Below are 121,896 nucleotides of genomic sequence, written 5' to 3'. Positions count from 1 at the left end.
AAGCTTCACCTGCTAAAATGTTTATCCCCTAAATGACGAATATAAGCAGAAAAAACAAGCACAATCACAAAACCTTTCAGACAAATCTGGATATCTACCAACACTTTGGTAATCTTAGGTAAGACGTCTTCCTGATAGACATAACATTAATAGGCAACAACACACCCGCCCCTCTACAAGCAAGCAGTCTCATAGCACTTGTCAACCAAACCTGACACTAAATTAATTTGTAAACTCTATCATGTCAGGCCACTCCTCAGCCAATGGGAAGCTCTGATTTAATTATATCTGTCATCAAGGAGTATTTAACTCTTCCTCCAGGTCTTGTAACACTTGTTCCTGAACCAAGTGAGGTAATAAGTTGCATAAATATTTATTTTCTAAGATTACCCAGCATCCTCATTTGACAGGCATAATTGTGTTTAGCTGATAAAGGCACCAGTTGTCGGTGTGAGTAGAAGCAACTGTGATGATTGGCTGGGAGAAGATCCCAGAGGAATCGCCACACACAAGAACAATCTGTGGTCTTATCTTTGGTCACAGTGCAGTTTAAATCAACTGGGAGGAACAGGTACAAAACCTGATGTACAGACAGGATATGTATCACACTTCAATAATTACAGCCATCAGTTCTCCAAAAACATTTTACAAACCCAATTAACTAGATTATTTGGACACTGTCGATAAGATTCTTCTTTTAGACCAGCCATAATAGATGTTGCTGATTTCAAGACTGGGGTTTTGATAAGTAAATGAGCTTTTAATGAATTGTCGAAATTTTCACTGATGTGAGTCACGACAAGGGTATTTACATCGAAATAACAATGGAGAACTTTTGTCAAAATAAGGACACTAATGTAGCTGCTTCCTCTCTTTATGAAAACATAAAACATTTTTCTGCATTATTTTCTAAAATGAAAATATTTTTCCATTTCAATGAAATGTCTAATATCAGAGTAAACACAATGGGATTCATCCAGAGGCCAACACTTGACACAATCTCATTAAAATCAGATCTTAGTTTTCGCTACCGCTAAACAAAGATCTGAGGACATCCCATTACGGGTCACGTCAGAACGACCTTTCGCGAACATTGACCGACCAATGAAATGACTGACAAGATATCGACATTAGCCAATCAGAAGGCTGCTTTCTCGAGCACTAGTTTCAAATTGGCGACTACGCTTCGAAACATATTTTGACGTATTCTCGATAAGATAAAAACTGATAAGAACTTCCTAGAATGGTATATAGATGGCCTAGATTGTATGGATATAATCATAAAACCCATAACTGTCGCTCGGAATACCCCATGTTAAATATTTCGTGGTTGCATGATTAGAAAACACATTCCGACTGTCACTTTCATCATCTGGTAAGCGACGTTCTGATTGGTTGGATGAACGGTCGTTCTGACTCGACCCATACTGGGATGTCCTCAGATCTTTGTTTAGAGATAGCGAGAACTAAGATCTGATTTTAATGAGATTGACACTTGACACAATAGCTGTTCGGTTATGAATTTATAAACCTATAGTGACATCATCCTATTTTTCTTGAGATTTCTTCAAATAGTGGAAAGCCTGCAAAATGAGTTGCTGGGATCTATGCCCAGGGCATTCTGAGAGAATTAGGTCATAAATGTATAAAACCTCATACCTAAAGTATACCACCTTATATTTCCTTGGTACCTCATCTTTCAATTTGTCAGAGTTTAAAAAATTCATTTTCCCAAACATAACAGGAACTGTTTTTATGTACAAAGAACAATACAAAACAAAACAGACAAAACAAGGTATCCATAGCAACACCTGTAAGACATAGTGGTAACTATGACAATAACTGACAAGACTTTGGTATCCATGGCGGTAACGGACAAAACATGGTATCCATGACGATAACTGACAAGACATGGTTACCATGACAAAAACTGACAAGACATGGTCTCCATGATGATAAACTGACAAGGCATGGAAACCATGACGATATCCTTTCTGCAAAATAGCATACAATCTAGAACAATCACAGATAATTTCTCTCACAACCATCTCTCTTCTCTCTGAAAGCTTGGGTATCCTGATTGTCATACTGCTTACAGATTCCTACTATCATACAAGTCGGCACAGGTGGCCCAGTTGTCTAAGGCGCTGCAAGTTCACTGTGCAGAGTTGTGTCCCTTGAGCATGCCAGAAACCTACACTTTCAAATCTTACAGTTTAAAAACCAGGGACTTAAAACAGTCTTTTTCAACAAAGGTAAGAAAAGAATATAAACAACATACTAATCAGCTCAGAAAGCAGAAACCATGATGACACTGGCACCAGGAATGGCAGCATTTCATAACATCCTCATCATCAGCTGTGGAATCAAAATCCACATGCCATGGTGACATTGGCGCCAAGAATGGCTGCATTCATAACATCTACATCATCAGCTGAGGAAGCAGAAATCGAATGCCATGGTGACACTGGCGCCAGGAATGGCAGCATTCCATAACATCCAAGTAATCAACTGAGGAAGCAGAAAACACATGCCATGGTGTACACTGGCGCCAAGAATGACAGAATTTCAGAACATCTACATCATCAGCTGAGGAAGCAGAAACCATGATGACACTGGCGCCAAGAATGGCAGAATTTCAGAACATCCACATCATCAGCTGAGGAAGCAGAAACTACATGCCATGGGGTCCTTAACTTCTTTTGAATAGTATATGATGATCATGAATCCTAGCAGTTAATGATTATCTACATTACAGAGAGGCATGTCTTGGTTTCACTCAACGCACTGACTACATTGTCTGGACCTGTACTGAAACTGTGCACCAGACCTTGGATCACAGTTCCTCTTTAAGCAAACCATGCATCACTTGTATACCTCTCAGTGACATATGCTCAATGATCAGAATGGAATTCAACTTTGGTATCAGGTACATCTACTGGCACAGCAGCTGAATGGAAAATTGATGACAACTTGGTGCAATCAGTGTCATTAACCACACATTGTCATCATATTCTAAAACATATGTCAGACTCAGATCAAAGGTAAGATCAATGGCAGTATCTAAGATCTATGGAATATATCTCATGGTATTTCTACTCTGGGTAAGCATCTAGTCTTTGACATAATAAGCGCCCTGCTCTAATAAGCTCCCACTGCGATATTTGCCAATATATTGGCTCGTGAACAATCTCAATTAGCACACTTCCGACTGATCAATGTACACACGACTTATTTATTTGTGTATAATACGCACTTGTGTGTTGTATGCACCCTTAATTACGGGCAATTAAATTCTGGAAAAACATATCTGTCGTGTATGATATGCACTGACTTTTCTTGTGTATCATTTCAGGCTGTCAGCATAAACCATGGAATTGATCTTTCAACTCTTTCACCAAAATTATATTCTAATAAGAGGCCCCTATTTCTATTCTTGAGAGCGTCCTGGGCACTTATTACATCGAATACAGTATTTAATAAAGTGTTCCTCCAAATTCAATTTGCACCCTTCATCCCATCCATCTCTTGCAGTCTGTACTCTTCCTACCTAAAGAGACTTCTGGGTTCCTTATTACTTGAGGGTGCCCTTTTGAAATTACTTTTATTAAGCCTTACTGATAAACTTACTTTAAGGACAATTATAGTCAATACATGCATCCCATGGCAATAAGACTGATAATGTCTTAAGCCACTTCTTCTTCCTGAGGTAAGGGAGTTAAATGTCCATAACAGTCCAGTTTCCACCCTTGCTGAAGTGTGTAATGATATCAACATCCGGTTCATAAACATTGTGACTGTCGTGCAGATTTCGGTAGATTGCAGGATTTGCGGAGCATGTATACCATTAACTGGGCGTCAAGAGATATTTTCAAACTCTTTTCATGTTTTTAATCAATGTGCCCATGTGATTTAAAGCACTTCGCGAGGCAAGAGCCATTTTATTTTACAATTTAGATCATGATTATTGATCAGATTGTCTTGACTGGGCGCCGCCAAACCGGTGAAGCAAATGCATGTGATAATAGAGGAGGAATCTGATTGGTCAATAGCAGGGACATCAAAGAGCCATAACTCGTCATAACCACTGGTGGCACTATGAACGAGTCACAAAATTCAAGCTTATGTCGGCAAGGGTGAAAACTGGATTTATACTACCTTGCCTGGGGAAGATGAAACTACATAGACAATCTGCCACAGATAACTCGATCTGAGTCCGACTTATATCGGACAGGATACGGTGGATCATACAAAGAAAGTCAAATAACTTATCTCAATATATTTGGCAGCTAATATGTTTAACTATATTACAATTACAATAGCATTATGTACCACTTTCCCTGTGACTTCCTCAGTCTGGAATTCAACAACAATAAAGTCTTTATCACATATACACATCTCCAACCAATCACAGAGATTCTGGTGTTCACATGATCCCATCTCACCAATCATAGCTCATCACATGATCCAATTGATCAGCCAGAGCTTCCAGTCTGACCAATCACAATTCTTCTCCAATCACTTAATGTATTATTGTCCAATCAGAGTCCTTTTTCTCATTTCTGCAGCACAAGATTGTCACATGACTAATGTTGACCAATCATATGTTGGTGTAGCCTATCATTATTGCCAAGCACAGTAACAAGGCTGTAGAGTGGATGCTTCCAGCTCCACTTTTGTAAAAGGAATACTTGTTGACAGGAGGAAATGTGGTCTGTCGGTGCTTAGGAGGAGTCTCAGCCTCTTGAAGGTAATCGGGCCTGGAACAAAAATTCACAGGGTTGTCAAAGATGAACATTCCCTCTCATATGTTAACAAAACAACAACTGTTTTGTCACAAATGCAATATCACTTTTTATCATTATTTTATGTTGATTGAAACTGTGACAGACATTGATTTTAATGTTCAATTTATACCCAAAGCAGGAGCTGAGCTATCTATTGGCTAAACTAACTCGTCATTTAAACAAATTATTTTGACTTTTGACTAGCATTTTCATGAAACCTACTCAATGCCAGCTCCTCAGCTATCAGCAAGGATGATGTTGGTGCTGCACATTCGCTATCTACTTACCCATCTCCTTCCATCCTGACCCACAGATCATTGAAGGTTTTTCTGCCACCACTATTTTTCTTCCTTTTTCGTTTTCCTCTGTGGTCAAAAGGCAAACTGCAAATAGATAAGTCACAAATAACCAAAGAAATCTTGGAGGCTGAAATTCCCTTGTTACTCAGTTATGATAAGACTGATGCACAAGATATTAGGAGGTCCTAATTAACACCTGAGCACATCTGACCCATTCTTACCTGTCCTTAGTAATACCTGTGTACATCTGACACCCTCCTACCTTTTCTAATTAACACCTGGCCACCTTCTATCTGTCCTAATTAACACCTATGACCATCTGAACCCTTCCTAACTGTCCTAGTTAACACCTGACCACCTTCTACCAGTCCTAATTAACACTTATGACCCCTTCCTACCTGTCCAAATTAACACATGTGAACATCTGACCCCTTCCTACCTGTCCTAATTAGCACCTATGAACATCTGACCCCTTCCTACCTGTCCTAATTAGCACCTATGAACATCTGACCCCTTCCTACCTGTCCTAATTAGCACCTATGAACATCAGACCCCTTCCTACCTGCCCTAGTTAACACCTGACCACCTTCTACCAGTCCTAATTAACACTTATGACCCCTTCCTACCTGTCCAAATTAACACATGTGAACATCTGACCCCTTCCTACCTGTCCTAATTAGCACCTATGAACATCTGACCCCTTCCTACCTGTCCTAATTAGCACCTATGAACATCTGACCCCTTCCTACCTGCCCTAGTTAACACCTGACCACCTTCTACCAGTCCTAATTAACACTTATGACCCCTTCCTACCTGTCCAAATTAACACATGTGAACATCTGACCCCTTCCTACCTGTCCCAATTAGCACCTATGAACATCTGACCCCTTCCTACCTGTCCTAATTAGCACCTATGAACATCTGACCCCTTCCTACCTGTCCTAATTAGCACCTGTGAACATCTGACCCCTTCCTACCTGTCCCAGTTAACACCTGTGAACATCTGACCACAACCTACCTGTCAACATCAAGACTACTCCACAGGGCATCCAGCTGTTTCTGTCTCTGCCTCGCCTTCATCTGTTTCCGCCGTTGTTTGCGGCGCCGTTGCTCATGTCTGATCCTGAATCATACAAGTCTCATATTAACACCGAGAAAACATCTCTAAGTAGATATAAAGAATGTACATAAAATGATGACACACAGATGATAAATGCAAATTTAATTATTTTTTTCTGATTCTGAATTGTGAACAAATTGAGCATAAGGATGATGAAATAATTTAACTTCTACCTCTTAACAAACTAGGAGCAACATAATTGATTTTCATTTCATTTTCATGGCTCTATGATTTTCATTTAAGATTGAGACAATCATAGAGCCAAGAATCTTGCAGCTCACCTGACTGAAAATGCATTGTTTTGGAGTGAGAAAAGATCCATTTTTGTAAAATAGACCTGTTTCAGCACATATCATGTTTGCTTTTCCAAAACACTAACCACACACCACATCTCAAGCATGATCAGATAAACATCATTAAGGAAGTATGGTACAGTTAAATTGATATCAAAAGGAACTTCAAAGACAACATGAGAAGATAAGTACCAATAACAATGCCTTAGACAAATTTGGAAATATTAATGGCAATTTAATTTATACAATGTTTCATTTGTCTGGTCTTTGCGGTCTCTGAGCACAAGGGCTTGTAACTAAAATTAAAATTGAATGATTCTTTTTCCAATTTTATCTCCCAAATAAATTAATGTTGAACACTTGAACAAATTTGAGCCCTTCTACACTTAGAAATTCCTATAAAAATGTTTCAATTAAATTGATCCGGCGAAATGTGAAATGTCTACAGACAACAACCCTGGATGATGTTCCATGGCAAAAGCTCAAATGTTCTTTTGGGGCAGATGAAACATTCCTTCACCAAATTGTGATGGTTAGTAGCTAGTTATTTAATCTAATTTAGTTTCTACCAAGCTTTTTATGCCTGTAAAACATGCAAGGCAAATGTCGATAAGAGGAAAAGAAAAAGCATCAGAAAGAAAGCCTTGACTGACCATACCCTGGAATTACCGTCAGTTTTTTGTTGCATGCACAGCAATAGGCAACAACATCATCAACATTTATTTCTTTTTAAGTTAATAAACTAAAGAAAACACCCATTTATCATCCACCAGTATGCATGCAGATTGTTACTTGATCCAATCTAAGTCCAAATCATCTGGGAATTTCAGCATAAGGACTTATTAAAAGCTTCGAAATTAAACAATCTCTTTATAAGTGAAATTGAACAAATCCATTCTATCATGATTTTGTTAAGCATTCTTTGCTATATACCACAATTCCTATAAAATCTTAAACACTTTAAGAAAATACAAAACATTTTCCTTTTAGTTTTGTTTGCAGCAAGAGTCATGGAAAGGAATTTAATATGAAACAATTTTGAAGTTGATTAGTGGCTACTTTGGTCTCAGTAGCTTTTGAGTAACATCAATCATGAAATCCAAAGAATCAGCAATTGACAGTAAAGGGGAGAGCGCAAAGAAACATTTTTTAATTAATACAAAATTGTTGTCACCCCATGTCTGATAAGCCAATATAGATGTATTGATTATGTATCATATCGTAGACATTAGGTCCTGTTTATTAACAAACAAAAAAGGACCAATTGAAATGAATAAAGTAAAATTTGTGACAGAAAATAACTGCTACAGCATCACCAAAAGATATTTCAAGGATAAACATTTCCTTTGGGCTATTGTAAGATATGTGTAGTAAATTTGAATGATTTAATGGGGATTTTGCTTGGTTGAATTGGCAGTCTGAAACAATTGATACAAACACCACTTCGCTTGATGCTAGCTAGAATTGTATGATGTATAGTAATCAAAGAGTAAACAGTTACTCAAATAACCTAGAGTCAAAGCTCCATACATCTAGACCAGAGATTTCTCCAGGATTCTAAACTACCGGTAAATGACCTTGGCAGGCAGTTTCGGGGATGAAATCATTATTTTACTCAAATTTGTCAGTGAAATAAAAGACACCTCTACAAAGGGGTAACATTAAGTATTACTATATAACATGAATTGGGAAATTTGAAATTTGGGAATTTGGACAGTCATTTTCTGCAGACTTTGGGCCGAATATTGGCCTCTGAGAAGGTCTAGACAAATCCCTGGACTGAAAACAGGCAATTGACAATCCAGCATGGTTCCTCAATAATATTTAAATTCTCATAGGAATTGTGGTATCACTTCAGTTAAAAAACTTCACAAGAAAAGTCTGCCATGCTACTTCTAGTTCCAAAGGATATACCTTTTCTTGAATAGATACTGTATATCTCCGTAGAGCACATCAGAGGGGAGGGGAAACTCAGAGGTCATGTCTGCCAAAAAGTGTCTCCGAGGTTTATTGGATTTCTTAGAATTATGTGACTCGGGCAATCTAGAAATAGACACATATGTGTTTGAGTGAGTGAGATGATCGGACACCACTTTTAGCGATATTCCAGCCATTTCCCAGAGGGGACGAAGAATGCGCTTCACACATTGTACACACCCTGGGAATCAAACCCAGGTGATGGCGAGCCAACGCTGGCACTACATGGCTATCCTACCCTACTGCCACATCGATCTACAACCTTGTAACTTAATGCATTATCATTAATCTTTCTTTTAGAAGATAATATGAAGAATTTGAACAATGCAAATAAAATATTGCAGGCACTTATTTATTGTATTTGGATGAAACACAAATTAAAACTGTTTAATTATATTTTGTATAAAAAAGTATTATAATCAGGATAACATAAAGTAACAATGAAAAGAAACTATTATCCTTCAATACAATTTGTATAAGGGGTATACATATTTTGTTCATTCTTTTTTATTTAGTTTCACATTTAATGTTTGCACCCTCAAACTGTTTGTTGGCGAATGACAGTATCATTCATTTCTTATTTGTTACAAGATGGATTGTTTTAATACTGAAGATAATATCTATACAGTTGATTACAGAACAGTAAATTCTGAATGAAGAACTTGAGAAAAAAAGTCTTGACATATACTGCTCAAAAAAAGTTAAAGAACACCCATACTTGGAAGGCTGTGCTATACCAACCAGCCATGACAGATTTTTTTTAAAAAAATTAAAAAATCAGTGCTCTTTAACTTCTTTTGAGTAATATATTTCTTGAATCATGGTACACATAAATATGCTTTGGAAAAATAGATTTGAACAGGTTTCATTTTGTTGTTTCATGCATTAGGAAGATATCTTACATAATTTACAATATAACGCAGCAGATCACAATAACCTTCCGTGCCATAAATGTCATGTAGAACGCATTTGCAATAAATTTATGTTTAAAAAAAATATCAGTTTAATAACAAAAATATGACATTTATTACCTAACTATGTCCCCACTCAATACAATTTCAAAATATAATATCACTCAAAACACTTGCTTAGGGGTTTATTTCCATACACTTAATAGTCCCTTAAAGTGATAAACATAAATTCCCACTTTAATGGCGCTATTCATCAAATGTTCATTGACATGTTCGTGACACGTTTCCAGATACCAGAGAAAAGCGTAGTGGCCACACTTTACCACCTTCTGCCAACGTCTGAAAACCCATAAAGCTATATCATATCAAAGGCATTCAATCGGGAATAGTTGTAAAATACGTCAAATAACTCTCTCACTTCATAAACGATGATAAACACTAGATAAACAAACATATGGCTCTTCTATTTGTGTGATCGTGCCAGGCAAACAGTACACTCTTTTTAGTCATCATATTTGAAAAAAAAAATGGTATAAGTATAGATTTCAATTTTATTTCCTTCTTTCGGAAAATTTCTCAACTCAGTGTGTCACTTCAAAGTTTCTCTTATCTGGGGGTCAAACATTTTATGTGGGAGATAGCTTAGAAATGCATTTATTTCCTCAAACGAATTCTGTTGTGTCTTTTCTGGTCCATCACCTGATTGTATGGTTGCACTTACCTGCTGTTACATGGCAGGTGTACTGCTGTGCAGTGTCGGGGCAACAAGGACATATGTCTTTATGCAAACTGTGAGTGGCAGGCGCTATCAGTAGGGCAGGACATGGCTACCCTTTGGGTGAAAACCAGTCTTCATTTGTGATTATAGCTATGGCTTTCTTTAATTATGGCTGATCTGATTGAAGATTAATGCTAGCTTTCTTTACCTATGACTGATCTGATAGAAAATTATAGCTATGGCTTTCTTGAACTATGGCTGATCTGATTGAAGATTACAGCTAGGATTCTTTAACTATGGCTGATCTGATAGAAGATTATAGCTAGGATTCTTTACCTATGGCTGATCTGATAGAAGATTATAGCTAGGACTCTGTAACTATGGCTGATCTGATAGAAGATTAAAGCTAGCTTTCTTTAACTATGGCTGATGTGATAGAGGATTATAGCTAGGATTCTTTACCTATGGCTGATCTGATAGAAGATTATAGCTAGCTTTCTTTAACTAAGGTTGATCTGATTGAAGATTATAGCTAGCTTTCTTTAACTATGGCTCATCTGATAGAGGATTATAGCTAGCTTTCTTTAACTATGACTGATCTGATAGAAGATTATAGCTAGGACTCTGTAACTATGGCTGATCTGATAGAGGATTATAGCTAGGATTCTTCAACTAAGGCTCATTTGATAGAAGGTTATAGCTAGCTTTCTTTAACTATGGCTGATCTGGTAGAAGATTATAGCTAGCTATGACTGATCTGGATGAAGATTATAGCTAGCTTTCTTTAACTACGGATGATCTGGTAGAGGATTATAGCTAGAATTCTTTAACTATGGCTGATCTGGATGAAGATTATCTCTGTGGCTTTCTCTTACTACATAGCTACACTTGCTTCCAGGAACAACGGCAAATAGATAGTCATAGATCGACGCACAAGCACAACGGCTCGTAATTAGCCAAAAGTCAATTCACAAAATGTCATGGTTGATATATTTCACACCAACTTGATCACACAAGTCGACCAACTGAAGAGACAGGTGTCCTCCAAGGATGACTCTCTGCATACACATTGATGGAAGTAGAAGTACTTACATGGGGATTTCTTCATCCGAGGCAGTATGGGTGACATTGAATCCTGCTTCTTGTAAATGGTTGATTATGGTATTGTTGCCAAGAAAATGCCCTAGAATGCAAAACAACAACTTTTAATGTCATGAATTTGGGAAGAAAAACATGCAAGTATTTATCTCTGACATTAAATCAATACACAAGGAACATAATATCAGTCTCATGAAATTATTTATGAATCAGATTTTACCATACTGCTCTCATTAGGACATGAAATGGCTGCGGAGGTTGACAAGATCACCAAGAAGTATCCAGCCATGCAGCCACTGATGCTTGATACATGGATTTCTGATGTTTTTAAAGTAATTATGGCCAAATGTTGCAGACGGTGATTTCCTCTATTGGATTTGATTGACATTTTGTCCTTAAAGCAACACAATCATTTGGACAAGGAATCTGAATATGGATTCATAATATAATATTCTGACTATCATGTATAATCAAGAATATGGCATGACAGTTGTATCTAAAATACGGAACCCCCAAATCCTATATTTATCAAATTATTCCATGTGCCCAATAAAACAAGTTGCAATTTGAAGCCAAAGTTCTTATTACTCATGGCTGTTCGTGTATGAATTTTCCTATACTGGACATGAATGTGAATTTACTTTACATCAGATATCCATATCATCTAAGCCAATAGCATCAGTCAAAAATCAATATAAAAAGCTATCTTTTCATTTTGATTCATCGATGAAGTTAATGAACAGTGGGCCACGCGTTCTGGGGTTTATTAATCAGCCGGGTCGGTCCAGTGGATAAAGCGTTAGCTTGTCATGCTGAAGACACAGGTTTGATGCCAAGAAAGGTTCACCCCGATTATCTAGGTTTGTCTGCACCATGTCAATGCTTGTGTGTTTCACCAAAGTGGAAATTATGTCTAAGACCTGCATCACTTTGGGGAATATTTGAATATGAACCAAATATGAACCTATTACAATAACAGTGTTCAGTAAAAGTTGTTCATTTGAACATAAACAATCTTATAAATAATTCTTAAAAACAATCAAACGTATTTGGCTAATTTGTAAATGTTTTAATGGAAATGTGGTCCAATTAAAAATGTTGTTTGTACATAAAAACAAACAAACAAACAAACAAGAAACCTGAGACATAGAGGAGAGATTGCAATACGTATGATCATTATTCATCTAATTTCCGATCCAAGTTTTCAACATCACCGGAAACATGGGATATTTTGCCCAGATGTAGAAACATTTACTCTTGTCGGTTGTTGTAGAAAAGCATGTGGTGGGTGATATATGTAATTGTGTGGTGGTGATGTTTGAGTGGAATAAAAACTTGAATGAAACTTCCACCAACATCAAGCTGACATGCCGTTATGTAACTGGAATGCTGTTTAACTCATTTATTCACTCACTCACTCACTCAGGGACACTGTGTACAGACAATTTTCTGTTGTCCCTTGACTAACATTTAATCCCTGAAATAGTTATCTTATTAAATCATATATATCTACACAATACAAAATAAAATCTAAATAGGAGCCCAGAACAATGCTAATGGCTTAGGCAATCTAGACTTGCCAAATCATTCTAAACTTGAGTTGGATTTATATACTGTCTGGGAGACAGACCAGATGTCGTCCTACTTACACTGTGATATGACTGTGATTTGCTAACAGGAGCAAAAACACCCAACTCATTCATTGAATGCAGGTAGAGTGAGTGAGAGAGTTGTGTTTAACGCCGCTTTTAACAGTATTCCAGTCATATCACATCGTGTCAGCTTAAAGACGGAGGAAAGCCCGAAGTGATGCAGGTCTCAGACGTTTACCACTTCGGTGAAACCCACGAGCATGGGTATGGTGCTGACAAACCTAGAAACATAATCGGGGCGAACCGTGATTCGAACCCACAATCATAGGTTTCTGGCGTGCCCAGAATGCAGGTAGAAATCATGAATGGCTGAATGATCAACACAGAAAATGATAGCTTGTACCAAGGATACTCTGATACATTTCAAGACCCGATGAAGCATGATTGGCTTGTTTACACAGCCATCAGAACCTGGTGAAATAAACATGACATTTGTACTGCTTCTGAACTTGAGAGTACATCCCAATCCTACTTGGGTGAGACAGTGCGAGGCGATACATCAAAAGTTTCCAGAATCAGTTTTTTCATATCAAAGCTGTATTTCCTTTGATTTTAACCTCTGCTACCCCGATAAGGCGGAAAATGTTGTGAGAGTCTGGTGTGGTTCTCAACGACATCCGGTATACTACAGGTACATGATGTAAATGATGTCATGGAACTATCGGTGCCCTGCCCTGCTATATGTTACCCCCTTCCTCGGGTCAAGTAGGATTCAGACATTACCGCTTAACTGTCATAATTTAAATGAATCCCACTTAGAAACATCTTCATAATGACGACACTTGGAATATTGCATTCTGGGTAAAGCTGATTTCTCAAGATTTGTTTTCGATGATGATGATGATGATGATGATGATGATGATGATGATGATGATCTTCAGAATGTGATAATTGTATAATACTATTATTTTAGATTTTGCAAAAGTGGTTTGCACCTGTGATGATCCGGGTTAGAATTTGTCTTCATAAGAGGTGACAAAAGAGATCAGGTGGTCAGACTTGCTGACTTGGTTGATGCACGTCATTGTATGCCAATTGTATAGACTGGGTTTAATTAAGCCATCTGAGTTAGAGCCGTAAAAATTTACTGCAGCTTAAACAACTATTTTCTTTTCCTTTTATTTCAAATTTCTGTTCTTCACAAAATACTTATGACGCATATCATCAAAAGACGAAATAAAATCCTTTGAAAAGTTGTTTTGAACAACATCCTTGGGATTGAGCAATTTATCTCTTTTAACTCAACTCCAAACTGTTGCTTTCTATTGAAATGTATAGTTTTTTTCAGAAAAAGAAATTAACTTTGTCTGTTTAAACCTGTCTGGAGACGTTAGTAGTAAATTGTGTACAACTGCTAAGTGCTTCCTATCACTGCAGAGGAATTAACATTGACACTGATATAAATGGATTTGAAGTGAGCAGGAGAACGTGGAAGTACTTTTTAGCTTTCATGGGCCCCGTTCCTCAAAGCAATCTTAGCACTAAGGTGATCGTAAGTCCAATACTTTAACATAGGCTTACGATCATTTAGCGCTCGCTTTGAGGAATGAGGCCCTGGTCAACATATCAAGCCTGTTGAACATGTAGATGTAAAGTCCCTTGTTTCTCTCACAGCTTGTCTTTACTTACTACTGAAGTCTTTACTTACTATTGAAGTATAATATCGGTCATTTAATTGTTTGATAAGCCATAACAGGCATCTGTATGGATGATAAACGTCCATATTTACAGAGTTACGGTAACACTTTGTTATAACTATTGTTGTCATGAACTGAAACTGTTTGAAAGACACATATTTTCTTTTTAAACATATTGACTATTTGGCCTTAATACCCTGATTCTACATTGTATATGTCATACAGTTCAGACACTACAGCTTTAAGATGGTACAGTTGAGACAATTCTCCTTTGATATGCTACAATTAAGGCACACACCTTTAAGATGCTACAGTTAAGATACTACACCTTTAAGATGCTACAGTCAAGACACTACACCTTTAATATGCTACAGTTCAGGCACTGCACCTTTAAGATGCTACAGTTCAGGCACTACACCTTTAAGATGCTACAACTCACATTACACCTTTAATATGCTACAGTTAAGACACTAAAACACCTTTCATATGCTACAATTAAGACACTGTACCTTTAACATGCTACAGTTAAGGCACTAAACCTTTAATATGCCACAACCTTACACTACACCTTTTATATGCTAGTTAAGACACTAAAACACCTTTTACATGCTACAGTTAAGACACTAAAACACCTTTGATATGCTACAGTTCAGTCACTACAGCTTTAAGATGGTACAGTTCAGGCAATGCACCTTTAAGATGCTACAGTTGAACACAAGCCCTTTATGATGCTAAACTCTGACGCTATCACTTTAAGAGATTCATATTTTGGATCTGTACTTCAAAGAAATTCTGTGTTGAGATTATGTCTCTCTTGATCACCTCTCCGCCCCCGGTGTAGCACGTAACTACCTTGCACCGAGATTTACAATGGGTGTGACTGGGCTCTTGCTCATATAAATGATGCATATTTGAGAAGAGATAATTATTCTCTTTGCTTTAATGACTTCCTAAGGTCTTGACACGACCTTATTATTGTGAACTAATAATCTTTTACAACCGTGCATGTGAAATATTACTTACTGGTTTTATGAGAGCTTATAGTGTCTTTTTACACGTCAGGTATGTTCTGAAATATCTCACAGTAAGAAATAGTGAAGCATAACAATACGACCCTGATATAATATTTCTTTCCCTCAAAACATGTGTATATAAATGACATGGATATTTACATGTCAATATCATTCCACATTTGATAAAGAAATGGTTTGAGCTGCATGACATTTCATAGCTGCCGAGGGTACATCTGGGATATGTCATAACGAATATATGTTCACTTGAATGCCTTAATGTAAGACATACCCTCCAACATTTATACTACATTTTTATTGAATTTTTCTTAAAATATTTAGTACAGTTCTTATATTTCAGTTTGGTATTTGGTATTTTATGGGGAGGAAAGAACAATAATTTACAGCACCAATATCTCATTCCTTATGGGGGCGGTCGGGTAACGTAGGATGAATATAGATGATGGATGATGGATGGATGATATGGACGAATATAGATGATGGATGGATGGATGATATTGATGTGGGTGATGAATGGACATTGATGATAGGTGGATGGATGAATATAGATGATGGATGGATATGGATGAATATAGATGATGGATGATGGATGGATGATATGGATGAATATAGAAGATGGATGATGGATGGATGGATGGATGAATCTAGATGATGGATGATATGGATGAATATAGATGATGGATGATGGATGGATGATATGGATGAATATAGAAGATGGATGATGGATGGATTGATGGATAATATGGATGAATATAGATGATGGATGATGGATGCATGATATGGATGAATATAGAAGATGGATGATGGATGGATGGATGGAATGATGGATGATATGGATGAATATAGATGATGGATGGATGGATGGAATGATGGATGATATGGATGAATATAGAAGATGGATGGATGGATGGAATGATGGATGATATGGATGAATATAGATGATGGATGAATTATGGGGGAATGGCCAGGTAAGTGGATATCAGAACGTTGGATGACAATAAATGTGACAGATGGGCAATTGTACACATGATGAGACTTTTTTCTAATACCTTTTTATATGGTATCTACTGACAAATTATTTCAAAAATATAAAACAGTTTACACCTCTTAATAAACAAACACGATCTTTAAAATGAGAAATTCCACACCAACAGCATGCAAACGTAAATCACCTGCACCAGAAACAAACCACCTGCCCACGTGCTCGCAGCATGACTAGGAGTACATGACACTAGCACACAGACTCCTATGCTACCCTGTAAGGAGTATCGGATGTAATAAACTGGGTTTATACCTGAGTGCAGCACACATCGACAGCACGACTCTAATACTTAGAGGTGAACAGATAAGCTATTGCGTATTTTCTTTCAGTGGCGAGGGAAGGGTAGCCTTCAAGTGGGAGAAACTCTTTAATGTGGCCACAACACGCGTCTTCAGCGTTAGGAGGGCAATAGGGTTGGGAGCACATCAATGTTGATTTTGTAAATGATCTCCGAAATTATTTTCGCTTGACTGTAATTTCAGGGAAGGGTGGCATCAGTCGAGTGCCACACATGCTAGTCAAACACACAGAGCTCAGCTATACAAAGAAAATAATCAGTTTTTTCATTCATGATTTTGATTTAGAATTGTCAGTCTCGTTATAGCTCATGGTGAATATCATCCCTGGCATGTCTGCTGCTTGCCAGACGTTCTTGCCATGATGTACTTAAGAGGCTTCACATGCTTCTGAGTGAGTGAGTGAGTGAGTGAGTGAGTGAGTGAGTTGGGTTTAACGCTGCTTTTAACAGTATTCCAGTTATATTGTGGCGTGTCAGCTTAATGTGGGAGGAAAGCCCGAAGTGATGCAGGTCTCAGACATTTACCACTTTGGTGAAACCCACAAGCATGGATATGGTGCTGACAAACCTAGAAACATAATCGGTCCATTTGAGTTTGTTATAACAGTAGTTTACTTTATTGTAATATGAAGGAATTGGGTGTCTTTAACTTTTTGTGAGTAGTATATGTGCCAAATAATTATTATAATGTACTCTGTGGGCTCTGTGTTGCATAAAATATATTTTCTTCTATTGTATGCTATTACATGCTTTAAAGATACAAAAGATACTCTTCAAAAGAGTAATATCCTTTCTATGGGTTTATAAACAATGATTGTGACACGAGATGGATCAACATTCTGGTTTTAAAAAAGATGGGCGGCATTGCTGGATGTATTTATTTTGTCAGAGACTGATCTTGAAAACCTCCCAGCCTTTAAGATCTGTTTAGTTTCTAAACGTAACTGAAACGCTTAGAAATAGATTAAAACAAGCCATAATTGTTCTATATATTTGTAAGGTTTATCAAATTACTAAAAACAACAGCAAAGAACAAACTATTTATTATTTCACAATAATATTGAATTTCAGTGATGTGTTTTGAGAAAGAAAATTAACCGGGTCAAAATTAACATTTACATTTTATCATCTGATACAGGGGAATTTAGTTTTATTTCACAAAAACAACATTCAGATAGCTGACACTTGATGATGTGGTACATGATTATTTTCATTGGCTATTGAAAATAAACGTATCTTTATCCAATGATATATAACAAAGTAATCTGACAAGCTGGGCGATCCTTTGGGGCAGAGGACTCCTGGAGGGGATATGGGCGTAGCATCACAGTGAGTGTGAGTGAGTGAGTGGGTGAGTCAGTGAGCGAGTGAGTGAGTGAGTGGGTGAGCCGAGGAAGTCAGTGAGTAGGTGAGTGAGTGAGTGGGTGAGTGAGTGAGTGGGTGAGTGAGTGAGTGGGTGAGTGAGTGAGTGAGTGGGTGAGTGAGTGAGTGAGTGAGTGGGTGAGTGAGTGAGTGGGTGAGTGAGTGAGTGGGTGAGTGAGTGAGTGAGTGAGTGAGTGAGTGGGTGAGTGAGTGAGTGGGTGAGTGAGTGAGTGGGTGAGTGAGTGAGTGGGTGAGTGAGTGAGTGAGTGAGTGAGTGAGTGGGTGAGTGAGTGAGTGGGTGAGTCAGTGAGTGAGTGGGTGAGTGGGTGAGTCAGTGAGTGAGTGAGTGAGTGGGTGAGTGAGTGAGTGGGTGAGTGAGTGAGTGGGTGAGTGAGTGAGTGAGTGAGTGAGTGAGTGGGTGAGTGAGTGAGTGGGTGAGTCAGTGAGTGAGTGAGTGAGTGAGTGGGTGAGTCAGTGAGTGAGTGAGTGAGTGAGTGGGTGAGTCAGTGAGTGAGTGAGTGAGTGAGTGGGTGAGGCGAGGAAGTCAGTGAGTGAGTGAGTGAGTGAGTGAGTGAGGCGAGGAAGTGAGTGAGTGAGTGAGTGAGTGGGGGAGTCAGTGAGTGAGTGAGTGGGTGAGTAAGGCAAGGAAGTGAGTGAGTGAGAGAGTGAGGCGAGGAAGTGAGTTAGTGAGTGAGTGAGTGAGTGAGTGGGTGGGTGGGTGGGTGCGTGGGTGAGTGAGTGAGTGAGTGAGTGAGTGGGTGGGTGGGTGGGTGGGTGAGTGAGTGAGTGGGTGGGTGGGTGAGTGAGTGAGTGAGTGAGTGGGTGGGTTGGAGTGAATGGGTGGGTTTGAGTGAGTGAGTGAGTGAGTGAGTGAGTGAGTGAGTCATTTTATGCCACTTTCCATCAATATCACAGCAGTGTCATCTTACCTGACAGTCAGAATATATTCCAGCTACATTACGACAGACTTGGCAAGGCAGATTAAAAATTGATGGTTGATAGCACGATCAATGAGTCCAGGGCATGATGCCACAAAATCATGAAGGTTTCCATCATTGTGACCACTCAATCCTCCATAGTCTGCTCTGATTACAGACAGGAGGTACTGGGTGTAACCCATCCTGGCGACACCACGGGGGTCACAGTTATAGAAGTATCATAGGGGACTGGCCATTTGCTATTGTGGTCGGGGGGGGGGGGGGGGGGGGGGGGGGCTGGAATATTGTTTGAGACAAATATTTCAGTAAGCCCTCACTGAAAAGAAGGGCTAAACAATTGTTTTTACCCACAACACTTTGACCCATGAATATCCGGGGTAGAATACCTCTTCAGCAACCCATGCTTGCCGTACAAGGCGACTATGCTTTCGTAAGAGGCAATTTAGGGGATCGGGTGGTCAGGCTCGCTGACTTGGTTGATACATGTCATCATATCCAAATTGCGTAGATCGTTAGATCATGATATCAATCACTTGATTGTCTGGTTCAGAGTCAATTATTTACAGATCGCCTTCATATAGCTGAAATATTGCTGAGTGTGGTGTTAAACAAACAAAACAAACAAACAAAACAACAACACATCATCATCCAGCATATCCAGTGAATTTTTTTTGTCTTTTTGTTAAACCTGAGGACAAAAGATTTTTATCCATAATTTTCAGGAATAAATGTATTTTCCAAACAGATATCCCATGCACACCTACATTATTAAATGGTCTGTCCCATAATTAGTGAGTGAGTTGGGTTTACGTCGCTTTTAACAGTATTCCAGTTATATCATGGCGTGTCAGTTTAATGTAGGAGGAAAGCCTGATGCAGGTCTCACATGTTTACCACTTTGGTGAAACCCACAAGCACGGATATGGTGATGACAAACCTAGAAACATAATCGGGGCGAACCAGGATTCGAACCCACAATCATAGGTTTCTGGCGTGCCCAAGGGCCACCAGTGACCCCCTGTCCCATAATGCATCAACACCCATGGTCCTTGAAGTACTTTGAACATGAAAGGCATTTGAACTGTGGCGCTGCAAGTACAGCGCCATTGCCAGTGTTATTGTCATGCAGGGGAGGCCAGCATCTATCAATAGCAACACCAGCAGGTGTCTGTAGGAACTAATTTAAGGCCACAAACATAAATATACTACACCTGATTTCATTTCCCCCCCGAGGCCTCTGGTGTTAATTAGAAACATTTATGGGTTCAACTTCTATAAACTTGACATTTGCATGCTTATTTGTACCAAATTTGTGTTATTTAGAACTTAATTAATTTCCACTGACAGTCTTGTTAAAATCCAACTGTGATAACCAGTTTGAATTATTTTGTTGTTAGTCAAGGTGCAAGTATATCTCCAAACTTTACTCAGCAACTTGTGTTGCTACAGATTCTGATATGCATCTGTAAAGATCTATGACTGAAACCAAAAAACAACAAGTGCAAAAGTGAGCATGGCTCATTAATACCCCTGACCCGCCTAGTGGGTCAGTAGTTACAAATTAAATAGCTAGGATAGGGTTAGGGTTTGAAAAATTCATAAAAAAATGGAAAATTGATAAAAACAATTTTTTCTCTTGACTGCACCCCTTCATATGACACAGATTATATGTACTAAGTCTGAGATGAATCCACTGAATGGTTTAAGAGAAATCGCGCGGACAAAGTTTTCTGATGAACGGATGGAACCTTGGTATAACTAACTATATACCAAACAGTTCTATGTTGCTGTGCTATTGTTTTGGCTCAGGGCCATCAGCCATTGCCATTACATGAAGGATTGAACAGACTAAACAAATTGTTATTTTCATCATCACCAAACCACGATGATGATTATGATCACTTCATTTATCATCACATCATCATCATCATCTTCACTTTAGACATCATCACTTTAATCATCATCATCATCATCATCACTTTAATCATCATCATCATCATCATCATCACTTAAGCCATGATATCACATCAGACATCATCACCATTTATATCATCATCATCATATATCATCATCATCAGTTAAGACATCATCCCCATCACATTATCATCATCATCATCATCATCATCATCATCATCATCACTTAAGACATTATCACATCAGACATCATATCATCATCATCATAAAACATCATCGCTATCATCACCACCATCATCGTATATATTCAACATACATATCCTGCTCCTGCAACTCAACTCAAATCAATGACAACTAATTATGTAATTTCCCCACCACGCCGCGTCTTACTGAAGGAACCCCAGAAAGGAAATTTGCCCCTTGTGAATGAACCACAAATTACAAGGCATTGACGAGAAATCATAGGAACGCCACCCAGACACAACACAGTGGCCACCAATCAATGAGGTAAATACATGCCGGAACGTGAGAGATTTGTAAAACTCAATCCTACTGCCACTGTTAACCCAAATTGGCTTAGTTACTTGGTAATTCTGTTAATTTTGTCTGATTTTTCACATATGATTGAGCTGAATAACATTGCAAATAGTCTTCATCGAAAAGTAAGCTGCTTGCATTGCGGTAAATGAGTTGGTATATATTTAATGACATCTTTGCATCATGATATTGATAAGTCTCCAGTTAGATTGATGGGACAAGAAGATGAATTGACAAGAATTCAATGGCTTTTGACAATCACTGTCCTTGGCAGGAACATGATGGACATGTATTTAATAGTGGCGTTGCCACAGTGCAGAACAAATGGCTCATCAAACTCTCGTAAGACAGAGAAGAACATACTTGGCTACACTTGTGGGATGCTTATGATGTTAGAAATTAGGGTAATTAATATGTCTTCTCTGTGGATGATTGTGTGTCATGCATCGAAAACAAAATATAGTTTTTACCTATTTTATAAATACTTAATGGCACATTATAGGCCAGGCCAATTATTACTTGTTTCACAGATTATTGAGGGTAATATAGCCAATATTATTACTTGTTTCACAGATTAATGAGGGTAATATGGCCAATATTATTACTTGTTTCACAGATTAATGAGGGTAATATGGCCAATATTATTACTTGTTTCACAGATAATCAAGGGTAATATGGCAAAAATCATTGTTTCACGGATTATCGAGGGTAATATGGCCATTATTACTTGTTTCACAGATCATCTCGGGTAATAATATAATATGAACATTATAACTTGTTTCATAGATTATTGAGGGTATTATGGCCATTATTATACTTGTTTCACAGATTATTGCGGGTAATACGCCAAGTTAATAACTCATCTATAACAAAGGAAATAATCTATTCCTAGTGTATGCCCCCCAAAAGGTATGTAAAGAGTGTGTTTGAGTCCTGGGTTCACAGGTGGCCCATGCAACTGCCCAATAGCTTCCAGGCATGCTGGTTATAGGTTCAAGCCCCGACTCTCCTCATGCTATTCACAGTCTGTCCTGTGGGGCAGTGGGGTAGCTAACATGGGTACAATGTCTGAAGCCCATTTCTGGTATCCCTGCCTTGATATTGCTGGAATATTGCAAAAGCAGCATAAAACTCAACTCACTCACTCATGACCTGTTCAGTGTTTTCTCCCCTCTCAATTTCCTGACCTTACTTTCCTTCTAATTTTCTCTCACACCCTCTTTTCTCCTTCCTGTACTTTGTCTTTCTAATTTCTCTCCCCCCTCTCATATATATAAGTAACTTGCTAAGCATAGCCCCATTAACCAGATACAGCTTCATTTTAAATCAATACCATTCCAGATTCCACATTTCATCAATAAAAAATTAGAAAGCTTCCAATATCTTCCTAACATCCAAAATCTTTTCAGTAATAAAATGTATAGCATAAAACCAGCGAAGCAATCAGTAAAACCTTGTTCAGTTTATCTTGACAAGCACTCTTCAGTGTCATCCCAAGGAGGTGGGAAAGGTTCTAATTAATCACCTCCGACAGACGATCTGGTCTAATAATCAAGAGATGTCGGGGAAATCAAATATTCCTCTCAGAATGAATCAGGATGATTCTTGATCGTCTTCGATGTACCCATCCCGCGTACAAAACATGAAAATATCTTTTGATCCCAATGGGGCCTCCCTAATCAAGGATTCAGCTCCGAAATGATTTCAACCAGCTCCGTGAGTGTCATATCCGACATATGAGTGAGGAGGGGGTTCCGCTAGTGGAGAAATCTTGCATTCCACAACCTTACATTCCATTGATTGTGATTCTCCATGAGGCACTGGCCTTCAGTTTTGACTAATATCAAAGTTGAATGTCTTGATGCTTTCAACTGTGAGTGGTCTGGAGAGTTTTGACAGACAAACATACACCTCCTCACTGTCCCTCATGGAAAACCTTCCATGCATGTGACCTTTGCTTCTAAAACCTTGTCAATCAGTTGACATATTTTCTTGAGTTGATAGGACCTGCAGGGATTCACGTCTCTCAGAGAATATACCATAGGCCGTACAGTGGTCCTAGCATGATGTCTGACTGTGACAGTCGGCTGTACAGTGGTCCTAGCATGATGTCAGACTGTGACAGTCGGCTGTACAGTGGTCCTAGCATGATGTCTGACTGTGACAGTCTGCTGTGCAGTGGTCCTAGCATGATGTCAGACTGTGACAGTCGGCTGTGCAGTGGTCCTAGCATGATGTCAGACTGTGACAGTCGGCTGTACAGTGGTCCTAGCATGATGTCAGACTGTGACAGTCGGCTGTACAGTGGTCCTAGCATGATGTCAGACTGACAGTCGTCTGTGCAGTGGTCCTAGCATGATGTCAGACTGTGACAGTCGGCTGTACAGTGGTCCTAGCATGATGTCTGACTGTGACAGTCGGCTGTACAGTGGCCCTAGCATGATGTCAGACTGTGACAGTCGGCTGTACAGTGGTCCTAGTATGATGTCTGACTGTGACAGTCGGCTGTGCAGTGGTCCTAGCATGATGTCTGACTGTGACAGTCGGCTGTGCAGTGGTCCTAGCATGATGTCAGACTGTGACAGTCGGCTGTACAGTGGTCCTAGCATGATGTCAGACTGACAGTCGTCTGTGCAGTGGTCCTAGCATGATGTCAGACTGTGACAGTCGGCTGTACAGTGATCCTAGCATGATGTCTGACTGTGACAGTCGGCTGTACAGTGGCCCTAGCATGATGTCAGACTGTGACAGTCGGCTGTACAGTGGTCCTAGTATGATGTCTGACTGTGACAGTCGGCTGTGCAGTGGTCCTAGCATGATGTCTGACTGTGACAGTCGGCTGTGCAGTGGTCCTAGCATGATGTCAGACTGTGACAGTCGGCTGTACAGTGGTCCTAGCATGATGTCAGACTGTGACAGTCGGCTGTACAGTGGTCCTAGCATGATGTCTGACTGTGACAGTCGGCTGTACAGTGGTCCTAGCATGATGTCTGACTGTGACAGTCGGCTGTACAGTGGTCCTAGTATGATGTCTGACTGTGACAGTCGGCTGTGCAGTGGTCCTAGCATGATGTCTGACTGTGACAGTCGGCTGTGCAGTGGTCCTAGCATGATGTCAGACTGTGACAGTCGGCTGTACAGTGGTCCTAGCATGATGTCAGACTGTGACAGTCGGCTGTACAGTGGTCCTAGCATGATGTCTGACTGTGACAGTCGGCTGTACAGTGGTCCTAGCATGATGTCTGACTGTGACAGTCGGCTGTACAGTGGTCCTAGTATGATGTCTGACTGTGACAGTCGGCTGTACAGTGGTCCTAGCATGATGTCAGACTGTGACAGTCGGCTGTGCAGTGGTCCTAGCATGATGTCTGACTGTGACAGTCGGCTGTACAGTGGTCCTAGCATGATGTCTGACTGTGACAGTCGGCTGTACAGTGGTCCTAGCATGATGTCTGACTGTGACAGTCGGCTGTACAGTGGTCCTAGTATGATGTCTGACTGTGACAGTCGGCTGTGCAGTGGTCCTAGCATGATGTCTGACTGTGACAGTCGGCTGTGCAGTGGTCCTAGCATGATGTCAGACTGTGACAGTCGGCTGTACAGTGGTCCTAGCATGATGTCAGACTGTGACAGTCGGCTGTACAGTGGTCCTAGCATGATGTCTGACTGTGACAGTCGGCTGTACAGTGGTCCTAGCATGATGTCTGACTGTGACAGTCGGCTGTACAGTGGTCCTAGTATGATGTCTGACTGTGACAGTCGGCTGTACAGTGGTCCTAGCATGATGTCAGACTGTGACAGTCGGCTGTGCAGTGGTCCTAGCATGATGTCTGACTGTGACAGTCGGCTGTACAGTGGTCCTAGTATGATGTCTGACTGTGACAGTCGGCTGTACAGTGGTCCTAGCATGATGTCAGACTGTGACAGTCGGCTGTGCAGTGGTCCTAGCATGATGTCTGACTGTGACAGTCGGCTGTACAGTGGTCCTAGCATGATGTCTGACTGTGACAGTAGGCTGTACAGTGGTCCTAGCATGATGTCAGACTGTGACAGTCGGCTGTGCAGTGGTCCTAGCATGATGTCAGACTGTGACAGTCGGCTGTACAGTGGTCCTAGCATGATTTCAGACTGTGACAGTCGGCTGTGCAGTGGTCCTAGCATGATGTCTGACTGTGACAGTCGGCTGTGCAGTGGTCCTAGCATGATGTCAAACTGTGACAGTCGGCTGTACAGTGGTCCTAGGATGATGTCTGACTGTGACAGTCGGCTGTGCAGTGGTCCTAGCATGATGTCAGACTGACAGTCGGCTGTACAGTGGTCCTAGCATGATGTCAGACTGTGACAGTCGGCTGTGCAGTGGTCCTAGCATGATGTCTGACTGTGACAGTCGGCTGTACAGTGGTCCTAGCATGATATCAGACTGTGACAGTCGGCTGTACAGTGGTCCTAGCATGATGTCTGACTGTGACAGTTGGCTGTAAAGTGGTCCTAGCATGATGTCTGACTGTGACAGTCGGCTGTACAGTGGTCCTAGCATGATGTCAGACTGTGACAGTAGGCTGTGCAGTGGTCCTAGCATGATGTCAGACTGTGACAGTCGGCTGTGCAGTGGTCCTAGCATGATGTCTGACTGTGACAGTCGGCTGTACAGTGGTCCTAGCATGATGTCAGACTGTGACAGTCGGCTGTACAGTGGTCCTAGCATGATGTCAGACTGTGACAGTCGGCTGTACAGTGGCCCTAGCATGATGTCTGACTGTGACAGTCGGCTGTACAGTGGTCCTAGTATGATGTCTGACTGTGACAGTCGGCTGTGCAGTGGTCCTAGCATGATGTCAGACTGTGACAGTCGGCTGTACAGTGGTCCTAGCATGATGTCAGACTGTGACAGTCGGCTGTACAGTGGTCCTAGCATGATGTCAGACTGTGACAGTCGGCTGTACAGTGGTCCTAGCATGATGTCAGACTGTGACAGTCGGCTGTACAGTGGTCCTAGCATGATGTCAGACTGTGACAGTCGGCTGTACAGTGGTCCTAGCATGATGTCAGACTGACAGTCGTCTGTACAGTGGCCCTAGCATGATGTCAGACTGTGACAGTCGGCTGTACAGTGGCCCTAGCATGATGTCAGACTGTGACAGTCGGCTGTACAGTGGTCCTAGCAGTAGTCAAGTCTGGGCTAAACAAGTGGTAAATAGCATGAACAACAAACATAAGGCACTGGGGGCTAGAAAGATTCTGACCTTGAATCCCCAAGGGATTTTATGTTAACATAACTTTTGAATCAAATTAAATTAAAGTTTTGATATTAGTTAGTTTACCCCTTAATGACACACTGTCCAACAAGGCTTCCATCAGCAAGTGATCTATACTCTAAAGTTTATGCTTAAGGATAAGTGATGACTGTCAACATTAAGGATAATGCCTTGTAACAAACAAGCAGGGCTCTGTCACACAAAGCAATCATGGCTCTATCATGGCTCTATGACAGTCGTAAGTGTATGTAAATACGGAAGTAACAATCACCTTAGCACAACGATTGCTTTGTGGAATTGATCCCAGCTGCCTCAGTGCCATGCAGTGGTTAGTGAGTGTACATTTACGTATTCTGATTTCTGTACCTCAGTGTACCTATTCAAAAACATATTTGAGCAACAATAAAAGTGATCAGTGAAACAGCCCTCACCAACTGGATGTCACAGTTATCCAGGTAACTTACATCTGTTTTATAGTTTCATTAAGTGATGAGTTTTAGACTTTGTAAGAGTCTTGGTAAAAACTATTGTTGTAGCTAAGCATGGTCGTTTGAGTATAAAATAACATCCTATAAGATTAAGATATTTTCTAAAAAAAGGCAGCAGTTATTCCAGATAACAAATATTTATCTTGATGAGGCCTAAGTGGATAGTTCCTTCAAACAACGCAGTACAACTGTCAAAATGTTTATACTTGAGCCTTTTCTTAAATAAACCGTTATAAAATGAGTAAAAATATAAGAAAAACTGCAGAGGTGATTTCAACTAACAAATACAAATTTCTTGCAGCCAGTAAACATCACACAACAACGATGCCATAATGTCTATACTTTACCCTTACCATAAGATAAAACCCCATAAAATTAGTAAAAACTGAAAAGATATGCAGAGGTGATACCAACTAACAAACAATCAATTTGTCATGGCCTATGCATATGGTCCCTGCATTCATAGCACTACAACTGTTCTGACTATACTTAATCAAGGACTTGCGATAGTCGTAGTTCTAAGATCGGCTCACGAAAAAGGATCCTGTTCTTGTCTCCAGCAAAGCTAAGCAGATGGTACGAGTGGGGAAGAATATTCAGTTTAAAATGTCAAATTATTAGCCTGTGAAGTGATAAACATACTCGTTATCTCAGGTGAGCGAGGCCTCCATTCCAGTAGCGTACTGTGGCCCATGTCGTAACCACATTGCTGTCCTAACATGCAGCATCTGCTGTGATGCCAGACATATGAAAGGAAACACCCTTCTCATGCTTCTAAATTCATCCAACGATTAATGTAGGATGCGTGTCTCGATTCCGTGTTTCTGTGGCTGGGATTTGTATAGTAAAGTTACCCCTTTGTCAGCTGGTTCCTCCCCACCCTGTCTATCACAGACTGAGGCTGATTTGTTGCACATCAATATTCAACTGGTTTTGTTTTGCACATAGCAATGTCCTGGGACGTACATGCTGGGATAGATCAGGATACAGCCCTCCAGCCGGGAGTCGAGGCTCTTGGAATGTTGTGTTGTTTGGTGTGTTGTAATGTTGATGTGAAATTAACACTGTGATGCCAGCTGTGTCATCCGTGCCCACCCCACTCCACCCCACACCATTCCATCCCAGTCCACCCCACCACACCACCACCCCACACCACCCCACACCATTCCATCCCAGTCCACCACACCACACCACCACACCACACCATTCCATCCCAGTCCACCTCACCACCCCACACCACCCCACACCATTCCATCCCAATCCACCACACCATTCCATCCCAGTCCACCTCACCACACCACCACACCACCACCCCACACCATTCCATCCCAGTCCACCTCACCACCCCACACTATTCCATCCCAGTCCACCTCACCACACCACCACACCACTCCACTCCACCCCACACCATTCCATCCCAGTCCACCCCACCCCACCACACCACTCCACTCCACCCCACACCATTCCATCCCAGTCCACCTCACCACCCCACTCCACCCCACACCATTCCATCCCAGTCCACCCCACCACACCACCACACCACACCACCCCACACCATTCCATCCCAGTCCACCTCACCACACCACCACACCACTCCACTCCACCCCACACCATTCCATCCCAGTCCACCTCACCACCCCACTCCACCCCACACCATTCCATCCCAGTCCACCTCACCACACCACCACACCACTCCACTCCACCCCACACCATTCCATCCCAGTCCACCTCACCACCCCACTCCACCCCACACCATTCCATCCCAGTCCACCCCACCACACCACCACACCACACCACCCCACACCATTCCATCCCAGTCCACCTCACCACCCCACACCACACCATTCCATCCCAGTCCACCTCACCACACCACCACACCACTCCACTCCACCCCACACCATTCCATCCCAGTCCACCTCACCACCCCACTCCACCCCACACCATTCCATCCCAGTCCACCCCACCACACCACCACACCACACCACCCCACACCATTCCATCCCAGTCCACCTCACCACCCCACACCACACTATTCCATCCCAGTCCACCTCACCACACCACCACACCACTCCACTCCACCCCACACCATTCCATCCCAGTCCACCCCACCCCACCACACCACTCCACTCCACCCCACACCATTCCATCCCAGTCCACCTCACCACCCCACTCCACCCCACACCATTCCATCCCAGTCCACCTCACCACACCACCACACCACTCCACTCCACCCCACACCATTCCATCCCAGTCCACCTCACCACCCCACTCCACCCCACACCATTCCATCCCAGTCCACCCCACCACACCACCACACCACACCACCCCACACCATTCCATCCCAGTCCACCTCACCACCCCACACCACACCATTCCATCCCAGTCCACCTCACCACACCACACCATTCCATCCCAGTCTACCTCACCACCCCACACCACACCATTCCATCCCAGTCCACCTCACCACACCACCACACCACACCACCCCACACCATTCCATCCCAGTCCACACCACCACACCACCACATCTCACAACACCACCACACCACACCACACCACACCACACCACACCACACCTTACCACACCACACCACACCACCTCATTCCATGCCATGCCACACCACACCACACCACCCCACACCATTCCATCCCAGTCCACCTCACCACACCACCACACCACACCACCCCACACCATTCCATCCCAGTCCACACCACCACATCTCACAACACCACCACACAACACAACACAACACAACACAACACAACACAACACAACACAACACAACACACCACACCACAACACACCACACCACACCACACCACACCATCCCAGTCCACCTCAACCCACATCACCACACCACACCACATCACCACACCACACCACACCACACCTCACCACCCCACGCCATTCCATCCAATTTCACCTCAGCCCACCTCACCACACCACCACATCTCACAACACCACCACACCACACCACACCTTACCACACCACACCACACCTTACCACACCACACCACACCTTACCACACCACACCACACCTTACCACACCACACCATTCCATCCCAGTCCACCTCAGCCCACCTCACCACACCACCACATCTCACAACACCACCACACCACACCACACCTTACCACACCACACCACACCTTACCACACCACACCACACCTTACCACACCACACCTTACCACACCACACCACACCTTACCACACCACACCACACTTTACCACACCACACCACACCTTACCACACCACACCACACCATTCCATCCAATTTCACCTCAGCCCACCTCACCACACTACCACATCTCACAACACCGCCACACCACACCACACCACACCTTACCACACCACGCCACACCACCACATCTCACAACACCGCCACACCACACCACACCACACCACACCACGCCATTCCATTCCAGTTCACCTCAGCCCACCTCACCACACCACCACATCTCACAACACCGCCACACCACACCACACCACACCACACCACACCACACCACACCACACCACACCACACCACACCACACCACACCATTCCAGTTCACCTCAGCCCACCTCACCACACCACCACATCTCACAACACCGCCACACCACACCACACCTTACCACACCACGCCACACCTTACCACACCACACCATTCCATTCCATTCCAGTTCACCTCAGCCCACCTCACCACACCACCACATCTCACAACACCGCCACACCACACCACACCTTACCACACCACGCCATTCCATTCCAGTTCACCTCAGCCCACCTCACCACACCACCACATCTCACAACACCACCACACCACACCACACCACACCACATCTCACAACACCGCCACACCACATCACACCACGCCATTCCATTCCAGTTCACCTCAGCCCACCTCACCACACCACCACATCTCACAACACCACCACACCACATCACACCACGCCATTCCATTCCAGTTCACCTCAGCCCACCTCACCACACCACCACATCTCACAACACTGCCACACCACATCACACCACGCCATTCCATTCCAGTTCACCTCAGCCCACCTCACCACACCACCACATCGCACAACACCACCACACCACACCACACCACACCACACCACACCATTCCATTTCACCTCAGCCCACCTCACCACACCACACCCCCTCATTCCATACCATGCCACACCACGCCACACCATGCCACAGCACACCACACTCCAGTCCCCCTCATTCTACCACATCCCGTGATGAGAGTACTCCTCACCTCCTAAGAGCTGACGGACCGCCTCTTTGGTTTAGTGGATAGCGTATCTTTCCAGAGAGTGGAAGGTCAGTGGTTCCATACCAAAGATGTTACAAAAGATATTTCTTGTTGTTGCCCTTCCTGGTGCTTGGCTTTATGTGGATAAAACAAGTACTGGTCGATTTTGAGTCTGTGTACTGTGTCTTAGTGAGCTTTGATGATAAACTGTGGCATGGTATGTCAATCAGCAAGCACAATAAAACTGGCATTAGTCCAGACTAGTACAAGCAGCCACACACACACATGCACGTATGCGCTATGAGTGCAATAATCTTGAACACAATGTAAAGCCCACACCACCTCACCTTGCTGGCTATAGCTCAACCCCAAACAGTCATGATAAAAATACACCCACAGATATGAACTGGCCCCCACCCACCCCATCATCTGTGCCCCGCCCTTCCACATGGTCCTTATAAAAGTAAAACGACCAGGCCAGCAGACCCTGGTGAGCTGTGCCCCTCCCAGTCAACCTGGCATGTTAAATTGTTGTTAAAATCCACACTCAGCAATATTCCAGCTATATAACATCAGTCTATAACTAATAGGTCAGAAAAACCAGAGGTTGATATTATGAGCAACAATCCACAGTGTCAACAACCACTCAGTCCCTGAGTCTGTGCCCTGCCAACCTAGCCAGTGATAATGTGAGGTACCCCCTTCCCTCAGACCAGCAGTAAACCTGCCCCCCCGTCAGCTGTGACCCACCCACCTAGCCGGTCATAATGTGAGGTAGACCCTCCCCTCCCCACCCCTAACCCTCCCCAGACCAGCAGTAAACCTGCCCCCCCGTCAGCTGTGCCCCACCAACCTAGCCAGTCATAATGTGAGGTACCCCTTCCCCACCAACTCTCAGACCAGCCCTGTCAGCTGTGCCCCACCAACCTAGCCAGTCATAATGTGAGGTACCCCCTCCCCACCAACTCTCAGACCAGCAGTAAACCTACCCCCTGTCAGCTGTGCCCCACCAACCTAGCCAGTCATAATGTGAGGTACCCCCTCCCCACAACTCTCAGACCAGCAGTAAACCTACCCCGTCAGCTGTGCCCCACCCACCTAGCCAGTCATAATGTGAGGTACCCCCTCCCCATCAACTCTCAGACCAGCAGTAAACCTACCCCCTGTCAGCTGTGCCCCACCCACCTAGCCAGTCATAATGTGAGGTACCCCCTCCCCACAACTCTCAGACCAGCCCTGTCAGCTGTGCCCCACCCACCTAGCCAGTCATAATGTGAGGTACCCCCTCCCCACCAACTCTCAGACCAGCAGTAAACCTACCCCCCGTCAGCTGTGCCCCACCCACCTAGCCGGTCATAATGTGAGGTACCCCCTCCCCATCAACTCTCAGACCAGCAGTAAACCTACCCCCTGTCAGCTGTGCCCCATCCACCTAGCCAGTCATAATGTGAGGTACCCCCCTCCCCACAACTCTCAGACCAGCAGTAAACCTACCCCTGTCAGCTGTGCCCCACCCACCTAGCCAGTCATAATGTGAGGTACCCCCCTCTCCACCAACTCTCAGACCAGCAGTAAACCTACCCCTGTCAGCCGTGCTTCACTCTCCCCACTCCCCAGGTGAGACCCACATGGCTCACTAAAGCTCCTCAGCACCACATGTTAAACAGATCTGCTACACCCTCCCCTACCACTGGTGCCCTGCCAAGGAAATCAAGCCATCACACTCATCAAAACACCAGATGATTCTGTTACTTAAAAGATATTTCAACATAAATTCTGTCCATTTGAATATCATAATGCACATCACTAATGCTTTCATAACTCAGGGGTCCCAGCTAACAATGGAGCTATCCCATAGAAATATTACAAGCTAACTATAAATAAGAATAATGAACACGATATCTAAAGGTGGCAGTTGAGAAGCTGTAGTATTAATGGAGACCAGGTTTCTTACTTGATACAGTGTGTGAGTGAGTTGGGTTTAACACCGCTTTTAACAGGATTACAGTTATATCGCGGCGAGTCAGCTTAATTGCGGAGGAAAGCCCGAAGTGACGAAGGTCTCAGACGTTTATCACTTTGGTGAAACCCACGAGCATGGGTGTGGTGCTGACAAACCTAGAAACATAATCTGGGTGAACCGGGATTCGAACTCACAATCATAGGTTTCTGGCGTACCTAAGGGACGCAACTCTGCACAGCGAATCGCGGCACCTTAGACGACTGGGCCACCTGTGCCCCGCTTACAAGATAAAGATACCTCTACGACTATCTGTACAGAAACACAACATTGAAGAATAATGAAGCTAAATTCTTTAGTCAACTCATCTTCATAAAATGAAAATGATAATTAAAATTACAATACACAAATAACAACTGACACAAAATTTGATCAATAATAATGTGAGTCAAATATAGATTTCTAGGCATGCGGTACAGATGATTTAAAGATTATACTAGCCTGTCTGAAATATTCCCAGTCCTGGGATCACGATCAGGCAAGCTGATCTAATTAACTGTATTGATTACATACTGGGGGCGGTGGGGTAGCCTAGTGGTTAAAGCGTCAAACCGAAGACCCAGGTTCGATTCCCGACATGGGTACAATGTGTGAAGCCCATTTCTGGTGTCCCCCGCCGTGATATTGCTGGAATATTGCTAAAAGCAGGGCGTAAAACCATACTCACTGACTGACTGATTACATTCTGGTACTTTAGTTAAACATACTTTAATTAAAAATGAAAAATGAAATAAAAAACAACTGATTCTTTCATATAACTATAGTTAATCTGTCATGCCATGATAATTTAACAATAGTGATATGAGTGAGTGAGTTAAAAATTAACGTCACATCCGCAGTATTTCAGCCATACCGTGACGATAGAGTAATATGAAGAGTTAACTTCTTTTGAGTAAGATTTATTATCTTAGGTATAAACATATGCGTGTATATGTGGAAAATTGTATAAATTTACAAAATACATATTGTGATTCAAAGGATCATAAAAATAAATGAATGTCCCACTAATCTTATGTGAGTGAGTGAGTTGCTTTTAGCAATATTCCAGCATTATGAGTGAGTGAGTTTGGTTTTACGCCGCTTTTAGCAATATTCCAGCAATATCACGGCAGGGGACACCAGAAATGGGCTTCACACATTGTACCCATGTTGGGATTTGAACCCGGGTCTTCAGCGTGACGAGCGAACGCTTTAACCACTAGGCTACCCGACCGCCCCCGTATGTCAGTGTAGGCTTGGTCCATGCATAGTGTCAATCTTTAAACCTCAACCATGAACTTTTCATAAGATTATTTTTATAACTGTATACTTCCACAAGCAGATCATACAATATTTCCAACTTGTTTTCGAAATATATCACAAACCTACTTTCACATATGAAACCCATTACATTTTACAAATTCATAAACAATATTTCCAACAAGCAACTGAGACAAATAAAAAGATATGTGTTTCCTATTATACAATAATATAAACATACCTTTGTCCAAAATTTGACGATATATTTCCACGTTTGCCGTTCTCATATTCACAATGTGAACCGAGGACGCAAATACCCCCAAGCTGGGGCCATAATTTGACGATTTTATCCCTCTTTGCATAAACATAAACATATTTCCGCAATATGAGAGAAAAGCAACGGTACAAGCTGATGGAGGCTGCAATTTCTGGATAACTCCGTCAGGAATGTGCGCTAGCATGTGTCAAAACAATCAGCTTCCTGTGAAAACTAAGGTTGCTATAAACTATCAATTGTTTAAATCTGCGTCTCACTGTTCAATATGAGGTTCATCATGGGTAAATAGCAGTATGTGATTAGGTTGTCATTGGACTAAATTTAGGGGATTTGATTGTGTTCTGATTCAAGACGATATTTATATACTAGAGGTGTCATGATAAATAGAAATATTGCTATATTGCTATTGGTAACCACTTCAAATCAATAAATCAATTGTTTAATCAGTTTCCAATCAATAGTATTGATTTCAGTTAGGAATATAGACAGTTTCGATTGTATTTACCATATCATGCAACTGAGTCACCGAAACACGCTCGCAGTAAAATAAAATAGCTGGACGTTTCTGTTTCTTAAATTATTAGGGTAAAGAAAAAACAAATCAGTCGTATCTCAAACTTTACTTTTATTTGTTATGGTTATGACATTCAAAGGAAACTTCAGTCCCAAGGTTTGATTCAACTCTAAAATCCATCTAAAATGATACACTGAAAACTATCGATACCTATCGCAATAGTTTCTTGCGATATCAATAGTTATCGCAATAGTTTCTTTCAATATCAATAGTTATTGCAATAGTGATTTCCAGACCAATAGTCACCCCTATTATATACCCGTACCTTTGAACAAGTGCACATGTCCTGGATGATAGTTAGAAATCAAATGAAGAACAGTTACACTATTTTATTTCACTCTGATTTATCTACCTCTGTACTTGACAGACTAAGCATCACAGTACATAAAGGTTTCAAAGAACACTTATTTGACTAATCTTCCTCTTTGGTTTCTCCAGGTTAGTCTTTTGAATTCTTTAGGCCATACATTATATTTTACTTAATGGATCCGATGACCTTAAAAACAAAAAATCCAGAAATAATAATATCAGAATGACAACTTTTTTTGGAAATGCCAACGGTAAAGATCGCTTTGACAATAAACATAATCCAAGGGATTTTTATGTGACTAAAACAGAATTTTTGTCAATGGTTTCAAGTCAAATACCAGGGTAATTATAATATTTATAATGATCAAAACCTATTTTTGTCACCTACCAATCCAATTTATATATTTCAGGGTGCCGTTGTGCAAAACCATGTTAGCGCTAAGGTGATGGTAATTCCCATACCTTAACATAGACTTACAACAGATGAGCGCTAAGGTTGTTTTGTACAACGGCACCCAGATCTATTTACTGTTCTTAAAGAACTTTTTTGAAAAAGTTGCAATGTGTGCAGTGTTGACTGAGCCAGTCTTATATGTCATGCAGATGAACATATTATAAGCACATGTTTTTGTGGCCAATATGTATGCTTGCACTTGGTGGAATAAAGACAATGTTAATATTTTTTTTCACCTTACCTTTTATAAAGTTTGGCAGATCTGTAAACCAATTCCTTAAAAATTATAACCAGAAGGATAATTGATTTTTTTCTTTCAAAATATGACAGGGATGAAACTGGAACAAGGGGCTCATGACATCACACACATGTAAACATTGTTAATAAACATACCGACAAAACTCACATCAAGGACAAGGATGATGAGAAAGCCTGAGAATACCATGCCGCAGTTTAACATGAATACCCAGACACAGCATACGGACTCCGATCCAACCAGCCCTTGTTTTGTTCCCTTAATGCAGGGTAACAGGCAGGGTAACAACAAGTACCATCTTCTAACATCATTTTTTATGACACAGACGGAAATTGAACCACTGACCTTCCGCCCTCCAGGCATATGCTCTATCCACTAGAGTGAGTGAGTGAGTATGGTTTTATGCCGCTTTTAGCAAAATTCCAGCAATATCATGGCGGGGGACACCAGAAATGGGCTTCACACATTGTACCCATGTCGGGAATCGAACCCGGGTCTTCGGCGTGACGAGCAAACGCTTAAACCACTAGGCTACCCGACCGCCCCTCTATCCACTGGACCAATGAGACAGTCCCAATCAGCAGAAGACAAAACCAACATGTAAACCTGTCTTTGGTTATTGTCGGAATACTGTTTTGTTACTCAAGTTTAAAGACACAAAAACAGTGAAAAAATATTGACCGAACTAATGAAACCCTGTTTGTTCCTTAATATGACTCGGAAAATGGCGACATATTTAATACTTTTACCATGTCTAAACGAGCCAGCAAAATAAACAGACATCAACTTACAACACATGGAATAACTACACAACGAGCAAAGGGAAGTCGGTCAATTTACCACAGGAAAATGTACAGTTTTAACCAAAATCATAATAAAGAATGGCAGGTGTTTTTCCCAATTAAACTGCTAATCACATACTTTTTCCACACTTGTTTGTTTGTTTTGTATTATGTTTTTACCAAAAAGGTTTAAACTGCATTACTAACATCGCAATCGGTTCCATATGTCTAAAGTCTGCAATTGTAAAAATCCATGTGTTGAATCAAAGAATTCTCAACACTACATGATCCTGAAAAGTCCCAAAATTTCAAACAATGCCATCTAGGCTCAACCAACAAAGTGGGCATCTTCGTAGACATTTTTCTGATAATTACAATTAATTGGACATAAACATTCATCTACCTTTTTCAAATGCCATGTTCAGCCTCCTAACAGCCTTACACCTTTTAACCATAAGGCATATTTCACTATGGCCTGCTTTAAGCCGATTTTTTCGTCATTAGGAAACATCAAGATGGAGCTGTCCAAATTTATATGCAGCTATATGCTGACATGCAGCAGGTCGAAGGGTAATATGGTAATTATTTCATCTGATTGGATCTGAGTAAACATGTCTTTCTCCTTAGCAGGAAAGAAAAAATGCAAATTTCAAAGAATCGGTGTCAGTTTAGCTGACTGGTAGTGTCTGGGTCTGTCTGGGATTTATGTGAATAATGTCTGCTGTCTGCAAGTGAAAAGTATAGTTTCCACATGGATATAGTGGGTTGAAGTATACAAACACAGTGACAGATGTTCCAATGCCTTTCATCCAAGACATGTATATTTCACTTAGCTTAGAGTGTTAAATCATACGTACTTAGCAACTGATTATCATTAATTTCAAATCTTGATTTTTTTCCAATTTTTTTATTGTTAATAATTTGAAAATAATTGTGCACTTAATATGTTTTTTATACCTCATGTAATAACTGATAACAATTATTGATCAAATATTTTATGTCTAGTATTGATCAAACATTCTCCAAACTGTTACATTAATATCAATAAGGATGGAATATCTCTGGCTCATCTAGGACTCGCTTGCTCCACATCTTCACTGTGGATGTATCTACTTCATACAGGGTCCTTTCATATGTCAGGAATATTTCTCAAGACAGCTGAAGAGCCTACTACCCTTGTCAGTGTGAACCAACGAAGAAACTCGTAAATGATAAAAATAATTTTCTATTTTGTTTGAAAATTGGTGATGAAAATAAAGACAAACTTTCTCCATGATGGAAAATGACAGAACGATGATTTAACATAATTAACAGAAAGCTTACGATAATAGCATCTCCTCCTGTTCTGGAGTGTTTCAGCAATATGTGGAACAACTAATTTCAAATATGAAAATATTCACCCTTTTTAAATTCACATGATGTTGTTCCTGATGTGATATTTTTGTTGCTTCTGTGTAAAGAATACAATCTCTCACATTCCTACATAATAGGGGTCCAGTTGGCCATGTAGCTGTTTAGAGTTGTGTCGTGCTGTGAAGATTCCGGGTTAGAATTGGTCTTTAGCAACCCATACTTCTCGAAAGAGGCAACTAACAGGATCGGGTGGTCAGGCTCGCTGACTTGCTTGATGCATGTCATCACATCCCAGTTGCACAGATTGATGTTCATGATGTCAATCGCTGGATTGTCTGGTCCAGACTCGATTATTTACAGACCGCCGTCATATAGCTGAAATATTGCTGAGTGCAACAAACAACAAACAAAAGAGAGTTGTGTCCCTTGGGTGTATCAGGATCCATCGATGGTGGGTTCAAATCAAGATATGCCAAAGTTTGTCAGCACCATACCTGTACCGGTTTCACCCAAGTGGCAAACACCTCTAGTTTGTTTGTCCAAGGATTTACTACCACACTAAACAGCTTGCCATGACATGACAGAGTTCAAAGAGCTTTAAACCCAACTGATTAACACACAGCCTCGCAACCAACTGTGAACTCCTTTATATTTTCTTATAAGACACCATTCCTGATACCAATCATGTGATTTGTTTAGAAACACAACACATACCAATACATAGAATATACAAACAATTTCACTTTGTTTACTCTACTGCTTATCTCATAGGTGCTAAAATTCCCACTTAGCAACAAAAACACGCCATGCAGCTTAAACCATTAAGTTTATCTCACGACTTACCTTTGTTTACAAATGGTACTTAGCAAAGGTGCTAAAGAGACTTGGTTCATTTGTAAAGAAACTAAACATACACGGTGACCATTACCGATATGATCAGGAATTTGAATAAGTCAACCCAGCTATGCAAAGAATTAGACATTTCCACTGAACTGTGACGGGTGCCACCAGTGGAGGCGGTACTTTACTGTTTCGCAAACCAACGGTATCATTACTATTTAATAGTCATTCATAAGCACATGCTCATGATATAGTTGGAATTGTAAAATGGACTCTTCTTTAAGTAGAGATTTTTTATGATTATTTATATTTTTAACATTTATTTATTATGAAAACTTCAAAATTATAGTATCTGCGCATCATGATAACTTTTGAACTACAAGGAATTCTTGAATATCTATCTTATTTAATTTCATGGTTATATTGAATGAACCCGTGCAATGTTCATGTGCAGTGTACATACTTAAATCAAAGTCGACGGACGTTTCAGGTTGTTGTTTGTTTGTTTGTTTGTTGTTTAACACAGCTCTCGGCAATATTCCAGCTATATGATGGCGGTCTTTAAATAATCAAGTCTGGACCAGACAATCCAGTGATTGACATCATGATCATTGATCAACGAAATTTGGGATTTGATGACATGCATTAACCAAGTCAGCGAGTCTGACCACCCGATGCTGTTATTCGACAAGCATAGTCGCCTTTTACGGCAAGCATGGGTTGCTGAAGACCTATTCTACCCCGGATCTTCATGGCTCCATTTCAGCTTGGACAGCGCTTACTTAATATTTTTAGAGTAATGTATCGTCATGTTTGTGTTGTGGCATTACAAAGCTGGTACATTGATCCCTGTGCTGTTAAGCAACAAACTCAGTTATTCCAAACTCTTAAGCAGGTCTTCTCGTAGCATTGATTTTGGATAGAGCGAACTTGTGACAAACTCTACCCAATTCCTGGAAATGTAGAAATAGAGAATCTCACCCGGGTGTCTTTTCATATCAAATATATCAACACGAGTTGATAAAAGTGGAAAAATTCCAAGGCTTGCGAAGGATTTTTGCCTCTTTTATCAACGAGTGTTGATTTATTTGATATCAAAAGACACGAGGGTGAGATTTTATTTATCATCCAACATCATTTTTCAAACTTTTTCAATTTGTAGACAGTAATTAGCAGTGTCTTCAGTGTAAAAAGTTCTGCTAACAGCTTCAGTAGCAGAGCCATTAGTGATGTCATTTGATTGTGACGTCATGGTAACCAGTGATGTCACAATGGTCTGCAAAGCATTGTGATGTAATTTCATTACAGCGATATCTACAGTGTAGATATCGCTTGATCTCATCCAAGCCATATCTCCTGTGGAAGCCAGTTTTGGATGATAATGGTAAATATCATGATAAAAGAAACATATTTCACTTACCTGCACCAAATGCAAAGAAAAAGCTTTTCTTGGGATACTTTTTAAGAAGTGTCATGACTCGCTGTGACATCCTATGATTTCGTTTCACAATAAGTTCACTTCTAAAATACTGGTCAATACGTTTGGCCGTCTTTAACTGACTTGGCGGGAGAGATGAGTTCACCAGATTCGGGACCTGCGCCGTATCATGGTTAAATATGATTGAGTTGAGGTCTCCACAATTATAATGGTCTATTAGGTCCTCCGTTGTATACGGAACAGATCCTTTTGTGGTCCGATATGCTTCGTGTTGAAACAGCGTCTGATTCAGGGCAAACAGCACCTGGAATAGAAGGAAGAACTGAGTGAGTGAGTGAGTGAGTGAGTGAGTGAGTGAGTGAGTGAGTGAGAGAGAGAGTGAGTGAGTGCACAAGAAAGTGAGTCAATGCATGAGGGTGAAAGAGAGTGAGTGAGTGAAAGAAAGTGAGTGAAAGGGTGAGTGAGTGAGTGCAAGAGAGTTATCGAGAGTGAGTGAGTGAGTGAGTGAGCGAGTGATTTTTACTGTACTTTCAACAATATTTCAGTTACATCACAGCCCATTTGCTGAATGTGTGAGGAAAGTTAAGGATGGTGTGTGAGTGAGTGAGTATGGTTTTATGCCACTTCTAGCAGTATTCTAGCACTTTCACAAACCAAAGATCATGTGAATCTGGGATGTGAATCCAGGAGAGGAAGATACAGGTAAGGAAATTATCTCTACACACCACACCACCATACTGCCCAGAGTGTTGTAGTCTTGTAGGTAGACACAATGTTGCGTATATAGAACAAGGACTTAAACATGATTAATGGGAACTCAATAGCTGAGCACTGACAGAAAAAAACTAATGGAAGGTGCAATAAAATTCATTCATAAAAATTAGGACATATCTTATTTAAGGCGGTCGGGTAGCCTAGTGGTTAAAGCGTTCACTCGTCAGACCTGGGTTCGATTCCCGACATGGGTACAATGTGTGAAGCCCATTTCTGGTATCCCCCGCTGTGATATTGCTGGAATATTGCTAAAAGCGGCGTAAAACCATACTCACTCACTCACATATCTTATTTGATCATATATTATTTGTCATACATAAAAATATATTTACAGGTGTAGCACAGTAAAACATGCATGATGGCCCCCTATTGTGCATGACATGGTCAAATGTATTCTTAGCTAAGTAAATTTTATGCATCTATTCCTGAAATTTTTCTTTCTTGAAAAATGAATTCAAGCTTTAATGGCCTTGTTGCTCAAGGGGCCTTGGTGATCTCAAGAACATATGTGCTTTCTGTTTCAGCAATCAGGATATCATTTTCAAAAGGGGCTGGTTGTAGTATTTTTTAACATAAAAAAAATAAAATATTCTTAAAATGTCATATATATTTTTCTTCCACGAACTGCTCATTTCGGTTGTAGTATTTTTTAACATAAAACAACAACAAATATTTTGAAAATTTCATTTCATTTTCTTCCATGAACTGCTCATTCAACATTCAAAGTATTGTAAATATACAATGGCAATGCCAGAGAATAACCAGTCTTGATTATCAGACAAAACTGATGCCACTGGTCGTAAAAGTCAAAATAGCGGTGAAATTGTAGAATGGATCACCTACATGCGAAATTTATCTCCTGAGCCCAAGGTTAATTTTGTCCGTGGTAAACTTACACAAAATAAAAAGGCAAACAAACAGACTCAACTCAAAAACATCACCATATCACCTAATGATAAAACACTGCACGGAAATGGAATTATATAGAGAATAAAATGGTGACAATCAAGGGTCTGGCATCTGCCAACCATCAATACGACTGTTTCCGTAAGTTCCAGAAAACAATAGGAAGGATAATAAATAAAACAATGATCGTTATTGGACCACAACAAAAAATGTCCATAATGGCAGGAAATGGAAGGCATTTAGCACTAAAGGTCAGCCATGGCATCCATCAGGAAAGATACCCAAACAATTAGTGGACAATAGCCCCGCTACACAAGGCAATAAAGGTAGGGTGTAGATCTAATAGTTGGAATTTAACCATCAACATATGATTTTCTGTGGGCACGGTCATGTCAACTCTGGTTTGGCACGTTCCAAAGTTCATGAAAAAGAAGAGTAAATATTGAGCAAAGTACTTATGAATCTAGGGATGGTATTCCCCCGTTCACATATTGCTGTGTTGACAAGAGGTCTTTCATTGAGACTGGTCAAACGCTGTGCCTATACAGCGACACCTAGGACAACACCGGGGTACACAATATGAGAGAGGGTGTCACAAGTGGCACTTTTGTTAAGTGTCTCAACAGCATCAATGCACAGAATATGGGATACGTTTCCCGTACTTGTGGCTTTCTTAGTATTCATACATTTCTCATGGTGGGATCATTGAGTGACACTCTTGTTGACATGATGATAATTAGCATACTGTACATGCCTAGTATAACAATTCCATGTTGGCTATGTTGTTTTCTTTCATGTCATGGCTTCATCATGTTCATTAGCTCATAACTTCTCTCATGTGAAATACACCTCTGTGAATATGTGCACCTTTCTTGGGGCTTAGGGGGCAGTCGGGTAGCCTAGTACTTTGTAGTAGTTAAAGTGTTCGCTCGTCATGGTTTGATTCCATACATGGGTACAATGTGTAGAGCCCATTTCTGGTGTCCTCCGCAGTATTATTGCTGTGATATTGCTGGAATATTGCTGGAATATTGCTAAACCCTCACTCTTGGGGTGAAAGAAGGCATACTGGTAAGAGCCTTATTGTATACCACATTTACTGCAGACCCAAACAAAAAGATTAACAAAACATATTACTGCTACTTTAATTTTTACCCAACCTGCCTTGGTAAAAATTATGATTACAAAATAAATCACAAAAAAGAACTTGAGTCACATCTCTTTGAATGAATGACGTCTGCTCCTTTATTCAAGGTTTCTATCTGGTTCTTCAGCTTCTTTTCCTTCAGACCAAATAAGCAACTCAAATTCAAACCCAAGGTCTATTTGAAACAAAACAGTAAAAAACATTGCCAAATCAGCGTTCATGTGTTCACAAAGCAACTAGTTTCATCTGTCAAACAGTGAACTCTGTTATTAAAATCTCATTTATCTTCTCTACCATTATCATTGTAAATGACACTTTTTAGTAAATACAATCAATTTTTATTCAACTGGGGAACAATGAAACTAAAATATTCCCCTCCTTAAAATAAAATACCATATTCATCACTTAAATTTAAATTCCAAACCTTTCCCCACGTTCTCAAATTTTAAAATATGGCTACGAACTAATGATCCCCAAATAAATCTCTTGTGCTTTTGACACCCCTTGTCTGACCCCTGTGAGATATGACCTCCTCCTGTCGTAGATAGCATGTCCATTTCAAGAGAATAAAGGCATTATCAGCGACAAAATTCTTCAACTTCTTAACCCCTAGTCGGCCGTCATGTACTTGTGTCTCTGCTGATAAGCGGCCGATAGGGGGACCATGTTATGGTTGTAACCGCAGATAAATAACAGGCTACATGAGCAACCATACCCGTCCCCAAAGCATAGTTCCAGACAGGCCATGTGTCACTCTGCACTCACTCTAAATGTATTGCTGGTTTGAACCAAAACCTGTATACTTCATTTATAAATTATGATTTTGATTTATCTGTACATTAAACTATGTTATAACGAACGAAGGGGCCCCCTAATTTTAGTTCATTATAACTATAGTTTGTTATAAGCATATATATACTATATATACAGCAAATGGCCGGACTAATAAAATAGTTTGTTATATCGTCAGTTCGTTATAAGCATGTTCGTTTTAAACATAGTTACTGCACGTGTAACTGGCCAGATAAGTTATTCACTCTGAGCTGATACAGTAATATTTAGATATTTCACAGTTTAAGTAATAAATTCATGAGATTTCATGAGGATTTACTATACTACAACTAAAAATATTTATAAAATTGCATACAAAGTTATATTTTGTTATTAATACATTGTATGAAGCATCATAATCACTCAGTAATTAATGATCTTTCTTCACAAAAAATAATCTTTCCGTTTCAGCGCATTTCATATACACATATATATTTGTAGATGCAGAAATTGCAAGATTTGACCCAATCTCCCTAAAATCAGATCACAGCTTTGTGTAGCAGTAGCAAACACTACAATCTGATTTTAATGAGACTGAATCTGACATAAACCAAACTAAAACTTATTCAATTGCATACCAACTTCAAGAAAACCACAATAATCACGTATCTCATAACGCCCCAGAAACGGTTTCTCTTTCTGATAAACTGCTGTTTCTCTCATTCGTAGACTCTCTCTGTCGTTAGTTCACTACTCACTCAAACCTCTTCAAATCTGCTAGGAACATTTTCTGCCTGATTAAAAGCCTCTAGAAGGAAAATCAACCCAAATATTTATCAAATGAAATCACACCTTCAAAACGAAAGCTTTGAAATCTACCACACGCACTTAAGACGTCAAGAAGAAATTTACAACTGCAGGCTCTTGCTAAATAATAACTCATAACACTTTGTTAGATCATGACATAAGCTAGCCTTAATGTATAAACAGCTTACATCAAAGGTTTAACCATTAACTTACAAATCACTTGCAATGAACCCATCAAAGGTAAACATATAATCTTGACAAATTTATGGTGTACTTATCATTAGATAAACATCAGCAGCATATATTCACGTAAAGAAGTTAAGAAAATGTCCTTTCTTATCAAAAGTACACAGTTCTGAGAGGGAGATTCTGTGAGTAGATACGTGACAGAACTTGTAATATCGCACAGTGTTTACCCAACACTGAAAGTCGGCATGATAGGGACCAGGTTCAAACAGATGATAAGATGTCATTAAAGTGAAATGTACATCATTCATTAATTGCATATCTAACAAGTGTAATATCCTTTAAAATAACTTTCAAAAGAGTTGGTTTGGTTTCTTTCATAGACAAGATAGGATGTCATGTTTACATACACATTATATTAGGGACCGGTCCATTTATTACAAGGGGGGCAGAGGGTTTTCATTCCTAATGTTCTGAAAATAATTACCAGTACCCTCTCATAATGCTTGTATTATTTTTGGGTGACTCTTCCCATGTCGTTATACATTTTTTACATCACCCTCCCCAAAAAGGCAAAATACAAAAGCATTTTATATTTTATTATGAAAAGTATATTTTTTCATGTCCCTCCCTCAATATGTGTATTATTTTTTATTACCCTCCCTTAGATCCTGTCATGCTCTTTGGTGACTCCCCCCTGATTACCTCTTAAACAACCTCATTAACATACAAAGGCTGGGTAGATCTCCCTGCAGTATTCCAGGCTTGTAATGGAATGAGTGAGTGAGTGGTTTTATGCTGTTTTTTAACAGTATTTCTATTACATCACAGCTTCATGTGGGAACAAAGTCTCAAGTGATGCAGGTCAAAGAGGTTTACCACTTCGATGAAACCAGCGAGCATGGCTCCTAAATAATGTTAGTTAACAACTGTTCAGATCCAAGGTGACATTAATCTACTTTTGAGTTACTGATCCATAGTCTAAAAAACTAATTTATATCATATTCTTGTCTCCGAGTGAACTCGGACGTCGCACAAGCATAACAAACAAACAAGCACTATGCATCCTCATGCATGTCTTCATACAGCCCTCCTTGTACAAACATATTAAGGAAGAAAAAAATTAAGACAATTTTCTCTACAATGTAAATATGGAGACATTTACAAACATTAACATTTTAACATTCACTAGTTTCAAAGCACCTGTTGAACATTATGGCTATAAAAAGTCTTCCTTAAAAGCTTAAAGCTATTAAGATTTTAATTCAAAAACATGAAAGAACGCTCATAATCTTGAAGTGGGTCATGATCTGGTATTTAAAGTATCAAGTGTCAAGGAAAAACAGACATTGTGAACAGGCCTTGAATCATATGTCTGCTACCACCCAATTACCACAAGGAAAAACTGTCCAAGTTCTAGGAACAACACTGGGCCACAGAATACAGGGTTACACTGTTTCTTGTGAACAGCGGAGTTTTTTTATGCAGTAGTTAGGCAGACATTGCCACTATACCTTTGTCTAAGTGACTGCTGCAGTCACTTAGAACAGAGCATCTTTGCATTTGTTGTCCAGCTCTGCAGGCATGAACTGTTCTACAATAGCTGTTGTTGGGATAGATGCTGCTGCTACTGTTTGTGCTAGAATAAGGCTGGTGTTACTGTTGCTGCTGCTACTGTGGCTAGAGTAAAACTGATGTTGTTACTTACATTGACAGTAGACTAGTTGTGTCTTGTTGTTACTGCTGCTACTTCTGCAGTACAACAGATACTGCTACTATTACATCCTACGCCACTACTTCTCAACTCCTACTACCAAAACCACCATTACAAACACTACTACAACCACCACTACTACTACTACTATTACTACTACCACTCAACTCCTACTACTACCAATATTACCACCACTACTACTACTACTACAACTACGACTACTACTACCACTCAACTCCTACTACTACTACCAATATTACCACCACTACTACTTCAACTACAACTATGACTACTACTACTACTATCAATATTACCACCACTACTACTACTACTACAACTACGACTACTACTCCCACTCAACTCCTACTACTACTACCAATATTACCACCACTACTACTACAACTCAGACTACTACTACCACTCAACTCCTACTACTACTACCAATATTACCACCACTACTACTACAACTACGACTACTACTACCACTCAACTCCTACTACTACTACCAATATTACCACCACTACTACTACTACTACAACTACGACTACTACTCCCACTCAACTCCTACTACTACTACTACCAACACCACTACAACAACTACCAGTACTACCATCAGCACTACTATCGCCATGACCACTACAACCACCACTACTACTACTTCTACTACTACTACCATCAGGTTAGCACAGTCTTGTCTTGGATAAAGATAAACATCAATAGATGTATTGACCACATTGGTCATAAGCTATTCATAGGTCACAAACGTCTCGTCCTTATCCCGAACCTCCGGGCGATGCTACTGCATCAGTGCCACCGCTGATAAGCTGTACCTTTAAAACAGTCTGCTTATCAATATCCATTTATTAGCACAGTGAATAAACACACACAACTCCTTCACACAAGGCCTCTTTCTTCTCCCTCCCACACCTACAGAATCAGCTTCATCAAACCCACACTCACCAGGGGGTGTCGTCCTACCCCCCACACGGTCCCCTCCCACACTTAGATGGTCCCCTCCCACACTTAGACGGTCCCCTCCCACACCTACAGAATCAGCTTCACCAAACCCACACTCACCAGGGTGGTGTTGTCCTACCCCCCCAACCCCCACCCCCACCCCACCACTCCCCACGGTCCCCTCCCACACCCACACGGTCCCCTCCCACACTTACAGAATCAGCTTCATCAAACACACACTCACCAGGGTGGTGTTGTCCTACCCCCAACACAGTCCCCTCCCACACCTAGACAGTCCCTCCCACACCTAGACAGTCCCTCCCACACCTAGACAGTCCCTCCCACACCTAAAGAATCGGCTTCATCAAACCCACACTTTCCTGTTTACCTTGATATTTTGTCTGTTACTCAATCCAAACATTATCTAAAATCTAGTTCAGTTAGGGGCAGCTTATTATGAGTAATATCAGCCTTATCTGATATCTACTCTATTAGAAACAAGCAAACGTATTTCTTTAGGATCGCATACCTTGTGTAAACAATAGGGACCAGATCAGTATCTTTGATTGCCAAGTTCTTATTTTCTATACCACGATTCCCTTGGGTGTCGGCCAGCTGGGCTCCAAAATTGGCACAAGATAAATAAATTGTGTTTATTTCGGCATTGTCTTAATTTCCATTCCAATTTTCTGCAATACTTCAAAATAAATACACCATAGCCTTGGCACGGAGTGGAAATACATGGAATTCAATTTCACATTTTTGCCATTATGAATCACATGTGCTTCTCAGCGGGGGTAAATTCTGTGGACGACCGTTTTACAGCCGAGAAGTTTACAGCATCAGAACAGCATTGTTGCTTGGGAAAAGACGCAGGACCTATTATCGTGATGGCATAACTGTTTGGGTTCTTTGCAAATAAACACAGAGCAACTGGCATTTGGCTGATATACCCATCTCATCAATTCTACGCCTTCTACGCATATTCAAAAACATAGCGCAGGTGGGTACCATTTTACATGATAGGTCTGAAGTTAGTTAAAAAAAGGTCCCAATCATGCATTTTGTGCTAATGTAATGATCCCCCTTTGGCAAACTATGGGGTGTGAATGTCGATGTGAATTCCCGACCTTGTTATGCTCGTACATGGGGTGTTTAAGAACAACATGTCTTGCTCTCAAGCTTCGGAAGATGTTTTGTTGAAGGTAGGAGTAGAAGAAGCACCTGTCTAAAACTCTTCCTTCACATGTACAGGGCATGTGTTACATATGAATCATAATTTGGGGGTGTGGTGGATGTATCCCTGAAACAGGTCAGGAGGATCATCTTCTATATTAATTCTGAGTTAATTTGTCTCTAATTTGTTTCATAAACATAACCAATTTTACCTTTCATAAATTTCATGTCAATTTTATCCATATAGATCATCAGATAATTTTTAATGCCACATAAAAGAAAAGATTGTTAATATGATCGTATTTGTTTGTTTGTTTAACGCTGCACTCAGCAATATTCTAGCTATATGATGGCGGTCTGTAAATAATCGAGTCTGGAACAGACAATCCAGTGATTGACACCATGAGCATCGATCCACACAATTGGGATACGATGACATACATCAACAAAGTCAGTGAGTCTGACCACCCGAATCCCGATAGTCGTCTCTTACGACAGGCATAGTCGCCTTTAACGGCAAGCATGGGTTGCTGAAGACCTTTTCTACCGCAGATAAAAGCAAAGTATCATTTATGTTATTAATTAATGAAAATGAAAAATATATCTTAAAATAATAAAAATGACAACTATCATTTATTATACATAAAGCAGGTAGAGTGAGTGAGTGAGTGAGTGAGTGAGTGAGTGAGTGAGTGAGTGAGTGAGTATGGTTTTACGCAGCTTTTAGCAATATTCGAGCAATATCAGAGTTGGGGACACCAGGGACATTGTACCAATGTGGGGAATCGAAACCCGGGTCTTCGGCGTGACAAGCGAACATTTTAACTACTAGGCAACCTGACCGCCCCTAAAGCAGGTAGAAATCTTTGATGTCTCAATGTAGTAGACAAATGGACAAGGAGTGATGTACACATTCCGAAGCATGAGTAATGGTTAGAGGACGATGACAGGTATATTCTTCTGTTAGACATGGGCAATTTGGCTGATGCTTCTCTTTCTAAAAAGGGATTCCTGCAGGAAAAATTTCTAAATCCATCTTGCCATGCTTGCATCTTTCACCAAAGCTGCCATAGTGATGGCCTCCGATGGATGATGTGCCAATATGGTTCAATGACTTCCATGCTTCAGAAAGTGTGAGTGAGTGACTTGAGTTTATTGGCGTATCGGACAGTATCTCAGCATGTCAACTTAATACTGGAGGAAAGCTCATCGTGAAACAGGTTACAACTTTTGAAACCCACTAATAAATTCAGGATCATAATTAGGCTGGATCCGAGTTTATATGGCTTCAGCGTTGAAGCATCTTGTGATTCTCAGGGGTGGTCAGGTAGCCTAGTGGTTAAAGCCTTCGCCCGTCACGCCGAAGACCCGGGTTCGATTCCCAACATGGGTACAATGTGTGAAGCCCATTTCTGGTGTCCCCCGACGTGATATTGCTGGAATATTGCTAAAAACGGTGTAAAAACCATACTCATGATTCTCTGATGAGTGAGCAAGTGAGTGATATTGTAAGCCAAAGTCAGAAAAATATTTTGTTACCATGGTAGTCAGAATAATCTATTCTAAACCCGACAAATCAACAGTTCACATATACTATTCTTGTTGCTGCAATTAGCGATATTACATGTTTATCACGGCAGCCTGTAAACAATGCCAGGTCGTATTTTACATGCAATGTGCGTGCGTGTGTCTGCTTACACTAAGTTCCGACAACTGCCAATTTTAAAGTGCTAGCCCACTGTGATACCATGGTGCAGTTTAACATGAATACCCCACTCAGACACAGTATACTGACTCCGAGCCGACCAGTCTTGTTTTATGCCCCTAAAGCCGAGCCCCAGGCAGGGTAAGAACAAGTACCATCTTTTCTATGACGCGCACGGGTATCAAACCACTGACTTTCCATCTCTGGGCAGATGCTCTATCCACTATACCACAGAGGTAATATCCTCATTAAATTAACTGTCAGTTCTTATGACAACAATGGAATATTAAGGTTATTTGCTGAATTTGCTCAACACTGACATATAACTTCATGCACATCAACTCCAATATAAAAAACCTGCCATCTTGCATCTAAGAATACCTACTGGAATGCACTTTTCATTTCCTGTTTAAAAACTACACCAAATTTCTGTTTTTATATGCAATGCTGACGTCAGTCCATGACATATTACGCTCCTGCCCACACATGACAGTTCAGAGCTCATGTATTTCCTGATGGGAGGGAGGCAAAGTGTGTACCAAGTGTCATCCGAAGCCCTTAATGAGGAAGGCGGAATCATTTCACAATCAGGCCTACTCTCCCACATCAGGAGGAGATAAGTTGGGAGATATTCACACACATTTGTGTAATCTATCTTAACTGAAAGGTAGTATCCTTGAAATGGAGAGGGATAACTCAGCAACTGTTGAGGCAAGAAAGTGACAGGAGGAGGAGAAGATGTCTAATTTGTTTGTTTGTTTTTTAACGCCGCACTCAGCAATATTCAAGCTATATGACAGAGGTCTTAAATAATCGAGTCTGGAACAGACAATCCAGTGATGGACATCATGAGCATCGATCCTTGCATTTGGGACCAATGACATGCATCAACCAAGTCAGCGAGCCTGACCACCTGATCTCGTTAGTCGCCTCTTACGACTAGCATAGTCACCTTTTACGGCAAGCATGGGTTGCTGAAGACTTATTCTATCCCGGATCTTCACAGGTTAGAAGTGGTACATGTCGGGAGGAGTGGATAATAGGTAGAAGTGGTACAAGTAGGTCAAAGTGGTACATATGATAAGTCACTGGGTGATATTCATCACCAACACAAAGACAGTCAAATCAGTACACATCATATTAGATCAAGTCAAAATTGACAGCTCCTAAGGAGGTAATGTTTTAAAAACATAAGCACTCTGACAGTTACCCATATTTTACGTAGTGTTTGTCTAGCGAAGATGAGCAAATCACCTGCGTAGCATTACAGCAGGGGCATTAAAAACATTGAAAACCCCAAACGCCAAATTCTTCCAAAACTCTCAGAAATGGCAAGTGTTCCTGCCAAGCTACAATTACTCTACCACTTGTTGTAGACGGCGTTTCAAGCATGGTGTTTTCACTCAACAGATTCCTTCAAAGTACACGCTGCAACCTGTTTCAAGAACAGCGAAAATTTGGCGAGAGATGAAAAGACTTTTTGTGCGGTAGATGCAGTTGCAGCTGATCCATGGCCGACACAGCTGGCGCGACATCTGTTATTCCTTAACAATTTATAGCTTATGAATCTCCCCTGAAAGCACCACAACACAACATGTTGTTGTGGTCTGAGGTGCAATGTCTTTTAGAATAAGATGCTGTAACGAGTTGCACACGGTGATAGGGTACCCGGAAGGTTGAGGCTGTTAACCTTCTAGCTCTTCATCAGGCAGCTTGGATTCTACATGCATACTCCCAAGGGAGCTGAGAGTGAAATTTGAGTGCCCTCTGTTCAATTTACTGGGTAATAATGTAACGCTTTGGGCATGCTTTAGTGTGGGGATTTGGCCTGTCAAAAATATGCACATTTTTTTTTAAGATTGTAAATTATATTTATTATTTTTATCATCATTATTACGATGACTACGACGACAACAACAACAACAATAATAATAAATGTCTGGTAAGCAGGTTAAACCAATTGTTTGACCCCTCATGCTGGTTGTAGAGCCCTTTTTAAGTTCAGAGGTTCTGACAGCATGGCCTCTGACCTTATTTACTAGCACTTTGATCTCAATTAAGTCTTTGAACTGTTTTTTTCTCCATTATCTGACCTTTATAAAAGTTAATTGACGTATTTATAAGTCATAGTGACAACATTATCTAGATAAGGCATGTTCTACAAAAGTATGATAAATAAATATACAATGGCATTATGGGTAATATATTTATATGTGTCATTTCGTTGATTATTGGCAATGTAAACAAATTCTTATATCTTTAAACTGATACATCATACGATACAGGATAAAATGTCCCATAGTCATGATACGATGTTAAACACTATGACACTTAAATTCTTCAAAATAATTTTGTAAAGTAGAGGTCAATCCTAATGTTATATATCTTTTGTGTTGTGTAACTTGTGCTGTATACACTTCACTTCAACCAACCTAGGAATATATGAGGTGAGGTGAGGTGAGGTGAGGTGAGGTGAGGTGAGGTGAGGTGAGCAATATTCCAGCTATATGATGGTGGTCTGTAAATAACTGATCTAGACCAGACAATCCATTGATTCACGCTTTTGGGATCGTGACATGCATCAACCAAGTTAGCGCGCCCCGATCACCCAGTCCCATAAGTCGCCTCTTTCGACAAGCATAGACGCCTTTTATGCCTGGACTCGTAATTTCAAAAATCTAACGACAAAATATGTCATTTTTTGCAAGTTATCAATATGCATAGTTAGTACAAAATTTAATGTATTGTCTAGGATTTTAAATTTAGATTAGTGATATTCTTAGGTCCAGCCTACCACACAACATATGTATATTGTATGTCAGTATCAATTAATTAACAGCCAAGCAGTATTCATCATTTCAGCGTTTTGATCTCAGGGTAGGATTTTTTCACAATAGATGGGCAAGCTCCTTCAAAGATACAGGAAGAGTACATGTGGTTCTTAAAAGGACAAAGACCCATGAAGATTCTGGGCTAGAATAGGTCTTCAGCAACCCATGCTTGCCGTAAAAGGTGACTATGCTTGTCGTAAGAGGCGACTAACGGGATCGAGTGGTCAGGCTAACTGACTTGGTTGATGCATGTCATTGATCCCAATTGTGTGGATCGATGCTCATGATATTAATCACTGGATTCTCTGGTCCAGACTCAATTATTTACAGACCGCCGTCATATAGCTGGAATATTGCTGAGTGTGACGTTAAACAACAAACAAACAAACAAATAAAAGGGCAAAAGTACCCACTTAAGTGCCGTTAAAGTGGCATGGTGAAGACAGACTCCTGGTTTCAAATTACATTATGCAAAATATTTGCTGACGTGTTCAATTTGTACTTTCTAGGGCAACAATCATTATCATTACTCAATACCACCAAGCCAGACTCCTGAATTCAAAGAACCTTCAGTGAAATATTCAGTAAATCTGTACAAAGCGGTAAATTCCTTATAGTAAAACAAAGATCATTTGGGTAGTTTTCAAACAGGCACTAAATCAAACTGGCCAGATTATTACCATCATGGCAAAGGTATATTTGTTCCACCAGGATTTCAACGATATCATGAACTGATGTTAATTGATTACCTACTCATTTGCACTGTTGTTTCCTTTGGTGTAAAAGTTCACCCATATCAGTTTGGACTGATGGGGTCCAAGCTTCACGGAACGGAGGAAAGTTGTCATAGCGACCAATTTCGGACAACCTTTGACCGATGAACACAGACAAATTACCCTGTAGCCATGACATGTATATGCCTCAACACTTAATTGCCGTTATTTATAAGATACTAATCCAAGTATAATCCCCATTGTGTTGTACATCGACTGTCCGTCCGCCCCGAATGAGCTGTGCAACTATGTCACTGATTAATTAGAGTTGTTTTAATTAATGACTTTATCCATATCAGGTGACCTTGCCTATATAAGCCTTGGACCAGAAAATGGGAGCGAGAAGATCTTACCTGTTGCCTAGGTTTAGACTAGGTGCTCCGGGGCACCAAGACATCAGAACCACAATACCATAATATAACTATGAAATCTTACAGTACACTGCACTACACCACTTTATTGCTTTAAAGGACTGAAAGGACCCTTGAAATTAATTATTAGGGGTAAAGTCAAGTAAATATAGTCAAAATAAAACCCTGTGTTTATTACACATTGGGGGCGGTTGGGTGGCCTAGTGGTTTAAGCGTTCGCTCGTCACGCCGAAGACCCAGGTTCAAATCCCGACATGAGTACAATGTGTGAAGCCCATTTCTGGTGTCTCCCACCGTGATATTGCTGGAATATTGCTAAAAGCGGCGTAAAACCAAACTCACTCACTCCTTTATAACACATTGGTAAGAAAAACATCAAAGTTCCTGAATAGAATTGCCATTAATACAACTAGCTTGTCCAGCTAAAGCTGCCAAGGAGTTTGTGCCAGACCAGACAAACCAGTGGTTGATAGTGTGAGCATGGATACATGTCAGAAGGGAATGATGTTGTATCAGACAGCTAGTTTCCCCGAGAGGATCTCCATTCTTGACTAGCCTCTGCTAATGATTGGATATAAAACAGCAGACAGGTTGATATTTATTAGTCTATCATGACCTTTGAGAATACTCTAATTACATTGGTCAATCAGAGGTTAAGCCATTTTGAGACCTCCAAATAATCATTTGACACCTCTTGCTCATTCATTCAGTTCCAAATTTAACTTAGAGTTTTCAAAGTAACATTAAATGCCTTAAAATTTGAAACACAATTATTGACATTAAGTACAACTGATCTCAGACTCCAAGTCATTGTAAGCAAATACATCATTCTTTATATACAAAGTCCTACTGAAAATTCATGTCATATCAGGGGGGGCACGTCTAAAGCACCGCGATTCGCTGTGCAGAGTTGTGTCCCTTGGGCACGCCAGAAACCTATGATTGTGGGTTCGAATCCCGTTTCACCTCAATTATGTTTCTAGGTTTGTCAGCACCATACTCGGACTAGTGGGTTTCACCGAAGTGGTAAACGTCTTAGACCTGCATCCCTTCTGGCTTTCCTCCCACATGAGGACACGCCGCGATGTGACTGGAATATAACTTAAACCCAACTCACTCACTCACTCACTCATCTCATATCAAATGATTACAACATGATATTAGGCAGGGGACCCTGATAAAACAATATTACGTATATTGATCAGATATCATTTAATCTTTTAGGCAAGATCATTACATTAAGTACTTTGGGAAACATTCATTTAATCAGATTCTACCACTATAAATGAAACTGGCAGTTATTCAAACATATCAATCAGATTTGTCAATTTCAGCAAACACATCACTCTGATTGGTTAATTTCATTGAGTGCATCAATGTTATTGGTCAATTTATTTCCCTTCAGCATGATAATACATCATGTTCAGACTAATCACTCACGTGAGTGCTTCCAATTTCACCCGTCGCTCCAGTCAATTTCTCTTGTACATTCATAGACAACCATGACGCCTACGAGGCTCTTCACTCTATATAGTCACTATTGCTCACAGACTGTCAATACTAAAGGACTGGTGTCTTTGATCTGTACTATTTTTCTTTCTTTAAACCTACACATAACGTTAGCTCTGATGTCTTGCCAAAAGAAATCAATTGTACTCTGGTTCGTCCTTATCTTCATACATAAGTGCCAACAGCGTATTTCTGTCTGGAAATGGTTATCTCTTAATCTCGACGAATCAGTTTGGTACCTCATGATACAGTCTCTAAAATGAGACAGTTAAGCCTATTTACACGGCGCTTGTATCAACTATCTGCTGGATGATAGACTCATGCATACTTACAAACATATTACAAGTCTCCTGGGAAGATCCGGGTTAGAATTGGTGTAAGCAACCCTGCTTATTGCTGGAGGCTACAAAAGGGATTGGGTGGTCAGGCTCACTGTCTTGGTTGAACATTTTAAAATTCCCTGACCAATTCATTGATATCTAAAGTCCCAGTGATATTTTTGATATTTTTTAAGCAGATTTAACTATATTATCGTTTTTTTACATCTTTTCATAAAAATATGCTGATATCAAACATTCTCATGTACTGTTCCAAGTTACATGATACAATACCCAAAGGTCAAACTGATGTAGAAATTTCATCCACAATGGTTACCCGGTTATCAAGTAGCGAGAAGGCATCCATTCAAAGCTAGGCATCTCCAATTACTCTCAACAAAACCTAAATTTCAAAATTAAGATAACACAATTGAACTTTTCCTTGATGCCATGAATAAAAAATATCCCTAAAAATCTGTCATTTCCTCCAGATCAATATATATTTACAGTGTAACGAATCACCCGAGAAAACATCACACTACAGCACAAATGTGAGTAAGTCCTCTTCATAAGATTGGCCCCGAAAATCTCATTCAAAATACCGGGCTAACACTATTGCATTGTCCTCACTGCATGCTTTAGTGACTTCTGAAGTTGACGCAGTACACTCGAGCACTATTACAGCTTAACTTACGGATTTTATTTAACATTTTTCTAAAGCTTGGTCGCAGGGCTATTGCTTCCTGGGCTATTCTCAAATAACTTTATGGATTTTATACACAAAGGCATCAGCAAGCCTCATGTCTACGGCAAGCCTAATTTTCCTCTACGGTCGTACAATTATCTACGCAATGATAAAAAAGCAATGAAGGTATTCTCACATGAATCCCGAGCTTTCACCTCAATTAACCAGACACCCTTTGCGCATGATGCTGGTTTAAAGAGAGCGTATTGCTGAAATCTGACGCTAAATCTTTTCAGATTGGTCACAGAAAGTTGCAAACACCACCTACTGTAAGGGAAGATAGTCATTCTTTGTCACAGACACAACATGACAACCTTCAATATCTCTCACACATTTACCGATGTCCCATTAGGTGTTACACATCTGTGAATGTGAATGTTTTGTTGGTCTGTTGTTTAACGCCGCACTCAGCAATATTTAAGCTATACGACGGCGGTCTGTAAATTATCAAGTCTGGACCAGACAATACAGTAATTGACATCATGAACATCGATCCAAGCAATTGGGATCGATGACATGCATCAACCAAGTTAAGAAGCCTGACCACCCGATCCCGTTAATCCCTTCTTACAGCAAGCATAGTCGCCTTTTACAGCAAGCATGGGTTCCTGAAGACCTGTTCTACCTCACGGGTAGAATGTGAATGTAAATCTACAGATATCTATCTATCTATCTATCTATCTATCTATCTATCTATCTATCTATCTATCTATCTATCTATCTATTTTTGCCAAGTCATCAAGTACCCAAAGTCAACATATTAAAGAAAATATTCAATTCAAATTGGGCAAGACAGATCAATTTCTTGTTCTTAATACAAACCTAACCTTTTTTGATTGAAAGTAGTCTTTATTTAAATCTTTACATGTACTCATATTTTTAAAAAAGCACTTTATTATCCCCAGGGAGTTGAGAATGAAAATTGAATGCACACTAATCCATTAACCTGGGTAATAATTATGTAGCCCCATGACCATGCACTAGAATGGAAAGGCGCATCACAAATGGACTTATTATTATTTATCATTATCACTATTACTTAAGTCTGTCTATAAATGTTGACAAAATCATGCTTATCGCTAAAGACTAATAATTAAATCAGAATCCTCTTCCAAATAAATCATAACATGCTTATCTTCCTTTGATCATCAAAAAAGCCATAAAACACACCATTTCCTTTGCACTCGACATCCTACAAACAGGTTAACCTCCATTTTTTAAAGCAGATATTCCCCATTTGCTGAAAGAATAAAATTACAACACTTCAAGCCTATGTTTTAATAAAAACATCACCAGTGCTTTAACTCAAAGCAGTATGAACGAACCCCATTCAAAAATGTGAAAATTGAAATAAAATTATATCGCTTGAGATTAAATGGTAAGCTAGAGACGCGGTCTTTGGAGAGGAAATGGTGCATTCAGCTGGAATAATACTATTATATTCACAGTGTCATAAATCTGTGTTGTGTTCATAACAATATGGGTGTACTTGAAATTTTATTTGCCCAAATGGGGAAAAAATAAATACTTCAAACAATGGCGACAAGACTAACATAATGGTCATAAATGGAAATGTGTTTCCGAAACTCTTCATTCCTCGCCAATTTTATCTCCTAACACATAAACAGACATTTTTCTATCTAGGACAAGTGTGAGTTAGTCGTAAAAGGCCCCTTTTATCTACATTTTTGGAAACCATTTTATTGCAGTCTGGGTTTCTTCATAGACCATCGTTTATTTCCTTCTTTTCTTTTGAAGAAGGTCCTTGAGTCATCAACACATTCATGTTTAACCCTTTCCCTGCTCAAATCATATCTGTACAATGACCATTACTCCTAACTAAACCCATCAACGATAAGTGGTTAAGTTAAAAATTCCTTCTCATCCCAACAGGTACACCAGCCATTTTCAAACTGGACTTATTTTCTACAAAATGGCCTTCAATTGAAAGCTGTAAACGACTATGAGGAAATAAGCAAAATGTCTGCTTGCGCTCAACTTGGCAAAATGCACTGATGTGAGGTGAGGTGAACTGACTGCCAAGATTCTCAATCTGCGTAAAAACATGAAAACACGGCTTATGTAAGATGTTGGGTGTTACGAGACATGTGAACATACAGATGTAATAGGATTTACCATATTTACCATAATTACTGTATTCGACATAATAAGCGCCCAGGGCGCTCTCAAAATTAGAAATAGGGGGCTCTTATTAGAATATTATTTTGAAAAAAAACCGAGTTGAAAGATAAATTACGTGGTTTATACTGACAGCCTGAAGTGTTTATGTACGACATATATATTTTTCCAGTATTTAATTGCCCATAATTAAGGGTGCATATAACACACGAGTGCGTATTATACGCGAATAAATAAGTCTTGTGTACACTGATCAATCGGAAGGGGTGCTAATTGGGATTGTTCACTTGCCAATATATTAGCAAATGTCGCCGTGGGTGCTTATTAGAGCGGAGCGCTTATTATGTCGAATACGGTATGTACTTCTCTGTCAGTTTACCAAATTATTCTGAATATGTTACTGAAATACACCTGCACACATTTTATTCTTTTATCGGTAGGACGCATTTTTAATGCATATTTTTGGCCTAGGATTCGTAAACAGTTCTATTTTAGGTGTTCTTGAAGTAGACAAGATGTTCTCTCTAAATGTTAACACTGTACAAAATAAATCAAATCAAATCAAACAATTTATTAAATTTCAGAAACCATAACCTACACATATTTTTGCACAATTTCAGAACTTAGACATAGTTAACCCACATAACAAAAATGAATTACTGATTAAGAGATAAGGAGCACATCTGTCACCGGGATGTTAAATGAAATATCTGCTGCAAAAAGTTGAATTTCTGCCGTTTGAAACTGATACATATACATATCTAGCAGCATGCTGATAGGTGCAACATGCACTAAGCATAAAAAACACACATGTTGGGTCCTAATTATCATTATTATTGCTACATCCAGCCTTACAGGCAACTTGTGATCATTGGTAATGAACTGGGCAAAAATACTTGCGTGAATTAAGTTTTATTTTGCCATGAGTAGGTAGTTTCTCGAACCAAAATGGCTTCTTCATGAGGTTCAAGAGAAAAAGTGATACCTAATCTAGATCTGTTACCTGTAAGTTGTTTGTTCATGATTTGTGAAGAATTTTCTTTGAGAGGATGTGATATACTCTTATGTACAATCTATGAGCCATATATTGCTTTCAAGCACTCACAACCAATTTTACCTATAAGATTTTATGTTCTTTTATCAAAAGTGTTTAAGCAGAATACTATCACTTTAATGAGACTTCCACTATTTCTAAATTCATGGAAACCATATATATTTGTAGCCACTGATTTACTTTCAGATAAATCTATTTTTGAACTAATAAGGTCAGAAGGAAAATGTATTTCACTGATAATCAATGGAACATTTCAACCAAGATAAGGAGGTCATTCACACTGTGAAAAATATTTCATTTTCGCTTCCTCTAACAAGAATCAGTGGCTACATGGAGGGCTGGAATGGGTAGGTCGGGTACTCGGTACCCACAGGACTATCTAGACCCCCAGTTAGTCACGTGATATAATGTTTGCCAACAATAACAATAAAACTCCATGGTTACACTACAAGCTGATACATTACTTTCTGATTATGCATGCATTCCTTCAGGCTTTAATGGTTGAAAAACGATAAAGTTTCAGTTAGCTTTAGTGCATGCATGATCAGATCGTTTTATAAGTGTATCTAAATAGTTTTTGCCAGGGCTCTGGTAAAACAATTTGACATTCTGTACTCAACTCTTGAGACCTGCAGCGGGTACCTGGGTAGGGTCAGGTATCCGGGTAGTAAATTTGGACTCATCCCGACCTTAAATACATGGATAATAAACCAAATCTCTAAGAAACAAGCATTGAGAAAATCTCAATACATCCTTTTTCATTTTCATTCAAAATTATACTGTGAGATGAAGTGTTTATAAAGTTATAGATATCAGGGTTGACAATGACTTAAGAAGATACATTTTCTACCAATTAGAAATTATCTCCCCTGATAAAAAGTTGACAAGAGTTATCTCCCCTTGCAATAATTGTAACAAAAGGAGTTTTAGACAATAAGAACCAGCAGGGTAGCCAGTTGGTTAAGGATTCATTGAGGTATGCTGTACATCTGGGTTCAAGTCCAGACTAGCACAAGCAGCCACACACACACACATACACGTGCATGCACGTCGCTATATAAGTGCAATAATCTTGGACGCGACGTTAAATCCCATTTCACCTCACCTGTTAATGAAGACATATATAGAGGCAGAAGTTGTCTCCCTTTAAAGGATCCAAATGGCCACTAAGTCCCTCCCAATAGGCACAGGGGACATATTTCATCAAATTTCCCTGTCGTGATCAGAGTGTAAAGGCATAATATTTAGACAGGTAATTCGGTACGGAGGCTTACACAGCTCCAACTGTTTGCTCCTGGGTCCTGTTCTCAAGCTTTCCTCATCATTAAATGATATATCACGCTCCAGATTCCACCGTCTTGTCAGAAAATCACATGTGGCAAATCGTATGAGAACCGATAACTAGCAGGGTGGCACTATGTTGAAGATGTGGCCTGTGATGTCTATTAGCCAACAAATAAGTTAGTGAATATAGCTGAACAGCATTTTAGCAAGGTTACAGCATTACAGTCAGTGAGTGAGTGAATTGGGTTTAAAGATCCTTTTAACAGTATTCCAGTTAAATCAACTGTAGTTGTGCAGGTGTCAGATGTTGACCACATGTGCATAAGTACAGAGCTTACAAACGAAGAAACATAATCGAGGACAACAGGATTGAAACCTACAATCAAAAGTGTCTTGCATATAAAATATATAAAATTATAAACACACTCAATTAACTGTTAAACTACTTAAAATCAACTTGCCCTTGAGTGCAGGGAACATTCCAATTTCTGTCTCCTTCTATGCTCTGTACAACTGAGTGAATGAGGTAAAATTTAACATCACATCGGCAATATTTCAGCCATATTGTGACGAGAGAAAGAACTACATTCAAAAAAGATATATTTAGACTGTATAAAAAAATGATCTCTCTATAATTGACTTAACACTGATCTGATTGAAAATTCTATACAAGCCTAACATTACTGTACTTGCTTGATGCATATCATTGTGTCCCAATTGCATAAATTGATGCTCATGATGTCAATCCCTGGATTGTCTGGTCCAGACTTGATTATTTACAGACCGCCATCATATATCTCAAATATTGCTGAGTGCGATGTTAAACAACAAACAAAACATCCCTGCAAACACCAGATTGCACGGTGCAAATAATTTTGAACTTCTTTTCACGACCACATCCAAAATTTGCTGCAGCTTTGTTTGTCTGGGACAAAAAATTCACTTTTGACAAATGGCGTCTGGAACTATAAATTTAACCAGACAAGCCTTCAGTGTGAACTGCTTCCCTTGATGTACGTTCTCAAGCAGGGGAAGATTGTTCGCCATGTAACTTGGAATCCTTACTTTCTGTGTAGTTTAATCAGTAAAAACAAACCTCTGAGCTTAAACTGTCTTCTAGCCAACATGGATGTTGGATGTACATCAGTGTAAACATTACCTGCTTACAAACAGTGTCAGCAAATTAACTGATCATACATCATCTGGGCCAGACTTTGAACATTTATCCTCGTGTGGTAAGTGCATATACCCCATTAACTGTATTTAACCATTAACAACTTTGTCTCAGAAATTCTTCCGAAATTTAAAGTTCAAAGATCTTAAGACTTATTCATGTTTATAGGAAGACAGCCTTAAGCTGCCATTAGGTGTAATTTGGACATGATCTTTTAAGGTGTAAAACTGCATAAGAATGGCTAAAGGTGATTTAAGATAACACTCTTTATTACTCATAGGGTTAGAAATAACCGAGTTCATAAAAATCGTATGTGCACTAGTGCAAATATCACTTCTCACACACTAGTGTATTGTTGCCGTCATCCAGATGGCATTGTTGACCTCATTCGAATCTTATTGTGACGCAAGGTTAGAATGACGTCACAGTAGAAGTAACGTCAAAGCTGAAGATTGTTGACGTTCTTCGACAAATTGTGGTTTTCGAGGACAGCGGTGGTGATCACTGCATTTTTTAAAAGGGAGCTCAAAAGGATTAAGAAATAATGGGTAGTAAATAAATCATTACACTCATATGTGGGTCATACTGATTTTACAAAACTCATGTAAGAATTCACGAATTACCCTCTTTCTCGCTCTGAAACTCGTTTCGTAAAATCAGTATAAGACACTTGCTCATATTATAATCTCTATTCATTAACAACGGGATTAGAAATAACCAAGTTCATAAACTTCGTATTAGCACAAGTGCAATTATCACTTCATCCGAACGGCATTTTTGGCGTCATTTGAGTCTTATGTGACGTAAGGTCCGAATGACATCACACTACAAATGACGTCATAACTGAAAATTGTTGGAGGCATTCAACGATTGTGGTATTCTAAGACGGCGATGTGTTGGAACCATATTTTCAAAACGCTGTTGTATACAAGTATATTTGGAATATATTTAGTATCAATTCTTCTAAATAAGTAGCTAAGCATATATAAGACTCACGAAAAATCAACCAGATGAAATGTTAATGCACAAAAAATGTGCATTCAAGATCGTGTTTAGGCGGACGCCTGTTTACTGTTTGGGCAGAAGTTGCCCGCTTTGCTACACTCACAGCCGAGTCTTCTTTGCGATTACGGAAAGTGATTTAAGGAGGCAAGGTAGGCCGAAAGATCCTGGCAGTGACCTAGGCGCTAGGGAAAACTTGTTCATTATCACAATGAACCATTATAATGTTGTCCATGTAGGTACTGTAGACCTTTCTATTTTCTATCCTATAACACAGAACCATAGAGCAACACAGAACCCTAGAGCAACACACAACCTGTCGCAGCCCTTCAGCCCCCATCTCCCGTCAATGTACCTAAAAGTAACCCCACACACCTACATTCATCCCCAAATACAAACCCTCCCTTATCACAAACACATACCTTTAACTAATCTTATCCCCCAAATGCACAGGTACACAGCAACAATCCCTTCCCATTCAGAACCTCCCTCTCCCACACAGATACCTTGAGTGATTCTAGCCCGTTGAAAATAGAAGCAATACCCACTACACACACACACCTCAACCCCCCACCTAATTTCCACTCAAACCCCCCCCCCCCCCCCCCCCACACACACACACACACACACGTACCTCACCAGCAACGCCCCCACAGAACACACACACACCTGTGCATGCATACATTCAACTAATCTTGTCCCCAAAATACACAGGTACACACAGCAAACAACCCTTCCCCTCCCCAAATCCCACCCTCCTACTCTTTACATCTTCACGTGATCCTACCCCCAAAATACACAGCTACAACCCAACAATCCCTCCCACAGCCTCGCCCTCGTACTCTTTACACCTTCACGTGATCCTGCCCCATAATACACAGCTACAACCCAACAATCCCTCCCACATTCCCGCCCAGAGCCTCACCCTCCAACTCTTTACATCTTCACGTGATCCTGCCCCATAATACACAGCTACAACCCAACAATCCCTCCCACATTCCGTCCTAGAGCCTCACCCTCCAACTCTTTACATCTTCACGTGATCCTGCCCCATAATACACAGCTACAACCCAACAATCCCTCCCACATTCCCTCCCAGAACCTCACCCTCCAACTCTTTACACCTTCACGTGATCCTCCCCCCATAATACACAGTTACAACCCAACAATCCCTCCCACATTCCCGCCCAGAGCCTAACCCTCCTACTCTTTACATCTTCACGTGATCCTGCCCCATAATACACAGCTACAACCCAACAATCCCTCCCACATTCCCGCCCAGAGCCTAACCCTCCAACTCTTTACATCTTCACGTGATCCTACCCCCAAAATACACAGGTACAACCCAACAATCCCTCCCAAATTCCCTCCCAGAGCCTCACCCTCCTACTCTTTACATCTTCACGTGATCCTGCCCCCAAAATACACAGCTACAACCCAACAATCCCTCCCACATTCCCTCCCAGAACCTCACCCTCCAACTCTTTACATCTTCACGTGATCCTGCCCCAAAATACACAGCTACAACCCAACAATCCCTCCCACATTCCCTCCCAGAACCTCACCCTCCAACTCTTTACATCTTCACGTGATCCTACCCCCAAAATACACAGCTACAACCCAACAATCCCTCCCACATTCCCTCCCAGAGCCTCACCCTCCAACTCTTTACATCTTCACGTGATCCTGCCCCAAAATACACAGCTACAACCCAACAATCCCTCCCACATTCCCTCCCAGAACCTCACCCTCCAACTCTTTACATCTTCACGTGATCCTGCCCCAAAATACACAGCTACAACCCAAAAATCCCTCCCACATTCCCTCCCAGAGCCTCACCCTCCAACTCTTTACATCTTCACGTGATCCTGCCCCAAAATACACAGCTACAACCCAACAATCCCTCCCACATTCCCTCCCAGAACCTCACCCTCCAACTCTTTACATCTTCACGTGATCCTGCCCCAAAATACACAGCTACAACCCAACAATCCCTCCCACATTCCGTCCTAGAGCCTCACCCTCCAACTCTTTACATCTTCACGTGATCCTGCCCCATAATACACAGCTACAACCCAACAATCCCTCCCACATTCCCTCCCAGAACCTCACCCTCCAACTCTTTACATCTTCACGTGATCCCGCCCCAAAATACACAGCTACAACCCAACAATCCCTCCCACATTCCCTCCCAGAACCTCACCCTCCAACTCTTTACATCTTCATGTGATCCTACCCCAAAACACACAGCTACAACCCAACAATCCCTCCCACATTCCCTCCCAGAACCTCACCCTCCAGCTCTTTACATATTCATGTGATCCTACCCCAAAACACACAGCTACAACCCAACAATCCCTCCCACATTCCCTCCCAGAACCTCACCCTCCAGCTCTTTACATATTCATGTGATCCTACCCCAAAACACACAGCTACAACCCAACAATCCCTCCCACATTCCGTCCTAGAGCCTCACCCTCCAACTCTTAACATCTTCACGTGATCCTACCCCCAAAATACACAGCTACAACCCAACAATCCCTCCCACATTCCCGCCCAGAGCCTCACCCTCCTACCCAGTGTATCACCCCACAGTGGCTCAGAGTGAGGAACCGGCAGGCATCAAACACATTCCTCCAATGGCTGGCATCCAAACCTGCCCCAAGCCACCTGTTCCCCGAGCATCTGTGCTGTGCCTTATCACAGACAGGAGAAGCCAGATTGCTGTTCTCAAGCCTTCCCAAACAACGCTGATACCTTTCTAACAAAGACAAGCACTGATCTCCAAAGTGTCCCCGACCTATTCTGCTGACAAGCTGTCAGAGACTAAAGTACTGGAACCTCCACTCCCCTACAGTTACCTTAGGTCAGACAGACACAGTCCGCAGTGTTCTTCAAGACATCACCTAGAGCCTCACCCTCCAACTCTTAACATCTTCACGTGATCCTACCCCCAAAATACACAGCTACAACCCAACAATCCCTCCCACATTCCCTCCCAGAACCTCACCCTCCAACTCTTTACATCTTCATGTGATCCTGCCCCAAAATACACAGCTACAACCCAACAATCCCTCCCACATTCCCTCCCAGAACCTCACCCTCCAACTCTTTACATCTTCATGTGATCCTACCCCAAAACACACAGCTACAACCCAACAATCCCTCCCACATTCCCTCCCAGAACCTCACCCTCCAGCTCTTTACATATTCATGTGATCCTACCCCAAAACACACAGCTACAACCCAACAATCCCTCCCACATTCCCTCCCAGAACCTCACCCTCCAGCTCTTTACATATTCATGTGATCCTACCCCAAAACACACAGCTACAACCCAACAATCCCTCCCACATTCCGTCCTAGAGCCTCACCCTCCAACTCTTAACATCTTCACGTGATCCTACCCCCAAAATACACAGCTACAACCCAACAATCCCTCCCACATTCCCGCCCAGAGCCTCACCCTCCTACCCAGTGTATCACCCCACAGTGGCTCAGAGTGAGGAACCGGCAGGCATCAAACACATTCCTCCAATGGCTGGCATCCAAACCTGCCCCAAGCCACCTGTTCCCCGAGCATCTGTGCTGTGCCTTATCACAGACAGGAGAAGCCAGATTGCTGTTCTCAAGCCTTCCCAAACAACGCTGATACCTTTCTAACAAAGACAAGCACTGATCTCCAAAGTGTCCCCGACCTATTCTGCTGACAAGCTGTCAGAGACTAAAGTACTGGAACCTCCACTCCCCTACAGTTACCTTAGGTCAGACAGACACAGTCCGCAGTGTTCTTCAAGACATCATCAAGACAATGCTTTATCTGCTAACAAAAGACATTCAAAACTACAGTCACTATCATAACTACGACCTTATATCAGTCAGAGTGCACAAATTGCCACAATCTGCAATGTCCCAAGGCTGTTTCTCGCTCCTTAATATTACAGTAAACAACGGTTATAACGAACATGCTTATAACGAACTGACGGATATAACGAACTTACTTTTTGGTCCCGACTAGTTGCTGTTGTTATACTGTATATATGCTTATAATGAACTACGGTTGTAACAATCTAAAATAAGTAGTCCCTTTGAGTTTGTTATAACCGTACTTTACTGTAGTTATTATAAGAAATAACTTACAAATGTTTTGAGGAAAATGAAACAAGTACCTTAATTAAGTTAGAATACAGCAATAATAATCTATGTTTAAAACATCGCTTGATCTGGATGATATGTAAAACAAGAAATAAAACAGATCCTGTTACGTAGAACCATCTTGAATCTCCTGTCCAGAATAGCAAGGTATTTGCTCCACAGAGATGGTGCAATATGGCATGACGAACCAGCAAAAACAATCAAACGCTATCTATTTGGTAAACTGAAATTTTACGTAAAGGTTTCTTTTATCAAGACTTCAGATTGCTGACTTCAAGTGCAGCCTCTCTATGATGTATCCTTCACAAACAACCTATAACCACATACGTACAAATCCCTCCGGCATTATTTTCCTTAACTTGAGAATAAATTCGTTTCACATAAACTTGTCCTTGATAGCACAGCGCGATAGAAGCGAAGTGTTGGTTCCAAGCCAACCATTCCAAAAGTCAATATTTTCAGCAATTTTTAACCCGAAACAAAAACAACGCTGCTCTGACACTCATGTTTAAAGATAAAAGGTTCTTGAGGGGACATATTGTATAATGTAGTGCAAGACAGGAGACTTTGTTTGTTTATAAGATCGCTAAAAGAAACAAGCACCATTTTGTGGAGATAGCTACATGAAAGAGGCACGGCAGCAGACGTCCTTGGTGTTGTTGAAAATCCAAGGGAAGAATGAAGGAAGGGAAATAAATGGATAAGTCTAAGGTGGGGTTTACATCTGGGAGACTCCTTCAACCTCCTCCAAATTCCCCCCAACCACATCAACAGTTCACTGATAGATAAACTTCAAAGACACAACCATCCTGTCAGAGCCGTTTCTTTCAGCACAGTGCAAATGTGAATAATATACAAAATGGACCCTGATGATAATCTCTTCTATGAGGGTTGTTGATAACATGATTTAAAATGTACTTTCCTATGTAAAAAGAAACACATTTTGAATATCTCTCTTTATAAATATTAAAATAAATTCATAGAATAATTTATTTAAATTTACAGAATATTTGAAATAAATTTACAGAATAATTAAAATATACTTAAAGATTAATTCAAACATGTTAAATGACTTTAAAGAATAACTTAAATATATATAAAGAATAATCAGCTCCCGGTTTTGACGGTACGAAGATGTCTTTCTTGGTAATGTGAATCAAGACATTTGTTTTAGACTATTGTGTTTATGTGTTTGTGATTATTATCATAATATTCTAAAAAACTTTGCATCACAAGGGATCATTATGACCAAAGTGGACATATTTGGGTCATCATATCTGATCAGGATCAAACAAATCCATATTCCTTCTACAATAAATGTTTCTAGGAACTATTGAATAATAAAAATTCCATTACGTTTGTTACCAGTACATATGAAAATTTAGCCGACATTCCATCAAAAAAGCCCCATAAAAATCAATTTCACAATTCTTTTTATAGTATCATCATTATAAGGACACTTGATTCTTTCACTGGGATCAATTTAGCTATATAAACCATGCACAGGTGCAACCGATTATTGCAAAAATGCAACCAAATATTTATGTCTCTACATGCACCAAAGTGCATGTCAAATGATGTCAAATATGTGTCCAACTAACCCTTACTTGTCCACACAAAGTCGATCTTTGAACACACGCAACACCTCTAAGTTTATTTACCATACTACATCACTACTCCCTGTGTCATGTGTGACTTGTCATGCCTTCAAGGCGTGACATCATCAAATTGTGGGTATTTCAAGGCTATGTGTACATGTTCCAGTTACGTGTTACAGCAATGCGTAATTAACACTGGCAGCAGACCGGCCTATGTTCCAACTTTGATAAATTTATGGAACTGGGGTGCAACTTGGTTTTGGTTGGTGCAACTTGGTTTTCATGTCGACATACGCCTGGTGCAAGTTAATTCAAGTTCCTTAACTCGAACCTGTTTCATATCAGGTAAAAACCCGTGACGATCCCCGGTAGAATAGGTCTTCAGCAACCCATGCTTGCCATGAAAGGTGACTATGCTTGTCGTAATAGGCGACTAATGGGATCGGATGGTCAGGCTCGCAGACTTGGTTGATGCATGTCATCAATCCCAATTGCGTGGAACGATGCTTATTATGTCAATTACTGGATTGTCTGGTCCAGACTTGAGTATTTACAGACCCCTGTCATATAGCTTGAATATTGCCGAGTGTGGCGTTTAACAACAAATAAACAAACAAAAATCATATCAGAACATGCCACGACAGAGTTACTATAGTAATATGAAAGAATCGGTGGTCCTTAACTTCTTTTGGGAAGTAGTTTAGTAGCAACAGAATACATAATCATTACAGAACAAAAACCAAAGAATACTCATTTCTTAACCATGCTAAACACAAGATCAATTATCACTGTCAATAATTGATATGATAATACGTTAACAGCACGACTCATATCATCAAACCTATCAAGACATCCATCACATGATAATCTTAAAACAATAAAGTCCCTTATCAATCACATATCAAGACTTATTTTTGTCCCTATCAGGTGGTAATAAAACAGTACCGTTTTTATGCTTCAAATTAAGATAATGCCTTCATGGCATCAAACAGCAATGTTTAAAGGTGTATAAACTACGCAATAACATAAGATATATGACCGGCGGTGTTGAAGAGAATGGTAGAACCTAACCGCGCAATCAACAACCATCTGTCACGATGAAAGAAATGTTGATTACAGAATCTTTACATTATGAAGATATGCAGGTTCATAAAACAAGCGACCTCACAGGTCGAAGGTCGTTACCACAGACTCCTCTCCCTGCATGATTGTAGTGTGTCGGTATGTTAATCACGGGCTTCAAAAGTAGCGGCAAAGTACGTAAACAGCTTGTGCTGTTTTAGGGGCATGGTGTTTTTATGGCAAAGTAATGACACAGCATTTGTTGCATATTTGCCTATTTTCAGCAGCTTTAGCCTATGAACCAGCTTGTATTTGTTTTTGTTTTTTTCGTTCATCCACGTAGAGATACATTTAAGGATATTCCTTAGTCCTATTTGTAATTATGGCTTGATCACGTCGCAGGTCATTTTTTCCCCCTACTTGTTCAGGATAAGCAATCCAACATTAATGTATCGTGAGAGTATTGTGGAGCAGGCTGCAGAATCATAACAAAAAAATCATATACTGCTAAAAAAAAGGTCAAAGAACACCCGATTTTTCATATGACTATAGTTAATCTGAGATGGCCATGACAGGGAGTTCCTTAACTTCTTTTGAGAAGTATATATGACTATTTATGCATTTAATTTCTGCATTGCACAGTAGATCAGTTTTGATATGGTTTCCCAGGCAACTACTCATTACATAACTGGCAGTGAAGAGGACGTCTGTTGAAAAATCTTACAATGTTTATAGTGTGAGAACAGCCAAAACAGAATTTAGGGTTATGATGTAATAGAGGTAAGGTATTCGAAGGATTTATTTTTTTTAGTATACTCTATGTATATCCTGTCAACAAATTCTACTTTCTTGCCATACTTTTTCAAGGGATGTTTTTTTATACACATTTCATATCTAAGGCAGATATTGACGTATTTGTTAATTTTGAGGTGAGGTGACGTGAGGTGAGGTGAGGTGAAATTGGGTTTAACGTCACATCCAAGATTATTGCACTTATATAGCAACAAGCATGCACATGTGATGTGTGTGTGTTTGTGTGGCTGCTTGTACTAGTCCGGACAGTGCTACCTCACTGAGATACCATGCCACAGTTTAACATGACAACGGAGGCGGCCTAATGCTTCTGAAGCTCAAGAAATATGAAATATATATAACTTTTCAAAAATATAGATCTACATGTAAAGGTTTTCTATTTTAGAAACATGGTGATAAACACCCATGTCTTACTAATTAACAAATGTAACATTTGACTCTCCTGGATCTTTAATCAAACAAGAACCACTGAGAATTGTTCTGGAAACTCGGCTACAAATTCCTACTACCAAACCAATCAAATTGACAAACATCTTTTTTTTAAATCAATCAAAAACGAACATGGCTCTAAATTCACTTCAGAGAACAACTCCCTAACCTAAGAACCATGAAAAGGTAGAACTACGGAACAGTTAACGAGAACATCAAAGGAAGGTAAATCGCCTGCCTTATCAGCTCAGGTGTGCCGTGTGTGTGTTCTTTCCTTTGGACTTGCTCACCTAACCCGTACAGGTGTGAAGGTGTTTAGTTTGTAATCACACTTCTCACCTTTCTGTGACATATGTTTACTGTAATTATTTGGACAGCAATACTATTTAGCAAGTTTGACCATGGTGTCTCTTGAATGACATAGGAGAGTTGAATCACAGGTTGAATGTAAGTTATTAAATAAACACACCACACTTCCATGTAGTGAGTGAGTGAGTGAGTGAGTGAGTGAGTGAGTGAGTGAGTGAGTGAGTGAGGTTTTACACCGCTTTTAGCAATATTCCAGCAATATCACGACGGAGGGACACCAGAAATGGGCTTCACACATTGTACCCATGTCGGGAATCGAACCTGGGTCTTTGGCATGATGAGCAAACCCTTTAACCACTAGGCTACCCCACCACCTGCATGTAGTGAAAGGCATGAATCTTTACTACATATTTGATTAACTGTGAAGAAACCTAATATTTATTACCTACTGTAACCAATTTATCTTACAACAACTAATTAAAAATCTGTTCAACTGCCGATATGTGGGTCATAACTTAGTTTATTTTAAATCAGTTATCTACAAGTCATAAACATCACTTCTAAATTTAGAAGCCACGACCAAAGATTATTGGAAAATATCTAATTTTGAAGATATGTAATTTCTTATTAATAACAATTTCTTCTTTGAGAGTCTTATAGGCATCCAGAAGTTGGATGTTAACATGACAAGGACCATTATTGATAATTTCTTCTTTTTTTCAATTAATGTTTTAAGGTACTTCTAGCTCCTTCCCCGGGTGAATATAATTTGATTTAAATTTAACTAACATTCAAATTGAAAAAGAAGAATTGGAATAAGAACAAGATTTATTAAAAATATATGTTAATAAAAGTAACAGAACTCTCAACTTGAAAAGGATATTTCAGAGCACTAAGGAAGAACTTGAGGGCTTTGGATACTTCTGACTTAGTGCTTGTGAGACCTATATCAAGTCTGGTGCTAGAAAGGCTACTTATTCCATAGATATGACAGGTGTTGTGAAAGTGGCCCTAATTAAGGCTGAACACCCCTTCGTCTTATTATGACTTCCTCTCGTTAGCAGCAGGGGGAATCACCTGATCCTCACCTGTAATCTCCTCATCTGGGCACTGATAGGGCTCATCTTCCCATCCCATCACAGGATGGACTTGTTCTAGAAGGAGACCTCTGGTCAAAGTCCCCCTCCGCACCTAGGCCAGCCTATATTGGTGGGAGTATGTCAATTATAGGTTGGTTTGTAGTAGCAAACATTGAGGAAGTTGTCTTGGATATTTTTTTAACTCAATAACCTTAATGGTTTAGCTTTAATTGATTCCTGATTAACTTCTTCTAGAAAATGGAGGACAGTTTTAAGGGGAAAGTTGCTAATTCTGAAATATATGTATTCAAATTTCAAGTGGGCGGTCGGGTAGCCTAGTGGTTAAAGCGTTTGCTCATCACACCGAAGACCCGGGTTCGATTCCCGACATGGGTACAATGTGTGAAGCCCATGTCTGGTGTCCCCCGCCGTGATATTGCTGGAATATTGCTAAAAGCGGCGTAAAGCCATACTCACTCACTCACTCAATTAAGTTGTGAAATGTGTCTGCAATCTCTTCCAATAGTTGCTGTAACAACTTAAGTACAGATTTGGTCAAGCTAGCATGAAATACTCAAATCCTGTTAGCGTCTGCATTGTCACCTCACTATAATAACTCACTCACATTAACATTCATAATGTGGAACAAATGAACTCCAAATATCTGATTCATTTATCCTTCAGACTAATATTGATTCTCGTCCACTAAGACCTCCAGACAAGAGTTTTCACCCAGAACAACCAGACCACCATGAAAAAGGGCTTTAGCAGCATTACATACCGTCCAACGATGCACTGTTCACAATAAATATCAATGTGGATCAATTTGGCTTTGTTTTGCTGACCACACAAAAATAGTCTCTCTATTCCCGAGCATAACGAATCTTCCGGAGTCAGCCCAGTTCAATTAGATTATCACAATAAAGTTATGAACTGGGAGTTCTCGTTAAAAATATTAATGACAATCCTGTGTCGGCATGTGTGAGCATGGATGTATTTTCGCTTGCTGTGATCGTATATATCCATGAATCCTTTCAACGTTTTCAGTTTCTAATACCCTGGTTCAGTAAAGCATGGCGCCATCGGTGATTGTTCTGAAATTATCCCCAACATGGATAAATGTCACGTTCTGTGAAAATGCCAATAGAATGCCGATTGATTAAACATCTCTGAATGGCGTTTGTTACATCAGGCTGCCTCTGATATCATGTGATATCATGTTTCTGATTGGGATATACACGTGTCAAATTTCCTTTGAAGGCACGCAAACACTTTTATGATGAAAGAATTAGAAGCAAACCAACACCCCTTAAAGTGAAATGCTTTCAAGTCCATCAGGATTTAAAATCAGTATCTTTTCATTCCAGATTAACTCTTAATTCCTTGATGTACAAAGCTTTTTGTATTGATCTTTTAAATCATTTAATAAGGAGTTTGGGGTATATTTGATGTATATTTACCAATAATTGTTCTTGAATTGGTTGGTTTGTTGTTTAACGCCGCACTCAGCAATATTCCAGTTATATGTCGGCGGTCGGTAAATAATCGAAACTGGACCAGACAATCCAGTGATTGATATCATGAGCATCGACCCACGCAATTGAGATCGATGACATGCATCAACCAAGTCAGCAAGCCTAACCACCCGATCCCGTTAGTCGCCTTTTACGACAAGCATAGTCGCCTTTTACGGCAAGCATGGGTTGCTGAAGACCTATTCTACCCCGGATAAAAAAATTGTTCTTGAAACATAAGGGGGTAGATGAGTAGCCTTGTGGTTAAAGTGTTTGAACATCATGCCAAAGGTAGGTTTGAATCCCTACATGGGTGCAATGAGAGAAGTCCATTTCTAGAGTCTACCCTTTGTGACACTGCTGAAATATTGCTAAAAATAGTGCAAAGGTGTCCTCACTCACTCACACTTGAAATGACAAATCTTTCCATAGCATAATTGCTTCAAAGAGGAGAGAACCACAGACTCAGTAACATTAACTTATAAAAATAATTTCAACCTCAGATTAACAAAATACAGTAAACTGTTTAAAACAAACACGCTCATAACAAACTGACAGATATAACAAACTGTTTTTGGGGGTTCTGTTTTTACTGTGTAAATGCTTATAATGAACTATGGTTAGAATGAACTAAAATTAGAGGTCCATATGAGTTGTTATGACCATAGTTTAGTCTATATAATAATGTAGTATATAAAAAGCCACGTCCAATTTGGATAAAATTAGGTGGATTATAAAATAGCCATAAAAATCAAATTATGGGTTATAAGCAAAATAACAATTAAATAAATATTCAAACACCTCAAGCTTTCCCCTCATCTTCAACACAAATATATTCCATAAGATGGCGTATTTCAGGAGACGAACCTATCTTATCACTCGCTTCTAAAACTCATTATACAAATATCCATTTGTGCATTATGGGGCATTATTGAGAAACTACTTACAAGTCTCCCAATTCAACAATATTTCTACCATAAGTTGAGCTCTGACAGATACACAGATACTACTATCCTGATGGCTACTATTATCTTCTAAAACCTTGTACACACACATGGGATATATGGCCTCATATTTCATGCCCAGATCAACATATCATAATTCCCTTCAGAGAAAAATGGGTAATTTATCACCAGTCTTGTCTGGATGAAAAATAGCACTGGCTACAGTTTGGTCAGTGAGTAGTTAATTCAACTCATACTTGATGGAGAGTATCGCTGAATCTTGTTCCTAGACATTTCTGCCCATAATTGATGTCATGCACATACAAATAAAATATCAGACAGGGCCACTGATTAAACATGATCAATAAATTCTAACATTTTTTATTTTTATGTAAGTGTGAGTGAATGTTGTTTGAGCTGGAGTCAACAATATTCCATCTACAGTTATCTATATATATAACGAACACGCTTATAACGAACTGACGGATATAACAAACTGCTCTTTGGTCCCATCCATATGTATATAAATACTGTATATATGTTTATAGCGAACTACGGTTATAACCAACTAAAATTAGTGGTCCCTTTGAGTTCATTATAACCGTAGTTTACTGTACATTATGGTGAGGTGAGGTGAAATGGGGCTTCACATCGCATTCAAGATTATTGCACTGGACTCCGGACTAATGGCAATTTTCTATTGCTAGCCCAGTCACATACCATGCCACAGTTTAACATAAACACACAACTCAGACACAGTATACTGACTATGAGCTGACCAGTCCTTGCTTACACCCTAAATGTCAAGCACCATCCTCTTATAACATCTTTTGGTATCAGGCAGCCGGGGATCAAACCCTGGACCTTTCGCTCTCCAGGTGGACACTCCAGCCTATTTTGTCACGCCAAAGGCCAGATTTGTTTTCCTACATGGGTACAATGTGTACATTTATTTATTTATTTATTTATTTATTTATTTATTTATTTATTTATTTATTTATTTATTTATTTATTTATTTATTTATTTATTTATTTATTTATTTATTTATTTATTTATTTATTTATTATTTATTTATTTATTTATTTATTTATTTATTATTTTTATTTTTTTTTATTTTTTTTTATTTGAAGATCAAAAACATTATTTCAAGATAAGAAACTCATATTTCTTGAACCACATTACAACACATGGCAGCAAAATAACCGGTCTAGCATTTGTACATGCAATATTAATCAGAAAACCCTGGACACCAAAGGATGTGTTTACTGTCTAATATTCCTGACAAGATGACAAGCACAAAGAAAAATCATCAAACCTGGGAAGGATAACGTCCAAATATCTAGTCAACTCTGCCATCAAGACAAATCCAGGGACAAGATTGAGCCGTATCTGCCACAGAAGACAAAAGACCAGCATCCCGGTAGTCAGCAGCAACAAGAATTCCGTAATCCAGAATCCCGGTCAGGGGAATACTTGTGTAATTTCTACATCTTGGTCAACGGTCAGATGACCGTAGTGACCCCTGTCATACTAAACTGGAATATTTGACCAGGCAGGTTTAATTCTGTACAGACTGGTTTTCCTGCTTGTTCTACAACATTGTGATCATTGCTGATTGCCTGTGTCGAGGTTTGTTCAGGGTACGGAAGCTATGCCATTAAAAGAGAAATAATGACTCAGCTGATTTCTTGTTAATTCCTGAATATACTGCATAACTTACTGCTTGCAAACAGCAGCAAGTTACAGTCATAATTCCTTCTTTTAATTATCATTAAAGTAGAATAATACATTTTCACGTAAGTAAGCACAAAGTTATGTAATAGTCCACTCAAATAGTCATGAAATAATAACAATCACTGTGAAGTAATTAATCACCAGTTAGAGTGAGTGAGTGAGTGAGTGAGTGAGTGAGTGAGTGAGTGAGTGAGGTTTTACACCGCAGCAATATCACAGCTGGAGACAATCGGCTTCACACATTGTACCTATGTGAGGAATCAAACCCAGGTTTTCAGCGTGTTGACCGAACACATCAACCATCTGGTTTCATTGAAATATTAAAAATTAACAGCTAACAATCTAATTATTCTAATCTCAAAAATCGCAGACAACAGACACAAGGATAACACAATGAATATACATGGACGTATGGTCCGTACAGTGACCATAATTTTCAATCAAGAATATGAATCAGTCGTTACCAGCTCATGAAATGCATCATATACATCGTTTATAGTTAATATAGATGAGTGAAAAACTGCTACAGCATATCTTGACATGGTTATTAAAAACAAAATCTCAATATGCTGGCAAGAAATGTTCAAAATGCCATTATGTTAATCACATTTGACACAAACCACATTTTTTAGACAAAGCACTAAGGCATATTTCACAGTTTACAAAATAGTTGAAGGTTGGTGAACAAGAAACGCAAGCTGGAATCGTTCTTTGAATTTCTTAACATTATCGAGCATATTATGACCGAAAAATCTAAAGTGTTATCTCGAATAACTTTCATAAAATATAAAAAACGTACCCTACGGTTTCTACAACAAAGGTTTAGCCCTGTCAAGAAAATAATGACTTCTTTTCCATGTTCACCTTGGAATGTGTAGCCATTGAAGGCAACCCGTTTAGATTATGGCTACCCATAAATGAGTAGGAACCTTAATAGGGCACCGAGTACGTGGGTTGCTGATGCCAGAGTTCAATCGGTGCATTCTCCACAAAGTAAACCACTAGAACTGAGCCAAAAACTTAATGACATATGCTACTCCGTATAAACACCTAGCGCCCCGTCTTCTAAGTCTCTAAAAAGGTGTCTATTTTGAGAGCCGATTTCATTCAAGCTGTCACTCATAAAAATAATTTTTATTTTTGCGAGTAAACGCGACCCTCCACTGAGGTAATGGTGGGATAAACACTTCATACCTACCCACTTCCTTTGATCTCACTAACCCTGCCACGAGGCTCCATGCGGGGGTACGCTTATCTCCAACTAAAAAAATGTCAGGCTAAATATTAACCTGCACAAAATTGGGTCACAATTCCTGCAAAAGGCTGTGAGAAATATTTGCTATTTGCATTGATAAAGTTGGATGCAGTGATATCAACGTTGATGGTTTCAGTCTGATGTAGGGTAACTGTGGAGGTTGGTTCTACACCGCTTCCAGCAACATTCCAGCAATATCAAACAGCAATCTTTATGATGTCCTTGTTGTAGGTCTGTGTTCATACGTAACAGAAAGTTGGACTGATGAGTGGCTGAGGTAACATCAGTTATAGGACTAGGTATCTGTTTAATGGGTGAGTTACATCAATTATATGACCGGGTATCGGTTTAAAGGGCGAGTTACTCCAGTTATATGACTGGGTATCTGTTTAATGGGTGAGTTACATCAGTTATATGACTGGGTATCGGTTAAAAGGGCGAGTTACACCAGTTATATGACTGGGTATCAGTTTGATGGGTGAGTTACACCAGTTATATGACTGGGTATCAGTTTAATGGGTGAGTTACACCAGTTATATGACTGGGTATTGGTTTAATGGGTGAGTTATATCAGTTATATGACTGGGTATCGGTTTAATGGGCGAGTTACATCAGTTATATGACTGGGTATCAGTTTAATGGGCGAGTTACACCAGTTATATGACTGGGTATCGGTTTACTGGGCGAGTGATATCAGTTATATGACTGAGTATCAGTTTAATGGGCGAGTTATATCAGTTATATGACTGGGTATCAGTTTAATTGGTGAATTATACAAGTAATAAGACTGGGTATCAGTTCAAACTCATGACTAGAAGATCCTGACAGCCAAGGGGATGTAACTCTGGGGTCATCAAACAATGCACCAGCAGGTATTACTCAGTAATTCCCATTCCATTTCCTAGTGGTTTACTCATGCCAGGTTCAAACTCACCCTGCAGGCCACTGTGGGCAACAACTGGTGTCCTACGGACTTATGGGTATAAATCCATTCATTTATCTACTCAGAATCCTATTCATCTTTACTCAAATTCAGTAACTTGTCACATCACATAAATCACACATTTTCACCTTTACAAAGGAGCTAAGATGGGCAGATAACTCTGTCAGCACATATTTCTGCAGGAATTTTCTATACAATACATGTGGATGTGAAGTGAGAATATCATAAATTTCTTAACAGCAATTCTATGGAATGTAAGGCAGTTATGAAACATGATAGCTTTCTGATCTCGTGATATGAGATTGTATCGGTCTTTTGGTTATTAAAAAGGTTTAAAGCTGCTATATTGAGATTAAACAAACACAGTGACGTCTTCATCATGTATGTCTGATTGAAATATCTTTGACAGCATTCACCAAAATGTCTTTAAGCTGTGAGAACCTTCAGTTTGCTGGGGTCAATCCTATTCTCCCAGAATGTTTATCAGTTCATTTAGTTTTTAAGAATTTACACCATATTTCATACATGCATGTACAATTTTTACGACACAAAAAATCCCAATGTCACCTTTGATCCAGCAACTATAAAGAAACGTCAACATTACGTTGAAATATTTTTGTGTTCTGGAAGAAAAACTCTCCAGACCCTCACGAAACATAAATCAACACAGCATATTAAATGATCATCCAATGGCCGCAGGATGTTTTGAAACTGAACATCCTAATTCAAGGGGTGCAACATCCCGAACACCAAGGACACGGATTCAATGACTCCATTCTCTGCAACGTTTAGGAATATTTTCTGTGTATTTCATCCCTAAGATTGGGTTTCCTTAAGGTTTAATTGGCCTGTGACCCATCTTCTGTTAGACGCTTCAGCAACACTTCAGGGTCTCTTTATAAGCTATTCTTTTCTTGTCAAATGTGTTTCTAAACTGTCGATAAACACTGAAATATATGGGACAGGGGCTGAAACCTCCACTAAAGAAACTGAGAACGGAAGCCCTGGGCATTCAACTTCAAGTGTTTTCTTGTGAAAGCTGACCTTTCTATACAAAAGACACAAAGACCTTATTTCATGTTCTAAGGGGCAGGAGAAAACACACAGAGATGTTACATGGTTCCGAAAAGTATTGATTTTTTTTGTAAACTATTTCAACTAAGCTTCCAAATTTTTCATTTTTTGAGTAATAAAATAAATTATCATTTTTTGACATATAAAACCTAAAGGACCATAGTAAAACTGTTTGGTTACAAATGAACTTCAATAACATCACATACACATTCTTTGTTATTACTGATTCAGTTATTGCCAACATGGTCAACTTAATCGATGTTGTAAAAATCCCATTGATTTATAAATGTGTATATCCTTTCACATTAATTTTGCCAACATTATTGTTCATGTAAATAAAGACTGTTGATTTGACAAATTTCTCTACATTCATAAAACGAATATTTTTATAAATATCCATTTTTTCTGTTAAATTAAGTGGACCATTATAATTGAAAACACAGGAGCGATGGACCACCTTGGCATTAATGAAGTCCTAAAGGTATAAAGGTAATTTTCTCCTACATATCTCTGCCTGTATCTGATAAGTTATGTTGATACATATGCATTTATTATTAATAAAAGTGATTAACAAAAACATCATACATATCTAACATTCCTGTGATAATATAATCAATAAAAAGCTCTGTTTTCGCTGTAACCACTCACAAATTGTTCACATGAATATATATAACATACATTTGAGTACTCTTTTGCAAAATTATTGCTGAAAGAATTATATTTTTGTAATAACTTTTCATTAATTTCTTCTGAAAAATAAGCAGAAGCTTTTTTAATTATAATTTTCTTTTAAATTTCTGATGAATTAATGCAACAGAAGGGTGCCTTCTTTACCCTTTCAGAAGGAAACTTTACCCTTGCACAATAGGCAATAAAGTTGTCCATTTCATTTACTGACTTGTCTATATCAGATAAAGTTCTATGTTATCACCAGACAAGCTTGAATTTATTATGCAAATAACGCACTAAAGTAAAATATCTATCTTACCCTCTGACCAAAGCTAACCCAAATATGCATAGAAGCACTGTTGGTGGAGCCTGTTAATGTTTCTGATTTAAATGCCTATTTCACACACATCAATATCAACATCCACACCTTATGTGCCCTGACAGACAGGAACAGGAGGCACAGCCAGGGGCTGGGGTCGGATTGGTCTGTCTCACAGTCCCTGAACCATATTATTGGAATTCTGTCCAGCCTTACTGTAATGCTTTAGCCCTAAATAAAGCAAGTCTAGATTTTGACAGGCTCAGGTTCCAATTCACTGGGGCTCCTTTTCAATTTAAATGAAATAGCTTGTTTCTATCCGAATTGTGTATTTTCAGATATTTAGCGTTAGTCTAGGGTCTACTGTCAGAAAAGGTTGATAATTTCAGTTTATCAAATCTACCCAATATAGAAATAATTAATTTGTTCACTATCTGAGCCACACTCAGCAATATGACGACAGCCTGGTAATAATTGGGTCAGGGCAGGACAAACCAGTGATTGACAGTATGAGCATTGCCCCATGCCATCAGGGCATGATGACACACAATCGACAAAGTCACCAAGCCCAACCACCCAATCCTTAATTTAGCCATCTCTTTCGACAAGCATAGATGCTGAAGAGCAATTCTAACCCAGATTCCCAACATGGGTGACACCATTGTCTGTTTATTGGTTTGTTGTTTAACATCGCACTCAGCATTATTACAGTGTGTAAATAATCAAATCTAGAACAGACAAAACAGTGATTGACATCATGAACTTCAATCTACACAGTTGGGATACGTTGACCGTCTGTCCGCTAGCCTATATCAAAGCCTAGTTTCTACCCTTCTCACATCAGGGCCACTTTTCTTGGCTCAACCCTGGCGCCACCTCATCTAGATCACGAGTTGTGCCGTTCTTATTTTGTATATCTTCACAAAGATGGCGACTACCATAGGCGACGACCTAGTCGACCATATAACGAAAACATTCACAATTTCATCCCTGACACAAAAGCATAGGCAATCGTTGGTGAAAAAGACATTCGTGTCTACAAAGACATGTATGGTGATTTTGTGAAACGTTCTCTGATTGGAAAATCAGTATGTGCGATAATCCAATCATATTTAGCACAGGAAAGTGGGCTTGATGTGGCAAGGGTGGAAACAAGACTTTGATAAACAGGCTAGTGGACGTCCATGCCTCGGGAAGATGTACGTTGACATGCATCAACCAAGTCAGCAAGGCTGATCACCGATCCCGTTAGTCAACACTTACAACAAGCATGGGCTGCTTCACCAAACAAGGCACAGTGAACAGGTGCAAGATCGCTGATGCCACATTAAACAATATTCACTCACTCACTCTCTGAACAATGAAGTCCGCCTTCACTCCATCAACAGCTTGCGAACCCGAGTTACATCATTCTCACCACTCTCTAATAAGATCTACTAATGGATCAGCCACAACACAATGTTAAGTGATAGTGAGAGGTGATAATAGTCTTTTCAGGTCCTCCGCAAGACCTCATTAAAAGCCTCATTAATCAGCAATAACATGTCCAACTGGTCAGCTTCCATCATCCTGGACCATCTCCCTGTCATCAGTCCAGCTCTGGACAAGAGATGGACATTAGAGGTGTCAATACAGGTCATGTTTCTTGCTCTCATCCACACAGAGGCTGGCCATTAAACCAGCATGAGAGAGGTCATCGTATTGATAATGACAATCTGGCCATGCTATTCTCTCCTTGCTGCTACTTAGCTAGCAGCAAAGGTCATGTCTAGTTATTACAGGAATATTGATTGGATACTAATCCAAATGAAACATGTATGAATGTTAACACTACAGCGACATTGGTTGGTTGGTGTTTTTTTGTTTTAAGCCGGACTCAATATTCCAGCTATATGACGGCGGCCTGTAAATAATCGAGTCTGGACAAGACAATCCAGTGATTAATATCATGAGCATCGATCCACGCAATTGGGATCGATGGCATGCATCAACCAAGTCAGTAAGCCTGGCCATCTGATCCTGTTGGTCCCCTCTTACCACAAACATAGTCGCCTTTTACAGCAAGTATGGGTTGCTAAAGACCTATTCTACCCCAGATCTTCACGGGTCTACTGCGACATTATATTCGGACAATATGTTATACGGTAATCATATGACAATATAAAAATCAACAATACAAAGTGACAAAAAAATATTCCATAATCATAAAAATCTCTACTAAAAGAGACCAATGTACAATCGTATTATCAAATAGTGAAGATACCAGGTGTTCACAAAAATGTAAGCACATCCTGCGGACTAGTAGCACATATCACAAACACATGCAAAATGCAAGAAAAAATTTCAACTGAAAATGAAAAAACATGATCTCTCTTCCAAATTAAATTTTAACATTTAGGGAAAATGTGAAATCCATTCAATCAAATAAAAAATATATTTAACTGTTAACTCAATCATATTTACATGAAACATTCTGCAGAAATGATTGAGTTAGAAGTTTAATATTTTTAATACTAATTTTGAACTGATCATTTCAATTCTTTTTATATTATTTTGATTCAACTCTTCCTGTGCATTTACTGGTCATACAAAGGTGCAAAGTATGTACATGCCGCTTTCAATGTCTGAAACAGGGCGCCCCGGTTTGTATGTAAAGAAAAAGCATGGCGTAAATAAGGTTGGGCAGCTTCTCGAGTCGGCTAAATAAACTCCATCGCCGACCCTCAATGTCATTGCCTGTAAGACCTGCGTTAACCTCTCATCACAAATACATTCACAAGTCCGGGTATGCCATCAAGCGACCAAAAAATAAAATGGCGATGCTGGCTATCTCCTCCAACTGTTTGAAGACTCCCGTAGACATACACACGAACTTAGATTTTTGTGACACAGCAACATGCCTGTGGAGCCCAAAGTTGTCCAGCTAAATGCCTAAAACAACGCTCTTTCACATCCGTGCAATCGCTATGGCTGTACTTTAAATTAGGGTCCTTCATCCAAATTTACAGACTCTCCGTGAGCTCCCTACCTGTTGAGCTAGGTAAAGGAAGTCAAGTTGAATCAACTTCTCTATCCCTGCGCTACACAAATACACAGCACGACTATGCAGAAAAACTGGGTTTGTGACAGTTCATCTGTACTCCACTTGTTTCCACTGTGAACAGCTTCTCTTTACAATCAACCCATTTCACCACATTGTTAATGTGGTTTGATCATTTTTATTCTGGCAGGTTAATGATACAATTAACTTAACATTCTTGACAAATAGTTGAATTTGGAGATTAGATAGTTTTGGGGTGACAGATTTAATTGTATGGAGATCACTCTCCTACCCAGAGTTCCATGCGACCAGTATGGTACCTCTGCCGCAGGCCAGCGCCATGTGACGATGCGTCACATCTTACACCGTCCATTCAAGATATTGCATATGTTGTTCATCTGTTTCATTATTGACAAGTTTGCATATCTAGATAACCATATGTCATAGAATGGTTAACTTTCATTGAGAAAATATCCTAAATTGTGAAAAACTATTTCCATTTGCGTAGTTATCCTCTGTTTACATTGGTTGTACGGCCCCACGTGCTGTCCTCGAAGCTGTACGGAGAGCTGGCGATAACGTCACTTTGATGTGTAAATATGTTATTGTTATGCAACTCACTGTCACAGCTGTAGCAGCATATTTATATAATTATGCAAAACAATATGTAAAGCGCCCCTAAATACTTAAATTAGTCCGTTCTATTCTGGTTTCTGAAAAAGCGTGTTCGTTTACAAACAAGAGAAAAGTCCAGTCACATGATATGCAAACTAGCCTGGCAGAGTGTGTATGGAGATAGCACACCTGATAGGATGTTTTATTCACCTACACAGGTAGTTTATTTATTTTTTTTTTTTAGCTGCTTATGGCTAAAATGTAGTAAAGATTTGTTCTAAAATATACAAAATATTTTTGAATGAAATATTTTTGATAATTAAGTATGTGTTAGATTTAGTTCCTTGTTTGTATATTGGATTTATGTAATGGGATCACGTGGTCAGACTCATTGACTTGGTTGATGTCTGTCAATGTATCCACATTGCATAGATTGATGCTCATGATGTCATTTTATCACTGGATTGTCTGGTCCAGACTTGATAATTTATAGACCGCAGTCATATAGCTAGAATATTGCTGAGTGCGATGTTACACAACAATTATCAAACGTTTTCGCCTGAGAACTAGATGTTTGCAAATTTGTTTGCTACAATTCCATGATAAAGTACTGATATCATGAAGTTGTTGTTCTCAATCAGCAATAAACCTTCTTCACTTAAAAAAATGTAAAAAAATACACCCACTTATGTTGCTAATCATGACATTAGCCCCATTTGCATCATCAACAATTCATGGCAACACCCAACAAAAAAACACTTACTTTAACACAGAAAATATACAATTCCCAACCCATTCCATTGCCACCTTAATGCCAGATAAGACATCAAACTGCTTAAATACATCCATTAGCGACACATCTAGTCCAAGGCAACAAAGATATGTCCTAATAAATCTGTTTTTCAAAGAAAAGAATTTCGAAATATTTGTGGCCAACTTGACTCCATGCAGTGCCCACCCAAAGTGTCTCCAGCCTGTCTATAAACCAACACCCCAAAAATGCAACTTTGCCGCACTTTACCACACAAAACTTTCTCTATCTCCCTCTTTAATCATCCTCGTCTGATCGACACCCGAGTAATTCTTCACCATTCAACGTCTATTTCACTTTCACTTGTGAAGTGAAATGGACACCTTAAAGAGAAGCATGCAACTAAAATTTGTCCATTCCACCTGCCATATAGTTCCGTTATCAGCCTCCCTCAAAGGAGATTCTATAAGGATTTTCTTTCTACAAAAATAACTTTTTTATCAAACTGAGGCAGACCACAAAATTGTAGTCTGATTAATATTATGAACACTATAGGACATTACTTTTTATGTCAGATTGCGTAATTCTTTAAGTGACATGAACAGGTTTTGTGTGCCATTGTTTTGAAAGTATTATTTTCCCCTTTTTTTGTTTGGGATTAAATGAATACCGTACTGCTTCATGCTGTGGGGACCCGTGAAGATCCCGGGTAGAATAGGTCTTCAGCAACCTATGCTTGCCTATAAAGGTGACTATACTTGTCGTAAAAGGCGACTAACGGGATTGCGTGGACAGGCTCGCTGACTTGGTTGATGCATGTCATCGATCCCAATTGCGTGGATCAATGCACATGTTGTCAATAACTGGATTGTCTGGTCCAGACTCGATTATTTACAGACAGCCGTCATATAGCTAGAATATTACTAAGTGTGGCGTTAAACAACAAACCATGCAACCAACCATCATGCTGTGGGAATGAGTGTTCATCTGTCCAAGTTTGTAACATGTTTTGACTGTAAAGTACAGGGAGGCATGGAGTAGCCTGGTGGTGAAAGCGTTGACTTGTCTTGCCGTAAACCTGGGTTCAAATCCCACATAGGTAAACTGTGTGAAGCCCATTTCTTGTGTCATCTGCCATGAAATTGCAGGAATATTGCTAAACTTAGAATAAAACCTTACCCGCTTTTTCATTCCCTATGCGCTATGTTGGAACTGTGTTTCTATATGGTCTTAAACAGCACAAACTCAATTACGATCAATGTTACAACATTCAAGGCCTGAGTAAAGCTTTCAAACGGTTTTATTATGGTAGACATTTGGAGGACAAATTGACGCATCAGTGGCAGAAATGATATTCGATGCAATTCCCTATTCTGACTTGTACCATATGTTCACTTGTTTTTCAGGCGAACAGTTGACTTGCCATTGCATGTGTTTGTGATGGTGACACTGGTGGGGTAGGATATGCTCACCTTTTCACGAACACCTGCTATCATAAAAAAATGACAGCGATCCATAAACACATGCTATGGTAGAGTCAGAATACAATGGACTCCATCATACAATGAATTTTATATGATAATGGAAATCTTCTTTTCATTTTTATTTGAATTAAACTTGCTGGAACTGCCCACCTACCCCATTCTAAGTTCTCTTGAACAAAACTGTAATCACTTAACTGAAAGACAGCAATACAATAACCTCCAAATTTGAGATAATACTTGGCCTTGAAGTTAACAACTTGTTGTTGTGAGACCAATAAGGCACAAAATAGCTAACGATCAAAGTGACAACAAGTTATCTCATCTTCATTTACCTTCCAACTGAGAACAAATAATTGCAATTTTTATCTAAGGAAATAAAGACATTTGTATCACAGCAAAAATCTATGCGAGTCGGTATGGCAAGTCCCCTCTGTTAAATACCTGTACCCCGGGACCTTCATGTGACAACACCCAGACAACTGCAGCCAGTGCACCTGATATAGCCTTACTCCAAGGCTCTACTGAAGGAAAAGTCCATGGATGTGAGGTAATTCTATCCTCGTAATAGGCCAGTCTAGATATGTGGACAGTAAGGACTCCAGTCTCTTATAGACACAACTTGTTCTTATTATTTACATAATCTAGAAATTATGGATTAAACTAATAATTATTGCCTTAGAGACTTGTGCAAGTCTACACCTGATAATACTGCAGTCATACCATATTTGTATACAAACGTAGAGCTGTTATCACAAAGGTCAACACATCAGATTTAAATGTTTTCTCTTAAAGCTCACATTGCAAATTAGGGACATGTTACATGTCAACAAAATTATTTGTAAAAATACTTTTCCCTGATGGTATGAACAAGAGTTCTCAAGTCAATGTTAGATTAATTGACTAAATATACCGAATATATTACTGTTTGTACAGAAAGTGAATGTATGTGAGCTACACCTGCATATCACATGTACAGAAAGTGAATGTATGTGAGCTACACCTGCATATCACATGTACAGAAAGTGAATGTATGTGAGCTACACCTGCATATCACATGTACAGAAAGTCAATGTATGTGAGCTACACCTGCATATCTCATGTACAGAAAGTCAATGTATGTGAGCTACACCTGCATATCTCATGTACAGAAATTCAATGTATGTGAGCTACACCTGCATATCACATGTACAGAAAGTCAATGTATGTGAGCTACACCTGCATATCTCATGTACAGAAAGTCAATGTATGTGAGCTACACCTGCATATCTCATGTACAGAAAGTCAATGTATGTGAGCTACACCTGCATATCACATGTACAGAAAGTCAATGTATGTGAGCTACACCTGCATATCTCATGTACAGAAAGTCAATGTATGTGAGCTACACCTGCATATCACATGTACAGAAAGTCAATGTATGTGAGCTACACCTGCATATCACATGTACAGAAAGTCAGTGTATGTGAGCTACACCTGCATATCTCATGTACAGAAAGTCAATGTATGTGTGCTACACCTGCATATCACATGTACAGAAAGTCAATGTATGTGAGCTACACCTGCATATCTCATGTACAGAAAGTCAATGTATGAGAGCTACACCTGCATATCTCATGTACAGAAAGTCAATGTATGTGTGCTACACCTGCATATTACATGTACAGAAAGTCAGTGTATGTGAGCTACACCTGCATATCACATGTACAGAAAGTCAATGTATGTGAGCTACACCTGCATATCTCATGTACAGAAAGTCAGTGAATGTGAGCTACACCTGCATATCACATGTACAGAAAGTCAATGTATGTGAGCTACACCTGCATATCACATGTACAGTAAGTCAGTGTATGTGAGCTACACCTGCATATCTCATGTACAGAAAGTCAATGTATGTGTGCTACACCTGCATATCACATGTACAGAAAGTCAATGTATGTGAGCTACACCTGCATATCTCATGTACAGAAAGTCAATGTATGTGAGCTACACCTGCATATCACATGTACAGAAAGTCAATGTATGTGAGCTACACCTGCATATCACATGTACAGAAAGTCAGTGTATGTGAGCTACACCTGCATATCACATGTACAGAAAGTGAATGTATGAGAGCTACACCTGCATATCACATGTACAGAAAGTCAGTGTATGTGTGCTACACCTGCATATCACATGTACAGAAAGTCAATGTATGTGAGCTACACCTGCATATCTCATGTACAGAAAGTGAATGTATGAGAGCTACACCTGCATATCACATGTACAGAAAGTCAATGTATGTGAGCTACACCTGCATATCACATGTACAGAAAGTCAATGTATGTGAGCTACACCTGCATATCTCATGTACAGAAAGTCAATGTATGTGTGCTACACCTGCATATCACATGTACAGAAAGTCAATGTATGTGAGCTACACCTGCATATCTCATGTACAGAAAGTCAATGTATGAGAGCTACACCTGCATATCACATGTACAGAAAGTCAATGTATGTGAGCTACACCTGCATATCTCATGTACAGAAAGTCAATGTATGAGAGCTACACCTGCATATCTCATGTACAGAAAGTCAATGTATGTGAGCTACACCTGCATATCTCATGTACAGAAAGTCAATGTATGTGAGCTACACCTGCATATCTCATGTACAGAAAGTCAATGAATGTGAGGGTGTAATTTCTAATCTGCTGTCAGCGATTCCATACTGCGTGATGATTCGTTAAAAATGTCTTTAGTTTCTCATTTCTGCCTGCACAGGTTTCAACCAGTATCATGTTTGTTGTTTTTGTTTATTTTTTATTATAAAAGAACGGTGGTTATCTCATAGGTTTATATAACTACATAACCCCTCATCACTTTGCTTTATGAAAAATTACAGAAATAATATATATTATTACTGAAAAAGTGGTTGGTAATTTAATTTTTTTTTTACTCTGTGTACTTTAAACAATGTGGGAGATGGACTATGTTTATTACTTTTGGGGGTGATATATACGCTATTGTCATGCTCTCTTGAAAGTCAGTTACATTTCCTTACCTCGTAAAATTCCCATTCATCACCTAGTTTAAAGCTAATGTCTGTAGGCTATTGTCTTGACGTTTCACAAAGTGGGGTCAGCAAAATGTATACTGTTTCAACACAAAACATTTTTCATTTTCATACAACAAGCGAATTTAGACACGAAAGAATGCTTAAGTCATGACATTCAACCTAGGTTTAAACTTTAACCACTTAAAAGAAAGATAACACAAAATAAGTAAAAAAATCATCTAAAAGAGTTGAAAAGCACAATACTTCAACTTCACGCTGCTGGATTCAAATATTTTCTTTTTTGATTAAAAGTAAATGTTTGTTTTGTAAATATTTAAAAATTTAAGCGCTCTTAGACATGTAGGCCTTATCACAACACGTATCCTGTCATCATCGGCTGTGATGTCTTTGAGTGATTTTGTCTATATCAAGGATATTCCTTACAGCGGCTCACAAATGTACGTCAATAAAATTTGCACGCTTATTCATATGAAAATCAATGCAATATGATACTACTGAGGTAACATGCTAATATGCAGTATGGGCGTATCGGCACATCTTCGTCTTCATTTCAAAGCAGGACAAAATTGTAACAAAACAGCATCACACAAAATGGAGATTGTTCTTTTTTCAAAAACCCATTATCATCCAAGTATTCAGAAATATTCATTTTTTAAACTCTTTTTATGGTTTTGTATAAAATATTTATGCAAATATTTTGTTACATTCATAAATATTCTGCTCAAGAATATGTAAACATTTTTATAACTATTTTTGCTGATAAGGCTATTTTTAAAATGTTTTAAAAAAAATTGTTTTCACCTACCCATAACAACTGTGGGATGGTAGCAAGGTCAGGTAAAATATTTAGCACTTTATTGTTACTCGTTTTGTTTATTATTGTAAGGACGATCTAAGTGAAAAGGATAGCGCGGTATCTTATCAAGCTTAAACCCACATTACCTTGCTGTTATCTGCATTTTTCCATATTGTTTGTGCTAGACAGTCGGGACATGGATTGTCAATAGGGTAACAAGACCCCAGGTCTTACCATATTTTGTAGTTAAAACATAGTACATGTACATGTTCTGGGGATAGTGTCATGCCTTGTAGGCCCCTATCCTGTATATCACTAATCACATCCTTGGTGGGTGAGACATTCGATACAATGGCCATCAAATGAGACCGACATTTAGTGTCACTCCAGATTCAAGGCATGGCTAAACCAACAAACATTTATATCTTTGTAATTATAAAAGTATCAACTTTTCACTATGGTGGTAGACATGGTAAAAGTATGTTTTAACTGAAAAGTTTTGGTTCTGTTTTTTGCAAAACGTAAATGCTTGTGATTCAGGTAAAATTCCCTTATAAATTTCTTGAGCAGGTAGAAAAATGTTAAAACAATCTTGACAGTCATATTTATTTTCAATCCTTATCCAATGAAACTCTTTCATCTGGTTTTTAGTTTTGTAAAAAGAATTTATCATCAAATTTCATTCAAACATCCAGTTTAATCTGATAATTCATGTGTACTCAATGCTCCCCAAACAAGTTGATCGCTGTTATCGATCGTGGTTACATATTGGTACAGTCTCAAGATTCATACATGTACTGACATTTTTTACACAAACATAAATTGAAAAGTATGAATTCTAAGATTTATCAAATAGTTGTGATGCTATTTTTTCCAATTAATATATGACAGTTTATATACAGGACTGCTCAAATATTCAGGCACAGATTTCTGCCACAGGTACATTCTGTGGACCTAAGTTCCAGCAAAATATTTTCAAAGAGCATTGGTTTAGAGAATTGGCCAACCTCCTTTCTTATGTCATGGGTTTTGGACAAACAGAGCAATACCCTATAATATACAGCGATATGCTTGATAATAAGTTCTCTCAATGTTAAGATATGTTAAAATCAAAGGTTTGCAAATGACATCATTAACAGTTAATTTGATTATCAAAACCAAAAATGTTTTCTTACAGCATGAACTTAATAACAGTTTATTACAAGTGCTATGACACTATCATAAGTGGTATGTCAGACACAGCTGTTGAATGACCAGATTAGTATGTAGATAAATACAACGCTTAAATATTCTGCTTTCATTTAACCCACCAAGCTTGCGTTCATAAGCTAAAAAAGAACATTGAATTTTGTAAGAAATTAAATATATACACATTTAATCAACAAACCAAAAAAAACTGTTCAAAACTGTCATGTCATAAGCTATGTTTTTCTTCGATGTTTAAACATTTTATACCATTCAAAAAAGTTAAAGAATACTCGATTATTTCATATTACTATGAAATTAATTTGTCATGGCAAGTGGTCATGGCATGACAGATTGACTATAGTAATATGACAGAATCAGGTGTTCTTTAACTTCTTTTGAGTAGTATACATAAGCCACTCATTTCTGATATGATTCACAAATTAACGCATCTACAAAAAACATTATGGAACAAAAAGATCAATCTCATAAAAATAAGATCTTAGTTCTCGCTACCGCTTAACAAAGATTTGAGAACACCCCATTATGGGTCACATCAGATCTACCTTGCGCGAACATTGACCGACCAATGGAATGCCTGACAAGAAGTCGACATTAGCCAATCAGAAGGCATAGCGAGAACTAAGATCTGATTTTAATGAGATTGCAAAAAGGATTAACCATACATTTCCGAGAACAAACCAGACAACTGTTTTCAACTTTGAACAGGATCAAAAGAGTCTGAATGCGATTCATCAAAATACCACCTTTGTCAAAGATAGTCGAGTTCATCAACCTTGACATCATAACAAATTAGCAAATGTCTGGCCCTGTCACAATGGCAACATATGTACTATCAATGCTTCTTTATTTGAGTACCCTCTGTTCCATGACTGTGTCATTGAAATCTTCCACTGTTAAACCACAGATACAATCAAATAAACCTTGTCTGCCATTAATTTGCCTCTTCCAAATTACACTTGACAGGTAAAGGAATCATCCCTTAGTCTCGCTGGCTTCTGGGAAATGGCCACATGACATGGAGCTTTTTAAAAGCCATATATTACATTCTAAATGAGACCCACCTTGGCTAAAACCTTGGTTAGATTTCAGGGATGAAACAAAGATTTCCTTGACTTACATTTCAGTCTGGAGATATTGTGTCTAAGCTCAGTCATTAATGTGTTTGCTAATGTTAGAATGCTCAGTACTTTGTCTCAAGCGATCAGCTTTTAAATGTTGGAAAAAGGTTGTTATAGTTCGTTAAGAAATGAATAAATCAAGACTGGCATTTGTATTACGAGTGTCACGATATACTTAGATCACCTGATGATATATATCATGGTAATTAAACAATAACATATGATAATGTGTATCTCACATATGAATGAATCCTTATTGGTAAAAACAATTTTTCTTAAATATGAAAATAAATGTTTTAATAGAACAACCGTTTCTTTCATATTACTATGTTTAATCTCCCTTAAACAGATTAACTATAGTAAAATGAAATAATAAGGTGTTCTTTAACTTCTTTTGAGTAGTATATATCATTGCCATCATTGCCACCATAATAATACACTTTTTAATTGATCATTACCAAAATACCAATGGGAATTCCCGGTAAGCATATATTCCCAGTATCCCATTCTTGTCCTAAGAGGTGACTAAATGGATCGGGTTGTCAAGCTCACTGACTTGGTTGGTGACATTCCAATTGTGAGGCTCAATGCTCATTATGTCAATCACTGGATTGTCTGGTCTAGACATGATTATTTACAGACCGCCAATATATAGCTGGAATGTTGCTGAGTTTGATGTTGAATAAAAAAAACACTACCATAATAATCATCATCATCATCGCAACAATCTCCCTTCATATACCCTGTAGAAACCATAACAGGCACATTCATCATCATCATCATCATCATCATCATCGCAACGATCTCCCTTCATATACCCTGTAGAAACCATAACAGGCACATTCATCATCATCATCATCATCATCATCATCATCATCATCATCATCATCGCAACGATCTCCCTTCATATACCCTGTAGAAACCATAACAGGCACATTCATCATCATCATCATCATCATCATCATCATCGCAACGATCTCCCTTCATATACCCTGTAGAAAACATAACAGGCACATTCTCAATTGCCAATAAGAAGTGTATCAGTATTGAATAGAGCAATACTGGCTTTAACGTCTTTAATGCTATAGTGTTACAACTAATGTTACAATATAGCCCAAGTTAATAACAGGGATTGGATAGGAATGGATAGGGTTAATTGAAGCTTGCAGGGACTCATCAACTATCTTATCAAACGTGAAGCTTCCACATATACCGCTATCAACAAATTAAGACCTTCATAATCCCCACCTATATCACCTGTCAAAAATAGCATTAGTGTAACCGACTTCATACAAAAATATTTTCATTCTGAAAACCCTTTTCTAACACATGAATTAACACACAGCATGTTGCCAAAGTAAAACATAAACATCTTAATGGAGGTTCATTCTCTCTCCCTGTCTGATTGGGGAAGGTAACTTTAGGACATTGATCCCACCAAGGCTCGTACAACTTGAAAATAACCCCCAACAGTCTGACATGTCAGATGCTTTTGAAGTTGTGATAACCCTAATTTATATTACTTTAACTAAGACACTAATCTTAGTAGTTCTGTATTCACTTGACAATATCATTCAGATATATCGCAGCAGGACAACATAAGCTTGGAGCTTCTTTGTGTTATGAAGATATATGACTTGTGTAGATACACAAGAAATGCTATCATACAGATTTGTAAATACATTAGGGAGATATTAAAAATATTAGGGGAATGAGAAAAACTGTTTGAATAGAAACTGTGCAGATGCTTGCTTGATCTTTTAGTTTGACTTGTTGTGACAACTTTTTAATTAAATTGTTACAAAAATATCTCATGTTATTTAATTATTTTAACATCATATTTTTTTACTCGAACTTTTAATATTTCATCTATTTTACATAACTATTTTTAGTTATATCTGATTCTTCCAAGAAATAATTATAGCTACAGCTAAATCATCCATTTGGAATCCTGTCATAGAAATCAAGTACTCTTGCAAATGTAAGATAACATTCAGTATATACTGAAAAACTTAGGATGATGAATATTTTGGGGGATATTTTTTTTAAGTGAAGACTGAGCACTTATAAAAATATCACCCAAAATATTTGTGATCCTTACTTTTTTGAGGAAATGCATTTTATTGATATTATTTCATTTCTACCTTGTTGGCTGGAGACATGGGACAATGACATCAAGCTCTATAACATGGCTAAAAGCACTAGGGTAGGTAGGTCAAATTGAAGAGGAAGGTACCAAAACGATCATGATTAATCTACCTGATAAATGGCATCAAGTGTTATATCATGATTAAAATCACCAGGTTGGGTATGTTCAAAATGAAGAGAAAAGTACCTACACAATGATTAATCTACCTGATAATTTTCAAAATATACATTTTAGATTAAACTGAATTCCAAACATCTTTATTATCTCAAAAACAATCATTTAATATTTTGAAGAAATTTAAAAAACACTAAACCCTGATATTTTCTGTCCTAGGAGCCTTATGAGTGAATCAGATTCACTCCTTGTAACTGTTAAGGCAATGATTATCTCACATTTTCCTAAAACATGTTCTAATCCCTCTACTTAACCATAAAGAGCTACTATTATCAACACCCGGGGACAAAAACTCCCACAGGTGTCGGACACAGATTATCCAGCCTCCATCAAGAGGGTTACATAGTTTCCGTGGTCCTCAATTGTCCCATGCGGAGTTTTCACTGATTCCCCAGAACACAAAATAGGCATTTACTCTTACAAATTTCCCAAGCCATACAGTCCTGTAGAACATAAAGCCCTTTGGCCATACACCAGACTGGCACAGGTCTTAAGGGACAATTAGCCCAGCAGGACATGCCTATTATAGCTGGTAGGGGTTAACCCCCCTACTGCCCCCTTACAACATCATGTGGAGGCTTTATATAGGCAAGTAGGGTTACAGTCACAACATAATGATTACTTTCAATATATTACCTTATTTTGACATTGTAGGCAGTGGGGCTCTTCTGCTTTGTAATTTACCTGTCAAGTTTAATTTTATTCATTGGTTTTATTGCATGTTGATATTGGTTTTATTGCATGTGTATATTCACTTGTTGACTTTTAAGTTGTGATTTACACCTTAATCAGCATATTACATGTGGAAATTATTAGGTGTGATAATAAAACATAAGCAGATACAATATTGGGTTGAGACTGAACTAATCTCACATTGTAATATAAATAATGTAATATATATTTTTGAGATTACATATGTATTTTAGAATATAGTGTATTAATAATTATTATTATTATTATTTACAAAGTTTATTTGTTATCATTTGTAAATGTCTGTACCCAACCCAAAGCGTATGTCTTGCACAATAAATAATTATTTTATTACATCTATTTGAGATTGGTCTTAGGACCTAAAATAATGTTCAAATGCAAAATTAAGAAAAAAATCACACCCCCACCCACCCCGTCGGCTTTACAATAAATGACCAGTCCCTAATGCCTGGAAACATCCCTCGCCGTACCCCGACTTCTCTGTCAGAACAGTCAACATTCCCAGCATGGCTGCAACATGCTTTCCAAAGTCAACCCAAACAATACAAGTGATTTCAAAGCTGACACACCTGTAAATTTGGTTTCCTACTCCGAAAAATAAACCACTTTGAGAGACACACAGGCAAGTTTATTCCCGACAGTGCGCTGCCAGCAGACACGGAAAACAATGTTTTTGATGTGAAACTCCAGTATCGTCCACATACCCACGTCTGTTTCAACTATCCACACTGTAACAATTTAAGACACAAGTTAGCATTCTTAGCTTGACTCCCTATGGCTACAAATACACCGTCCACATAGTTGAACAAAGTTACAAAGTGCTGGTGGTGATATATCTTATAACACTCTATGTTATCAAGTACGCTGGGTTTATTTCCAGAATAGTTTCATTCCGGGACGTATGATTGACGTTGTTAATTTCACGTTGTAAGTTTCAAAAGTAATTCACCGCAAAATTCGAACGTGGTAACATCGTATACAAAATTGCCCGAATAGTTAGACAGTTGTGAACGTTCAAATATATATATTACATATTCCTTACCACCAACTATGTAATGTATAAACGGGGATCAAGTTGGGGCCTTACTTGTGTATCGACTGACAATGCTTCAAATACCATCTGAAACACCAGCCCTTGTTCAAATCCCCAAACGCACATCCATGAGATATAGATATTATAAATCAACAATATTAGCTACTGGGTAAAGTTTCTCGAGTAGTTCTCAAGTAGAAGCTGGTATATCCATGACAGGACCGGTCATAATTTATTCCCTACTTGAAAACGTGGATAACTGTGGGCGGCTCCCTACCAAATACACATACAAGACAAGTAGCGACTTGGACCCGTCTGTCATAATAATCACACGCTATTGATATTTCCTCGTAATGACAACAAACGGTTGTACCAAAATACTAAAATATCACATCTGAAACGTATTTCAGTAAACGTAATTATTTATAAATATTGACTTTAATTTCGAGCTGAAATCCTTAATCAGCGTTTTCCTATGAAAAACTATCCATAAAATATTGATAACCACTTGTTTCGATGGTTTAACAATTACAACAGACACTATCAAATGCCGTCTTTCAACAATAAGCATTCGTCGTCAGAAGATTCGGGAACTGTTGCCACTGTTATCCCGCCTCGTTAACCACAGGGCAATTTCTTACACATGCTGTATACATGTCTAATTTGCCGATGCATATTCCGTTGGGTCTTTGCTACGTTAGGCCGCCAACCGTGACACCGTCAACTCCCATTCGCGGGCGAGTGCCTGCCATTCATTACCGCGCACCAAAACAATTTCACACGTTCTTATGAGGTCCTGAAAACCTTCCATTATTGTTTACTTTAGACTTGCGAGCAAACATCATAATCCACGGGTCAATAGCATTGACAAAATGTTAAAATTACTTATGAATGAATACAATTTTAACAAGGAAATGGTGAGATGTTTTTACAAAACAAACATTTTTGCAGCGTTGTTAAATTCTTTCCCTGCGTTTTATTGCCTTTCGTGGAGGAACAAGTGATAAACGTTGACTTTGATGAACATAAACCCATGTGGTCATTATTATGTCCCATAACTCGGCGACATTGACATCAGCATATACAAGCAACAACAAATATAAAAGCAATATTGTATACGTTGCATTCATTACATTCACTCTGCGAAACAAATTATTTTCACGTTCCTCCAAAAATACAGTTTGTCGTCAAACTTGATGACCAATAATAGTAATACACTTGAATGAACCTTTTGGACGCTATTCGAAGTCACACCGTGCGTGATAGCAGTAGTTAGTTAGCGCTTGCATACTCTAGATTGCGATAACGATCAGGGTTTGCGAGAAGTCTTGTTAAGAATCATTCGTCACCACTCGCTCCTTTCCGTAACCTGTATTCGGCTTGTCCCGGGATAACACGAGTTAATGACGAATGGTTGAGAATAAGAGTTATCCCCCCTTTAGTAAGGCCAACCGTTTAGTTCGTGTATTTACAAGATGAAAAGTATACGTATTCATTCATACTGGTGGTGTGTTCTTGATTCACAGCATACTAAACAACGCTTCACAATTTAAATACGATCATTTGGGATCATTTGTAAACATTTTCTTCTTACCTGGGAGAAATTTAGTTCGTTGAGAGGCACGCACTGTTCTTCGACACGTTCAACAGCTCCAGTGACTTTACCTATCCGTTCTGCCGACTGCGCAAGGTATAAATCCAAAACAGGGATCCCTCGGGATTTGATATCACTTTCTGTGAGGGAATTAACCATAAGCATCACCCAAACTGGTCGCTTCCTCTCCCAGTTTCCGGCAATAGCATTAAACAAATAGTCGGCATACAGGCCTCTGCCCTTCTGATCCGCCGACATCCACCCAGGCATCATGAGGCGGACATATTCTAAATGTTCCTTCAGACGGATATATATGTCCCTAGGTAGCACGTCCGAGAGATTGGCCCCATGGGGCAACAGCTGACAATTGGCAAGGGACGTGATGGTGTAAGGATCTGTCAAGTCCAACTCAAAGAATACGTTACCGGCTTGGCGAAATGCATGTTTGGTGTTGCTGGGAATGTAATCCCACACTCTTGTGTAGGGCACGTGAATTGTCCCGAAGAAATACGATGGCGGGTCGCGGTGAATTGTCCACAAAAAAGAGTTGAGTTGACTTTGCTGAAAACACACAAGAATATACAAGGTAAAGAATTGAAAATGAAAGACGGATCGGGTTACCGCTGTGAAAATATACCCGAGACGGTGGTGAAAAAACATGAATAAATTCAAGCCTTGGAAGAACGGGTTCTTTACTGATGGTTAACGGGGTACATATAAATCGGGGATGAGAGAACATGTAATCTTAGAGTAGAACAGCCGACGGTGAGATATTTCGTTGTGCAAACATATCGGATACCTTTGGTAGGGAGACACTGGTGATTGCGAACTGTGGGGAAGATGACAAGATTGTGAAGCCATTAACTCGATACTAAGAACCCCGTAACTATCAATACAAAGCCCACTTCAATGCACAGCTCATCGGGCTAAGCTTGTGATTTTGTGAATAACATATATTTCACGTCACGAGGTAGCAATGAACACGTAACAAGATCTTATTTGCCGGAGAAAATTAATAGACTCTGGTCGTAATTTGTCAAGAAAAAAATGTAACCTACATTCCTCGATGAAATTCGAATAATAGTGGCCGTTTTTTGTATGACAGCCTTTTTCGAGCAAATATTGCAAGTTTAAACTCTGATTAAATGTAGCATTATAATCAATTTGAGATATTATTCAACGCATGGATAATTTAATATTTTTTTCATTTTATAAATTATATTGATAGCGATAAAGGTGAAATTCTTAGTGAAAAAATAAGGGAAGTACTTAACACGAGCGTTCAAATCATAGCGTTATAAGTGCGCTGGCTTCTTGAATTCAGTGACCTCTTTTTAAGCTAGATTAGAAATGAGTGTAAAATTTACTTTATTTGTACAACAAGAACAAACACGGATTTTCTCTCAGTAACTGAGGGTCACAGTACAAGATCGAAATCACAGGAGTCCGGTTGACGCGCAGGGTCTAATACAAACAGAGAGATTGAAATATCATTCACGGCAAAACGAGTATACTGTGTGAATGGGCCCAGACAACGCGAATCTAGAGTATTGTGATTGCTGCGTCCATTCACAAGCAGGTTTTATAACAGGGAATTGTTGTTAAATGGGGAAATTTGTTATCGAGTGATCCGAGTCCATTTACAGTGCTGCATAAACTGTGCGCAGAAGCATTCGGATCTTCACCCTCCCACCGAGCCAACTTTTCGCGACAATTATACTCGTCCTGTAAAAGACACCTTTGAAAACGTATCAGGTTTACCATGTATGTCTCTCACAGTAAGCTACAACCCTAACCTGAATGGGATAATTCTATAGCTGTGACTATTTTCTTTCCCAGTTTTATCACGCTCATAGCGATGCAAGAGATAGTCGGACAACAGGAGAATGTTCCGTTTCTACTCCGGATATGTCCGACTGATGCCGATTGCCTTCTGGGTATACCCGAAAGAACCAAAGATCTGTTTTGGTAAATATTGTTGTACTCGCTGATTACAACCGCAGGTTATTTTCGTTGGCACAATACTCTATTCAACTAAAATTATTCTACTTTTGGCATGACTACAAACAAAACAGTTACGTTGTTTACAATGTCAACAAAATTAATGAAAACGTACTTAACAAAATCTCAGAAGCAAACACTGTGTTGTCTTTAGTGTTGAAATCTCTACGAAACAATAGATAGATATAACATCACAGAAATAACTCCAAAATAACCATCTTCTGTCAGATAGATCTGAAGCGATATCTGAAAGACCTAAGGTATGACACAATACATGCAGACATTAAATACAGGTTTAAAAACACTGCTTGATATAGCCTGAATCTTGCGAGACAGGATTCACACAATTCTTCAAACGGAGTGTTTCTAGAGTCAGTTCCTGCTTATTGAGACCGTAAAGTTTATGGATTTGAATTGAAAGGAAGTCATATTTATCAAAGATCTACCTTCAACATAAACACGGGCAGTTATGGGATAAAAACATTTTTCACATGCACGAGGGAATCGTTACCTCGTCTTAGACATTCACTGAAAACCATTGCGTTTCTACAAAATCTGTTTATTCCATTGCATGTCTTAAAATAAACTAAGGAATGATAAACCTAGAAATAAAATATATCTCCCAAGCTCATTTATGACTATGTCTGTTCCTCATTATGTAGTCTGTGTTTAGATATGGAAATTAAATTATTCAAAGTACTTACATCCTTCGAGGAGTCGCTATCACAGTTTGGCTTTTTCCTCGTGCCGGCCTCCAGTCGTCTTGCCATGGAAAGGGAAGATAGTATGAGTAAAGTGCACAAGACAATGTAGACCATCTTGACAAGGTTCCATGGATATATCCACGAAGAGAACCCTTCCTAGATACCCGAGGTAGTTCCAAATGCGCCGGTCGCCTAATAACGAGGGCGCAGGCTAGTGTCCAGAACCAATGTGCTCGGCCCTGGGGGGGACGAGGGTCAGTGTGAAGTGTTGTGGCTGAACTCTGTACACCGCTTGACAGTACTTTCACCGTACAGCGTCGGGCTCTCCACAAGAGCACATGTCCGAACGACGAGCCATTTTGTTGGACACTGATTATCACTCGCTGTCCGTGCTGAACTCAATCCATCGGACAAATTTTGACAAGTTAAATCGTCTTGATGCTCCTGGCATCCTATCGAGAGAGCTGGATATACCATAGAGAAAATTCGCCTGGTGCGCGCACTTCTCTCCGCTTCGTCTATTGGTTCATTGTTGACTAAAAATAGATTTTGTTTTGAGGAATGGGGGCGGGGGGTCCGACTGAAGCGCTGGTCAGTTCGTGGTCATTTTGAGACTGCCCCCGAAGAGCTTTCAGTCATGAATGTTGTATTGTATGTGACCACAATAAACAATGGGCCGAGTTATTGATATTGCTTTTATTCTTTCTGAAAACCCTGAAAACAATTTTGAATTCCCGTACCATAAAAGCAATGTTTCCGGAATAGGTTTTCTCACTCAAAGAAGATGACTTGTTGGGGAGGTAGTTAGAATTCACAATGGCAAAATGTCATATGTGGATTTCATATTGCCGTACTTCAAATACTCTGACAGCCGTGCGGAGGTTCATAAAATCAGTCATGGTTTTCCCTACAGGGATGCCCAGCGATGAGACGGGGCTCTGCTTGGTTAAAGGGGGAGTGGGGGTACTGTACCGGCTGGACTCGGCGCGTGTCGCGCATTCTATAGTACTCCCGGTTGTAGAGGACTCTTTATCCCTAGCTCATCGCCCGACGTCTTTGAAAATTCGAGGTTATTTTTTTATGTGAATTGACGACTTTTTGGATTTTTTCTCCTGTTTGTCAGATCAACGTATTTCCTTTGACGGGTTTCTTAGTCATTATGCAAAGAATGCTGAAGTAACCCACTGAAATAAAAGTTTCAACAATATAAGTAAAACTATGTTCAAATTAGCATATTGAAGTTAAACGCTCAATTTCTAAAATGACGATTATTAAAACGAGACCTAGGCCAGTCTTGCTGAACAAGAATATAACTTGGAATGTAGTCGTACAATACATGCAGGATGTTCAACTGTTTGGGTGACATTGTAGAAGTTGGTGAGTAAAATAGAAAAATACAACTTTATGGATGATAATTTCTGGCTCATTGCATTTAGCCACGATGGGATGTAGATTCTAACAGCCTTATTAATCTTTGAGTGTGGTGCATCAAAATGTTGCTAAATGCATTAAATCAGAAGTTATGCATGAAGTATGGGTTTTGTACATAGCATGGCGTTGATCGAACATCCTGTTGGATAATGCTCTGTTTAATGTTGTATTGTAAGGTACGTTTTACCTGATCGACGATTTCATGATAAGAATTTAAAAACACAAAAACTGGAAAGTAATAAAAACATGTCCATAAACACTGAACTTGGAAAATATATCCCCACTTCAAACGTTTTAATGATTTGAACTAATAATGATATGCATATTTCTCATTCGATTGATATGAAATCATGGACAATATGATAAAGTGTAACAGGGGACTATGCATGTACAGTAGACTATGTTTTCGTAAAGACGCTTATAACGAACTGACCGATATAACGAACTTTTTTAAAAGTCCCGACCATTTTTTGTTTAAATACTGTGTATATGCTTTATAACGAACCATGGTTATTACGAACTAAAATTAGTGGTCCCTTCGAGTTCGTTATAACCGTAGTTTACTGTTTTTAAAACGAGCATACTGTTTTATTAAACACGTTGAAATATGAACAAGTCGAGATAAAACAACATTCTTTCACACCGAAAATCTGAGCCGTGCATAAACATACGATCACTATTAGTAAATTCTTTAATTGTTATAATAAAATACATTTTTGGGCATGTTAGCATTAAAATGATCTATGTAACAACTGTTCTTAAATATCAAAAACTGTCATTTTAGCTACGTGGGATCATGCAATAATTCTTGAATGTATCATTAAGCAATTAAAACAATGTCGTTATTAATATTATAAATACGTATAAAACATTTGGTTTATATCAGTAGTTACACAACTCCAGGATTCAGTGTCTATTTAACTGAGTATTAATCTTCTCGTCAACTGTCACTCCGTCTTTAGCTGCCTTAAAGGCGTGGCCGTGGTGTTGTTTTTTATCAGCCGTAGGGCGACGGTGGGATTTAACAGTAATTAGTCTAAGCTGTCAACTGTTTTCTTTGTTTGTATATCTTAAACAATGCCTTAACGTAAATGTCACTCACTAACTTAACGCGAACATTTCTCAGTTTTCTTTGGCATGTACTACATTTGAAGTAATGTGTTAATTTTCACACCCAATAAGAACCCTTTGTTAAATCCCATGCATAATATTTTGATATGTTTACAAATATTCTCGCCGCATTGTCAACACGATTGTTTGGAAACGTATGGGAGAAAACACAAAACGTACATTAAGAAAATAACAATAATAATGATGATGAAAACGATCTACACGATTATGGACGTGGTGTTATATGTTGCTTGCCATCATCAATATCTTCGGGGTTGTTGCTGGGGTATGTATTGTTATATCGGTTATCAATGCAAGGCTGAATCAGACGGGTTGCGTGTCCTGTGCGTTTGGACTATCACAGAAGAAGAAGAAGAAGAAGAAGAAGAAGCGTGGATCCCAAGCTCTTTGCAAAATAAGGAGTGTATTTTGTGATCACGTGATCTGTCTCCCAGATTAAATAAAAAGGGAGCCCAACTCAAGTCTAGAATGATAGGGCAAGTCTTGATTAAATTAAGCTTGTTCAGGGCTCTATTTGCATTCCATTTATTTTTTAGATATATTGTTTTAAATAAGATAACTATATTTCTGGGACTAAATGTAAGTCTAACCACGTGTGTTAACATACAAATACTAGATGAATGACAATATTCCATGAAATAATTTGTTTTTGATAATTACGTTACTTTTGTTGTCAAGTAATGAACTGAATCAATTAACATGCACTTGCTATACCCACTCACCTATTAAACTTGCAACAGCACCCATGCACCCACCATGGTAATAATGCGATGCAAATTTACAATTTGAGACCCCCACTTTTTCAAGATCCGTCCCTATAAAACTTACGAAATGTTATTCGATATCACGGACTGTATAATTATGACCGGTCAGTGGCTGGTGCTTTTCATAGCAAATTTAGATTCTTCTTCACTGAATGTCACGAACGAATTACATATATATATAAACATGAAAGGATGCCCTGCATGTCGAAATGTAAATTAAGGTATTTGTTAATTGCGTCTGTTTCCCATCACACATACAACCTAACAGGGGTCGCGACCGATCTCCCGTATTTGCATCACCCCAAGCTGTAGGCGGTAGGCGGGTTTGCAGGTACGATCAGTGCGATACCACCTTGCATAATGGGCGCACGCGGCCAAAGTGCGCACAAGTTGTTACGGCTATCAACTAGAACTATAGACAGTATCCCAGTATGACGATACCTATAAAAGCAGTGTGCATACTCGTATAATTTCCGTGTTATTAGTTATGATTAATTCATAATATGTATAAAATTAGAAATTGAACATTGTTTTATATATATATACGTTTACTTGACCGCCAATTTAATATGTACAAAAACAATCCTATTTCTATAGAAGATAAGTTTTACTCGTAAGGACAACTATTTGGTAAAGAACAATTCGGCATGTATAATTTGTTGTTGTTGTTAAACGCCGCACTCAGCAGTATTCCAGCTATATGACGGCGGTCTGTAAATAATCGAGTCTGGACCGGATCATCCAGTGATTGATATCATGAGCATCTATCCACGCTATTGCATGAACCAAGTCAGCGTGCCTGACCACCCGATCCCGTTAATTGCCTCTAACGATAAGCATAGTCGACTCTGAAGGCAAGGATGGGATGCTGAAGACCTATTCTAACCCGGATCTTCACGGGTAGTTCAGCATGTAGTCTTTATTTAGTCTAGTGTGAAGATCTGGGTTAGAATAGGTCGCCAGCAACCAATGCTTGCCGTAAGAGGTGACTATGCTTGTCGTAAGCGGCGACTAACAGGATCGAGTGGTCAGGCTCGGTGACTTGGTTGATGCATGTCATCGTATCTCAATTGCGTGGATTGATGCTCGTGATGTCAATCACTGGATTGTCTGGTCCAGACTCGATTATTTTACAGACCGCCGTCATACAGCTGGAATACTGCTGAGTGCGGCTCTAAACAACAAACAAACAAACAAATGACGTCTACCAAATTGTCCACTCTGCAAATGTTCACAGTCAGATCGCTATGTGGTCGGGATTTTGTCGATGACGTTAACTTGTAATTCACTCACTGAGACTCAAGCGTTCGGACACTTACCGTTATGTTCCGAATTAACGCATCGGCATCCAGTGTATGATGTCTCCATTCTGCCGTTATAAATACCCTGGACCTATTTGCAGCCTTGTTTGTTTTAGTGACGTCACATCTCCATCTCTCTAAACTGTAACGACCCTCATAATTTCTCTCGCATTTAGATATATTCGATGGAACGAATATGCCTTCTCCTTCGAATCAGACTCAACACGAAGCTACGGTAGCAAGTGGGTCCATCATATCGATCACAATAGAATGGAGTATTCACTGAGTAATCGAGGGTGAGATTAACGGGATTTCACTCTTCTGTGGAAAGTTATAAATAGATGTTGAACTATATACGAAACGTAGTATTAAATATAGATTATAGATGAAGAATTTCAGAAGCCGGATGTATATTTTATGTATATAAAACGACCTCTCTACCGTGAGTGTTCACTAGAATAGCTACATTGTATATGCGGATCAAGAGAGGGTCCCAAAGTACCCCAGGCCATCCCTTAGAAGGACATTCATCCTCCACACATGTTGGGAATCGAACCCGGACGAGCGAATGCTTTGACCACAAGACTGCCCCACAGCCCCTAAATGTTCCTATAAAGTAGTCGTGTAAATTATGAATGCTACAACTGTGAAGTATCAAGTTATACAGACTAAAATTAAGTATCAGAAATTTAAAAAAATATATTTTATAGATTTGTGATAATGTTTAATGGGGTTAAATACGCCGTACATAAAATTCGTATGTGTACTCGGGTAAATATCACATCACTTGCAACAGTGTATTGTTTCCAACGGCATTGTGGACGTCACTCGAATGTTATAGTGACGAAAGGTCGGAATGACGTCACGCAAGATGGTGACGATTGTTGGCGTCTTTCGACAATTGTGGAATTTTAAGACATCGATCGTACATTTTAAAGAGGAGCTGAAACACATAAAGAAATTATGGGTAATAAAGGAATTATTACAGTCGCATGTCTGTCATTTTGGTTTTAGGAAACGTGTAAGAATGTATGTGTTACCCTCTCTCTCAGTCGGGAAATAAAATAATTCTGACACTCTTTAAGTAAAACACATGTATGACACACTTGCTTGTATAATAATCACTATATACTACACAATGAGCCCAAGGAATCTTATGTTTAGAAACTGGCGAGACTTGGAAAAATATTGTAGACTAGCGTGGGAGGGATCTAGTATTTTGTTTCATGGTCTCTGCATTATTTTCATCTTTCCATGATACACAAAACTGGTTCTCATACCATGTCAAGTGTATATCTAAATAGAATGACATATCTTATTATCCCTGTCAAACGTTGAGTAGTATGTATAACTTCATTGTTGTCAAGGTTTCAATGTTCCCAAATGGAAAGGACCTCATAATCGTTTCGTTCAGTCCCGTTGTTTTGTCAATAAAATATCTTTAGGCTAAGGAAAGTGCCGACCGACGAACGAACTAACCTGACCTTCTATCTCCGCAGAACTGTCTCGTGAACCATGAAATTGACAACTGTCACCAGGTGTACCCTGATTTCACGTGCCGGAGTTTCGCACCTGACACATGTCACTGTCAGAGTGTCGTACCCAGCTGACAATAGCTGATATATACTCATGTTTCCAGTGACATTTACAATACGCAAAGCCACATACTTTATTCATCAACAGCTGTTTATAACCCTATGAGCGACAGGAAGCACATTTCTCCAGCACGAGAAGACCGGTCAATCGTCTATAGACAGAACTGACAAGCATTGATTTCAGTCGCTGAGATGTCACAATCGGTGACCAGGAAGTCATAGTTTGGACGATTATAATTATCTCTGGTTTGATACGAAGGCCATGATTTGAGTGTACGTAAATCGAAGATCCGGGTAGAGAATAGGTCTTCGGCAACCCATGCTTCCCGTAAAAGGCGACTGTGCGTGTCGTAAAAGGCGACTAACGGGATCAGGTGGTCAGGCTCGCTGACTTGGTTGGTCCATGTCATCGTATCCGAATTGCGAGGATCGATGCTCATGATATCAATCACTGGATTGTCTGGTCCAGAGTCGATTATTTACAGACCGCCGTCATATAGCTGGAATATTGCTGAGTGCGGCGTTAAACAACAAACAACAACAACGACTAGGACTATGGGGCCATAGGCCATGACTTCGAAATAGTCCCTTTATTAAAAGCGAATAAGAAGTTTTGTTTCAAGTTGAATACATGCTTTCCAATCATCTGAGTATAATTTTCCATTCACGTTGAGAAAACATGATCCCCAGCGCGACGTCTTGTACTCAGTGTTATTTTATTTGGCATTGATTGATTGAGTTAACCGACTATATTTTTTATCATGAAAGTTAATCAATATGTTAAAATTATAAAATATTGGTCACGGTTGTCGTCACGTTACAGGAAGAGAATCAGTTTTTTAAAAAGTGTTTTATATCTGTAATTAAGCTGAAAAGGGTATAATACGTGTTCGGGCATTACGTGTAAAAAGGTTGCTTCAAAGAATTGGTTTTGGTGAATTGTGGATAGAACAGGATATTGGTAATATTAATAAAAGCAAAGGTAAAGTCATGGTTAATAAATCTTGAAAAATTCTAAAATTTGGATTTTTTTTATATAGAAGTGTTATATTTCACATTTGAATAGTATTAATCATGTGTTAGCATAAGCGTATATAGTTAACTACGTTTATAACGAACACGCTTATAACGAACTGACGGAAAAACGAACATACTTTTTTTGCCCTTTGTTTGTTGTTTAATTTCAAGCTATATGATCTTGATCTGTAAAAAATCGAGTCACGACCAGACAATCCAGCGATTGTTATCATGAGCCTCGACCTACGAAACTGGAATACGATGACATGCGTCAACCAAGTCAGCGTGCCGGACCACCCGATCCCTTTAGTTGCCTCTTACGACAAGTATCGTCGCCTTAAACGGCAAGACCGCCTTGTGGTCTAGAGGTAGAGCGTCCGCCCGGAGAGGGGAAGGTCCGGGGTTCGATCCCCGGCCACGTCATACCAGAAGACGTTAAAAGATGGTACTTGTTGTTACCCTGTCTGGCGCTCGGCTTTAATGGTCTAAAACAAGGAATGGTCAGCTCGGAGTCAGTATACTGTGAGTTGGGTATTCATGTTAAACTGCGGCATGGTTTCTCAGTGGGCTAGCTCTATAAAATCGGCATCAGTCTGGACTAGTACAAACAGCAACACACGCACACGCACACGCACACGCACGTCGCTATATAAGTGCAATAATCTTGGACGCGACGTTAAACCCAATTTCACCTCACCTCACCTTTAACGGCAATGATGGATTGCTGAAGACATATTCTAACCTGGATCTTCGCAGATCACACGTTTTAGAGAGAGTGAGGGGTTCACTCAAAAGTTAAGGACGTTTTAAGTTTTAAAGTCTACACCCTAAGCATTAACTCGTGCGGTAATTTGACATTCCATAATTCTCGTGTCGTGTATGAGAAGGAACATGTACTCCAAGAATGAATGAGTGAGTGAATGTTGTTTTGAGGCACATCATCATAGCAGCTTTATCATGGCACTAAATCAATCAGGTCACACATTTTAATTGTAACTCCCGATCCCTTCTTCCGTCAAATGCTGGAAAGGGGCGGTGGGGTAGCCTAGTGGTTAAAGTGTTTGTTTGTCACGCCGAAGGCCCGGGTTCGATTTCTCAAATTTACACAAATATGTGAAGCCTATGCCTGGTGTCCACTGCCGTGATATTGCTGGACTTTTGCTAAAAGAAGCGTAAAACCATACTTACTCACTCACCCTTACTGAAAACTTACTACGCCGCTGAATACCAACCAGGATCCAGGTCCATTTCACAAACCTATTACCACTTTTGGAACCTTTCTCAGGAAGGTTGAATAATCCTCACATATAGAATGAACAGCATGCGTAACTGAACTCCAGTATTGAACTCCTTTGTTTGTGGACATTGCATGAGTGAGTGAGTATGGTTTTACACCGCTTCTAGCAATATTCCAGAAATATCACAGCGGAGGCACCAGAAATGGGCTTCACACATTGTACCCATGTCGGGAATCGATCCCGAGTCTTCGGCGTGACGAGCGAACGCTTTAACTACTAGGCTACCCGACCGCCCGGACATTGCAGTCATAGAAATATAACCACAAAACATGAGTCAATAGAGCAAGTGTTTCCGCTGTGACAAGTCAGTTAAATAAGCAGATGCCTGTTACCTTTTGGAAATGGACAAACTTGAGGAACGTGTAGTGATCAAATGCTTGCAGAAAAAGGGCTTAACACCAAAAAGCCACCCATGAAGATATGAGTACAACACTAGGGAAGGATGCCCCTTTCGATGTCACCGTGGAGAAGTGAGCAATCTTATTAAAATCAGATCCTAGTTCTCGCTACCGCTAAACAAAGATCTGAGGACATCCCATTACGGGTCACGTCAGAACGACCTTTCATCCAACCAATCAGACCGTCGCTTACCAGATCCTGAAAGTGACAGTCGGAATGTGTTTTCTAATCATGCAACCTCGAAATATTTAACAGAGGGTATTCCGAACGACAGTTACAGGTTTTATGATTATATCCATACAATCTAAGCCATCTATAAGCCATTCCAGAATGTTGTTTTGGTATGTTTCCAAATATGTTTCGAAGCGAAGTCGCCAGTTTGAAACTAGTGCCGTAAAGCTCGAGAAAGCTGCCTTCTGATTGGCTAATGTCAGTCATTTCATTGGTCGGTCAATGTTCGCGAAAGGTCGTTCTGACATGACCCGTAATGGGATGTCCTCAGATCTTTGGTTAGCGGTAGCGAAAACTAAAGTACTCACGGAAATGAAAAAAACCTGTTTTTCTCAATTTAAAAATCGACACAAAGTGTTACGTAGCTGTAAATACGAAATAACAAAACAACTCGAAAAGTACTGGTCTGGATTTGCTAGTTTGATCTCAGTGAACAATACAAAATGTACTTTACAGGAGGTAATTTGTCGGAACTTTCAACATTCAAAAATAAGACTAAGTCCAAATTGACATAGCAGAAACAGACTATAGGCATTACGCACCTGTTCTCACCTGTCGTCAAGGTGTCATAGGTCACCTTGATCTACTTACACCTGGGTATGCCCTGTTTCACAATAGTCTGTTTTATTCACATTTTTAAACACTTTTACGTGTAAAAAAGCATAAAAACATTTGATACGCTGTATTTTTGCCACGGCCCAATTAGTACTAATTTAGTTGTTTGAATATTTACATATTTTGTATATTAACTGCAATAATTTAAGATCTGAGGTCGAAAAAACAGTTTTTTTTCATTTCCGTGAGTACTTTAAGATCTAATTTTAATTAGATTGAGAAGTGAGCAGCAGCGTTTAACCCTTACAGGGCGAATCTTTAAGACGACCCCGTCCTGGAAAGCCTGTCACCTCAGCAACACCAACAATGATCCAAAGATTCCAGGATATACTGAGGACCGATCGGCGAAAGACTGAGGTCATATTGTTAGTTCTTCAGGCATTACCCAGGATAGAGTACATTCCATTATCACAAAAGCTTTGGAAAAGAAGAAAGTTTGCTTGTTTTGTTTGTTTTTTAAGGCCGCACTCAGCAATATTCCAGCCATATGACGGCGGCCTGTAAATAATCAAGTCTGGACCAGACAATCTAGCGATTGATATCATGAGCATCGATCCACGAAATTGGGATACGATGACATGCGTCAACCAAGTTAGCATGCCTGACCACCAGATCCCGTTAGTCGCCTCATACGACAAGCATAGTCGCCTTTTACGGCAAGCATGGATTGCTGAAGACCTATTCAACCCCGGAATCTTCACGGGTCACGTCTGTAAGGGCTCCACAAGCGTGAAGTATATGATTTCAGATTATCGTACAATGGGTGAGGTAAGGTGACATAGGGTTCAGATTCGCGTCCAAGATTATTGCTCTTATGGAGTATAGATGCCTATTCTACCTCGGATTCCAAAGGCGGAGATGTATGTATAGATACACAGTCGTACCGTCATCACTAGCCTTGCTCCAAGTCTGTACTGAATGATAAGTCCATAGGTGAATGATAGTCCTTACAATAGGCAAGTCTAGATAAGTGGGCAGTAAGGACGCCAGTCTCTTATCGGGACAACAAGTTATTTGTACTAATAATGTTTGCCTTAGAAGCTTGTGCAAGTATACGCCATCACTACCACAACAACGCTTTAAAACTCCGTTCAAGTAATGCGTAATGAATGTTCTACTTCAGAAAACATTATTTCCAGACTGATATTTCAAGCATGGGTTTCAAAGAAGAAAGTATCAGCATCCACATCTTTAGATATCTGACCATAAACGCATCAGGCACGAAATGCCTTGTGATAATCTAACTCTGTTTGAAGCTGACCCAGAAAGATTCTTGCAACGATTTGTGATTATGGATGAAATCGGGGTTCGCCACTTCCAAACCACAATCAACACAATGGAAGAATTTGAAGAATCATGAAGGCAAAGACTGTCCAATCAGCTGGGAAGGCTATGACCTCATTGTTCTGGGATGCAGCGAGGTTATCATAGTGTACGATATAAACAGAAGATATTATGCTGCACTTCTGAGGCAATTACGAGATGAAATATAGTCGTGGGAAGCTGAGAAAAGGTGCGCGCTTCTAACACGACAATGCGTCAGTGCATAAATCAGTCAGAACAGTGACTCCAATCCACAGGTGTGATTTTGAACATATTCAGTACCCACCTGATCTCTCTTCATCAGACTTCCATTTGTTCCCAAACAGGAAGAAAGATTTTGGCAGAACCCATTGCAACTCAAACGACGACGGCATCGCAGCTGTGGAGAGCACTGTGGACAGCCAAGAGAAGGAATTCTAGGAAACAGGGAAAACAGTTTAATGTCTTCAGGTAAAGTCTTTCCATGTGAGTCTCAAAGGTTATCAACCACCCCCGGGACTGAATTTACATCCGGGTTAGCATTGATCTTCAGCAACCCATGCTTGTCGTAAGAGGCGACTAACGGGCTCGGGCTCGTTCACTTGGTTGACGCATGTCATCATCGTATCCCATTTGCGTAAAAGGCGACTAACAGGATCAGGTGGTTAGGCTCGCTGACTTTGTTGGCCTATGTCATCGTATCCAAATTGCGAGGATCGATGCTCATGATGTAAATCACTGGATTGTCTGGTCCAGACTCGATTATTTAAAGACCGCAGTCATATAGCTGAAATATTGCTGAGTGCGGCGTTAAACAACAAACAAAACACAATCGTAATGTACAAGACAGTGATGTTACCGTAATATCGAAACAAGCGTCGTAAAATCCCACTTCGGCCTTTCACAAAAAAATGGATAAAGCTCTGGGTTTGGTTTGTTGTTTAACGCCGAACTTAAAAATATTACAGGTATATGACGACAATAATCGAGTCTGGACCAGACAACCCAGTAATTGATATTGTGAGCAATACTTTAACGCTGTCGGGGTACGATGGCACTGAGCCCGATGACCCGATCCATTTGATCGCTTCTTAATTTTAACAGCATTTTTGTTGCTGGGGACCAGTTCTAACTATCACCGGTTAGGAGTGGGTTAGACTAACATTTAGCCTATGAAAACATTTCTTTAGAAACTAGACTTGGTTTAGTTTAATCTAGACTTGCCTGAGCTTTTAAAAACGAGTCAGTGAATACTTTAAAGTCATTTATCCGCGCCTTACCACCCTGCCCTGAGAGCGGAAGGTCGGTGGTTCGATCCCCAGCCGCGTCAAACAAAAAGGTGTTAAAAGATGGTACCTGGCGCTCGGCATCATGGGGAGAAAAGACTGGTCGGTTTGAAGCCAGTTTACTGTGTCTAAGTGGGGATTCCATGTTAGGTTGCTCGAGCACTATGTAACCGGCATTAGACTGGACTAGTTACTTGCGGCCACATAAACTTACGCACGCTCACTCGTACTTGCACGTCGCTAAATAAGGGCAATAATCTTGAACGCGAAGTTAAAACTCACCTCTGAGTCATCGTAAATATAAACAACCTTAACATATGCGCCTATCGTGACCTCCCTGCGTTATACAATCTCTCTGTTTATACCAAATATGGAAACCGCTGTGGTCATTGTTGGTTCGCTCGGACAAATATTATAGCCTTCAAGTAAAACGCTCTGACGGTATTCGAGTACTCGGAACACAGTTCGGGTATACATATATATAGATGGATTCGAGTTTTACGTCCAGGACTTCAGTACCAGCGGAGATAACTCAGATCTTATGTGAGTGAGTTAGTGAGTTGGGTTTAACGCCGCTTTTAACAGTAATCCAGTTATGTCGCGGCTTGTCAGCTTAATGTGGGAGGAAAACCCCAAGAGATGCAGGTCTCATACGTTTACCACTTCGGTGAAACCCACGACCACGGGTATGGTGCTGACAAACCTAGAAACATAATTGGGGCAAACCGGGATTCGAAACCACAGTCATAGGTTTCTGGCGTGCCCAAGGGACGCAACTCTGCACAGCGATTCAGGGCGCCTCAGATGACTGGGCCACCCGTGCCCCCAGATCCTACGTGATGCTAAGTCTTAGATATATGAAGAAATAAAGAGACGAAATGTCGACAGTGTGAAATATTACTGTTAAACTCTGTTAAATTCTTCTACAGAGCCTATTTGCGAGTCACATAATTCAGATGTTGACGTTTACTGTGAAAAAGGTGGAGTCGATCGTCAAACGAGCGTTAGTTTTGTATTATATGGAGTTGAGTCCCTTGGTTATCGCACAATGTCTTCGTGCTTGTTACCGCGGTAACCGCTTAATATTTTCGATGTCACGCCTGGGGGATACTGATCGACCCGTTAGAAAAGTGTGCCCATGTGCCATGTAGGATTTAAATTTCCTACTGGCTACTAATCATAAAGAATTGTTGCCAATCCCTTCCTTAATCCAGGGTATGAAACTCCCAAAATGTTCAGCCAGACCACAGGACTGTCTAGCTGAAATACTTGCCAGCCCTGACCAAAACCTGCCTGCCCACTATAATCAGATGTTTCTCAGGATAATTTAATTAAAACTTTAAATCGAATTCATTGAACATGAAATAATGCAAGAAAAGAAATAGCAAACACTTTTTAGGTCAGATTTGTATTTAATATCCTAGAATACATCATGTAAATAATGCCTATCATCGGGAAATGTTTAGAATATTTTTACATATGAAATATAACCCGACCGTGGGGCAGAGGGATTTGAAAATCTGGCAGCCCGAGTTGAAATCAACCCGTCTCGGACGGTCGGGCAGGCAGGTATTTCGAACACTGCTTAATCACTCATTTCCAAATATGTATAACTTACGTTTCATCAAACGTGAATTTTGAATAAGGATTCCTGATCGAAAACAAAAACCGGTACGGGCTTTGGAAAACAAGATGGCGGCCCCCACGCAACAGCTACCGGTTTTTGCAGAGATCTGGGTGTGATAAGGTTAATCAAGGGTGTACTTTTCAGTAATAGCGAAACAATTAGTCAGAACTGAATGGCACCCCCTGGTTGTGACTAACTTGGTGTGACTAAATCTTAGCCGTGAGGGGGTCCAACATTCTGTTCTCATGACCCTGCGGGGCGTCCTCGGGACTGAAGGACCCCCTCGCTGCTCACGGCTAACTAAATCTGATTTCAGTAAAAAAAGATTTTAACTTGCTTTAGACGTTTAATTAAAAAGAAATAGCCCTAACAAACCCGATCACCTCGCCTTTCGCCGTTATTAGTCACCACATTCCTTTATCAACGAGAGAACCATTCTCGGTAATTTGAAAACAGTGACTTTATTTACTGTCCTCGAGAATTAGCGAATAAGGCACGAATGTGTCCGGCACGATTTCCTGCGTTCGTGACCACTCGTGTCCACTCGGAACACACCTCACATTGAGAGCGACTGGTAACGAAAGAAGTTTCAGTCCGTCAACAGTTTGGTCCTCGACATGTTGTGATAAATACACACCGTATTTGCTTATGCCATAGGTCGGTCTGAAGCCAGGACAGGGATTAGTGTGAATGTATTATGTCAATTACACACGCGCTCACACGCCAACAACTATTTCAACATGTTTCGGTATGTGCCAATTACGCATAGAGAATCTACTCAGACTTTGAATAGTTCGTTTCATTTGCCACTTCCCATTTTTGGGATGAATCATACATATTAGCTCAAAAGCCAACACCTTGAGGACTTTTTTTTCAAAATGGGCAAAAACGTCAGTTGGAATTCATTTAAGTGTCTGAATTTACTTCGCGTATGATTCATAAGTTATAAAAAGAGTGCACTAGATAATCGACGTCGAGTACACGCACACTGAGTGCGGTCGGGTAGTTCGCTCGTCACGCTGAAGACCCGGGTTCGATTTCCGACATGGGTATAAGATACGAAGCCCATTTATTGTGTCCCCCGCCGTGTTATTGCTGGAACATTGCTAAAGGCGGCGTAAAACCACACTCACTCACTCACACTCGCTCTGCGCTCTGGTTCTATGTCACAGGATGCGAAAGGTACATATTTGACGTACGTACGATGTTCTTACTGTATATATATTATGAGCGCTTCGTGAAGTATTTTGGCAATCCACAGATGGCTGAATCAATAATATACCATCAACAGGCTGGCAGCCTGTACGTGTTTGAGTCAGGACCAGACAAACCAGTTGGTTATAGTGTGAAAACAATCAGCTCTGCTAGGGTACGACAGAAACAGGCCACAAGATCTGAGTTTGTTTGTTTGTTGTTAAACGCCGCAAACAAGATCTGAGTTTGTTTGTTTGTTGTTAAACGCCGCAATCAGCAATATTCCATCTATATGACGGCGGTCTGTAAATGATCTAGTCTGGACCAGACAATCCGTGATTGATATCATGAGCATCGATCCACGCAATTGGGATACGGTGACATGCATCAATCAAGTTAGCGAGCCTGACCACCCGATCCCGTTAGTCGCCTTTTACGGCAAGCATAGTCGCCTTTTACGCCAAGCATGGGTTGCTGAAGACCAATTCTAACCTGGATCTTTTGTCTTTGTTGGTGGTCAGCAGCCGTTGTGGTCAAGCGATGTCTACTGTAGTCGGCTAGTGCGACAAACGTGGGCACTGTTGACTCAATCTGCCACGCAATTACAGTAAAAATGACAAAAATACGAATGCGCGTTTGTGGACTGCGGACTCGCGTTAAATCGGATAAAGGGAGATAACCGAGTTAAAATTAAAAAGAATATATACTCTATAACGGGCGGATACAGATTTCTGGAAAAAGAGGGATGCATTTTGTGATTTGACAATTCGTATTTGGTAGAGGTGTCATTTTCATGAAAACATGTTACCAAACGAGAACGTTATAGTATTGTATACCCGATCACCGTTGAATGTTGACTATTATTGACGGATTATTTGTGTTTCAATATGGGGCGTGGTTGGGTGGTGCATGTGTCAAAGAATATCTGTTATGCAGGTAACTGTTTATGTGAAACGGAATACAGTTTTAGAGGGCAGGACCTCTATAGCTGAAAGCCCTGTGGACCCAGTGAAGGTATTAACGTGCGGGAGATAGTGTACTCTGATCACTGTCTCTTTGTAATTAGGGTATTGGGTGGGTAAATCGTGGGTCTTGAAAGACTTGCATTAAACATGTTAGGGTACCTCTTTAAAAGCACGTCTGTAAGGTTGGTTGGTTGGTTTGTTGTTTAACGCCGCACTCAGCAATATTCCAGCTATATGACGGCGGTCTGTGAATAATCGAGTCTGGACCAGACAATCCAGTGATTAATATCAGGAACATCGATCCACGCAATTGGGATCGATGACATGCATCAACCAAGTCAGCGAGCCTGACCACCCGATCCCGTTAGTCGCCTTTTACGACAAGCATACTCACCTTTTACGGCAAGCATGGATTGCTGAAGACCTATTCAACCCCGGAATCTTCACGGGTCACGTCTGTAAGGGCTCCACAAGCGTGAAGTATATGATTTCAGATTATCGTACAATGGGTGAGGTAAGGTGACATAGGGTTCAGAGTCGCGTCCAAGATTATTGCTCTTATGGAGTATAGATGCCTATTCCACCTCGGATTCCAAAGGCGGAGATGTATGTATAGATACACAGTCGTACCGTCATCACTAGCCTTGCTCCAAGTCTGTACTGAATGATAAGTCCATAGGTGAATGATAGTCCTTACAATAGGCAAGTCTAGATAAGTAGGCAGTAAGGACGCCAGTCTCTTATCGGGACAACAAGTTATTTGTACTAATAATGTTTGCCTTAGAAGCTTGTGCAAGTATACGCCATCACTACCACAACAACGCTTTAAAACTCCGTTCAAGTAATGCGTAATGAATGTTCTACTTCAGAAAACATTATTTCCAGACTGATATTTCCCAGATATAACACCATAGGTTAAAAAAACGTATTACATAAGCAGGCACTTTCAATGAAAATATAAACCCATATATCAATGACATAACATTTTACTTTTATTCTAACCTTTACCTAACACGAAAAGGGCGTGTGTGAGCATTGTTGGAAAGTGTAAATTAAATTACTTTTTTTCTGAGTTCGTCGAGTACAATACACGAGCAAACAGTCTGTACAAGCGTACTGCGACCCGACGTCACCTGTATGCTGTGCCTGTCGTTTATTCCAGAAACCCACAATGTGGCGTTTTCTCGCTGTCGCGTTTTACAACTTAACTTAAATAACATGGGACCTCCCTAGTTATTGTGTGTCCTATACAAACACTGTACTGAAACGCTAAACACAAAAACGTTGGGTATTATTTTTTCATTTTGGACAATGCCCAACCCCGATTCTCATAATGAAATGAGTGAAGAGGTCAGAACCCTCCTCAACTTGGAGCGCAAGGGTCGGCAAGGTGCCCTTATTAACAAACCTAAAACTTTAAACTGAGTTCGAACAAAATGAATTTTTGTTAGAGAAACGGGCGTGGAGGTTTGAGGGAACCGAGTGCTCCTATTTCATTTGTTTATTGTTTCATGACGTGAACAGAATAAAATAAGAACTATTCCGCTTTTCTTTCGTTTCATGTTCCGTGGACAGGTGTAATTGTTTGTATAAATGAAAAAGCAGTTAAAGATATTTTAAAGTAAACACTTGTCGTCGTTTGTTTACATTTCTCAAACTTAGAGAATAAACTTTACGAGACAAGCAATCGTCACCACATTAACATGGCTACATGTAAAAGGGGACTATATGCTTGCCGTAAAAGGCGACTATGCTTGCCGTAAAAGGCGACTATATGCTTGCCGTAAAAGGCGACTATATGCTTGCCGTAAAAGGCGACTATATGCTTGCCGTAAAAGGCGACTATGCTTGTCGTAAGAGGCGATTAACAGGATCGGCTGGTCAGGTTCGTTGACTTGGTTGATGCATGTCATCGATCCCAATTGCGTGGATGTCAATCACTGGGTTGTCTGGTCCAGACTCGATTGTTTACAGACCGCCGTCATCTAGTTGGAATATTGCTGAGTGCGGGGTTGAACAACAAACAAACAATTTATTTACACTAATAGAGATAAATGGAAATGTAATAGAAACACGGACTATACCGAATTAGTTAATTATGCGTTTTAAACAAAACTTTATGTACTTTATGCTAGTGGTGATATTGTGGCGAAACTATACGTTTGCGATACTGTTTACGTAAAAGAGACATTTTGCCGGGCAAAAGAAAGTTTAGCCTTGAAAATTCACACTTTATTCTCCTGATTACTGTGAAATTACCAACCCTATATGATCCTTGAGACGTCATGTGCACGTCACCTGTGAGATACTCCTTGTGTGAGTGAGTATGGTTTTACGCCGCTTTTAGCAATATTCCAGCACTATCACGGCGGGGGACACCAGAAAAATGGGCTTCACACATTGTATCTATGTCGGGAATCGAACCCGAGTCTTCGGCGTGACGAGCTAACGCTTAAACCACTAGGCTACCCGACCGCCCCAGGTACTCCTTGGTATGATGGATGTAATATCGCCCATGATACCCACCCGATCCAGGAAATATTACCTACTACTAGCACAGAGTTGTTAGCAAATATGACCTGTTACTAGTAGGTACAAAGACGGTCTCTACGTCTCTGGAGACTAACATTTACTGCTAGTACTAACTAACAGTAACAATTAAATAGCATAACCATATTAGGATGTATGTTCACAGGGGCGCATTTCACGCCATATTGGAACATGCAGTGTCGAACACAGCATTCAGCAGATGGTAGGATGTCATCATTTTGTTGTTGTTTTTATCTCCGGTCTAGATAGGCTAGACTTAGATTTAGTATCTTCATACGGTATATATATTTTATACATCACCTAATTACAATTTTAACAACCAATAGATAGATCTATAGATATATCAATCCGGTCTTAATAGAAGATCGTTACGGT

The 121,896-nt window shown here is 39.7% G+C and overlaps 1 protein-coding gene and 1 pseudogene across 2 annotated transcripts; one reads left to right on the top strand and one right to left on the bottom strand.

The window, feature by feature from the left end:
• Positions 1-4,491: 4,491 nt before the first annotated feature.
• Positions 4,492-103,191, bottom strand: LOC139480385 (metalloprotease TIKI1-like). Of its 2 annotated transcripts, XM_071263451.1 has the most exons (8): positions 102,816-103,191; positions 100,111-100,671; positions 41,125-41,446; positions 11,198-11,288; positions 8,414-8,542; positions 6,105-6,209; positions 5,075-5,170; positions 4,492-4,760 (listed from the first exon to the last, which is right to left on the bottom strand). In XM_071263451.1, the coding sequence occupies exons 1-8, from the start codon at positions 102,927-102,929 to the stop codon at positions 4,601-4,603; spliced, it is 1,578 nt and encodes a 525-aa protein (XP_071119552.1). In that variant the 5' UTR covers positions 102,930-103,191; the 3' UTR covers positions 4,492-4,600. The 2 variants fall into 2 exon arrangements, with proteins under 2 accessions (XP_071119552.1, XP_071119553.1); XM_071263452.1 differs by lacking the exon at positions 8,414-8,542.
• Positions 103,192-121,521: 18,330 nt separating this feature from the next.
• Positions 121,522-121,896, top strand: part of LOC139480387 (uncharacterized) — a 9,307-nt pseudogene continuing 8,932 nt past the window's right edge.

Source organism: Haliotis cracherodii, unplaced genomic scaffold, assembly GCF_022045235.1.
Source record: "Haliotis cracherodii isolate W230 unplaced genomic scaffold, xgHalCrac1.p SCAF_4, whole genome shotgun sequence".
Lineage (NCBI taxonomy): Eukaryota > Metazoa > Mollusca > Gastropoda > Lepetellida > Haliotidae > Haliotis > Haliotis cracherodii.
The sequence above is the reverse complement of the archived record's forward strand: the minus strand, read 5'-3'. Positions and strand labels throughout refer to the sequence as shown.

Excerpts from the sequence above, each read along its gene's own strand:
- LOC139480385 (XM_071263451.1), bottom strand. The coding sequence starts at position 102,929 with ATGGTCTACATTGTCTTGTGCACTTTACTCATACTATCTTCCCTTTCC. Across the intron at positions 11,289-41,124 it reads TTTCTTTGCATTTGGTGCAG|GGCATTTTCTTGGCAACAAT; the intron begins GTAAGTGAAATA and ends TTTGCATTCTAG. Across the intron at positions 5,171-6,104 it reads AGTAGTCTTGATGTTGACAG|TTTGCCTTTTGACCACAGAG; the intron begins GTAGGTTGTGGT and ends ATCTATTTGCAG.